The sequence below is a fragment of the Oncorhynchus nerka genome, linkage group LG7 (assembly GCF_034236695.1).
Source record: "Oncorhynchus nerka isolate Pitt River linkage group LG7, Oner_Uvic_2.0, whole genome shotgun sequence".
NCBI classification, from domain to species: domain Eukaryota; kingdom Metazoa; phylum Chordata; class Actinopteri; order Salmoniformes; family Salmonidae; genus Oncorhynchus; species Oncorhynchus nerka.
Window position 1 is genome coordinate 85,302,563 of NC_088402.1, and position 144,179 is coordinate 85,446,741.

Sequence of the window (144,179 nt, forward strand, 5' to 3'; positions counted from 1 at the left end):
ATGTAGAAATGATTTTGTTCACTTTCATTTGAAGTTCATTCATGCAAGTTTCAGTATACATTTTACAGCAGGTTATCTTTCAATCAGATGTGTTCTATTTTAGTTTACACTTTAGACAAAGTGAAAGAGAATTGGATGAGGATATCATTCAAGGCAAGATTATATGTAAAAGTAATTTAAGAAAGATAACTTTTATGCAATTTAAAATATACCATTAACCAAGTTATAGTGCTGCTGTGGTAATTATGGCTGTATAAAAATGAACTATTTTTTTTTAAAAACACGTCAAAGGTATTTTGTAGCCTAAAACAATACAGTCATAGCACTCTGTGACAGCGGATTTCCCCTGAAAGCGACGAACGCCTATTTTGCCTGTGGTTGCTACTTGCTGTAGACTTGCTGCTGGAAAAAAAACAGCCACATATAGCGATCACGAATACAAACAAGTGCAGAGTGACGGTTTTGTTTTAGGCTACATTGTGTAGGGGTTTCTTTCCAGCAGCAAGCCCACAGCATGCTAGGTAAGGAATGTATCAACCACCAATTCAGCATGGACTGGAAAATATAGTAAACCTCTTGTGCTGGGATATCACAGGAAATGTGCAAATAGTTCAGCTTTCCCCACATTTTTGCACTCTCTGTTTACTGAGCTTCTGGCGCCTAGTTTAGTTCAGTTCAGGCAATATGAAAATAATTGCGGGAAATTTGCTTTAAAACAGCAAGATTTTCTCTCAGCTTAATGGAAAATGTGTTGAATAGTATGAGATTAGCTATACCTTGCTCAGACTGCGTGTTAATCAAAAACACAGATATTGAAAGATACAATTATAAAAATCTAACTGCATAGAGCATCCTGGGAAATACGATGAGTGTGGTTTTGCCAGAAAAATTCTTATTACTTGGGATTTGAACTCACAACCTTTCGGTCTCTGCAAGGCCTCCTTTGGTGTCCAGTGAAAACACAACACAGGCTGATCTTCAGACCATCTCTTAACGAAAAAACAGGCTTCTGGTAAACCTTTGCGTCAAGCTCGTATTTTCATATGCAAATTAGTTTTGGGCCAAACTGTTGTGGTACATTTGCAGCAACTTGTGAACTTCTGGCAAACAATTCTTGGAAACTTGCCAACATTCTGTGTGCTAGAATATGTATGAATATTCAAATTAGATCAGATTTTTGGTGACTGTGTTTCAACAACAACTTCAAATGTTCAAACTTTTTTTTTTTTACTTCAAATGTTGTGTATACATACAGTACCAGTCAAACGTTTGGACACATCTACTCATTCAAGGGTTTTTCTTTACTACTACAATTTCTACATTGTATAATAATATTGAAGCTATGAAATAAAACTATGAAATAACACATATGGAATCGTGTAGTAACCAAAAAAGTGTTAAACAAATCAAAATATATGTTATATTTGAGATTCTTCAAAGTAGCCACCATTTGCCTTGATGACAGCTTTGCACATTCTTGGCATTCTCTCAACCAGCTTCATGAGATATCACCTGGAATGCATTTCAATTAACAGGTGTGCCTTGTTAAAAGTTAATTTGTGTAATTTATTTCCTTAATCCATTTGAGCCAATCAGTTGTGTTGTGACAAGGTAAGGGTGGTATACAGAAGATAGCCCTATGTGGTAAAAGAACAAGTCCATATTATGTCAAGAACAGCTCAAATAAGCAAAGAGAAATGACAGTCCATCATTACTTTAAGACAGGAAGGTCAGTCAATCTGGAAAATTTCAAGAACTTTGAAAGTTTCTTTAAGTGTAGTCGCAAAAACCATCAAGCGCTATGATGAAACTGGCTCTCATGAGGACCGCCACAGGAAAGGAAGACCCAGAGTTACCTCTGCTGCAGAGGATAAGTTCATTAGAGTTAAGTGCTCGCTACAGCTGAATCAGACAAACTAATACCACAATCAATCTGATCTGCAGCCAGGGGAAGCTCATCAATAAGCTAAGGACTGAACGAGCTGAATAGCGAAGAATTTAGCTGAACAGTTTGTTTGTGTGCTTAATTCTGTAAACACACGGGATGATTTAGAATCCATTGAAGAGCTTGAACGATTCATTGACGAGAGATACTTACGAGCTCAAAGAAACATGTCGCTGGTTTTGGATGATTCAAGCATTGTCAAGGACAACCAAACAAATCTACAAAACAAAACAAAACAAAACCAGGTTGGCCAATAGGTATCAACGATGGAACAAAACCATCCCCTAGTAAGAGGGCGCGAGTGGGGAGAGGTTTACTGATATGGATGTTGACTTGTTAAAATCCATGAATGAAAGGCTTGCCAAACTTGATATCTTAGATATATTACGAGAGGACATCAATGCATTATGTGCCAGTCTCAAATTCAGCCAACGTCAGATTGATGATCTAAGGAAAGAGAACACGGCTCTGAAAGGTACTGTAGACTCTATTCATAGCAAGGTGGAGCTGAAAGGTACTGTAGACTCTATTCATAGCAAGGTGGAGGTGAAAGGTACTGTAGACTCTATTCATAGCAAGGTGGAGCTGAAAGGTACTGTAGACTCTATTCATAGCAAGGTGGAGGTGGTGCAAAGGGAGAACAAACAACTTAAAGAAACATTGCTTGATGTACAGTGTCCATCAATGCGGAACAATCTAATATTCTCAGGGATCCCGGAGAATGACAACAGCAGAGGCTGTGAGGACACAGTCCGAGACTTTATGTCAATTCAACTAAAACTGCCCACCGATGTTGTGCGCAATGCCACTTTCTCCAGAGTCCATAGAATAGGCAAGGCCTCTGGAAATACGCCCCGGGATATTATTGCATGTTTTGATCAATTTAAGCAAAAGGAAATGACGAAGAACATGGGGAGAGAACTGAGAAACACTGATTTTGGAATGAATGATCACTTCCCCACCGAGATCAATGAAAGGTGAAAAAACTATATCCCATCATGAAGGAAAAGCGTTGCCTGAATCAACGAGTCTCCATGGTGATGGATAAACTTTAAATCAACGGGCAACTGTATCAGGACTCTAGAGTAACTCCCTGGTTATTTTAATTTAATGTTTAAAACTGAGTTTTTGTGTTGGACAGTGCAGTGTATCATTATATTATAGACAACTTCAACTATAAGAAATACATGCTATATTGATCTCCACTTGATAAGGAAAGGGTTGCATATAGCTCAGGTTAATGTATGTAGCCTTCCTAACAAAATACATGAGGATTTTAACTAGGAAAATTTTGACAATTTTTTTGTTTCAACATAAATAATATTCATATTTTTTGGCTTTGACCGAAACACATTTAGATGCATCTGTTTAAATGATGGGCAAATGAACATTCAAGGATATAGTCTACTGAGAAGGGACAGGAACAGGAATGGTGGGGGTGTTGCACTGTATGAAATTCAGAATCATATACCTTTTAAGAGGAGGGATGACCTTAATGTAGTTTTGTGTGGTCAACTTCAACTAGAGGCACTATGGGCTCAGGTTAAGTACATCTACCTCACCAGGCAGCCATGGGCAAATTGGTAGGATGTGTGTATAGACCTCCTAGCTCTAAGGTGTCCTATCTGGATGACTTATGTACTGGGTTTGACCAGGCCATAGATACCAACAGAGATGTATTTATCTTGGGGGATTTTAATATAAATTGGAAGGATCACAATAATTCGAATAGAACAAAATTGATGAGATATGCTAAGAACTGTGGTTTGAAACAAATGGTTAATGATACTACTAGATCATCAATTAAGTTGGGTCATCGTTCAGACACATGCATTGATCTGATTTTCTGTAATATACCATTGTAATGCTTAAAAGCCAGATCAATGCCAGTGGGCTGGACAGACCATAATATTGTGACCATAACCTTGAACACCAAGGTTCCAAAGAAACCCCCTAGGATTGTGGTCAAAATAAATGTTAAAACATTTAATCATGAGCTATTTCTAAACGATTTAGCTGCTGTACCCTGGGAGCTGATTTATCTAGAGGATGATTTAAATCACGCTACAGAATGTTTTATTGATTTGCTCACTGAGGTAATGGACCATCATGCCCCTATAAGAAAGAGAACAGTTGGTGCCTGTCCATCTCCATGGATTGATGATGAACTGGGTGAGGCTTTTTCTCAAAGAAATATGGCAAAAGTCTTAGCAGCCAAGTCAAAATGAGAAATTGATGAACAGAATTATAGAACATTACGTAATTATGCAGTTAAATTGAATCGAAGGAAAAAAAAGTTATTTTACAACAATGCTTTTACTTATTGTAAAAATGATCCTAAAAAGGTATGGAACACAGTTAAGGGCTTACTTGGTACATCTATCTCATCATGCCCATCTAGTGTGGAGGTTGGCTTGGTACATCCATCTCATCATGCCCATGTAGTGTGGAGGTTGACTTGGTACATCTATCTCATCATGCCCATCTAGTGTGGAGGTTGACGGGAGAATAATAACAAAACCAGTTGATATTGCCAATCATTTTGCAGATTTTTTTACACAGAAAATTTAATTACTAAACAACAATGTTGTCACGCCCTGGTCGAAGTATTTTGTGTTTATCTTTATTTATTTGGTCAGGCCAGGGTGTGGCATGGGTTTTTGTATGTGGTGTGTATATAGGTGGGATTGTAGCTAGTGGGGTGTTCTAGATAAGTCTATGGCTGTCTGAAGTGGTTCTCAATCAGAGGCAGGTGTTTATCGTTGTCTCTGATTGGGAACTATATTTAGGCAGCCATATTCTTTGAGTTTGGTGTGGGTGATTGTCCTTAGTGTCCTGATGTCCTTGGTCTGTGTTAGTTGACACAAGTATAGGCTGTTTTCGGTTTTCGTTACGTTTATTGTTTTTGTAGTGTTTTGTATTGATTCGCGTTTACGTGTGTTTTTTCCATTAAACATGGATCGCAATCTACACGCTGCGTTTTGGTCCGCCTCTCCTTCACCACACCTAGAAAACCGTTACAAATGTAGACATAAATTCTTCCAAACAAGCTATTGTCCAATGGATTGATGATCATATTATGAGCAATAAGATCTGCTCTTTTAGTCTACAAACGGTGTCAGTGGAGGAGGTGTTAAACCTATTGAAGTCATTACCTGATGGTAAATCTACAGGTTATGGTCTTATGGACAATTTTTTGCTTCGCTGTGCTGCTCCCCAGATTGCAGTTCCACTGAGATACATATTTAATTGGTCACTGGAAAAGGGGTTGTTTGCAAATGTATGGAAGCATGCGAAACTGTGTCCTATTCCGAAAGACTGCAAAGAACCCATTACTCCTGCCAATAGTCGACCAATTAGTCTACTCCCTACACTCAGTAAGATATTGGAGGGTATTGTGAGTAGACAAATGTGGGAGTATATGGAAAAGAATGATCTGATTACAGCCAATCAGCATGCTTATCGCAAAAACCATTCCACTACCACTGCATTGGTTGACATGACTGACCAGTGGCTCAATGCTATGGATAATGGCAGGTTTGTAGGTGTACTATTTTTAGATTTCAGTGCAGCATTTGATTTAGTGGATCATGAAATTATTTTGACAAAATTAATGCATAATGGTTTTAAGGAGGTAGCATTGAATTGGGTACAGTCATATCTAACTGACAGGAAACTGTCCACCTATATCAATGGTTCATTTTCTTCCCCTAATGTGTTAAACTGTGGAATACCGCAGGGCAGCTGCCTTGGGCCACTTCTCTACTTCATATACACCAACGACCTTCCCTATGCCTTGGTTGAAACTCAAGCTACTATATTTGCAGATTATACTACAATTTATGCAGCAAGACAATCGGTTCAACTGGTACAGCAAGCTTTGCAAGGAGATTTGGAGATTATCAGGAAATGGGTTTGCCAAAACAAACTTGCTTTAAACACCAAGAAAACCAAAGTTATGTTGGTCTGTTCAACTAGGAAAAGGCCAAAGCAGCATGGGATACAATTAAGTATGGGAGGAGTACAAATTGAAGAAGTGGCAGAAACCAAACTACTGGGAGTGCAGCTAGACAACTGCTTATCATGGTCGTCTCAAATAACTAATCTATGTAAAAAAAAAAAAAAAACAGCATGCATAATCAGAAGGATAGCTACAGTGCCTTGCGAAAGTATTCGGCCCCCTTGAACTTTGCGACCTTTTGCCACATTTCAGGCTTCAAACATAAAGATATAAAACTGTATTTTTTTGTGAAGAATCAACAACAAGTGGGACACAATCATGAAGTGGAACGACATTTATTGGATATTTCAAACTTTTTTAACAAATCAAAAACTGAAAAATTGGGATGAGTCCAAATTCTGATATTTTTGGTTCCAACCGCTGTGTCTTTGTTAGACGCAGAGTAGGTGAATGGATGATCTCCGCATGTGTGGTTCCCACCGTGAAGCATGGAGGAGGAGGTGTGATGGTGTGGGGGTGCTTTGCTGGTGACACAGTCAGTGATTTATTTAGAATTAAAGGCACACTTAACCAGCATGGCTACCACAGCAGGACAATGACCCAACACACCTCCAGGCTGAGAAATGGCTATTTGACCAAAAAGAGAGTGATGCAAGTGAGATGGTTTGGGATGAGTGCTGCATCAGATGACCTGGCCTCATGTGAAGCACAATCACCATCAGAGAGGGTGGCCTGAACCAAATATAAAATATAGTGAGATGGTTTGGGATGAGTTGGAACACAGAGTGAAGAAAAAGCAGCCAACAATTGCTCAGTATATGTGGGAACTCCTTCAAGATTGTTGGAAAAGCCTTCCATGTGAAGCTGGTTGAGAGAATGCCAAGAATGTGCAAAGCTGTCATCAGAGTAAAGGGTGGCTACTTTGAAGAATCTCAAATATAAAATATATTTTGATTTGATTTGTTTAACACATTTCTGGTTACTACATGATTCCATATGTGTTATTTCTTCACCTATTCTACATTGTAGAAAATAGTAAAAATAAAGAAAAACCCTTGAATGAGTAGGTGTGTCCAAACTTTTGACTGGTACTGTATACCAAATCACATAGCTTTAAATTAACTTACTTCACAGACCCAAAAAATTAAACATACTAAATTTAGTAAATATACTGAACAACATGTATTCAACGTCTTTAACAGATCAAAATAAATCCAATACAATCATCAGCATAGCTCCTCCTACCACCATCACCTCAGCTCCTCCTACCACCATCACCTCAGCTCCTCCAACCCACCACCACCATCACCTCAGGTCCTCCAACCTCCTGAGCTCCTCCAACCACCTGAGCTCCTCCTACCACCCATCACCTCAGCTCCTCCAACCACCACCACCCCATCCAACCACCTCAGGCTACCACCACCACCTCAGCTCCTCCACTACCACCTCTCCACCACCACCTGAGCTCCAACTACCACCACCACCTCAGTTCCTCCTACCACCCACCTCAGGTCCTCCAACCACCAGCTCCTCCAACCACCTCAGCTCCTACCACCCACCTCACTACCACCACCACCTCAGCTCCTCCAACCACCTCAGTTCCTCCAACTACCACCACCACCTCAGCTCCTCCAACCACCTGAGCTCCTCCAACCACCTCAGCTCCTCCAACTACCACCACCACCACCACCACCACCTCAGTTCCTCCACCACCTACCACCATCACCTCAGGTCCTCCAACCACCTCAGCTCCTCCAACCACCTCCAACCAGCTCCTCCAACTACCACCACCACCTCAGCTCCTCCAACCACCTCAGTTCCTCCAACCACCACCACCACCTCAGGTCCTCCAACCACCTCAGCTCAGTTCCTCCAACTACCACCACCACCACCACCACCACCTCAGCTCCTCCAACTACCACCACCACCTCAGCTCCTCCAACTACCACCACCTCAGCTCCTCCAACTACCACCATCACCTCAGGTCCTCCAACCAACCTCAGCTCCTCCAACCACCACCACCTCAGCTCCTCCAACCACCCCAGCTCCTCCAACCACCTGAGCTCCTCCAACTACCACCACCACCTCAGCTCCTCCAACCACCTCAGCTCAACTACCACCATCACCTCAGGTCCTCCAACCCTCAGCTCAGCTCCTCCAACTACCACCACCACCTCAGCTCCTCCAACCACCTCAGCTCCTCCAACCACTTCAGTTCCTCCAACTACCACCACCACCTGAGCTCCTCCAACCACCTCAGCTCCTCCAACTACCACCACCACCTCTGCTCCTCCAACCACCCCAGCTCCTCCAACCACCTCAGCTCCTCCAGCTACCACCACCACCACCCTCAGTTCCTCCAACTACCACCATCACCTCAGGTCCTCCAACCACCTCAGCTCCTCAACTACCACCACCACCACCTCAGCTCCTCCAACTACCACCACCACCTCAGCTCCTCCAACCACCTCAGCTCCTCCAACTACCACCACCACCTCAGCTCCTCCAACCACCTCAGCTCCTCCAACTACCACCACCACCTCAGTTCCTCCAACTACCACCTCACCTCAGGTCCTCCAACCACCAGCTCCTCCAACCACCTGAGCTCCTCCAACTACCACCACCACCCCAGCTCAGCTCCTCCAACTACCACCACCACCTCAGCTCCTCCACCACCTCACCAACCACCACCTCTGCTCCTCCAACCACCTCAGCTCCTCCAACTACCACCACCACCAGCTCCTCCAACTCAGCTCCTCCAACCACCTCAGCTCCTCAGTTCCACCACCCACCAACCACATCAGTTCCTCCAACTACCACCACCACCTCAGCTCCTCCAACCACCTCAGTCCTCCCTACCACCACCACTACCACCACCACCTCAGGCTCCTCCAACCACCTCAGCTCCTCCAACCACCACCACCACCTCTGCTCCTCCACCTCAGCTCCTCCAACTACCACCACCACCTCAGCTCCTCCAACCACCTCAGCTCCTCCAACCACCTCAGTTCCTCCAACTACCACCACCACTCAGGTCCTCCAACCACCACCACCACCTCAGTTCCTCCAACTACCACCACCACCTCTGCTCCTCCAACCACCTCAGCTCCTCAAACTACCACCACCACCTCAGTCCTCCAACCACCTCAGCTCCTCCAACTACCACCAGCTCCTCCACCACCACCTCAGAGCAGGTCCTCCAACCACCTCAGCTCCTCCCACCACCACCCCAGCTCCTCCACCACCCACCTCACTCAGCTCCTCCAACCACCTGAGCTCCTCCAACTACCACCACCACCTCAGCTCCTCCAACCACCTCAGCTCCTCCACCACCACCTCAGCTCCTCCAACCACTTCCAACCACTTCAGTTCCTCCAACTACCACCACCACCTGAGCTCCTCCAACCACCTCAGCTCCTCCAACTACCACCACCACCTCTGCTCCTCCAACCACCTCAGCTCCTCCAACTACCACCACCACCCAGCTCCTCCAACCACCCCAGCTCCTCCAACCACCTCAGCTCCTACCACCAACCACCTCAGTTCCTCCAGTCCTCCAACCACCCACCACCACCACCTCAGCTCCTCCAACCACCTCAGTTCCTCCAACCACCACCACCACCTCAGGTCCTCCAACCACCTCAGTTCCTCCAACCACCACCACCTCAGCTCCTCCACCTCAGCTCCTCCAACTACCACCACCACCTCAGTTCCTCCAACTACCATCACCCACCACCACCTGCTCCTCCAACCACTTCAGCTCCAACTACCACCACCACCTCAGCTCCTCCAACTACCACCACCACCTCTGCTCCTCCAACCACCTCAGCTCCTCCAACTACCACCACCACCTCAGCTCCTCCACCACCCACCTCAGTTCCTCCAACTACCACCACCACCTCAGGTCCAACTCCACCACCACCTCAGCTCCTCCAACCACCTCAGCTCCTCCAACTACCACCACCACCTCAGCTCCTCCAACCACCCCAGCTCCTCCAACCACCTCAGCTCCAGCTACCACCACCACCACCTCAGCTCCTACCACCATCACCCACCAACCACCTCAGTTCCTCCAACTACCACCATCACCTCAGGTCCTCCAACCACCTCAGCTCCTCCAACCACCTCAGCTCCTCCAACTACCACCACCACTCAGCTCCTCCAACCACCAGCTCCTCCAACCACCTCAGCTCCTCCAACTACCACCACCACCTCAGTTCCTCCAACCACCTCAGCTCCCTACCACCACCACCTCAGTTCAGCTCCTCCAACCACTTCAGTTCCTCCAACTACAACTACCACCACCACCTGAGCTCCTCCAACCACCTCAGTTCCTCCAACTACCACCACCACCTCAGCTCCTCCAACCACCTCAGCTCCTCCAACTACCACCACCACCTCAGGTCCTCCAACCACCTGAGCTCCTCCAACCACTGGGGCCGCAGCTCTTTATTGGTCGGAAGGGGTGATTGTGCCACAAATCCAGTTCACCATCAGCAACACACAGATGGAACTGTTGCGGACAATAAATCCATTGGAAAGCCCCAGAGGCAGCCTGGTAGTTGACATTCTACAGATGGTTATGGCAGTTATATCTTCAGCGACACTCGTTCCTTTGTATCAGTTCATTTTTATAAAACTATTATAACTAGTCTATATTTTATAATACTAACTAAACTGTTCCAGAGGTAACATTCCCCTCTTTCACACACTGTTTGATTTGGTCCCTAGAAAGGTACTACAGACATGTTTAACCCTTAACAAAGGGTGTCAAGGTGTATGGCCCCCTCGGTGGTTTCAGAGATATAGCTATGTGTTTAGGTACTACTGGAGTTGCCAGTGCAGCAGTGGTCCCAACACCATTGAGGGAACTAGACAACTTGTGCTGTAGCTGAACTGGAGTGGACCTTGACCAGAGTTGAAGCAATGAGAGGAGACCTTCCCAAAAGTCATTTTCCATTCAACGTATTCCTATCCATTTACTTTTGATTTTGAATGACCTTATCACGCTTTGTTGATTTCCCTGTTGAGTTGTGGATTTACATAATATTATTCATTGTTTTTTTCTTTGCCATTACTGTATTCCTGCTTTAGGAAACCCCTCCCACCTATTTCACACACTGTATGGTTTGGTCTCTAGAAAGGTACGACAGACATCTTCAACTCTAAACAGATGGGGACCAGAGTTTAGACACAGGTGGCCTTAACAAAAGTTATGTACTGCTCCATTCCATTACGATTTTGTTTGGTAATATTTGGAGAGTGTCGGGTACTGTTAAGATATACGGCCTATGGTTATTGTATTTTGCTCTATGGAGCTTGAGCACAACATTCCCATCTGCTGACACAATATTTGTCTTCCACTCAGTACAACACGACCCAGGAGAGGCCTACTGCAAGCACTGGATTGGAGCCTTCAGAGCGTGCCTGCTGTGGGAGGACAACAGAACATTCTGAATAGACATTATTAAAACAGAATTTAAATTTTTGTAATCCCCAATCGGGAATTTTATAAATGGTTAAAATAAAAAATTGTTTGGAGAACACCCTATAGTTACAAAAATTAATTATGAAGATGGGGATTGTACTGGACCGGTGGTTCGGCCCCCGTTACATTTTATATCATTGTGTTTAACAGCAACCTATTACAGTTAGTAACATAACATTGTTGACACAATGTGACAGCTCAAATGATGTGGTTGAAGATAGACTAGTGCAGGGCTCTCCAACCCTGTTCCTGGAGAGCTACTGTCTTGTAGGTTCACTCCAACCATGCTCCTGGAGAGCTACTGTCTTGTAGGTTCACTCCAACCCTGTTCCTGGAGAGCTACTGTATTGTAGGTTCACTCCAACCATGCTCCTGGAGAGCTACTGTCTTGTAGGTTCACTCCAACCCTGTTCCTGGAGAGCCACTGTCATGTAGGTTTCACTCCAACCCTAATCTAGTGCACCTGATTTTAATAATTACCTGCTTAATAAGTTAGTCAGGTTAGTTACAAATGGGGTTGGTTTGAAAACCTACAGGAGGGTAGCTCTCCAGGAACAGGGTTGGAGAGCCTTGGACTAATGGATCTAGTTCTTAGATCAATGCATTTGAAATTTGATAAGTCACTACAAAGGTCCAGTTCCCAGAAGTGGAGCTGTCACTTAATGCAATGAATGGGAAGATTGCATGTAGTTCTAATTAAATGATAATGGCTGAAGATTAATTTGTTCTTACAATGTAGGACATCAAATTAATCAGCTTTGGATGAGTTGGCTGCAATATGGCAGCAGTACTTCAGTCAACATCAGTCAATATCAGTTATTAGTGAAGTGTCAGGAAAGTGTTTCTAAAAAACTAAACCATAAAAACACCAAGACAAACAACAATATGGACTGTATAATTCATGTAGTATTACTTATCATTAAGTGACCATTAACAGCCAATGCAGATATACAGTGCATTTGGAAAGTATTCTGACCCCTTTACGTTTTCCACAGTTTGTTACATTAGAGCCTTATTCTAAAATTGATTTAAAAAAAAAATGTATCGTCATTCCCAAGGAGACTCGATGCTGTAATCGCTGCCAAAGGTGCTTCAACAAAGTACTGAGTAAAGGGTCTGAAAACGTATGTAAATGTTATATATATATATATATTTTTTTTTATACATTTGCAAAAATGGACTACTGTGTGTAGATTAATGAGAGGATTAAAAAAAACGAGTTTTATAATAAGGCTGTAACGTAATAAAATGTGGAAAAAGTCAAGGGGTCTGAATACTTTCCAAGTGCACTGTACTAACAATTTTCTATTTATCCGTTATTTTACTGAACACATTCTCATTTCCAGCAACGACCTGGGGAATAGTTACAGGGGAGAGGAGGGGGATGAATGAGCCAATTGTAAACTGGGGATTATTAGGTGACCGTGATGGTTTGAGGGCCAGATTGGGAATTTAGCCAGGACACCGGGGTTAACACCCTGTTAGAGGAATTCTAAATTCCTATATGTTTTGTAGCCAAAACCAAATTCACTCTCTCTATTTCATAATAAGTTGTAAATTTATCATTTTACATGAAATAGATCAGTCATCAGTTTCTCACACTCTCTCCGATTCACACAATAGCGCAGTGTCTTCGGGTCTGGAGATGTCTTCTACTCCCCTCCTAAAACAAACATTCCAATCTGTCTAAAAGATACACTTTTCTCCACTAATGGAACATCAAACAAACATTCTTATCTGTCTGAAAAGATATATGTCCTCCTTTCTCCCTTAAACCCGCAAGGTACAGACAATTAATTTGTTTTACCTACATTTTCGGTCCTAGTTTAACCAAGAATCCATACATTTCATACCATAACATAATAGTATTAAAATAAATGGTTCTAATTTAAATGTATACATAATTAATCATTTCAACCATAATTTCCTCCAACACACCCCTACTCTTACGATAAGTGCCATGGGATCTTTAATGACCTCAGAGAGTCAGGACACCCGTTTAACATCCCATCCGAAAGACGACACCCTACACAGAGCAGTGTCTCCAATCACTGATTTTAGACCAGATGAAAGAGTGCCTCCTACTGGCCCTCCAACACCACTTCCAGCAGCATCTGGTCTCCCATCCAGGGACTGACCAGGATCAACCTTGCTTAGCTTCTGAAGCAAGCCAGCAGTGGTATGCAGGGTGGTATGCATAGACAGTAAGTAGCGTTAGGTTCTAGTAAGAACTCGACAGACACTATGAAAGCTTAAACTAAGTTTATTCATCCCAAAGGATCGAACAGCTGAACAGACCAAGACATGGTTTCACCTGTGGTAGTATACATACCCCACTTTGGGTGGAGTCTCCTCCTTATTGCTAAACATAGCATGTTGTTGCTAGGCAGGAAGCCTAATCCTATAACTAATGATTAATCCTAGAACCTGTTATGGCTGGGGGCAGTATTGAGTAGCTTGGATGAATAAGGTGCCCAGAGTAAACTGTCTGCTACTCAGGCCCAGTTGCTAATATATGCATATTATTAGTAGATCTGGGCAGAAAACACTCTGAAGTTTCTAAAACTGTTTGAATGATGTCTGTGAGTATAACAGAACTCATATGCCAGGCAAAAACCTGAGAAAAGCAGGAAGCCTAATCCTATAACTATTGATTAATCCTATAACTATTGATTAATCCTATAACTAATGATTAATCCTATAACTATTGATTAATCATATAACTAATGATTAATCATATAACTATTGATTAATCCTATAACTAATGATTAATCCTATAACTATTATTAGTAGATCTGGGTAGAAAACACTCTGAAGTTTCTAAAACTGTTTGAATGATGTCTGTGAGTATAACAGAACTCATATGCCAGATGCCAAAAACCTGAGAAAAGCAGGAAGCCTAATCCTATAACTATTGATTAATCCTATAACTATTGATTAATCCTATAACTATTGATTAATCCTATAACTATTGATTAATCCTATAACTAATGATTAATCCTATAACTATTGATTAATCATACAACTAATGATTAATCATATAACTATTGATTAATCCTATAACTATTGATTAATCCTATAACTAATGATTAATCCTATAACTATTGATTAATCATACAACTAATGATTAATCATATAACTATTGATTAATCCTATAACTAATGATTAATCATATAACTAATGATTAATCATATAACTAATGATTAATCCTATAACTATTGATTAATCATATAACTAATGATTAATCATATAACTATTGATTAATCCTATAACTATTGATTAATCCTATAACTAATGATTAATCATATAACTAATGATTAATCCTATAACTATTGATTAATCATATAACTAATGATTAATCATATAACTAATGATTAATCCCAGTTAAAGCTCAGAAATCCAAACCTATCAGTAGATAAATGCTTAAAATGTTGATGTGCAGTTACATTTTGAACACTCAATTGTTAGTGTAGTGCTACTGGATACAATTCTATACATTCGGTATCATAAAAATGTTTTTATGCAACATCGAAATGCGGGGAATTCACAATACCGGAGGTCATGAATTCCCTAAAGGCATTGTAGGTGCTATGAAGAGGGAGCCTTAGTGTCACAGCACACGTGTTTGACTCTGGGTACTTTTTCTTCTGCTGCCCAGTGAGACGCCCTCGCGCTGTGTGGAGGAATTCGATTGTCGGGGTGACCTCAAACCCCAGGGGTGGCACCCCCGTTGCCCCAGTAGAAAACTCCAACACCATCATCACTGTTAGAGGAGGACATTCTCCATCTGAGGAGTATACAGTAAAACATTTCAAATACACATTTATATCACAAAATGGAATAATATGCAGTTACCGATAAACTTGAACAATTTAACTACTATCTTAGCTTGCACCTCAGCCAGCCAGTTGAACCAGTGGCAGATGGTGTCGTTCTCCAACCACCGCCGGTTGCCGCCAGGTATGGAATAGGTTACTTTAAACAGGTCCTGCAGGTCCTTGGCAGTGAGAGGCTTTATGGGGTCAACAAAGAGTACTCGGAAGAAGTCCGAGTCGTTCCCCAATGCCTCCAGCAGCCCAAGAGAGTTGAGACCATGTATGAACCTGTTATGGTATAGAGACCGTATGAATATTAAACAAATAAGTGTTAAGGACATTATAGTGATGTGTATTGATTTAGGGGGGCCGATTCAAAATACTTATGTTAGAGGAGGTTATGACAAGTACTTCACAGATTTATGACAAAGTTGACTTACTGCTCCAAGGCCACCTGCATGCTCCCTCGGACAAATTGTTGAGCCACCAATTCAATCACACCATCCCTGTCCTCCATTGTCTTGACAACAATCCTTTTCAGCCCCAGTAGGCTCAGCCAGTCTACCGATTCCTCCAATTTGTTCTTCACCTCGGATAGGTCCTCTGCTTTTTTGATCTAGATTTTTTTTTTTAAATGTATGACAGGCAATCGAGAATTTAAAAAACATCAAACATCGAAACCATACATGTAAAAAATGATGATGTATTATTTCCTGTTGCTGTTAGGGAGGATATAAAACTCACATTTTCCAATATGCTTTCAGAGTAGTGTGGCTCACCTCCTCCAGACTGAGTGGAGGAGCAAGCCTCCCACACACTGCTGCAAAGAGTCGCTCAGAGAAGAAGTGTGGCCCAACCCCTCCAAGGACCACACACACACTGATCATTTTCCCAATGGTTCCATACAGGCCCTCATGTGATGCTAAAAATATTATTTCAAATGTGTGCCAGCTTTACTATCCCTATGATATATTGCCCTGGACAAAGCACTTGAAAAAGCCTCTTCACAAAATGTTTTGGCTAAAATTCTGTATTTGTGAAATGAAAATCAGACCTTAATACGGGTAAAAAGAAACAAGAAGGCTTACCATGGACATCAAGCGGCATACGTTTAGCTCCTTCCGGACCCTCAAAGATGGCCGATCCTCTGATGTCCCTCACGAGGAGATGTAGTACTCCCTGGAGGGACCCCATTGGTCAACTGCCCCCTCCACCTTGGACTCAGCGTCCACAAAGACAACGTCCATCTTAGCCCCATGCATTAAAGTTTTTGTTTTGAAATGCATGCAGGCTACTGTTTAGGACGTTGCCCCTGTGGACATTTATCATGTTGGCAATGGGGCAGTTGTCCTGGTCCACTCAGCTCCAGAGCGTACGTAAAATGGGGAAAGGGGGGTACCTAGTCAGTTGTACAACTGAATGCCTTCAACTTAAATGTGTCTTCAGCATTTAACCCAACCCCTTAATCGACATCCATGTCTTCGGCCCCCGGGGAACAGTGGGTTAACTGCCTTGCTTAGGGGTAGAATGACAGATTTTTACCTTGTCAACTCGGGGATTCAATCTAGCAACCTTTCGGTTACTGGCCCAACGCTTGTTTATTCCATGTGTAACTCTGTGTTGTTGTTTCTGTCGCACTAGGCTATCTGCTGCCCAAATGGCACTTAGGTCTGTTCTAGAGGGGAGAAAGCTCATTCAAAATGTATGACAAATCGAATAAGGATTGATCCTAAGGAAAAACACTCTGACATTGAGGTTTTAAATACTACATTTTGTTTATAAACAAATGCTCTTAAAAAAACTTAAGTCTCTGGATCCGATGATGGAGATGAGGGAGAAGAAGAAGGTGATAACAAGGTGAGGGGTGAAAAAAAGAAAATATTGAGGATGTTAAGGGTGAGGGGTGATAAGAAGGAAAGTTTGGTGATGAAGGAGGTGAGTGGAGAGGAAAGAAGGCCGGTGAGAGGTGAGGAGAGGGGACATGTGTGACTGGAACAAATTGCAAAAATTGTTGAAGTTGGAGACTTATATGTCCCTCATTAACTTTAAACATCAGCTATCTGAGCAGCTAACCGATCGCTGCAGCTGTACATAGTCCATCTGTAAATAGCCCATCTAATCTACCTACCTCATCCCCATATTGTTTTTATTTACCTTTCTGCTCTTTTGCAAACCAGTATTTCTACTTGCACATCATCATCTGCCCATCTATCACTCCAGTGTTAATTTGCTAAATTGTAATTACTTCGCTACTATGGCCTATTTATTGCCTTACTTCCTCACGCCATTTGCACACACTATATATAGACTTTTTGTAAATGTTATACATTGTGTCAGCACGCTTGTTTATTCCACGTGTAACTCTGTATTGTTGTTTCTGTCGCACTGCTTTGCTTTATCTTGGCCAGGTCGCAGTTGTAAATGAGAACATGTTCTCAACTGACCTACCTGGTTAAATAAAGGTGGAAAAATATATATAAAAAAAAATATATATATATATGTGTGTGTGTGAAATTAGCGGTCGACTGCATCCCAAACACTCATCCCACGCTCTTGCTTTTAGTCATCATGGAATTGTTGTGTGCGCCTTATAAGCGCTAGTCAATTATGATTGCATTTCTTATTTTGGCTAGAAGACAACGCATCCACCGACATCGAATGTTAGCCATCCCACTATATCAGGTAAATCGAAAAGTACAATGTATAAACGTGATGATGTCAGGAAAAGTAATGTGCGCAGGCTAACGTATTTTTCTAAGAAGCCAGTGCATAGTAGCAGTAGCAGCAGGATTTCTGCCGATAAATGTGTGCTTTAGTATTGTTCTCTTTGGAATTTGTGGTATAAACGGGATAAACGCCTCCTTTCTGTGCATGACCTTGTCCTGCTGCGTTGTCCATTATTTCCAAGTTAATGTACAAAACGTCTGCGTTTATTCCTTACATAATACACAGATTACATCAATCTGGTGAAATGCTTTGCCTTCCATCTGTTTTGTGTATGAAAAAGTAAGTGTTTGTGATGTGTGATTTGAACAGATTTACTAAGCTATATTATATACTTACTTTCTCCTGGTCTGCAGACAGAGAGAGATGCTTCTACACCTGCATTGCTTGCTGTTTGGGGTTTTAGGCTGTGTTTCTGTACAGCACTTTGAGATATCAGCTGATGTAAGAAGGGCTTTATAAATACATTTGATTGATTGAAATGTGATTGAAGCCTAAGACGCCGTAGAGACTGAAATCAATACAAATAATGTTAAATAACAATATGCAAACTATATGTAAATGTTGGCCAATCACAAATAAATTGCATGTGAAGCCAGCTATATGAAAAACAGCTCCTTTTATGGAACGCAGACAAAATCATTAGGGGAAAGACTAGGTCTGGTGACGTCAGCGGATATGACAACCCTGGTGGAAAGTTCCTAAAAATAAGGGAAAACTAGTCAGTCTTAGGCTCCATTCCAAACACTTGTTGATCTCACGGTTTTGCTTTTAGTCATCGTGTAACTGTTGTTTTTGTGCGCGCTTAAGTGTCAGGAAAAGTTATGTGCATAGGCACGTTTCCAAAAGCTAACCAAACATGAACATCACTTTTATGATACGTGTTTGAGCCGTCATGTGCATTAGTAGCACAATTTCTAACGTATTTACATTTGTTTTTACTTACACTTGTATATTGACTTCTCCATATTAATGTTGGTTTTAAGATTTATATATTTTTTATATTATAAAAAATACAATTTTTATTTATTAATTTTTTATTATAACATTTAATATTCTAGTACAATTCTGTAATGAAACAGCAGGGAGCAGGTCTCGAACCCTCGACCTTCGAGCCCGAGGTCTGGCGCGCTATCGACTGTGCCGCAGAGTCGATTTCCGCGCTTATAAACCCAGGGTCCTTACACTACTCCCTCCTTTCAAAGAACGCGTCCTCGCGCTAGCTTGCGACTCTACGTCTTACACGCTCACCGTCTTACGCTCACGCTCACCGGCTCACCAGTCGTGGATACAAGGTCCGATCCCACTTCTGACACCAGTGTAATGAAAAAAGCAGGGAGCAGGTCTCGTACCCTTGACCTTCTAGCCCGAAGTCCAGCGTGCTATCGACTGTGCCGCAAAAGCATGCTCATGTGTCGATTTCCGCGCTTATAAACCCAGGGTCATTACAATACAAACAGGACATCACAACATGTATATTTTTTTCTGAAGAAACATAAAATAGCATTGAAAGTTCCTAAAATATATTTTTTTAAAGGCCAGGGTTAAAGTTGTGCAAACTTAATTGTAAGAATAGTTTTTGTTGTTGTTGTTATTGACAAATTCTAGAGATTTATTAGATATTCGATTTCAAGTAAAAATATATTGCATTTGGGGACAGATTTCAATTATTTGTTTTTGTGTATGTAGGCTGTCATTGTAAATAAGAATTGGTTCTTAACTGACTTGCCTAGTTAAATAAAGGTTACATTTAAAATATATATAACATTTACCAGAGAGAATGAATAAATTAACGACAAATTCAGTGGTTTTGTTTTCATTTTAATAACAACATATTACATCTTTCATTGTAAATACATGGGTCTTATTAATGAAATGAAAATACTTTACTCAATCCAATATAAATTTCACAGAGTCACACTCATAAAAAGTGTATAATAGTTTCTCCTTCTTTATCACAGAAAAGGCATATGTCCTCTAAATACATGAATTTAGACAACAAGTTATTGCAAGGGTATATTTTGTGCAATATTTTAAAGTGAATTTATTTTACTTTATTTGATATACAAAATTTGTGAGGAAGCAATCAAGCTTTCTTCTATTAATTTCAGTAATATATGCATTCATTCCAGAAGAATTTCTCTCTTGGAGAGATCTTGTTCTTGGAGTTAAAAAGTGACCTTATGAATGTGTTATTACATTTCTTATCGAGCAGGGAGAAACCTTCTAACATATATTGTGCATCTATCTTGACTGTTCGCCAAAACACAAATGAGATTTCTTTAATTTAGTAAGTCCTGAAGGTATTGCTTTGCATATAGAATTAAATTCTTTATAATGTATTGGGAAGTTATATGTATCTGAGAACTTTCTATAAGAGAGTATATTCCCTTCTTTATCAAATAAATCAAGCACATTAATAAGAATGATGAAATAGGGCAACCCTGGAGTACACTACTACGGTGAATATGAAATATTTTAGATGTGTTACGATGAATCATAATAGAACTATTAATATCTTTATAAAACATAATGATAACAGAGACAAAAGCTAGTCCCGAAACCAAAAGTGCACAACGAATGTATTCAGAATTTTGTCAAGGAATAAAATAATAGCCTTGGAATCAACTGAGTCAGTGTAATCAATCAAGTCTAAAACTAACTTAATGTTACAGCTGATTTGCCAGCAGCATACCACCCTGCATCCCACTGCCAGCGTGCTTTTGAAAGCTAGGCAGGGTTATCATTAAGAACTGCACATGCCATAATGATCTGGATGAGACTGCCGAATCGAGGCAAAGGTAAAGAATCTCTGGACCAACTATCTAATGTTATCTAAATGTAGCAAGGAATAAATGTCAAAATGTCTTTAAATGGATCATTCTGTGAACTGTCTTGTGACAGTTTTAAATGTACACAATACCTGTGTATACCTTAGCAAAGGTGTCAGCGAGAGAGCAGGAGTTTTCAGGGATTTGTAGTTTTGCATGATGTCTACTGTGACGCTAATTAGCATTTTCGAATCTGAGAGTAAATAGAGACAAAATATATTGATAAAAGTCACCTTATGACACCACTGTGGGGCTCTATGTGACCATGGTTGCGTTCTGACCCCAGGGAAGCTCAGTGTAAACCAGCTTAACAGTAGGGTTTGGGTGGAATCTTCTGGCAATATGACCAAAAACGTTTACACTGAACACAAAACATTAGGAACACCTGCCCTTTCCATGAGTCTGACCAGGTGAACGCTATGATCCCTTAATGATGTCATTTGCTAAATCCACTTCCATCAGTGTAGATGAAGGGGAGTCCTTTCATTTGGTGATTGGCATTCAGGTTGTGGCAACGAAAAGGCATCGTCCAATATAAGCTGATTGGAATTAGAGAACCATGGCTCAGTTTCAAAGCTTGATATTTATAGTAAGTTAAACGTTTCGGTTTTGTAATGCTTCGTAGCTTGGCATCATTTCATGGTACAGCAGAACTTGGCACCAGATAGTATGCTCAGAGTATACACACTGGCTGTGTCTGAAATCTGTCTTGCCTACTACTACTCACTAAAACTAGGCTACATACTGTGTCCTAATTTTACTCCATACTATTTACAGTGTAAAGTTTAGTACAAATGACTGCAGTAAGCAACATACTAGACTCACCCATATTGAGAATGCGCCATATAATACACAATTGTGTTGATTCCTGCCATTTTGTTCATTTGGGTACATCTCATCCCCTCGTCTCATTATCAACTGTTGTCAAACACGTAGGCCTGGAAAGACGATTCTCTAAATCTACTAGATGAAAAGCCGTAATTAGTATAACATCCTGGAATTGAAAGCAAGACAATGTCACATACCATAAAACATTATTTTTTCACTTACCTAAAATGCAAGTCTGGTTATTTGAACACGGCACTTTTGGTTGAATTCTTGTTTTGAAAATTGTTTAGAGTCTTTTAACAGTCAAATCTATTAGTAAGCGGCATGGCCTTTCAAAAACAAATGATCAATATGAAAATCTTTGAAAATAATTGACCTGAGTAAATTCCTAATATCACTTACATTTACTTACTGAATGTATGATGAAAACATGGAAATATTAACTATGCTTTCTCTATATTTACACTGTCAATCTGAACTCTCCTCTCCTCCAGTCTCATCTCTACTTTAACCCCAAACTCTCTTCAACCCTGCTTCGTCAATGTGTGACCCCCCCCTCCCTATTTTTCAATCGTGGTAATGTGTTCTTAATAATCCCCCAATACCCCCACTTTATACAGCAGTATTCTCTATCATACTCAATGTGTATTACCTCAAGGGTTGCACTTTTTAAAGTTTTATTGAGTTGAGGTTTCCTTTTACTAGGTATCAGACACTGAGGGAACATCAATGCTGTTTGTGGGAACAAGAACAGGTAAGGTAGCCTATAACATCAGAATGGTACAGTATACTTGTTCATGAATTTCAGCCAGATTTGAACTAAAACTTCTTATGAATATTATACAGATTCAAGCATCCAGGACATTCTTCAGAACAATCCAGTCTAATGTGTGGTTCATTGGCTTGAAAACTAGACTAGACAGTAGGGCCCAATTTCTGTCCACTACATGGTGAATGTGATCTAGACTCTGTTTTTAAATACAAGTTGGAGGCTGGCACATTTGTTTTGTGGTGTAAAGATTAAAAAGGCCATGACCTTGATAGACAGCCTGTCTTCCAATACTGGGGATGAAGATGGACACCTTAGTAGGAGCCAGGTCTGTTCTGTTCTGGGAAAGGTCAGGTGTGTCCATGATTTCAAATGGTAAATTCTTATTTACAATGACAACCTACCCCGGACAATGCTGGGCCAATTGTGCACCGCACTATGTGACTCCCAATCATGGCCGGATGTGATACAGCCTGGATTAGAACCAGGGACTGTAGTGACTCTTCTTGCACTGAGATGCATTACCTTAGATCGCTGCAACACTGCGGAGCCCTGATGCAAAGCAATGGGACAAATGTTTTGTTTACAGACGTGTATTATTGACTAAATTCCAAAACAATTTTTTATATCTTTAGAGATTCCAAACGAGAAGGATTATATTGACCTTCCTTTAAAAAGTGCATCCTTCCTTGAAAACTCACTGATTGGACAGGTAATTGTCTCCACATGGGTTTCCTGGAAGGATGCACATTGAAAGAATTTCAACTGGGCCAATAGTTGACACTGACAGTGAAGGGGCATGGTGGAGAAATGAACATTGTTTACCACTGAACAAAATGGTTAGTTCGGGTCTGCTTAATCGGGTGGTTCTCCCTGAGACACCGATGCAATAGCAACTGGGTCTGGGCAGCTTAGATCATTAAAAAAATATTTTATCTTTATTTAACTAGGCAAGTCAGTTAAGAACACATTCTTATTTTCAATGACGGCCTAGGAACAGTGGGTTAACTGCCTGTTCAGGAGCAGAACGACAGATTGGTACCTTGTCAGCTTGGGGGTTTGAAGTTGCAACCTTCCGGTTACTAGTCCAATGCTCTAACCACTAGGATACCCTGCCACCACTTTACATTGACTGTAATGTAAAGAGAAAATGAGGAAGTTGGGTGTCTCGCTTCCTCTTCTATCTCTGCTGATTGTAGACAACCGTTTGTGAATTTCAAATGCGCCTGAGATTCCCTAAAAACATGCCACCATGACACAGCTACGACTGGAAGCAGTTTAGAAGAATTCATGCAGCAGGTTAAGATAATTAACGTAGCAGGTTAGGATAATTAGGTTGACCCTTATGCCTGATGTAATGAGGAGCAACCAGATGCTGAACTTGACACATTTATGAAATCTCTTACGCCACTTACTCACCCATTAAGAAAATGACTGTAAAAGTGTTTACACCCCAGTGGATTGATGAGGAATTTAAAAATGTATGGTTGAGAGGGATGAGGCAAAAGGAATGGCAAATAAGTCTGTCTCCACAACCAATTGGCAAACCTACTACATATTGAGAAATCATGTGACGAAACAGAACAAAAAGAAGAAGAAACTATACTATTAAACAAATCGAAATTATATAAAGAATGATAGTAAAAAGCTTTGGAGGTAAACTCAGCTCCATCATTCATTAAATAAGATGGCTCATTCTCAAAACCCACTGATATTGCCAACTAATTCAATATTTTTTTCATTGGCAAGAGTAGCAAACTCGAGACCTACACGAGAACAACAAACTCGAGACCTACACGAGAACAACAAACTCGAGACCTACACATCAAAGTATTATTATTATTATTATTATTATTTTTTTAACCAGGCAAGTCAGTTAAGAACATATTCTTATTTTCAATGACAGCCTGGGAACAGTGGGTTAACTGCCTGTTCAGGGGCAGAACGACAGATTTGTACCTTGTCAGCTCGGGGGGTTTGAACTCTCAACCTTCCGGTTACTAGTCCAACGCTCTAACCACTAGGCTACCCTGCCGCCCTAACAGATCAAATTATGAAAGACAAGCATTGTGACTGATTGATTCTGACTTAGAATATGTGGACAACTACAAATACCTAGGTGTCTGGTTAGACTGTAAACTCTCCTTCCAGACTCACATCAAACATCTCCATTCCAAAGTTAAATCTAGAATTGGCTTCCTATTTCGCAACAAAGCATCCTTCACTCATGCTGCCAAACATACCCTTGTAAAACGTACTATCCTACCGATTTATTTATTTTGCTCCTTTGCACACCATTATTTTTATTTCTACTTTGCACATTCTTCCACTGCAAATCTACCATTCCAGTGTTTTACTTGCTATATTGTATTTACTTCGCCAGCATGGCCTTTTTTGCCTTTACCTCCCTTATCTCACCTCATTTGCTCACATCGTATATAGACTTATTTTTCTACTGTATTATTGACTGTATGTTTGTTTTACTCCATGTGTAACTCTGTGTTGTTGTTTGTGTCGAACTGCTTTGCTTTATTGTCATGCCCTGGCCATAGAGGTTTTTATTCTCTATTTTGGTTAGGCCAGGGTGTGACTAGGGTGGACATTCTAGTTTTTTTATTTCTATGTTTTCTATTTATTTGTGTTTGGCCGGGTGTGGTTCTCAATCAGAGGCAGCTGTCTATCGTTGTCTCTGATTGAGAATCATACTTAGGCAGCTTTTTCCCACCTGTTGTTTTGTGGGTAGTTGTTTTGGTTCTGCACCAGACAGAACTGTTTCATTTTGTTCCACGTTGTTATTTTGTTTCAGTGTTCAGGTTGAGTAAATAATCATGAACACGTACCACGTTGCGCTTTGGTCCTCTTCTTCAGACGAGCGTTACATTTATCTTGGCCAGGTCGCAATTGTAAATGAGAATTTGTTCTCAACTTGCCTACCTGGTTTTAAATAAAGGTGAAAAAAAAAAAAATTGTAATTTAGAAATCTGTAAAGTGAGTGTGGAAGAGGTGAAAAAACTGTTGTATATGAACAACTTGGATGGAAAATGACAGGATAATAGCGGACGATATTGCCACTCCTACTTTCCAACTCCTCAATCTAAGGTTACTAAAAAAGTGTGTACCATCGGGCCTGGAGGGAAGCTAAAGTTACATAGGAATAGTAAAGCACCCTTTAGTGGCTCAACTAGCCGACCAATCAGCCTGTCACCAACCTTAAGAAACTTTTGTAAAACAGTTTTTTGAGCAGATACAAAGGTATTTTACAGAAAATAAATTAAGACTTTAAGCACGCTTATAGAGAAGGGCATTCAACATGCATGGCCCTTACACAAATGACTGATTTGATGAGAGAAATTGATAAAAGACTGTGTAAGATGTTTTGTTAGACTTCAGGGAGGCTTTTGACATTATCGATCATAGTGTACTGTTGGAAAAACGTACAGTACCAGTCAAAAGTTTGGACAACAATCATTCAAGGGGTTTTCATTTTTTAAAAACTATTTTCTACATTGTAGAATAATAGTAAAGACATCAAAACTATGAAATCATGTAGTAACCAAAAAAGTGTTAAACAAATTAAAATATATTTTCAAGTAGCCACCCTTTGCCTTGCCTCACTCTTGGCATTCTCTCAACCAGCCTCATGAGGTAGTCACCTGGAATGCATTTCAATTAACAGGTGTGCCTTGTTAAAAGTTGATTTGTGGAATGTCTTTCCTTAATGAATTTAAGCCAATCAGTTGTGTGGTGACATGGTAGGGGTGGTATACAGAAAATAGCCCTATTTAGTAAAAGACCAAGTCCATATTATAGTAAGAACAGCTCAAATAAGCCAAGAGAAATGACAGTCCATCATTACTTGAAGACATGAAGGTCAGTCAATCCGGAAAATTTCAAGAACTTTAAAAGTTTCTTCAAGTGCAGTTGCAAAAACCATCAAGTGCTATGATGAAACTGGCTCTCATGAGGACCGCCACAGGAAAGGAAGACCCAGAGTTACCTCTGCTGCAGAGTATTAGTTCATTAGAGTTACCAGCCTCAGAAATTGCAGCCCAAATAAATGCTTACATTTAAGACATTTACATTTAAGTCATTTAGCAGACGCTCTTATCCAGAGCGACTTACAAGTTGGTGCATTCACCTTATGACATCCAGTGGAACAGTAGTGCATCTAAATCTTTTAAGGGGGGGGTGAGAGGGATTACTTTATCCTATCCTAGGTATTCCTTAAAGAGGTGGGGTTTCAGGTGTCTCCGGAAGGTGGTGATTGACTCCGCTGTCCTGGCGTCGTGAGGGAGTTTGTTCCACCATTGGGGGGCCAGAGCAGCGAACAGTTTTGACTGGGCTGAGCGGGAACTGTACTTCCTCAGTGGTAGGGAGGCGAGCAGGCCAGAGGTGGATGAACGCAGTGCCCTTGTTTGGGTGTAGGGCCTGATCAGAGCCTGGAGGTACTGAGGTGCCGTTCCCCTCACAGCTCCGTAGGCAAGCACCATGGTCTTGTAGCGGATGCGAGCTTCAACTGGAAGCCAGTGGAGAGAGCGGAGGAGCGGGGTGACGTGAGAGAACTTGGGAAGGTTGAACACCAGACGGGCTGCGGCGTTCTGGATGAGTTGTAGGGGTTTAATGGCACAGGCAGGGAGCCCAGCCAACAGCGAGTTGCAGTAATCCAGACGGGAGATGACGAGTGCCTGGATTAGGACCTGCGCCGCTTCCTCTGCTTCACAGAGTTCAAGTAACAGACACATCTAAACATCAACTGTTCAGAGGAGACTGCGTGGTCGAATTGCTGTAAAGAAACCACTACTAAAGGACACCGATAATAAGAAGATACTTGCTTGGGCCAAAAAACATGAGGAACGGACATTAGACTGGTGGAAATCTGTCCTTTGGTCTGATGAGTCCAAATTTGTGATGTTTGGTTCCAACCGCCGTGTCTTTGTGAGATGCAATGTAGGTGAACGGATGACCTTTGCATGTGTGGTTCCCACCATTTAGCATGGAGGAGGATGTGTGATGGTGTGGGGTGCTTTGCTAGTGACACTGTCAGTGATTTATTTAGAATTCAAGGCACACTTACCAGCATGGCTACCACAGCATTCTGCAGAAATACGCCATTTCATCTGGTTTGAGCTTAGTGGGACTATCATATGTTTTTCAACAGGACAATGACCCAAAACACACCTCCAGGCTGTGAAAGGGCTATTTTACCAAGACGGATAGTGATGGAGTGCTGCATCAGACGACCTGGCCTCCACGATCACCTGACATCACCCTAATTGAGATGGTTTGGGATGAGTTGGACCGCAGAGTGAAGGAAAAGCAGCCCAAAAGTACTCAGCATATGTGGGATCTCCTTCAAGACTGTTGGAAAAGCATTCCAAGTAAAGCTGGTTGAGAGAATGCCAAGAGTGTGCAAAGCTGTCATTGTCACACCCTGACCATAGAGAGCCCTTGTTTCTCTATGGTGTAGTAGCTCAGGGCGTGACTAAGGGGTATTCTAGTTTATAATTTCTATGTTGGTGCTTTGTATGATTCCCAATTAGAGGCAGCTGGTAATCGTTGTCTCTAATTGGGGATCATATTTAAGTAGCTATTTTTCCCACCTGTGTTTGTGGGATATTGTTTGTGTTAGTGTGTTTGGGCACTACGTTGTCACGGTCTTTGTAAGTTTTGTTATTTTGTATCTAGTTTCAATTTGGTAATTAAAGATGTGGAACTCAATTCACGCTACACCTTGGTTCGCTTATTTCCAAGATCGTGACAGTCATCAAGGCAAAGGGTGGCTACTTTGAAGAATCTAAAATATATTTAGATTTGTTTAACACATTTTTGGTTACTATATGATTCCATATGTGTTATTTCATAGTTTTGATGTGTTTACTATTGTTGTACAATGTGGAAAATAGTACAAATTAATAAAAACCCTTGAATGAGTAGGTGTCCAAACTTTTGACTGGTACTGTATATGTTATGGCATTACACCCCCTGCTATACTGTGGATTGAGAGTTACCTGTCTAACAGAACACAGAGGGGGTTATTTAATGGTAGCATCTCCAACATAATCCAGGTAGAATCAGGCATTCCCCAGGGCAGCTGTCAAGGCTGCCCTTACTTTGGTCAATCTTTACTAATGACCTTCCACGGGCATGAGTAAAGCCTGTGTGTCTATGTATGCAGATGACTCAACATTATATACATTGTGGCTAAATCCTGCATGGAGCCTTCACCGTGCGCTGCCACTTTAAGGGCGTATCAGTAGTCAGGAAGGAGGAAATGAAGATAGCTCTTCTGGCTCTCCGTTGGCGCGGCAGTTTGACAGGGTATGCAACTCTTGTTTATTTTTAGCTCCTGTCATTGTTTGACTGGAGTAGTAGCAACATTGTTAACGAAGCTTTGAAAAACAAACCAACAAACCATCAGCTGTATCAGACGGACACACTGCAAGCCTGCAGTCAACAGCTCTCATTTCCCCTCTATCTCCAGTGCTTTTCACTGCAGCAGACATTCTTTTTTTCCCAATGCGCTCTTTTTGATGTTCAGTGTCGCTGGACTATTAGTCCCCTGCCAGTTCTATTTGGTGTGACATTTTAGTTAAAGGGAGTTTGCGTGAGAGTTATTATTTATTGTTGTTTGAACTTATTGACTTTGTGTGGGACTATTTACATTTGGCCGAGAAGATTTTTGGACATTTTGAGGCCTTTGTATTGTCTATGAATTCCCACCCACACACACTCAGACATACCCACCCACACCCATTCATACCCCCTGCACTCCTCCACTGGGAGGTAATACAGGATATTGCAAAAAATCCTTGTCAGTTGTTCAACTGCTCTGGCATTATTATTGTATGAGGTATTATTGGTTGGGTTACCCCTGTGCTGTGACATGTGTTTGATATTGTGTGTCTTCTCTTTTCTCTCCACTGGATATCTGGCCAACACGCTACCCTCCAGTCTCCACTGGCTATCTGGCCAACAGGCTATGCTCTAGTCTCCACTGGCTATCTGGCCAACAGGCTACGCTCTAGTCTCCACTGGCTATCTGGCCAACCGGCTACGCTCTAGTCTCCACTGGCTATCTGGCCAACCGGCTACGCTCTAGTCTCCACTGGCTATCTGGCCAACAGGCTACGTTCTAGTCTCCTCTGGCCAACAGGCTACGTTCTAGTCTCCTCTGGCCAACAGGCTAAGCTCTAGTCTCCACTGGCTATCTGGCCAACAGGCTACGCTCTAGTCTCCACTGGCTATCTGGCCAACAGGCTACGCTCAAGTCTCCTCTGGCCAACAGGCTAGACTCTAGTCTCCTCTGGCCAACAGGCTACGTTCTAGTCTCCTCTGGCCAACAGGCTAAGTTCTAGTCTCCACTGGCTATCTGGCCAACAGGCTAAGCTCTAGTCTCCACTGGCTATCTGGCCAACAGGCTACGCTCTAGTCTCCACTGGCTATCTGGTCAACAGGCTACGCTCTAGTCTCCACTGGCTATCTGGCCAACAGGCTACGCTCTAGTCTCCACTGGCTATCTGGTCAACAGGCTACGCTCTAGTCTCCACTGGCTATCTGGCCAACAGGCTACGCTCTAGTCTCCACTGGCTATCTGGCCAACAGGCTACGCTCTAGTCTCCACTAGCTATCTGGCCAACAGGCTACCCTCTAGTCTCCTCTGGCCAACAGGCTACGCTCTAGTCTCCACTGGCTATCTGGCCAACAGGCTACGCTCTAGTCTCCTCTGGCCAACAGGCTACGCTCTAGTCTCCTCTGGCCAACAGGCTACGCTCTAGTCAGTCTCTTCTACTGATGTGTGTTTCTGGTAGTGGTACTTTATCATACTCTTTTCCTTTCAGCAGGTTAATACCTGCCTTTTGCCACAGCATCTTTTGCCACGACAATTTACATTTTTTACCCCTCTAACAATACCGCTACAACGTCAGCTACAGTGGGGCAAAAAAGTATTTAGTCAGCCACCAATTGTGCAAGTTCTCCCACTTAAAAAGATGAGAGGCCTGTAATTTTCATCATAGGTACACTCCAACTATGACAGACAGAATGAGAAAAAAAATCCAGAAAATCACATTGTAGGATTTTTAATGAATTTATTTGCAAATTATGGTGGAAAATAAGTATTTGGTCACCTACAAACCAGCAAGATTTCTGGCTCTCACAGACCTCTAACTTCTTCTTTAAGAGGCTCCTCTGTCCTCCACTCGTTACCTGTATTAATGGCACCTGTTTGAACTTGTTATCAGTATAAAAGACACCTGTCCACAACCTCAAACAGTCACATTCCAAACTCCACTATGGCCAAGACCAAAGTGCTGTCAAAGGACACCAGAAACAAAATTGTAGACCTGCACCAGGCTGGGAAGACTGAATCTGCAATAGGTAAGCAGCTTGGTTTGAAGAAATCAACTGTTGGAGCAATTATTAGGAAATGGAAGACATACAAGACCACTGATAATCTCCCTCGATCTGGGGCTCCACGCAAGATCTCACCCCGTGGGGTCAAAATGATCACAAGAACGGTGAGCAAAAATCCCAGAACCACACGGGGGGACCTAGTGAATGACCTGCAAAAAGCTGGGACCAAAGTAACAAAGCCTACCATCAGTAACAACCTACGCCACCAGGGACTCAAATCCTACAGTGCCAGACTGCTTAAGCCAGTACATGTCCAGGCTCGTCTGAAGTTTGCTAGAGAGCATTTGGATGATCCAGAAGACGATTGGGAGAATGTCATATGGTCAGATGAAACCAAAATATAACTTTTTGGTAAAAACTCAACTCGTTGTGTTTGGAGGACAAAGAATGCTGAGTTGCATCCAAAGAACACCATACCTACCGCGCAGACGGTGAGTGGGAAAGCTGCCGTTACCGTCAATATTACTTGCCAACATGCAATCATAAAGGTAAAATAAAATAAAAATCATTGGACAATAAATTAGACGAGGTACGATCACGAATATCCTACCAACGGGACATCAAAAACTGTTTATTTACTACCATAGACGGACGCTGGCACTAAGACCGCACTCAATCAGCTGTATAAGGAAATAAGCAAACAGGAAACCACTCACCCAGAGCGGTACCTCCTAATGGCCGGAGACTTTAATGCAGAGAAACTTAAATCAGTTTAACCTAATCTCTATCAACATGTTAAATGCGCAACCAGAGGGAAAAAAATACTAGATAATCTGTACTCCACAAACAGAGATGCGTACAAAGCTCTCCCTTGCTCTACATTTGGTAAATCTACCACAATTCTATCCTCCTGAAAGCAGGAAGCACCTGTGACTCGGTCTATAAAAAAGTGGTCAGATGAAGCAAATGCTAAACTACAGGACTGTTTTGCTATCACAGACCAGAACATGTTCCGGGATTCTTCCGATTGCATTGAGGAGTACACCACATCAGTCACTGGCTTTATCAATAAGTGCATTGAGGACGTCGTCACCACAGTGACTGTACGTAACCACAACCAGAAGTCATGGATTACAGGCAACATTCGCACTGAGCTAAAGGATAGAGCTGCCACTTTCAAGGAGCTGGACTCTAACCCGCAAGCTTATAAGAAATCCTGCAATGCCCTCCGACGAACCATCAAACAGGCAAAGCGTCAATACAGGACTAAGATAGAATCGTACTACACCGGCTCCGACGCTCGTCATATGTGGCAGGGCTTGCAAACTATTACAGACTACAAAGGGAAGCACAGCCGCGAGCTGCCCAGTGACACGAGCCTACCAGATGAGCTAAACTACTTCTATGCTCGCTTCAAGGCAAATAACACTGAGGCATGCATGAGAGCATCAGCTGTTCCATACGACTGTGTGATCATGCTCTCCGTAGCCGACGTGAGTAAGACCTTTAAACAGGTCAACATTCACAAGGCTGCGGGCCCAGACAGATTACCAGGACCTAAAGGTTTTGTGAGTTTCTTCTTAGCTGCCATTTTTTCCTTAACTATAGACCTATGAAGAAAGTTTAGCAAAGTTTATATTCCTCAAAGGTTATTGGTTCTTGGTTCTATTTCTTATGTTTCTCTTTAAGCAATAAGTTTAAAAGAAATGTGTTTCTTAAAAATAAAGTTATTGGATTTGTTCTTCATTTTAAGATAGCTAATCCCTTGTTTTAAACTCTGGGCAGTGAGAGAATAAGCTCATGAAAGAAATTGAACTTGTTTAATTCACTTACAAACTTCATCTGAAAGTTTCAGTATTGATTATTTTAAACCATTAAAATCATTAAATCTTAAGAGTTTGTAAGTGAAATTCCTCAACAATATATCTTTAACTTTTTTTCTTAAGAAGCTTCTTATGTGAATCTGTCCACTGTATATGTAAACTATACACTATACAATTTGTTTTACTAGTTATCAGTTTTGAGCTAATCGATTGATTAAGTCATATTTGGTATGTATTTTGACAAGAAAATCATATGAAACGTTATGTGAATAATGCATTGTGAAAAGCCAATACTAGAACGTAATATATGTCAATTGTATGATTGATTTGGTGCAGTGAACAAGTGACTTTGAATATGTTTGTTGTACTCAGTCAATTGAAAATGTTATTGTTTTGAAACATGTCCCATTTTTGATGATCTGTTGATTTATGTGCTAATAGTTGTGAAAATGTACCACATACTTGTAAAATATTGCACCAGTGATTGAAAAGGGAAAAACTGTAATTAAACATCCCGGGAGACCAGGAGCATGCTTTTGGTTAAACATCCCGGGAGACCAGGAGCATGCTTTTGGTTAAACATCCCGGGAGACCAGGAGCATGCTTTTGGTTAAACATCCCGGGAGACCAGGAGCATGCTTTTGGTTAAACATTTTGGTTAAACATCCGGAGACCAGGAGACCAGAGACCAGGAGCATGCTTTTGATTAAACATCCCGGGAGACCAGGAGCATGCTTTTGATTAAACATCCCGGAGACCAGGAGCATGCTTTTGTTAAACATCCCGGGAGACCAGGAGCATGCTTTTGATTAAACATCCCGGGAGACCAGGAGCATGCTTTTGGTTAAACATCCCGGGAGACCAGGAGCATGCTTTTGGTTAAACATCCCGGGAGACCAGGAGCATGCTTTTGATTAAACATCCCGGGAGACCAGGAGCATGCTTTTGATTAAACATCCCGGGAGACCAGGAGCATGCTTTTGATTAAACATCCCGGGAGACCAGGAGCATGCTTTTGGTTAAACATCCCGGGAGACCAGGAGCATGCTTTTGGTTAAACATCCCGGGAGACCAGGAGCATGCTTTTGGTTAAACATCCCGGGAGACCAGGAGCATGCTTTTGGTTAAACATCCCGGGAGACCAGGAGCATGCTTTTGGTTAAACATCCCGGAGGAGACCAGGAGCATGCTTTTGGTTAAACATCCCGGGAGACCAGGAGCATGCTTTTGGTTAAACATCCCGGGGAGACCAGGAGCATGCTTTTTTTGGTTAAACATCCGGGAGACCAACATCCCGGGAGACCAGGAGCATGCTTTTGGTTAAACATCCCGGGAGACCAGGAGCATGCTTTTGATTAAACATCCCGGGAGACCAGGAGCATGCTTTTGGTTAAACATCCCGGGAGACCAGGAGCATGCTTTTGATTAAACATCCCGGGAGACCAGGAGCATGCTTTTGGTTAAACATCCCGGGAGACCAGGAGCATGCTTTTGTATGTTACTCAATCCCATTGACATCCTACTACAGTATGGTAACACTTTATTTTGATAGTCTGTAGACTATCATTAACATTGCAACTAATTATCTACTAACCTTTAACACTTATTCTAAACCTTAATCTTAACCGTAACTGTAGCAAGCAGGTGCTTTATCAACAGTCATTACTACTAATAAACTCAGTAGAGCATCTACAGATGGAAAATCCAGAGTATCCTAAATAAATGTGACCCAGTGGATCGATTAAAATAACTTAACGAATCGAATATACATTTAACCCATTCCAGCAGTGCATTGTAAACTACCCTATAATTTCCTGGAGGGCAGGTAGTTTACCCCCGGTGATGGGTTTGGCAGACCGCACCACCCTTTGGAGAGCCCTGCGGTTGCGGGTGGTGCATTTGCCGTACCAGGTGGTGGTACAGCCCGACGGGATGCTCTCAATGGCGCATCTATAAAAGTTTGTGGGTCTTAGGGGCCAAGACAAATTTCTTCAGCCTCCTGAGGTTGAAGAGGCACTATTGTGCCTTCTTCACCACACTGTTTATGAGGGTGGATCATTTCAGATTATCAGTGATGTGTACCCCGAGGAACTTCTCCACTGCAATCCCGTCAAAGTGGATGGGGGCGTGCTCCCTCTGTCTCCTAAAGTCCACGATCAGACTTTCGTTTTGTTGACATTGAGGGAGAGGTTATTTTCCTGGCACAGCTGTATAATTCTCTTGGAATTCAAGAGTCAATGCAATTCACACTGCATTATAATGGTCTACTTGTCTACTAATACAGTCAAACTAAAACCTTGTGAGTTTTTGCCTATCATGTTGTACCAAAAGTAATTACAACCAACTCTGATTGTGTGGCAATAAAGAGTCTTGCTGTGAACAGTGTAACAGACCAATCTAAAGACACTACACACAGATGAAATGGGAGACCACGACCAGAACATCATTCCTTTTGATCTTTCCTGTGAGCAGTGGCCGTCTTCCTTAGTTAATAAAGTGGAATCTGGGTCAGCCAATGCGTGAGACTTCTCTCTACACAAAAACAAGACTGAAACTATAGAAGTGCAAATGAGCCGTCGTGTGGCAGCGTGCCCACAAAAGCCTGGGACTTGGTTAGAGGCAGTACAGGGGTCGTTTTCAATAAGCACCAAACAGAATAAAAATGGACTGAAACGGCAAGGGAATACGTAACTTGTCCTATAAGAAACTAATGTTTTTACTTTTCCATTGAAAAAGGGATGTCTGCTACGGTCCGCAACAATAAATACGACCAGTACTTACATAGGTTACAACAGATCTACCTAACTCTCTTCCTGGAGAACTACCATCCTGTGGGTATTCAGTCCGAACATACCTGAGTCAGCTAGTTGAGATTCATGTTCCAGGCCCTGACCAAATTGCAGATAATGCATTGCATCAACCAATAGTTGCATAGCACGTAATTAGAATGCCACGTCATCGACTGCGCAGTCCGGGCATTAGATTTCTATACTGCTCTGCTATATCATGTGGGTGGCATTCCTGCCTGACTACATTGCAGACACCTATCAGATCTCAAATCCAATCAAATGTTATTGGTCACATACACATGGTTAGCAGACGTTATTGCTTCTAGTTCTGACAGTAATATCTAACAAGTAATCTAACAATTCCACAACAACTACCTAATACACACAAATCTAAGTAAAGGGAATGAATAAGAATATGTACATATAAATATATGGATGAGCAATGATGAAATTGAACCATGTATGGAAATGTGAATTAACACTCCTCAGCTAGCAGGCTCAAGCCAGCTAAAACCCACATGGCAGCAAAAACTAACAAGCAGACATTGTTAACAAGTTAGAAATGATTTAAACACACTTTGCTGTAGGCTACTATTTACTAGTTAACAAAAAATAATGTATGTCATATAAAATATATTCACCCCACCCAGTATTATAATCAAAACTTACCAGAAAGTATGAAGTCGTTGGCTCAGACAGTGTAGTAGTGTGGGCTCAATAGTATCTCATTACTGTGCAAGATCTTGAGAATCAGCTGCACATGTGATGGAAGAATGCACCGTGCATGCAGAGGGTTGCAATTCCATTGAATTGGGGAAAGTTTCACCAAAATATGACCTCGAATTGCCTTTTGAGTATCCCACAAAAAAGGTTCACCGTTATAAGTTAACTTTTTTGATGAATTTAAGCAAAATTCCCCAAATTCCAGGGCTTAACTTCCCATGGAAAATTCCGGAAATTTACCTGAAAGTTTCCGACCCGTTGCAATCCTAGTGGCCAATGATTTCAAGTCTGTATGTAGGCAGCAGCCTCTCTGTGTTAGTGATGGCTGTTTAACAGTCTGATGGCCTTGAGATTGAAAAATAGCTTCTGTCTCGGCCTCAGCTTTGATGCACTTGTACTGACCTCCCTTTCTCGATGGTAGCAGGGTGAATAGGCAGTGGCTCGGTGGTTGTGATCTTTTTGGCCTTCAAGTGACATCGGGTGCTGTAGGTGTCCTGGAGGGCAAGTAGTTTGCCCCCGATGATGCGTTGTGCAGACCTCACGACCCTCTGGAGAGCCCTAGGGTTGTGGGTGGTGCAGTTGCCGTACCAGGCGGATACAGCCCGACAGGATGCTCTCAATTGTGCATCTGTAAAAGATTGTGAGGGTTTTAGGTGACAAGTCAAATGTCTTCAGCCTCCTGAGGTTGAAAGCTTGGATAGGTGTTTAACATATCAGCTAACCACCCAATATGATATAGGAATGTAATGACCGACAGTCAATAATGTGACGCAAAACCATTGGTTGATGCAATGCAACGTCTTCAACGTAATCAGGCAGGAACACCACCAGTATGTGGCTAGGTGATTTGTTCAACACTTGCCTCCAGCCCATCTGTAAATAGCCCATCCAACTACCTCATCCCCATATTGTTATTTTTTTTTGCTCCTTTGCACCCCGTATCTCTCTTTGCACATTCATCTTCTGCACATCTATCACTCCCGTGTTTACTTGCTATATTGTAACTATTTCACCACTACGGCCTAGTTATTGCCTTACCTCCCTAATCTTACCTCATTTGCACACACTGTATATAGACTATTTCTATTGTGTTATTGACTGTACGTTTGTTTATTCCATGTGTAACTCTGTGTTGTTGTCGCCCTGCTTTGATTTATCTTGGCCAGGTTGCAGTTGTAAATGAGAACTTGTTCCCAACTGGCCTACGTGGTTAAATAAAGGTGAAATAAAATCTTGATGTATTTATAGGTAGCTAGCTAACAGCCATGGAGGAGGGTGAAAGGATAGCAGCCCTAACTGTCAAAGTGAGAGAGTAGGCTATTCTGGATAGGGCAGGTACTTTTGTGTAGTTCCTGTCCCTAGTAGTGAGGACGGAGATAATAGTAGCATAATATTCTGTGCGGTGTAATTTGAATATAATGAAGTCTGTTTCTTGTGAGGTTTTCTGTCCTCAGATAAAGAGAGCTATGAAAGCCAGTTGTCACGCCCTGGTCTAAGTATTTTGTGTTTTCTTCATGTATTGGGTCAGGCCAGGGTGTGGCATAGAGTTTTTGTATTGTGGTGTGTTTTGTCTTGGGATTTTGGTATGTGTGTATAGTGGGATTGTAGCTTAGTGGGGTGTTCTAGGAGAGTCTATGGCTGTCTGAAGTGGTTCTCAATCAGAGGCAGGTGTTTACCGTTGTCTCTGATTGGGAACCATATTTAGGCAGCCATATTCTTTGGTTGTATTGTGGGTGATTGTCCTGTGTGTCTTGATGTCCTTGGTTGAGGTTAGTAGACACTTGTATAGGCTGTTTTCGGTTTTCGTTTCGTTTATTGTTTTGTAGTGTTTTACGTTTGTTTATTAAAGATGAATCGCAATAGACACGCTGCAGTTTGGTCCGACTCTCCTTCACCATTAGAAAGCCGTTACACCAGTCTACATATAAAGAGGTCCCAATGAAGAGCAGTGGTTCTCAGTCCTAGTCCTGGGGAATTAAAGGGTGCACAGTGGTTCTCAGTCCTAGTCCTGGGGAATTAAAGGGTGCACAGTGGTTCTCAGTCCTAGTCCTGGGGAATTAAAGGGTGCACAGTGGTTCTCAGTCCTAGTCCTGGGGAATTAAAAGGTGCACGTGTTTGTTTTTGCCTTAACACTGCACAGCTGATTCAAATGATCAACTCATCATCAAGCTTCAGGTGGTATTTATGTATTCATTTGTGATTCTATCCTTGATATGATACTGTTATTGTCACATGCTACACATGCACACATGTGTGCCCATTCATCTATCAATAAAATGATATGATTTGTTATCAGGGATATTATACTTTAGTAATCCACATGACCTGGTGATGTAAAAGTCTAATAATTACATTGTCTTCCAAATTCCTACAGATACATTCTAACTGGAGATTTCTTCAACATGATTGCCTACAGATAATGTGTAGGGTTGGGTGACCAGGGCCATCTGGGACTGCCTCCTGGAGGAACTCAGGTGTGTGAGTGCTACCTGTGTCCTGCATAACTTCATGAGGATGGACACGAGGACCAGGAGGGGATCTGCAGCTCACCGCCGTGTGCCAGAGGAGGAGTCTGCTGCTCTGCAGGATGTTTCAAGGATGGGGTCCAACAATGCAGCAAGAGAGGCAATCCGTGTGCAGGAGATCTTCACCTCCTACTTCTTTGAGGAGGGTGCTGTTCCCTGGCAACACCATAGACTACACTATGCACAAGCAAAAGGCTCTTTTAAGAGCCATTCACATTGCAATAAGAGTATTCTTCCTTTTACTTAGCTATGTCAACTACAGTTACTCAATTCCCAGAATGTCTAGATAGCTAGCTACACATCCATAGGCATACAGGTATTGTTATCCTCCACTGCCCAATAAACAAGAACATACGTTATTTCATCTATCTGCATTGCATGGCAAATATCAGCAAGGAAAAGCTTACAAAATTGTACATTCAATTTGCAGTAAATATTTTAGCCAGCTAGATTATTTACATCCACTGTTTCACAGGACGACAGCCTGGTTTGCTGGTTGTTTCAGGAGTCCCTAAAACATGAGTTACAATGTAATACTCATGTCACAACACCCATCAAGCTAGCCAGCTAGCTTGCTAAATCCTGATTTTTGTAAATTTACTTTATGATTAAAAAAATATGCATACCCATGTCTCTACATAAACTAACATATTCCTGTCAACTGTGCATTTTTTTGCATGGTTATTTATGACATTATAATCACTTTTGATTCCATCCTAGTATTTTTGTCAGCCATCTTTGCTGAAAGGCCGTCATTGAAAATAAGAATTTGTTCTTAACTGACTTGCCTAGTAAAATAAAGGTAAAATAAATAAAAACATTTTTTTTTTAAGTCTCCAGCTTTGGGTGGCATGGCATCAAATTCGTCATGGGAACCACTCGATATGATTGGCGATCGCCGCTGGTGATTTGACTAAAGTTTGGAAAAGTTGATATTTATCACTGCCTCCCACGCCACCTTCGCACCGCCCAAAGGTCCCCCGCTTGCCATTCATTTCGATGGTGCGAAGGTGGCGTGGGAGGCGGTATTCTGTGCTAGTGTATCATGCCAGTCAGTCAAACTGAGCCACGAGTTGTCGGAGCTCGTTCAGAGGTTACCTTTAAATGTTTTTATTAATTTAGGAGCTGCAAATGCAATGCTCACTTGTTATTTATTAATTACCATTCTTCCTATGGCGGGCAAGGGAGTTATGGTTGTCGGACATGCTGGAAATATGATCTCGCGTTATTGTGTCATTCTCAATAAAGTACCAAGATATGAAACGTTGATTTGAACCTTATGACCAACTAGTGGGTCAGGCGGCGCCCCACTCTCTGATTCATGTCGCTTGATTTCTGATGATAGTTGACGATTATATCGACTGATTGCAATGGTATGAGGTGCTCTGACAACGCCCTGATTTGCACCCTCGTAAACGTTTTGTCTCTTGGGTGTGAATCGTGACTGGTCTTGATGAATGTGGGCGAAAGGGGATTGAAATAGTAGCCACGCGGTTTGCCTGAGCAGTGAACACCTTGTTTTATAGATTTGACAAGATACAAGTCTAAACGTGACAGGCAAATATTCTGTCGTTATATAAATGTATATTTATTTTAAAAAGTTCAAACATAAGCAAACAATCTATGCGTTCATTAAAATGTTTGCTATTAGGCATACACGAAAGGCACATAATAATACACGTAGATATCTAATGCTAGTTTGTAGCTAGTCAGTACGTGATAGTTTCAGACTTTTGTTAATTAGTTATAAAGTGTCTAACGGCTCGCTATTGCAAGAGAGCGACAACTAGTCCGATTACGTGAACAATGTCAATATCACGTGTATGGCTTTTGTACTGTGCTGTACTGGTTCAACTCGGTAAGTGAAAGTAATAGCATCTAGACTGGATACGCCTTGCTTAGGCTGTATCTGAAAACTCCAATAACATCACATGATTTCGATATACAACTATGAGTAACCAATATTTGCACCTTAGAGTTGGCTTGTCTCGTCCAGCTACCAGATGACCGGTTGAGGTTACTACAGGTTAGCTGTCATGCAGAGCTACACCCTATGATGCATCGTAAAAAATAAGGTCCGAAGATGTCACACAGTTTCTCCAAACGCCACGCAGTGCACCCGTTACAAAGTGAAACCACTGAAAAGAGCTCGCTGTAGATATTACATGTATTCAACGTAATATTTTTTAAACCACTTTACACATTGCTGTTTTCCCATCAAGATACATGTTCTGTAGCCTATTATCTATTTTATTTGTTCTACTATATGTTTGCCATGTGTTATGTATTCTAAGTGTTTTCCCCTGCTATTTTGTATACAATGTTTGATTATCCAAATTCTGCTGTTGCTATTCTGTCTGTTGGGGGCATTGGCTCAGGGAAGGAGGAGAATGGAGGGGTCGGAGATTGACATCATTTGACAGGGTGACAATGAAGAGGTAGAGAGCAGGGTGAAAGATTCAGATTAAGAGCGAAAGGCCTGAGGCTACAGAGACCAAATGACAGACCAGGCCACCCAGGCCACCACTTACACACCTACAATTTAGGAAAGATCTACTGTAGGCCTGTATTCACAAAGTGTCTTAGAGTCGCATTGCTGGTGTAACAGTATAACTTTAGACCGTCCCCTCGCGAACCAGGGACCCTCTGCACACATCAACAACAGTCACCCACGAATCATCGTTACCCATCGCTCCACAAAAGCCGCGGCCCTTGCAGAGCAAGGGGAACTACTACTTCATGGTCTCAGAGCAAGTTACGTCACCGATTGAAACGCTATTTAGCGCGAACACCGCTAACCATTTCACATCCGTTACACTGGATTTAGGATTACTGATCAGGTACCCCTTGTCCATGTAATCAGTAGATGCAGCTGCTATTTCAGCACTGAGGACCAGTCGCCTGATTGAGATATTATTATAGGAAAAGGGCCATATGGTAAATTATTGCAGATATTATTTATCTTTATATTAAATTGCTGTGTCCATTAAATGTTATTATTGGGAACAGCGTGGAATGATATAAGGAATTATACAGTGCCTTCAAAGTATTCAGACCCCTTGACATTTTCCACATTTTGTTACATTACTGCTATATTCTAAAATTGATTAAATAAAACAATTTCCTCAGCAATCTACACACAATAGCCATCATGACAAAAATGAAAACAGGTTTAGACATTTTTGCAAATGTATTAAAAACATAAATACCTTATTTACATAAGTATTCAGACCCTTTGTTATGAGACTTGAAATTGAGCTCCGGTGCATCCTGTTTCTATTGATCATCCTTGAGATGTTTCTACAACTTCATTGGAGTCCACCTGTGGTAAATTCAATTGATTGGACATGATTTGGAAAGGCACACACCCATCTATATAAGGTTTCACAGTTGACAGGGCATGTCATAGAAAAACCAAGCCATGAGTTCGAAGGAATTGTCAGTAGAGCTCCGAGACAGGATTTTGTCGATGCACAGACTTAAGGAAGGGTACCAAAACATTTGTGCAACATTGAAGTTCCCTAAGAAGACAGTGTCCTCCATTCTTAAATGGAAGCAGTTTTGAACCACCAAAACTCTTCCTAGAGCTGGCCGCCCGGCCAAACTGAGCAATCGGGGAGAAGGGCCTTGGTCATCTGTATGCAGATGATACAGTGATATATGTGCATGCAAAGAGCAAACAACAAGCTGCACAAGAACTCACTACTGTAATGGCCCAGGTTACAAAGTGGCTCAGTGACTCATGTTTGCATCTCAATGTGAAAAAAACTGTCTGCATGTTCTTCACAAAGAGGGCAACAGATGCTACTGAGCCAGATGTCTATGTGTCAGGGGAGAAGCTCCAGGTGGTATCCGATTTTAAGTACCTTGGCATCATACTTGATTCCAACCTCTCTTTTAAAATGCAAGTGAAAAAGGTCATTCAAATAACCAAATTCAGCCTAGCTCATTTCCGATTTATACGAAATTGTTTGACTACAGAGGTAGCAAAGCTGTACTTCAAATCTATGATACTCCCCCACTTAACATACTGCTTGACTAGTTGGGCCCAAGCTTGCTGTACAACATTAAAACCTATTCAGTCTGTCTACAAACAGGCTCTCAAAGTGCTTGATATGAAGCCCAATAGCCATCATCACTGTTATATCCTCAGAAAGCATGCTCTCCTGAGTTGGAAAAATCTTGTGCAATACACCGAAGCATGTCTTGTATTCAAGATCCTAAATGGCCTGGCTTCCCTTCCACTCAGTACTTTTGCTAAACAGAAAACCCAAACATGGCAGCAGATCCACAAGGTCTGCCATGAGAGGTGACTGTATAGTTCCCTTAAGGAAAAGCACCTTTAGTCAAGCTGCTTTCTCTGTGAGAGCTGCCCATGTCTGGAATACAATGCCATCAGACACACATACAGTTGAAGTCGGGAGTTTACATACACTTAGTTGAGTCATTAAAGCTAGTTTTTCAACCAATCCACACATTTATTTTAAACTATAGTTTTGGCAAGTCGTTTAAGACATCTACTTTGTGCATGACACAAGTCATTTTTCCAATAATTGTTTACAGACAGATTATTTCACTTATTCACTGTATCACAATTCTAGTGGGTCAGAAGTTTTACATACACTAAGTTGACTGTGCCTTCAAACAGCTTGGGAAATTCCAGAAAATGATGTAATGGCTTTAGAAGCTTCTGATAGGCTAGTTGACATCATTTGAGTCAATTGAAGGTGTACCTGTGGATGTATTTCAAGGCCTACCTTCAAACTCAGTGCCTCTGCTTGACATCATGGGAAAATCAAAAGAAATCAGCCAAGACCTCAGAAAAAAATGTATACCTCCACAAGTCTGGTTCATCCTTGGGAGAAATTTCAAAGGTACCACGTTCATCTGTACAAACAATACTATGCAAGTATAAACATTATGGGATCACCCAGGCATCATACCGCTCAGGAAGGAGACGCATTCTGTCTCCTAGTGATGAACATACCCTGGTGCTAAAAGTGAAAATCAATCCCAGAACCACAGCAAAGGACCTTGTGAAGATGCTGGAGGAAACGGGTACAAAAGTATCTATATCCACAGTAAAACGAGTCCTATGTCGACATAACCTGAAAGGCCGCTCAGCAAGGAAGAAGTCACTGTTTCAAAACCGCCATAAAAAAAGCCAGACTACGGTTTGCAACTGCACATGGGGACAAAGATTGTACTTTTTGGAGAAATATCGTCTGGTCTGATACAAAAATAGAACTATTTGGCCATAATGACCATCGTTATGTTTGGAGGAAAAGGGGGAGGCTTGCAAGCCAAATAACAACATCCCAACCGTGAACACGGGGGTGGCAGCATCATGTTGTGGGGGTGCTTTGCTGCAGGAGGGACTGGTGCACTTCACAAAATAGCAGGCATCATGAGGAAAGAAAATTATGTGGATACATTGAAGCAACATCTCAAGACCTCAGTCAGGAAGTTAAAGCTTGGTTGCAAATGAGGTCTTCCAAATGGACAATAACCCCAAGCATACTTCCAAAGTTGTGACAAAATGGCTTAAGTCCAAAGTCAAGGAATTGGAGTGGCCATCACAAAGCCCTGACCTCAATCCCATGGAAAATTTGTGTGCCGAACTGAAAAAGCGTGTGCGAGCAAGGAGGCCTACAAACCTGACTCAGTTACACCAGCTTTGTCAGGAGGAATGGGCCAAAATTCACCCAATTTATTGTGGGAAGCTTGTGGAAGGCTACCTGAAATGTTTGACCCAAGTTAAACAATTTAAAGGCAATTCTACCAAATACTAATTGAGTGTATGTAAACTTCTGACCCACTGGGAATGTGATGAAAGAAATAAAAGCTGAAATAAATCATTCTCTCTCCTGTTATTCTGACATTTCGCATTCTTAAAATAAAGCGGTGATCCGAACTGACCTAATTTGTACTAGGATTAAATGTCAGGAATTGTGAAAACTGAGTTTAAATGTATTTGGCTAAGGTGTATGTAAACTTCCGACTTCAACTGTAACTGCACCACCTATCACACTTCCAAAAAACACTGTTGCTTTTATGGATTTTTGTCTTGTTGCTTTTTGTGCTATGTTTCTCTGTCTGCATGCTACGTCTTGCTTGTCCTATGTTGCTCTGCGTGTGCTACGTCTTGCTTGTGCTATGTTGCTCTGTCTGCATGCTACGTCTTGCTTGTCCTATGTTGCTCTGCGTGTGCTCACTGCTCAATGACTGTCTGTATTGTAATTGTTTTTAATAACCTGCCCAGGGACTGCTGCTGAATATTAGCTGGCTGGCTAAAAACTGCACTTTTACTGAAACATTGATTAATGTGCACTGTCCCTGTAAAAATAAACTCAAATCCTCCTTGTCATCTTCACGCTCTGTCTCAACCTGAGCAGGTCTGTCGCCCTAGTCTGCGCACATAGATGTTGACTCGCCTCCACAGTCATTGGTTAGGCAGCACAAAAAGGTTTACATGAGCAGGGCAGGCCAGGCCAGGGCTCATGATTGGGAACTCCTATCCATTGCAATGTGTAATGCAGTGTAGCCTAGTTTTATATACACCATCCCAGCAGAGCAAAAACTCGGGAAGAAAGTACATTTTCTTCGAAATATCACTTTGCCCTGTGCTTCACCGTGCAAGCTCTTTCTATAGCCTAGGTATATAGCCTATACTATAGGCTATGGAACATTTGATTGAGACCACACTAGGCACACTTGATATTGCCCAGCAGAGAATCAGGGATGAGGGGCATCATGAGGCACGCATGAGACAATAATAATCAACTAATTCTCAAACCCTGAGCAATATGACATTTCATCGATTTACAAATTACATGACCCTCCCCTATTCAATAAAAAAAAAAAACTAAATATATGGTAGTAATGGTAGATAATTGCTTTTCTTTAATTTCTCTATTTTCTAACCCAGACATGATCATAACTGCATCTGGAAACAAGTGTGGCCCTGCAGAGTACAAATCTAACACTGGTCAGTGCTGTCCAATGTGTGGAAAAGGTGAGGGCATCAAGGACTTGTTTACACTACTGTACATAATATACATTTATTTTAGTTCTATTGTAATGCAAAATTAAACTTCACACAATTATATTACATTGTTAAGGATTTAAACATAGTTTGATATCAAACTATAAACAATACACTACATTGTAAATGCATGTACAATGTAATGGCATATTTTGTTTTGTTTTGTTAGGTTTAGTTGTCCGCAAGGACTGTACATTGGAGTCCAGCACGTCCTGCATACCCTGTATAGGACAGACCTACATGAATGCAGCTAACGGCTTGGACAAGTGCTTTCCCTGCAGTCCTTGTGATCCAGGTATTATGAGGGACCCTAATATTTTGGGGGGCCATAATATTTCAGGTATTTTGGGGGCCCTAAGTGACATTTGGTTGCCATGAAATTCTATTTATTTTGCAAAAATAGCAGTTTAAAGCTAATTTCCTACAATTCTACACATTTTGCCACATTATGCCATGGCCTGTGTCATGTCATTATGATATGAAGAACATTTATTTTGGAAGAACAGAATATTAGTGGGCCTATTGTACAGTGCAATGGGAAAGTATCCAGACCACTTGACTCTTCCCCCCCTCATCAATCTACACACAATACCCCATTATGACAAAGCAAAAACAGGTTTTTAGAATTACAGCCTTGAGTCTTCGATTACAGCCTTGAGTCTTCTTGGGTATGACGCTACAAGCTTAGCACACCTGTATTTGGGGAGTTTCTCCCATTCTTCTTTGTAGATCCCCTCAAGCTCTGTCAGGTTGGATGGGGAGTGTCGCTGCACAGCTATTTTCAGCCATTCCTATGTTGTTTTGGCTGTCTGCTTAGGGTCGTTGTCCTAATGGAATGTGAACCTTTACCCCAGTCTGAGGTCATGAGAACACTGGAGCAGGTTTTCATCAAGGAACTCTCTGTACTTTGCTCCGTTCATCTTTCCCTCGATCCGGACTAGTCTCCCAGTCCCTGCCGCTGAAAAGCATCCCCACAGCATGATGCTGCGACCACCATGCTTCAACGTAGGGATTGTGCCAGGTTTCCTCCAGACGTGATGCTTGGCATTCAGACCAAAGAGTGCAATCTTAGTTTCATCAGACCAGAGAATCTTGTTTCTCATGGTCTGAGAGTCCTTTAGGTGCCTTTTGGCAATCCAAGCAGGCTGTCATGTACCGTTTACTGAGGAATGGCTTCCGTCTGGCCACTCTACCATAAAGTCCTGATTGGTGGAGTGCTGCAGAGATGGTTGTCCTTCTGGATGGTTCTCCCATCTCTACAGAGGAACTCTGGATCTCTCTCAGTGACCATTGGATTCTTGGTCACCTCTCTGACAAAGGCCCTTCTCCCCTGATTGCTCAGTTTGGCCGGGCAGCCAGCTCTAGGAAGAGTCTTGGTGGTTCCAAAGTTCTTCCATTTAAGACTGATGGAGGCCACTGTGTTCTTGGGACCTTCAATGGTGCAGAAATGTTTTGGTACCCTTCCCCAGATCTGTAACAGTACTGCAGACTGTTACACTACACAGTACTGCAGACTGTTACACTACACAGTACTGCAGACTGTTACACTACACAGTACTGCAGACTGTTACACTACACAGTACTGCAGTCTGGTACACTACACAGTACTGCAGTCTGGTACACTACACAGTACTGCAGTCTGTTACACTACACAGTACTGCAGTCTGTTACACTACACAGTACTGCAGTCTGGTACACTACACAGCACTGCAGTCTGGTACACTACACAGTACTTCAGTCTGTTACACTACACAGTACTGCAGTCTGGTACACTACACAGTACTGCAGTCGGTTACACTACACAGTACTGCAGTCGGTTACACTACACAGTACTGCAGTCGGTTACACTACACAGTACTGCAGACTGTTACACTACACAGTACTGCAGACTGTTACACTACACAGTACTGCAGTCGGTTACACTACACAGTACTGCAGACTGTTACACTACACAGTACTGCAGACTGTTACACTACACAGTACTGCAGTCTGGTACACTACACAGCACTGCAGTCTGGTACACTACACAGCACTGCAGTCTGGTACACTACACAGCACTGCAGTCTGGTACACTACACAGCACTGCAGTCTGTTACACAGTACTTCAGTCTGTTACACTACACAGTACTTCAGTCTGTTACACTACACAGTACTGCAGTCTGTTACACTACACAGTACTGCAGTATGTTACACTACACAGTACTGCAGTATGTTACACTACACAGTACTGCAGTATGTTACACTACACAGTACTTCAGTCTGTTACACTACACAGTACTGCAGACTGTTACACTACACAGTACTGCAGACTGTTACACTACACAGTACTGCAGACTGTTACACTACACAGTACTGCAGACTGTTACACTACACAGTACTGCAGACTGTTACACTACACAGTACTGCAGACTGTTACACTACACAGTACTGCAGACTGTTACACTACACAGTACTGCAGTCTGTTACACTACACAGTACTGCAGTCTGTTACACTACACAGTACTGCAGTCTGGTACACTACACAGTACTGCAGTCTGGTACACTACACAGTACTGCAGTCTGTTACACTACACAGTACTGCAGTCTGTTACACTACACAGTACTGCAGTCTGGTACACTACACAGTACTGCAGTCTGGTACACTACACAGTACTGCAGTCTGTTACACTACACAGTACTGCAGTCTGTTACACTACACAGTACTGCAGTCTGTTACACTACACAGTACTGCAGTCTGGTACACTACACAGTACTGCAGTCTGGTACACTACACAGTACTGCAGTCTGTTACACTACACAGTACTGCAGTCTGTTACACTACACAGTACTGCAGTCTGTTACACTACACAGTACTGCAGTCTGTTACACTACACAGTACTGCAGTCTGGTACACTACACAGTACTGCAGTCTGGTACACTACACAGTACTGCAGTCTGTTACACTACACAGTACTTCAGTCTGTTACACTACACAGTACTGCAGTCTGGTACACTACACAGTACTGCAGTCGGTTACACTACACAGTACTGCAGTCGGTTACACTACACAGTACTGCAGTCGGTTACACTACACAGTACTGCAGACTGTTACACTACACAGTACTGCAGACTGTTACACTACACAGTACTGCAGTCGGTTACACTACACAGTACTGCAGACTGTTACACTACACAGTACTGCAGACTGTTACACTACACAGTACTGCAGTCTGGTACACTACACAGCACTGCAGTCTGGTACACTACACAGCACTGCAGTCTGTTACACTACACAGCACTGCAGTCTGGTACACTACACAGCACTGCAGTCTGTTACACTACACAGCACTGCAGTCTGTTACACTACACAGCACTGCAGTCTGTTACACTACACAGCACTGCAGTCTGTTACACTACACAGTACTGCAGACTGTTACACTACACAGTACTGCAGACTGTTACACTACACAGTACTGCAGTCTGTTACACTACACAGTACTGCAGTCTGTTACACTACACAGTACTGCAGTCTGTTACACTACACAGTACTGCAGTCTGTTACACTACACAGTACTGCAGTCTGTTACACTACACAGTACTGCAGTCTGTTACACTACACAGTACTGCAGTCTGTTACACTACACAGTACTGCAGTCTGTTACACTACACAGTACTGCAGTCTGTTACACTACACAGTACTGCAGTCTGTTACACTACACAGTACTTCAGTCTGTTACACTACACAGTACTGCAGTCTGGTACACTACACAGTACTGCAGTCGGTTACACTACACAGTACTGCAGTCGGTTACACTACACAGTACTGCAGTCGGTTACACTACACAGTACTGCAGACTGTTACAGTACACAGTACTGCAGACTGTTACACTACACAGTACTGCAGTCGGTTACACTACACAGTACTGCAGACTGTTACACTACACAGTACTGCAGACTGTTACACTACACAGTACTGCAGTCTGGTACACTACACAGCACTGCAGTCTGGTACACTACACAGCACTGCAGTCTGGTACACTACACAGCACTGCAGTCTGGTACACTACACAGCACTGCAGTCTGTTACACTACACAGTACTTCAGTCTGTTACACTACACAGTACTTCAGTCTGTTACACTACACAGTACTGCAGTCTGTTACACTACACAGTACTGCAGTATGTTACACTACACAGTACTGCAGTATGTTACACTACACAGTACTGCAGTATGTTACACTACACAGTACTTCAGTCTGTTACACTACACAGTACTGCAGACTGTTACACTACACAGTACTGCAGACTGTTACACTACACAGTACTGCAGACTGTTACACTACACAGTACTGCAGACTGTTACACTACACAGTACTGCAGACTGTTACACTACACAGTACTGCAGACTGTTACACTACACAGTACTGCAGACTGTTACACTACACAGTACTGCAGTCTGTTACACTACACAGTACTGCAGTCTGTTACACTACACAGTACTGCAGTCTGTTACACTACACAGTACTGCAGTCTGTTACACTACACAGTACTGCAGTCTGTTACACTACACAGTACTGCAGTCTGTTACACTACACAGTACTGCAGTCTGGTACACTACACAGTACTGCAGTCTGGTACACTACACAGTACTGCAGTCTGTTACACTACACAGTACTGCAGTCTGTTACACTACACAGTACTGCAGTCTGTTACACTACACAGTACTGCAGTCTGGTACACTACACAGTACTGCAGTCTGGTACACTACACAGTACTGCAGTCTGTTACACTACACAGTACTGCAGTCTGTTACACTACACAGTACTGCAGTCTGTTACACTACACAGTACTGCAGTCTGTTACACTACACAGTACTGCAGTCTGGTTACACTACACAGTACTGCAGTCTGGTACACTACACAGTACTGCAGTCTGTTACACTACACAGTACTGCAGTCTGTTACACTACACAGTACTGCAGTCTGGTACACTACACAGTACTGCAGTCGGTTACACTACACAGTACTGCAGTCGGTTACACTACACAGTACTGCAGTCGGTTACACTACACAGTACTGCAGACTGTTACACTACACAGTACTGCAGACTGTTACACTACACAGTACTGCAGTCGGTTACACTACACAGTACTGCAGACTGTTACACTACACAGTACTGCAGACTGTTACACTACACAGTACTGCAGTCTGGTACACTACACAGTACTGCAGTCTGGTACACTACACAGTACTGCAGTCTGTTACACTACACAGTACTGCAGTCTGTTACACTACACAGCACTGCAGTCTGGTACACTACACAGCACTGCAGTCTGGTACACTACACAGCACTGCAGTCTGGTACACTACACAGCACTGCAGTCTGGTACACTACACAGCACTGCAGTCTGTTACACTACACAGTACTGCAGTCTGTTACACTACACAGTACTGCAGTCTGTTACACTACACAGTACTGCAGTATGTTACACTACACAGTACTGCAGTATGTTACACTACACAGTACTGCAGTATGTTACACTACACAGTACTTCAGTCTGTTACACTACACAGTACTGCAGACTGTTACACTACACAGTACTGCAGACTGTTACACTACACAGTACTGCAGTCTGTTACACTACACAGTACTGCAGTCTGTTACACTACACAGTACTGCAGTCTGTTACACTACACAGTACTGCAGTCTGTTACACTACACAGTACTGCAGTCTGTTACACTACACAGTACTGCAGTCTGGTACACTACACAGTACTGCAGTCGGTTACACTACACAGTACTGCAGTCGGTTACACTACACAGTACTGCAGTCGGTTACACTACACAGTACTGCAGTCGGTTACACTACACAGTACTGCAGTCTGTTATATTTTGTAATTTTCTTTGGTGGGTTGGGGGCCCCCCTAGCAGCTTAGGGCCCTTAGTGACCGCTTATGTCACTTATGCCTCGAGCCGGCCCTGTATCCAAGCCTCTTTGTGACAATTCTTTAGACTAAAAAAAATGTAATGTCACCAGTGAACTTGCATGTAATTTTCTCTTCAATGCTAAACAACCAGAATGTATCACAGAAATGTTGCAAAACATGGTATGCAAGTTCAAAACCATGACCAAACCAAATCTCAGGATATTAGACACAAGGAGGCATTAAAGAGCTGAAATATGAATAATGTGTCATGCAACCATTTTTTGTGAGGGTAATTAATGAATTAAATCCAATTTTAATGAATTTGGTATAAAAAATGGATGAGCATGACTCCTCTGCTCTCAACCTCTTTGATTGTCATCATGCAAGAGTTTTGGCTGATGCCATTAACCACATTTCCATCCACAGTTTTTATGCAAGTAAAATCATACAGAATCAAATAAATAAATCACGAAAGCCGTGATGGAAACAGGAAGTTTTGGTACAATTTTATAAATAATGACAGATAATTTGTTTGTTCGACATGAGATCTTTTTGTCTGTAAAATTCATTATAAATACCATCATATTGAAGTAAACTTGAAGTCACGTGATGACATGGTGTGTGGTCCTCCCACTCCGACTTGGGAAAGCATGCAGTTTATACAGATTAAAAAAGTTATGATGAACCTCACAGGGTGGTGAAAGTTGATGGTGATCTTGATGCTCCTTTCCAATAAATATCGAGAGTCTGATTCTGGTGACATGATGATCGACGCTTGACTGCTGTTTGGCAAATACAAATATTCTCGCTCTTATCCATAATAATCTCATTATGTAGACTAGCCTACCCGCACGGCCTTCCTGCACCACATCTGCGAGCTGTAGCTAGAGCGCAAGTTTGAAGACCAGAGAAGGCACATTTGCTATTTAAAGCAACAGTTTGTGTGACTAAACTATTGGTAGAGTTGAAAATGCGATGGAAAACCATTCAACTTTATATTTTTATTCAGTACATAAAAACAAAATAAACATGTTGTGTGCACTACATCATCAAGCACTGATTTATCTGCAACAAGTCCGTTTTTTGGTGGAAACACCACTGGGGGGGAAATGAGCATATTTGCTTTATTGCAGATTTTATGATATTCACATGAAAATCTGTCTCCAATTCAATGGAAACCTAGCTAATGAGGCTTGTCCACAATATCTGCATGTTTTCTTAGTTTATTCATTAGGATCTTCTTCAGGCTAGTTTCCCAAGACTCCTTTCAGTTCAGGCAAATCCTTGCGATAAAAAGAGTCCCCTGTAATCTTCCTTACTTTTATGTTTTCCAGGACAAGGTCTGTACATTTTGATGACGTGTACTACTACAAGTAACTCTATTTGTCATGTTCTAAATGGATATTATTGTACCAGCTCCTCAGCTGGCAACGAGTGCACCTTTGCGCTAAGACATACACTTTGCTCACCTGGACAGAGAGTTAAAGTACCGGGTATGTGTGTATATAGTATGAAGTAAAGTTAATAAAATACCATTCTTTTTCATAACTGTTATTGTCAATAGGAATTACTCACTGCATATTACATGTTATTCCTGTGCAGGAACAAAGACAACAGATACCATGTGTGAGGAGTGTCAGCATGGCTTTTACTCACAACATGGTGTGAACTGCACTGCTTGGACTGAGTATGTTTTGGCTGGTTTCATTCCTATTTGTTAGAGACATTAACAATGGCTGGTTTGATCTGGATGACTACGCAAAAATATGGGTTTTTAAGCCTTCTTCACACTGCAGGCCTTACTGTAAGTTACAAGTGACCAAATCGGATGTGTGTGTGTGTTCAGACAGCAGTCATTTGCTGACATGGCTAGCTAGTCGCCATCGTAATGACGAGTGTGTGCACACTGTGGTCTGATTGGGTGTGGTGCTCCTGCTTCCCATCACTCAGAAGTTATGTAACAACCTAAGGTGATGACAACAATGTGTCGTCATGGAAGTTTCACAGTTGCTTTGAATGTTCAAAATCATAGTGTATAAACACTTTTAAAGCCTCAAAGGACAAAGATGATCCAACTTTCAAAACAAATCCTTTTTGGTTATCCACAGCAGTTAACTAGCGAGCTAGGTAGCTGTTTAACCTCCTATCACATTTGTTTGTAAACAATTAACAAACTATTTAGCTACCACATTCATGTCAAACTGTCAACAGAGTAGCTAAGCAACAACATATGCCAAATATGTCTAAAAACCACTTGAGGGCATTATAACTCAGATATGACTATACAGACATGTCGCATGGCCTGGGAATCAGATTTGAATCTGACTCCAAACCACCAATCAAGCCATTTGTGGCTTAAAATATATAATTTCATGTGCTTTTTTGGTTGTTCAGACTGCAACAAAAAACGCATTCAGATATGCAAAAAAATTGGATTTGAGTCACTTCAAACTGCCAATGTGAACAAGGCTTTATAATCAATAACAATAATTGATTTACTTCAAGAATACATTAGATTGACTCGTCAATACTGGTTCATGTGGCTCAGTTGGTAAAGCATGATGCTTGCAATGCCAGGGTTGTGGGTTCGATTCCCAAGGGGGACCAGTTTGGGGGAAAACAATTATGAAAATGTATGCACTCACTACTAAGTCTCTCTGGATAAGAGCGTCTGTATAATGACGTAAATGTACTGTACTAGGGGACACACTGCATTCAACAATTATTATGAGGATGATCAATAATGTCATTGTTACCTAATCAGAGTTTTAAATGCCCAAATTAAGGAATAGTGGCATCATTTTTATTGGAGAAACATTTGTAATATATTGAAATGAAATGCCTTTACACTCACCGATATTATCATTTGGCCTTCACAGATTTGTCTGTAAAAAAAATATATATATGTATATACATTTGAAACAATGTTTGATGATCACTAATATGATAATGGTTCAATAATGGTTCAACTGCCTTGAACAACTTTTATTTGTTCACCTTTTAGTTGTAAAGCCATTGGACAATACAAGATTGAAGATGGAAGTCAAACAAGAGATGTTGTTTGCGGAAAATCTGCGGAATCACTAAGGAATAGAGTCATTGTCTTAGTTCCATCTTCAGTTTTCCTTTTTGTAGTCTTTATTTTTGTCTTGTTTGTAACTAAAGGTTAGTCTTTTTCATTCTTTATTACCATGTTCGGTTCCTTCTGCATGTCTGTGTTCTACATAATTAAGTTAATGAGTGTGTTTTGCTTCGCTCCTAACAATCGGATAACTTTTGATTTGTTTTCAGGTAAAGAAACTAAAGGTTAGTTTAACATGTTTTACCCTTCTCCCCACATACTGTACATTACTGGCCCTCTCACACTTTTCTAACAATGTATTACTTATACATCTAGGCTATTAACTTTGCATCACTTTGTTAACCCAATTCATTTTGCTATGTTTTCAGAAAATCAAGGTACATCTCCTAAGGTACATTTCTATATATACATTTACATTTAAGTCATTTAGCAGACGCTCTTATCCAGAGCGACTTACAAATTGGTGCGTTCACCTTAAGACATCCAGTGGATGTATATTTTTGAGTTCCTTTCAAATGTAGGCTATTCTTAATCTAAGATTTGACTTATGTACAGCATTTGAACCACGTACAGCATTGTAGCAAATGTAGGTTTCTTAGATGGAATATCATTTAATTGTAGTAGTACTGTAGTAGTTTTCCATATTATGCACATTGCAGTAACTATACTGAATAATGAATGACTGAAATAATTTGAATGTCATAATAAAGGCATGATTAGTGATTGTACTATGGTCCTGTGGGTTATCAGTCCAACCCTAATTTAACACACCTGATTCTACTAATTAGCTGCTCAACAAGACCTTCACTAACTGAATCAGATATGCTAAATTAGGGTTGGACTGAAAACATACAGGACAGATCTCCAGGAAGAGGGTTGGGCAGCCCTGGACTAAATCTTTAATTGGCATAGTGCAGCGATTCTCAACTGGTGGGTCACGACCCAAATAGGTTTTGAATGATTTTTTTGCCAAACTTAAATACCTTATTTACATAAGTATTCAGACCCGTTACTATGAGACTCGAAATTGAGCTCAGGTGGATCCTGTTTTTAATGATCATCCTTAAGATGTTTCTACAACTTGGAGTCCACCTGTGGTAAATTCAATTGATTGGACATGATTTAGAAAGGCACACACCTCTCTTTTTATAAGGTCACACAGTTGACAGTGTATATCAGAGCAAAAACCAAGACATGAGGTCAAAGCAATTAGAGCTCCGAGACAGGATTGTGTCGAGGCACAGATCTGGGGAACGGTACCAACACATTTCTGTAGCATTGAAGGTCCACAAGAACATAGTGGACTCCATCATTCTTAAATAGAAGAAGTTTGGAACCACCAAAACTCTTCCAATAGCTGGCCACCCAGCCAAACGGAGCAATCAGGGGAGAAGGGCCTTGGTCAGGGAGATGACCAAGAATCCAATGGTCACTCAATGGTAAATCTGACAGAGCTATCTAAAAATGAATCTCTCCAGAAATAAGTCTCTCACTGTTGCCGCCTGTTATAGACCCCCCAGCTGTGCCCTGGACACCATATGTGAATTGATTGCCCCTCATCTATCTTCAGAGCTCGTGCTGTTAGGTGACCTAAACTGGGATATGCTTAACACCCCGGCAGTCTTACAATATAAGCTAGATGCCCTCAATCTCACACAAATTATCAAGGAAGCCATCAGGTACAACCCTAAATCCGTAATCATGGGCACCCTCATAGATATTATCCTGACCAACTTGCCCTCCAAATACACCTCTGCTGTTTTCAATCAGGATCTCAGCGATCATGCCTCATTGCCTGCATCCGCTATGGGTCCGCGGTCAAAAGACCACCCCTCATCACTGTCAAACGCTCCCTAAAAAACTTCTGCGAGCAGGCCTTTCTAATCGACCTGGCCCAGGTATCCTGGAAGGATATTGACCTCATCCCGTCAGTCGAGGATGCCTGGTCATTCTTTAAAAGTAATTTCCTCACCATCTTAACTAAGCATGCCCCTTTCAAAAAATGTAGAACTAAGAACAGTTATAGCCCTTGGTTCACTCCAGACCTGACTGCCCTTGACCAGCACAAAAACATCCTGTGGTGGACTGCAATAGCATCGAATAGTCCCCGTGATATGCAAATGTTCAGGGATGTCAGGAACCAATACACGCAGTCAGTCAGGAAAGCAAAGGCTAGCTTTTTCAAACAGAAATTTGCATCCTGTAGCTCTAACTCCAACTCCAAAACGTTTTGGGACACTAAAGTCCATGGAGAACAAGAGCACCTCCTCCCAGCTACCCACTGCACTGAGGCTAGATAACACGGTCACAACCGATAAATCAACAATAATTGAGAATTTCAATAAGCATTTCTCTATGGCTGGCCATGCTTTCCTCATGGCTACCCCAACCACGGCCAACAGCTCCACACCCCCCGCAGCTACTTGCCCAAGCCTCCCCAGCTTCTCCTTCACCCAAATCCAGATAGCAGATGTTCTGAAAGCTGCAAAACCTGGACCCGTAAATATCAGCTGGGCTAGACAATCAGGACCCTCTCTTTCTAAAACTATCCGCCGCCATTGTTGCAACCCCTATTACCAGTCTGTTCAGCCTCTCTTTCATATCGTCCGAGATCCCTAAAGATAGAAAAGCTACCGCGGTCATCCCCTCTTCAAAGGGGGAGACACTCTAGACCCAAACTGTTACAGACCTATATCCATCCTGCCCTGCCTTTCTAAAGTCTTTGAAATCCAAGTTAATAAACAGATCACTGACCATTTACATTACATACATTTACATTTAAGTCATTTAGCAGACGCTCTTATCCAGAGCGACTTACAAATTGGTGCTTTCACCTTATGACATCCAGTGGAACAGCCACTTTACAATAGTGCATCTAGGTCTTTTAAGGGGGGGGTGAGAAGGATTACTTTATCCTCCTAGGTATTCCTTAAAGAGGTGGGGTTTCAGGTGTCTCGGAAGGTGGTGATTGACTCCGCTGTCCTGGCGTCGTGAGGGAGTTTGTTCCACCATTGGGGGCCAGAGCAGCGAACAGTTTTGACTGGGCTGAGCGGGAACTGTACTTCCTCAGTGGTAGGGAGGTGAGCAGGCCAGAGGTGGATGAACGCAGTGCCCTTGTTTGGGTGTAGGGCCTGATCAGAGCCTGGAGGTACTGAGGTGCCGTTCCCCTCACAGCTCCGTAGGCAAGCACCATGGTCTTGTAGCGGATGCGAGCTTCAACTGGAAGCCAGTGGAGAGAGCGGAGGAGCGGGGTGACGTGAGAGAACTTGGGAAGGTTGAACACCAGACGGGCTGCGGCGTTCTGGATGAGTTGTAGGGGTTTAATGGCACAGGCAGGGAGCCCAGCCAACAGCGGTTGCAGTAATCCAGACGGGAGATGACAAGTGCCTGGATTAGGACCTGCGCCGCTTCCTGTGTGAGGCAGGGTCCTACTCTGCGGATGTTGTAGAGCATGAACCTACAGGAACGGGCCACCGCCTTGATGTTATTTGAAAACGACAGGGTGTTGTCCAGGATCACGCCAAGGTTCTTAGCACTCTGGGACGAGGACACAATGGAGTTGTCAACCGTGATGGCGAGATCATGGAACGGGCAGTCCTTCCCGGGAGGAAGAGCAGCTCCGTCTTGCCGAGGTTCAGCTTGAGGTGATGATCCGTCATCCACACTGATATGTCTGCCAGACATGCAGAGATGCGATTCGCCACCTGGTCAGAAGGGGGAAAGGAGAAGATTAATTGTGTGTCGTCTGCATAGCAATGATAGGAGAGACCATGTGAGGTTATGACAGAGCCAAGTGACTTGGTGTATAGCGAGAATAGGAGAGGGCCTAGAACAGAGCCTGGGGGACACCAGTGGTGAGAGCACGTGGTGAGGAGACCTCGCCACGCCACCTGGTAGGAGCGACCTGTCAGGTAGGACGCAATCCAAGCGTGGGCCGCGCCGGAGATGCCCAACTCGGAGAGGGTGGAGAGGAGGATCTGATGGTTCACAGTATCGAAGGCAGCCGATAGGTCTAGAAGGATGAGAGCAGAGAGAGAGAGTTAGCTTTAGCAGTGCGGAGCGCCTCCGTGATACAGAGAAGAGCAGTCTCAGTTGAATGACTAGTCTTGAAACCTGACTGATTTGGATCAAGAAGGTCATTCTGAGAGAGATAGCGGGAGAGCTGGCCAAGGACGGCACGTTCAAGAGTTTTGGAGAGAAAAGAAAGAAGGGATACTGGTCTGTAGTTGTTGACATCGGAGGGATCGAGTGTAGGTTTTTTCAGAAGGGGTGCAACTCTCGCTCTCTTGAAGACGGGAGGGACGTAGCCAGCGGTCAGGGATGAGTTGATGAGTGAGGTGACAGGGAGAAGGTCTCCGGAAATGGTCTGGAGAAGAGAGGAGGGGATAGGGTCAAGCGGGCAGGTTGTTGGGCGGCCGGCCGTCACAAGATGCGAGATTTCATCTGGAGAGAGAGGGGAGAAAGAGGTCAGAGCACAGGGTAGGGCAGTGTGAGCAGAACCAGCGGTGTCGTTTGACTTAGCAAACGAGGATCGGATGTCGTCGACCTTCTTTTCAAAATGGTTGACGAAGTAATCTGCAGAGAGGGAGGAGGGGGGAGGGGAGGAGGATTCAAGAGGGAGGAGAAGGTGGCAAAGAGCTTCCTAGGGTTAGAGGCAGATGCTTGGAATTTAGAGTGGTAGAAAGTGGCTTTAGCAGCAGAGACAGAGGAGGAAAATGTAGAGAGGAGGGAGTGAAAGGATGCCAGGTCCGCAGGGAGGCGAGTTTTCCTCCATTTCCGCTCGGCTGCCCGGAGCCCTGTTCATTTTGAATCCCACCGTACCTTCTCCGCTGTGCAATCCGGCTTCCGAGCTGGTCACGGGTGCACCTCAGCCACGCTCAAGGTCCTAAACGATATCATAACCGCCATCGATAAAAGACAGTACTGTGCAGACGTCTTTATCGACCTGGCCAAGGCTTTCGATTGTCAATCACCATATTCTTATCGGCAGACTCAATAGCCTTGGTTTCTAAAATGACTGCCTCGCGTGGTTCACCAACTACTTCTCAGACAGAGTTCAGTGTGTCAAATCGTAGGGCCTGTTGTCCAGACCTCTCGCAGTCTATGGGGGTACCACAGGGTTCAATTCTCGGGCAGACTCTTTTCTCTGATTCCCTGATCCACCTCTACACAGACGACACCATTCTGGATATATCTGTCCCTTCTTTGGACACTGTGTTAACTAACCTCCAAACAAGCTTTAATACCATACAACACTCCTTCCGTGGCCTCCAACTGCTCTTAAATGCTAGTAAAAACCAAATGCATGCTTTTCAACCGTTCGCTGCCCACACCCGCCTGCCCGACTAGCACCACTACTCTGGACGGTTCTGACTTAGAATATGTGGACAACTACAAATACCTAGGTGTCTGACTAGACTGTAAACTCTCCTTCCAGACTCATATTAAACATCTCCAATCCAAAATAAAATCTAGAATCAGTTTCCTATTTCGCAACAAAGCCTCCTTCACTTACGCCGCCAAACATACCCTAGTCAAACTGACTATCCTACCGATCCTCGACTTCGGCGATGTCATCTACAAAATAGCTTCCAATACTCTACTCAGCAAACTGGATGCAGTTTATCACAGTGCCATCCATTTGTTACCAAAGCACCTTATACCACCCACCACTGCGACCTGTATGCTCTAGTCGGCTGGCCCTCGCTTCATATTCGTCGCCAGACCCACTGGCTCCAGGTCATCTATAAGTGTATGCTAGGTAAAGGTCCAACTTATCTCAGCTCATTGGTCACGATAACACCCACCTGTAGCATGCGCTCCAGCAGGTATATCTCACGGGTCATCCCCAAAGCCAACACCTCTTTGGCCGCCTTTCCTTACAGTTCTCTGCTGCCTGTGACTGGAACTAATTGCAAAAATCACTGAAGCTGGAGTCTTATCTCCCTCACTAACTTTAAACATCAGCTATCTGAGCAGCTAACCGATCGCTGCAGCTGTACATAGCCCATCTGTAAATAGCCCACCCAATCTACTTACCTCATCCCCATATTGTTTTTTTTGTGTTTTTTTTAATTATTATTTTTCCACTCTTTTCTCCCCAATTTCGTGGTATCCAATTGGTAGTAGTTACTGTCTTATCTCATCGCTGCAACTCCCGTACGGACTCGGGAGAGGCGAAGGTCGAGAGCCATGCGTCCTCCGAAACACAACCCAACCAAGCCGCACTGCTTCTTGACACACGCACATCCAACCCAGAAGCCAGACGCACCAATGTGTCGGAGGAAATACCGTAAACTACCCAGCGACCTGGTCAGCGTGCACTGCGCCCGACCCGCCACAGGAGTCGCTAGTGCGCGATGAGACAAGGATATCCTTGCCGGCCAAACCCTCCCTACCCCAGACCTAGCTGGGACAATTGTGCGCCGCCCCATTGGCCTCCCGGTCACGGCTGGCTGCGGCAGAACCTGGGCTCGAACCGAGAATAAGACCACTGCACCACCCGGGAGCATCTAATCTACCTACCTCACCCCCATATTGTTTTTATGTACTTTTCTTCTCTTTTGCTCACCAGTATTTCTACTTGTACATGATCATTTGCTCATCTATCACACCAGTGTTAATTTGCTAAATTGTAATTACCTTGCTACTATGGCCTATTTATTGCCTTACCTCCTCACTTACCTCCTCACGCCGTTTGCACACACATTTGCACACTATTGTGTTATTGACAGTACGCTTGTTTATTCCATGTGTAACTCTGTGTTGTTGTTTGTGTCACACTGCTTTGCTTTATCTTGGCCAGGTCGCAGTTGTAAATGAGAACTTGTTCTCAACTAGCCTACCTGGTTAAATAAATGTGGAAATAAATACAAATTAATTTGCTCAATTTCGAGTCTCATAGAAAAGGGTCTGAATACTTACAGTTGAAGTCGGAAGTTTACATACACTTAGGTTGGAGTCATTAACTCGTTTTTCAACCACCCCACACATTTCTTTTAACAAACTATAGTTTTGACAAGTCGGTTAGGACATCTACTTTGTGCATGATACAAGTAATTTTTCCAACAATTGTTTTACAGACAGATTATTTCACTTATAATTCCCTGTATCAAATTCCAGTGGGTCAGAAGTTTACATACACTAAGTTGACTGCCTTTAAACAACTTGGAAAATTCCAGAAAAGTATGTAATGGCTTTAGAAGCTTCTGATAGGCTAATTGACATCATTTGAGTCAATTGGAGGTTTACCTGTCGGTGTATTTCAAGGCCTGCCTTCAAACCCAGTGCATCTTTACTTGACATCATGGGAAAATGAAACAAAATCAGCCAAGACCTCAGAAAAACATTTGTAGACCTCCACAAGTCTGGTTCATCCTTGGGAGCAATTTCCAAACACCTGAAGGTACCACGTTCATCTGTACAAACAATAGTACGCAAGTATTAACACCTTGGGACCAAGCAGCCGTCATACTGCTCAGGAAGGAGACGCGTTCTGTCTCCTAGAGATGAACGTACTTTGGTGTGAAAAGTGCAAATCAATCCCAGAACAACAGCAAAGGACCTTGTGAAGATGCTGAAGGAAACGGGTACAAAAGTATCTATATCCACAGTAAAACGAGTCCTATATCGACATAACCTTAAAGGCACCTCAGAAAGGAAGAAGCCACTGCTCCAAAACCGCCATAAAAAGCCAGACTACGGTTTGCAACTGCACATGGGGACAAAGATCGTACTTTTTGGAGAAATGCCCTCTAGTCTGATGAAACAAAAATCGAACTGTTTGGCCATGATGAACATTGTTATGTTTGGAGGAAAAAGGGGGATGCTTGCAAGCCGAAGAAGACCTTTCCAACCGTGAAGCATGGAGGTGGCAGCATCATGTTGGGGGGGGGGGGGGCTTTGCTGCAGGAGGGACTGGTGCACTTCACAAAATACATGGCATCATGAGGAAAGAAAATTACGTGGATATATTGAAGCAACATCTCAAGACCTCAGTCAGGAAGTTAAAGCTTGGTCGCAAATGGGGTTTTCCAAATGGATAATGGCCCCAAGCATACTTCGAAAGTTGTGGCAAAATGGCTTAAGGACAACAAAGTCAAGGTATTGGAGTGGCCATCACGAAGCACTGACCTCAATCCTATAGAAAATTTGTGGGCAGAACTGAAAAAGCGTGTGCGAGCAAGGAGGCCGACAAACCGGACTCTGTTTACACCAGCTCTGTCAGGAGGAATGGGCCCAAATTCACCCAACTTATTTTGGAAGGCTACCCGAAACGTTTCACCCAAGTTAAACAATTTAAAGGCAATGCTACCAAATACTAATTGAGTGTATGTAAACTTCTGACTCACTGGGAATGTGATGAAAGAAATAAAAGCTGAAATAAAATCATTCTCTCTAGTATTATTCTGACATTTCACATTCTTAAAATAAAGTGGTGATCCTAACTGACCTAAGACCAGGAATTTTTACTCAGATTAAATGTCAGGAATTGTGAAAAACAGAGTTTAAATGTATTTGGCTAAGGTGTATGTAAACTTCGACTTCAACTGTGTGTGTGTGTGTGTACACACACACACACACACACAGTCTGATTTTACACAACTTAAACAAGGTAGAAAATGTGTAGAAAATCAAGGAGTTTTTAAAAATATAAATGTAATCTCTGAAATGTGTATTGAAACACAGTATTTTCAATTTAGAGCTATTAGCAGTGCTATGTTGGTTGATTTTGTGTCTCAAACCAGTGACTTTAATAAGAGTTCTTCATCAAGAATATGGCCAAAATGAAATTATTGAAAGAGGTGGGAATATTGTTCCCCCGTAATGTAATTTCTACATTTACTATCAATATAGCATCACAAATAGTTTTCCGATACGAATATTGGGTTGTGTCTAACTCAACCTGGTTCAATATGGGTCCTGAGGCAAAACCAGTTGAAAATCACTGCCATAGTGCAACTTGTACCAAATGTATTTTATATCAATGGGTTAATGAATTATATTTATATTGTAGCTTCCTGTAGAGGAAACGGGTTTTCACGAACGTGTAAGTTAAACATTGCCTTTCTTCTTCCAAATGATTATGCTAATGCTCACGTAGTATGCATAAAAAAGTAACAAATCATTCATATTTTGAAATGAACAGAGTGGCGGTCGAAGAGCTTCACAGTGAAACTATACCTCAACTGTGACAACTGGCCAAGGACGACAGAGCAAGGACTGACAAGGAATATTTTCCACATTTTGTTACATTACAGCCTCATTTCTAAAATGTATTCAGTTGTTAGAATTTTTTTGCAAATGTATAAAATAAAAACCTGGAAATTTTCACAAGTATTCAGACCCTTTACTCAGTACTTTGTTGAAGCACATTTGGCAGCTATTGCAGCCTTGAGTCTTCTTGGGTATGACACTACAAGCTGTAGTGTCATACTTAAAAATCATACAATGTGATTTTCTGGATTTTTGTTTTAGATTCCGTCTCTCACAGTTGAAGTGTACCTATGATTTTTTAAAAACATTTACATTTACATTTAAGTCATTTAGCAGACGCTCTTATCCAGAGCGACTTACAAATTGGTGCATTCACCTTATGACATCCAGTGGAGCAGCCACTTTACAATAGTGCATCTAAATCTTTTAAGGGTGGGGGTGAGAAGGATTACTTTATCCTATCCTAGGTATTCCTTAAAGAGGTGGGGTTTCAGGTGTCTCCGGAAGGTGGTGATTGACTCCGCTGTCCTGGCGTCGTGAGGGAGTTTGTTCCACCATTGGGGGGCCAGAGCAGCGAACAGTTTTGACTGGGCTGAGCGGGAACTGTACTTCCTCAGTGGTAGGGAGGCGAGCAGGCCAGAGGTGGATGAACGCAGTGCCCTTGTTTGGGTGTAGGGCCTGATCAGAGCCTGGAGGTACTGAGGTGCCGTTCCCCTCACAGCTCCGATGGCAAGCACCATGGTCTTGTAGCGGATGCGAGCTTCAACTGGAAGCCAGTGGAGAGAGCGGAGGAGCGGGGTGACGTGAGAGAACTTGGGAAGGTTGAACACCAGACGGGCTGCGGCGTTCTGGATGAGTTGTAGGGGTTTAATGGCACAGGCAGGGAGCCCAGCCAACAGCGAGTTGCAGTAATCCAGACGGGAGATGACAAGTGCCTGGATTAGGACCTGCGCCGCTTCCTGTGTGAGGCAGGGTCGTACTCTGCGGATGTTGTAGAGCATGAACCTACAGGAACGGGCCACCGCCTTGATGTTAGTTGAGAACGACAGGGTGTTGTCCAGGATCATGCCAAGGTTCTTAGCGCTCTGGGAGGAGGACACATTGGAGTTGTCAACCGTGATGGCGAGATCATGGAACGGGCAGTCCTTCCCGGGAGGAAGAGCAGCTCCGTCTTGCCGAGGTTCAGCTTGAGGTGGTGATCCGTCATCCACACTGATATGTCTGCCAGACATGCAGAGATGCGATTCGCCACCTGGTCATCAGAAGGGGGAAAGGAGAAGATTAACTGTGTGTCGTCTGCATAGCAATGATAGGAGAGACCATGTGAGGTTATGACAGAGCCAAGTGACTTGGTGTATAGCGAGAATAGGAGAGGGCCTAGAACAGAGCCCTGGGGGACACCAGTGGTGAGAGCACGTGGTGAGGAGACGGATTCTCGCCACGCCACCTGGTAGGAGCGACCTGTCAGGTAGGACGCAATCCAAGCGTGGGCCGCGCCGGAGATGCCCAACTCGGAGAGGGTGGAGAGGAGGATCTGATGGTTCACAGTATCGAAGGCAGCCGATAGGTCTAGAAGGATGAGAGCAGAGGAGAGAGAGTTAGCTTTAGCAGTGCGGAGCGCCTCCGTGATACAGAGAAGAGCAGTCTCAGTTGAATGACTAGTCTTGTAGCCTGACTGATTTGGATCAAGAAGGTCATTCTGAGAGAGATAGCGGGAGAGCTGGCCAAGGACGGCACGTTCAAGGGTTTTGGAGAGAAAAGAAAGAAGGGATACTGGTCTGTAGTTGTTGACATCGGAGGGATCGAGTGTAGGTTTTTTCAGAAGGGGTGCAACTCTCGCTCTCTTGAAGACGGAAGGGACGTAGCCAGCGGTCAGGGATGAGTTGATGAGCGAGGTGAGGTAAGGGAGAAGGTCTCCGGAAATGGTCTGGAGAAGAGAGGAGGGGATAGGGTCAAGCGGGCAGGTTGTTGGGCGGCCGGCCGTCACAAGACGCGAGATTTCATCTGGAGAGAGAGGGGAGAAAGAGGTCAGAGCACAGGGTAGGGCAGTGTGAGCAGAACCAGCGGTGTCGTTTGACTTAGCAAACGAGGATCGGATGTCGTCGACCTTCTTTTCAAAATGGTTGACGAAGTCATCTGCAGAGAGGAGGAGGGGGGGGGGGGGGATTCAGGAGGGAGGAGAAGGTGGCAAAGAGCTTCCTAGGGTTAGAGGCGGATGCTTGGAATTTAGAGTGGTAGAAAGTGGCTTTAGCAGCAGCGACAGAAGAGGAAAATGTAGAGAGGAGGGAGTGAAAGGATGCCAGGTCCGCAGGGAGGCGAGTTTTCCTCCATTTCCGCTCGGCTGCCCGGAGCCCTGTTCTGTGAGCTCGCAATGAGTCGTCGAGCCACGGAGCGGGAGGGAGGACCGAGCCGGCCTGGAGGATAGGGGACATAGAGAGTCAAAGGATGCAGAAAGGGAGGAGAGGAGGGTTGAGGAGGCAGAATCAGGAGATAGGTTGGAGAAGGTTTGAGCAGAGGGAAGAGATGATAGGATGGAAGAGGAGAGAGTAGCGGGGGGGAGAGAGAGCGAAGGTTGGGACGGCGCGATACCATCCGAGTAGGGGCAGTGTGGGAAGTGTTGGATGAGAGCGAGAGGGAAAAGGATACAAGGTAGTGGTCGGAGACTTGGAGGGGAGTTGCAATGAGGTTAGTGGAAGAACAGCATCTAGTAAAGATGAGGTCGAGCGTATTGCCTGCCTTGTGAGTAGGGGGGGAAGGTGAGAGGGAGAGGTCAAAAGAGGAGAGGAGTGGAAAGAAGGAGGCAGAGAGGAATGAGTCAAAGGTAGACGTGGGGAGGTTAAAGTCGCCCAGAACTGTGAGAGGTGAGCCGTCCTCAGGAAAGGAGCTTATCAAGGCATCAAGCTCATTGATGAACTCTCCGAGGGAACCTGTATGCCATCCTACTTAGGTAGCCTGTGTTGTGTTCAATAATATGGTATGATAGCTCAGTTAAGTATTGAATACTGTTGCTTTAATAATGTATCAGGCACGTTGTGCGTGCACTGAGGTGTGAGGATTGGATGAGTGAGTTTTCTACGAGTTGTTTATCTGAAGTAAAGACGTTCAGTTTAATTGCGCAACAAGCCGCCGTGCATTTGTAACAGCCTGCAAAAGCCAGCATGAATATAATGCAATAATTGAATAATATTTTCCATATTCTAATAATGGGCCAACATAACGCCATGGTGAAATCTGAAATAATTGAATGTGGGAACTTGCATTCCGCCAACCAGTAAAGCAAGGACAAAACATTTTATAGTTGAAAAAGTGGATTCAGCAAGTGTAAGGCGTGGATATATAAAGATGAGCCGAATAACTTCTCTCTTAGATAATTCATATTTAATATCCAGGTGCTAGCTTCACATAGAACAAGTGTTCAACTGACGAGGTATCCCCTTTCCATTCCCAATAACCTTTTCTCAGGTCAAGTATTGCGTAGAGGGATTACGCCCTCTCCTGGTTAGGAGACATTAACAGTACATTCACAATACCATCCCTGTTAAAAAAACAAAAACATTTTATAGTTACTTATAAATGTATAAGTAAAATAATTGTGAATCATGTTACCTTCATACCGTTCGTTGTTAGGGGATAAAACATGTCCGTAATCCATTGTTACTTGTAAAAAGGCCGTCCTGCTCCTCTCGTCTCCACCGAACTTCCCCTCAGAGTTCCTCCAGTTTCCCTTAAATCATGTTAGTTTGGCTGCTCAGCCCACCTAAAAAAATCCTCACCCATCATTGCCCTGCCATTTCCAACCAATCAGAGCGCTTGGAAATGTGCATCTGGACACTGCACCCGCCCACTCAGGTCACAGTGTTATCGTCGTCCGAAGGGAAAAGACGCATGTTTCTGAGGACTTGTTATTGTCGACAGTAACACGAATGTCTGAATGTTGTGCGTGCATCGAAATGTAAGTTGCAGGGTGGTTTATTGGGCTCCCGAGTGGCGCAGCGGTCTAAGGCACTGCATCTCAATGCTTGAGGCGTCACAACAGACACCCTGGTTCGAATCAGGGCTGTATCACAACCGGCCGTGATTTTGAGTCCCATAGGGCGGTGCACAATTGGCCAAGCACCGGCTGGTGTAGGCCGTCATTATAAATAAGAATTTGTTCTTAACTGACTTGCCTAGTTAAATAAAGGTTAAATAAACTGGTAATTACCACTAATGACTTAGTTACTTTGATAACTTCCAGACATATGGCTGTTTCTCTTCTTTAATGTTAGAGTTGGCAATATTACTTTGCTTAATGTTTATCGTATGTAGTATTATTCCTACTGCCATGAGTGTTATTGCATTGTTTGCCCAAGTACTTTAATTTTTGTTGTTGTTGTATTGGTAAACAGTCTTTTACATGCACACGATACTACAGCGTTTTCCAAAGTAGCCTTTATGAAGGAGTTTTGTTCGCCTTGCCGTGGGTGACCCAGACAGTCCTTGCCATGGGTGACCCAGACAGTTCTTGGAGCTTGCTCATGCATAGAGTCATTTACCACCCCTCAGCCTGGAGGATTCTCACACAAAGCTGGATAGAGAGCGCGTGCCATAAATCTTGACCGTTTGTCAATCCAAGTCATTGGTTTCTCTCTCTCTCCACAAGGTGAATGTTTAAGTTTGTTTATATTGATGCTGTGTTTATAGCCCTTTATAGACATGTTGTAAGTGTAATGCATTTATTCATGTACATATGTATATTGAATAGTTATAACCATTAACTAATACTGTTTACATGTCAACAAACGCTGGGTAGTTGAATAGCATATAGTTAATATACTAGATGGATAAAATAATATACTATGCAGTTCATAAAGATAGCGCAAGCAACACATTTGTAATACTTAGTTAAAACAAATCATGTATATCTTAAGACCAATAAGCATACTACATACTCAAATTACTTCACAAATAGTACGGTTAGTGCGACTACGCTGAAAGAACGCTAACATTAATACACTGGTGCGTTGCGCTAATGATTCTTGTTTTATTTCATTGTGTCAAGTCACAATTGCATCCCAGAATTTTCCCGTCAGCAGAGAAATGCTACCGAATTTTATCCATGATTAGATTTTTTTTCTTCTCCATATTCGAGCCGAATTGGTATAATGTGCGTGCTCTTCTATTTGTATCTTTATGGCTTAGGTTTAGTGTACATCTCCTATGATGTTTATTCCTGCTCCTCTCTCCTCGCGGTTTTATGAAAAACCCAAAATTACGCTTTGTACTACGTTATATAAGTTACGTCGAAATTCCACGTTTATTTTGCTCTAACTTCACGGAAAAAAGATTTACTCAATAAATATAGCAACTCATCTCTTACTGTGAAAAAAACACATTTTCAGGCCTGAGGGGCAGTTTTCTCTAAATGTATTACCCTGACGGAAAAAAATCACATAAGTATTCAGACAGTCATATAATGCTTTTAACCTTATCTCTATCAAATGATCCATAAAGACCCTACGTACTTCTACGTATGACTTGTTTAAGTTGCACCTTATTATTTTCCCAGTATTTACTTTATCAAAATTCTAGTAATTGATTATACACACACATACAATTTATCACTCTTTTTTTTTCATGTCTTCACAGAATCAATAATCAACATATAACGTAGGTACTCACATGAATTAATCACTCCATTCCCAACAATTCTTCATCCATACACTCCCAGCAGAACCCAAACACATTAGTTTCTCGGACGCTGCCCTATGGGAATAATTCTCAACGATTCTCTAGTCTTCCAGAAATGATAGAATAACATCTAGCACTTAATAATACCACCCCGTGATATTCTATGATGGGCATTGTTGAACGGAACACCAAGATAACGCACCATATCTCATTATCCAAATGGAACACTTATTTCTGCCCTCACACACACAGTACTGTTCCCCAAACATACTTCCCTCACACTCTCTCGTGTCACATTCACAGAAAACACAAACAAAAACACAGAGGGGAATGAGGCAGACAAGGAAAACCGGTTAGCGCTGTTTTTAGATTTCAAAACCCTGTCCATATGAACAGGGAAACCCATACCATTATCAAAATATTGCCTAATTAGTGGTCCCACAACGGCGTGTTGTATCCACGCTGGGATATCGCCTACTGTGAGTACTATGGTATAGATTATTTTATGTCTATACAAATGTGCAAAACTACCAACAGAGTACCCGTGTCTTTAATCTAAGCCTTGGCCGTCTTCATTGACCTGGCCAAGGCTTTCGTCTCGGTCAATCACCACATTCTTATCGGCAGACTCAACAGCCTTGGTTTCTCAAATAACTGCCTCGCCTGATTCACCAACTACTTCTCAGATAGAGTTCAGTGTGTCAAATCGGAGGGTCTGTTGTCCAGACCTCCGGCAGTCTCTATTGGGGTGTCACAGGGTTCAATTCTTGGTCCGACTCTTTTCTCTGTATACATCAATGATGCCGCTCTTGCTGCGGGTGATTCTTTGATACACCTCTACGCAGACGACACCATTCTGTATACTTCTGGCCCTTCTTTGGACACTGTGTTAACAAACCTCCAGACGAGCTTCAATGCCATACAACACTCCTTCCGTGGCCTCCAACTGCTTTTAAATGCAAGTACAACTAAATGCATGATCTTCAACCGATCGCTGCCTGCACCCACCCGCCCGTCTAGCATCATTACTCTGGACGGTTCTGACTTAGAATATGTGGACAACTACAAATACCTAGGTGTCTGGTTAGACTGTAAACTCTCCTTCCAGACTCACATTAAGCATCTCCAATCTAAAATTACATCTAGAATCGGCTTCCTATTCCACAACAAAGCATCCTTCACTCATGCTGACCAACATATCCTCGTAAAACGGACTATCCTACCGATCCTTGACTTTGGCGATGTCATTTACAAAATAGCCTCCAACACTCTACTCAGCAAATTGGATGCAGTCTATCACAGTGCCATTCGTTTTGTCACCAAAGCCCCATATACTACCCACTACTGCGACCTGTATGCTCTCGTTGGCTGGCCCTCGCTTCATATTCGTTGCCAAACTCACTGGCTCCAGGTCATCTATAAGTCTTTGCTAGGTAAAGCCCCGCCTTATCTCAGCTCACTGGTCACCATAGCACGCGCTCCAGCAGGTATATTTCACTGGTGATCCCCAAAGCCAACACCTCCTTTGGCCGCCGTTCCTTCCAGTTCTCTGCTGCCAATGACTGGAACGAATTGCAAAAATCACTGAAGCTGGAGTCTTATATCTCCCTCACTAACTTTAAGCATCAGCTGCCAGAGCAGCTTACTGATCATTGCACCTGTACACAGCCCATCTGTAAATAGCCCACCCAACTACCTCATCCCCATATTGTTGTTTATTTTTTGCTCCTTTGCACCCCAGTATCTCTACTTGCACATTCATCTTCTGCACTATCACTCCAGTGTTTAATTGCTAAATTGTAATTATTTCGCCACTATGACCTATATATTGCCTTACCTCTCTAATCTTACTGCATTTACACACACTGTATATAGATTTTTGTATTGTGTTATTGACTGTATGTTTGTTTATCCCATGTGTAACTCGTGTTGTTTGTGTCGCACTGCTTTGCTTTATCTTGGCCAGGTCGCAATTATTAATGAGAACTTGTTCTCAACTGGCCTACCTGGTTAAATAAATAAAAGGTGAGGGGAAAAAAATTAAATAATAATAAGTATCAGGAATAAGAAAACACTTACAATAACACCTAACAATTGTAACCCAGGGCATACCCGTTTACCTCATTGATCAAAACACATAACACATTATAATTAGCCTTCGCCAGGACCAGTGTCCTTTCAGGTGTCACCGGGCGCAGGTCCCTCGTTCCCACAAACCTCGACATCCTACTGTGATCAAGTCAGTACCACGGATTGGACTTTTGGTTGCCCGCAACAGGCTAATTAACAATCATGCCCAAGGATACCTCACTTAAGAGCACTCTTATCAACTCAACTCCAGTCCTGCTAGTTACCTCAGCTGCGGCCCTCTTAAGGAAGACCTCGCTCCGAGCGTACCCTCAACAGGGGCTATTATTTTTTCCTTTTTTAAATAGATTTTTTCCTTATAATTTCATCACTTATAGATAGATTGTCCAAGCCTACCTCTCTCAGTACTCTGTCCGAGATCTGGTATCCACCTTTGCCCGCTACATATCAGATCCTAGGCGGGTCCAGCTGCTCAATAATGAGCGTGGTTCACACTGAGATCACAATTTCTGATCCCCTGTGCACAGTTTACCCAGATCTTCAGGAGAGGTCAACAGGTGAAGTTGCAGGTTACCTCCACATCGCCAAAGATGTCATGGAAATTCAGTACTGAGAGAGACTTGGTCTTGGTCATTTCTTCAAACAATCATCTTTATTTAATATTGATTAGTTATTGCAATAATGAGACCGTCAGCCCACCAGTCTTGACTGAATGTTAGGCTGAGAGTTTAGCCTTTACAGACGATGCACAGTTTTTATACAGCTGATACCAAGATTGCTTAGTCAGTCATTTATAACCTTCCCATAAGCAATCTTGGTAATCTACACAGGATGGTGTTTTACTTAGTTTCCCATATGCCAGGAAGATGAGAATGAGGCATTGTTCTCAACTCTATCTCGAGTCACACACACCACATCTTGTCTATAGAACGCCAGCTTTTAGGTTATCACCAACATCAATCAATTGTCAGCTTCAAGCTACAGTTGAAGTCGGAAGTTTAGCTAAGCTACAGTTGAAGTCGGGAGTCATTAAAACTCATTTTTCAACCACTCCACAAATTTCTCGTTAACAAACTATATTTTTGGCAAGTCGGTTAGGACATCTACTTTGTGCATGACACAAGTCATTTTTCCAACAATTGTTTACAGACAGATTATTTCACTTATTCACTGTATCACAGTTTCAAACTCAAACAATGCCTGAGGTTAAAGTGCACACTGTCAGCTTTAATTTGAGGGTCTTTTCATCCATATCGGTTAACCGTTTAGAAATTACAGCACTTTTTGTATTGGTATTGAGACATCAACTTTTTGGACACCTACTCATTCCAGAGTTTTTCTTTATTTTTACTATTTTCTACATTGTAGAATAATGGGCAACACCACCATACACACACACACATTGTGAGCTAAATATTTTAGTGGCCCCCTTGACAGTGGAGAGACATTTGTTCAGTTTTATGGCGGAGAGAAAATGTTGCAGTTTCAAAGCAAGTTTGCTGTAATTCTACACATTTTGACATGGGACCAAGGGAAATGTTTGCATTTGTTTTTTATTAGATAAAAAAAAACTTTTACCCCCTTTTTTTCATGTTATCCAATTGTTAGTTAGTCTTGTCTCATCGCTGCAACTCCCGTACGGACTCAGGAGTAGCGAAGGTCGAGGAGCCATGCGTCCTCCGAAACAAATCCCAGCCAAGCCGCGTTTGCTTCTTGACACAATGCTCTCTTAACCCGGAAGCTAGCCGCACCAATGTATCAGAGGAAACACCGTACACCTGGCGAAACGTGTCAGCGTGCATGCGCCCGGCCCGCCACAGCGCGACGGGACAAACCCTCCCCTAACCCGGACGATGTTGGGCCAATTGTGCGCCGCCCCGTGGGTCTCCCGGTCATGGCCGGCTGCGACAGAGCCTGGACTCAAACCAGGATCTCTAGTGGCACAGCTAGCAACTGCGATGCAGTACCTTAGACCACTGCGCCACTCGGGAGGACAGGTTTGCAGTTTTTAATATGATTTCGGAGTGAGACTGACTAACAAATTCAATGAGGGCCCCTTGGCCGTTAATTTGACCATGATTAGTTTAGATAGCTGGCCGCTAAACCAACTTAGGTATCTGAAAATGTTTTGCTGACATGGGATAATTGACTGACTATCAGTAATTTACATAAGAGAAACTGCTGATGCAAAACGAAATTTCTAAATTGCATCTTGTAAGTTAGAATAGTAGAATATACAACAGTAAGTTGAGACCCTGACTGAGTTTCAAAATGTTTTATACAAATTGATCTGAGGGCCTTCAAAAGCATGCCAGTTGCCCATCCCTGACCTAGATGAATAGTGAGAAATATCCAGTTTTTGTCAATTCTGACAGTCCCACTGCCTATTGGTCATATGACGATATTAATTATTTTGTCTCAACGCTAATGTTTATTTCTACAGAGACACAAAGGCCTACAGATGTACATAAAGGCCTACAGATGTACATAAAGGCCTACAAACACCTATAGAGGTATGTTCATGTGCACCTTCACTGCATTTTATATCATACTCACTGTGGCAAGGAGATAGATGACAGAAATTGTTCTGTTATTTCTATTGACTTGGGGGTTACACTTTTTATGTTTTATTGAGTTGAGGTGTTATTTGAAGGAATCAGACACCGAGGGAACAACGCTGTTTGTGAGAACAAGAACAGGTAAAGGTTTTGTTAACATATGTACAGAATGGTAAGCATGAGTTCCTGTGAACTTCAGCCAGAATATGTATGATTTAGTACTTTATCTTTTTCATGTAAACTTGACATGTTGTTAAAATTAATAGATTCATGCCCCTAGGACATTCTTTCCAACAATCCAGTCTGAGGTTCATTGGCCTGATATGTAGTGGACAGAAATTGGGCCCTACTACATGGTAAATGTGATCTAGACAACTTAAGTTGGGTGCTGACACATTTGTTTTGTGGTTTACATATTAACCCAACTATGACCTTGATACGTGGCCTGAAACTCTAAAACACAATTCCAAGGAAAAAACATTTTTGTACAATCTTCCAATACTGGGGACGAAGATGTAAAACCTAGAAGGAGCCTGTTCTGTCCAGGGTAAGGTCAGGTGGCCTTCATTTTAATCGTTAGTCCAAGTCATTCGAGCATAACTGGAACTAAAGGACTTTTGTATGACACTGTACCTGGTCTTTGGATGATGGTGCAGGATACAATTGCATTTTTGGAGCAATTATCCTTAAACTGCGGAAACCTACAGATGATCCCATAACATCCCCATGGAACTGCCGTGGGGCGGCAGCGTAGCCTAGTGGTTAGAGCGTTGGACTAGTAACCGGAAGGTTGCGAGTTCAAACCCCCGAGCTGACAAGGTACAAATCTGTCGTTCTGCCCCTGAACAGGCAGTTAACCCACTGTTCCCAAGCCGTCATTGAAAATAAGAATGTGTTCTTAACTGACTTGCCTGGTTAAATAAAGGTACAATTAAAAAACTAGTGCTTCTGATAATGGTGTACTGTAGATTATGTTGATACAAGCTGGCCTGGACACTGATTTGGAAAAAATGGACTTGTTGTGCGACCATGGATTTGTATAATCCCCGTTCCCCACAAAGGTAATGGTGCAAAGTGAAGGCTATGTCCCGTGTGTGACCCTGATGCATCCCATAAGGACTCCAATTAATAATACACAATTCATTACTTTTCTTACAGTCCTCCATGATTGTATAGTTCATTTGCTTTTGATGCATATTTTGTACATATTGTATTATATAGTGTTTATCAGATTATTCACCTAATATAGATTTTGCATTGGTCATGGTTTGTGTTTGTTTTACCAGCCATCAGTGATCAGTCTCTTTGCAAAATGTGAACTGCAAGGGTGTGAGTGGGCCAGTTAAGTTTATTTGTATAATGTACCTCCTAATATTTCAGACCTATTATAGACCAAACGCAATGGTTTTCAGTTATACTTCAGAAGAATTTGGCCCCGTTCAAAATAAATTCAACCGGGCCAATTACGTCATATCCGGCGTCAAATGTCAACGCACCCTGCTTGCTAAACTAGCAAAACAAGAGGCACAAATAATTAACTAATAATAGTGCTTTTAAAGCATATGTGACATATAATAGTTGGCTCGTAGCAGTATTAATGTATCGTCACAATGTTGTGATGTCTTTATCAAGTGAAAATGATATACCTTTCGTCTGCACAGTATTTCCTCATTGGTAAGTTAGCTGGTTTAGCTACATTTAGGTTTGACAAAATTGTGATATAAATTTGCGTCCTGCTAAATCAAATAGTCCAACTATCACATTGAATCAACAAACTTGAGTTAACGATGCTAGCAACTGACCACACCAGTAATATAATATAGTTATGTTTAAACAAACGCAAATGCTTTCATCGGAGTCTTTTTCCCACCTTTATTTAACCAGGTAGGCCAGTTGAACAAGTTCTCATTTACAACTGCGACCTGGCCAAGATAAAGCAAAGCAGTTCGACAAAAACAGCAGAGTTACACATGGGATAAACAAACGTACAGTCAATAACACAATAGAAGAATGTATAGAATGAATCCTTCCTTGCCTAACAGTTGCACCACAGAACAATTCATATTTGGTAGCACAATCCCTTAAAGTCGGCATGTATAGTTGGCTACAACAATCTATTTTACGACATTGACCTGACAATATGAGAATAAAAACATTTAAAACAAGGTTGGGGGAGCAGCGGAAGTCATGCGCACATTCAGAAGTTTCAATCTGATGATGGACCTAAAATCCCCAATGGTTAAATTAACGTTTTATGACTGATTTAGATAAATATTCAGACTTACTTTGTGATTAGTCTAGCGTACTCATCGGATGTTGTTACAGTATTTCGGAGCCGAAATTAATTGCATAACCTTCTACATTTCAGGTGTGGGCAAGGTTTGCACAGCTTGGTTTTTATATATATATATATATATATATATATATATATATATTTTTTTTTTTAAACACTCTCCTGACTCGAAGTCGATAGAGGGGTGTTGTCTTAAGTCAGTCGTTGGCGTCCGGCCACCATCTTGTAGGTTTCCACTTATTAGGGGGAGGAAACACGAAGTTATAATTTGTTTTAATTACAAGTTCCAGTCTGTTTGTTATTTTCAACTCCAATGTCATTGTTAAGAGCAATTAAGGAGTTGACAAGAGAGAACAAACAGACTGGCCCTTAGCCTACGCATCTTTTTTTTGTCTGTTTCAGGTTTTAATTTTCTGCATGTATTTGGAAGCGATTGTGGTCCAGCCGAATACAAAAAGTTTGATGGGCAGTGCTGCCCAATGTGTGGTAAAGGTAATGTTGATTTATGTATGAGCTTTTTCAGTGTTGTTGAATTGCATGTTACCAGTAAACAAGGGTAAGGCACATTTCTACAGGTAGCCTACAATATCTCTCACACCATAGTATTTCAGGAGGACTTATGCAGTAAATGGGAGGCATTGGCTTTGTCCGAAGATCCATACTAGCGTACTACATGCTTAAACTGCATACTATGTGCTCAACGTCACATACTATTTAGCATGTACAGTTTAGTAAAAAGTATGCCACAATACAGTAGCGGCTCATGACTGCGTTCCAGTTACATTCATTTCTCTAAATAATTAGTTATAGGCCTACTCAGGCTGGTTATAGTCAGACTATCACACTCAACCTATACCGTAGCCAATAAAGTCCATCTATCCTATTTAAAGAGGACAGAAACAGATCATTTGGTTCCATTTCAACATATTTATTAGTGAAATCAACGTGCTGTTATATATATATTAATTAAATCAAATAGCCTAGTACACACATCAAAACTTTTCAAATGTTCAAATCAAAAGGTATTGCACAGAAAAAAGTGGACAGTTGGGTGCATCATGAATTCAGAACCGCTGGACAGCAACATAATAAACTAAAGCACTGAGCTTTGGGAACGAGATCAGAATGACCACTATGGCTTGATCCATAACTTAAATAATTCAAAAGGTAGCCTAGATTACATCCTAGATTACAGCCTAGATTACAAAACTGAAACTCCGTTTAAATCAAAAGGCCTGATTTAACATGACATCAATAACGCAGCCACACCCGGAGTCCCCGGTGCAGAGTCCCCGGTGCAGAGTCCCCGGTGCAGAGTCCCCGGTGCAGCCACATCCAGAAATCAAAAGTTGGTTTAGTATTTAGTTTAAAAGTGCTGACAAAGGCCAAGAGAACAAGAAACATTTTAATGAGAGAACAGAAATCCACTTTGGTTAAAACATTTTTTAAAGACCACGATAAAATACTCATGTTAATTTTAAGGAGAACAAAAACTACTTAGCCTACATTTAAACACAACGGCAGAAGCTTCGCTATTCGGCATCTTCCCAATTAAAGGGTCAGTTTTCCACATTTTAACATTTATATTTACTATCTCCAGAACCATACCAGTATGTAGTGAAAAAGAAAGAAGACCAGGTCCTAAGAAAACAACCCCCTTGGATGTCACCGGGGCCCCCCCCAAAAACGTAATAATGCAGAGAGCTGTGTTCCATGAACACTGGTTCTGTCCGAATACCAATACTTGTGTCCTAAAAAGTCACCTGTCTGAGTATGCGAAAAGGAACATTTTATAGTACGTGATATTTTTAAAAATCGAGTATACTTTAAATGCACAGATGTCAAAGCCGAAATGAGTGACATCTGATCAATTAAATATGGGGATACCCTACCGAAATCAACGAATAGTGGGAAACATAAAAATATATATATTTTTTATATCAGATACATTTTCAAAAATCGAGTATGATTTAACTGCCAGGATGTTATACTCGATGTTCGATGCACACTTTTCCATAATGCATTGGAAGAGGTGGGCTGTGAATGATAGGCCATAGTTTTCTTCAAGTAGCCAAACAACAAAACTAGGCTACTTAAAGAAAATATGTAACGTCTCAAGTTAAGTTGTATTTTCTATGATTAGGCTTGGTGGTCCGGAGAGATTGTACAATAGAGTCCAGCACATCTTGTATACCCTGTATCAGAGGGACCTTCATGAACGAGGCCAATGGTCTAACCAAGTGCTTTCCCTGCAGTTCCTGTGACCCAGGTACATTTACATTTCTTCTAAACCTTCCCATCTTTCCTTTTAGCAGTACACATACCCTTTTCACTGCTGAGCTGAGTTGTGTGGCACTGGTTTGGGTCTGCATCCACCAACTGGAAAGTACAATGTAAAAAAGATTATATCTGAGTCAGTGTCTTACGTTTCAGGTCACCACAATAGTGTGAAAAGGGTATGAGGGGCCTTCTCATAAGTAGTCCTCTGACTGAAATGAATCTGATATTTTCCAGGACAGGGCCTGTTCACTCAGACAGAGTGCAAACCAACAAGTAACACAGTCTGCCACGTTCTAGATGGATACTACTGTAGAAGCTACTCATCCAACTCTGAGTGTAGCTTTGCAGTAGAACATACACACTGTTCACCGGGACAGAGTACTAAATCACCTGGTAAGTATGAGGTAGAGGCCAAATATCGTACAGGACATTATAATTCTGATAACTGAACATAACGTGGGCTCTAGATAGATGGTGGGGTTTTTCCCTCTGGTTTCTTTTTGAAGTGAAGTCATACCTCAGGTGATTTTGACTTCTCCAGCACCACAATCGTTAACTTTTGAACATGATAACATTGTTTATTCTCACCATATAGGTACAAAGACAACAGATACCATGTGTGAGGAGTGTCAGCATGGCTTTTACTCACAATATGGTGTGAACTGCACTGCTTGGACTGAGTAGGTCATCGTTTGTGTACTAGAGTTTCTTGAATTGCTTTGGATTTATTTTTTCTTTAAAATAATTGGGATATTGAAGATATATTTCACTAAGCAGATAGCAATCTATAAATTAAGTTCTGGCAACCAGATTTTGGGTGACAATATAATTACAGGCTGGCTTAATGGTAAAAACATTTGAATTCATTCACTTTTTGACAGCACCCCTTTTGATTTAAATGAAACCTTCCATACATATTCACACATTGTAGAAGTACTCAGAAAGTGACTTTTTGGACCTGAATGCTAAAACATTCAGGAAGTAAAAGGTGACGTCCATGTCTTCATCACTGGAAAAGATGAATGGTTGAGATTTAAAAGCTTACAAACATGGTTTTCAAACTATTTAATAATTTCTTGAAAGAAGAAAAAAAAAGTTTTCTAATAAAAAATCTTATTTTAGGTCATGAGGTTTTTGTGTTGTGCCCACCATCGGTTGAGACACAACATGCTCTTGAATACAGGGTGAGTAATGTTTTGGATAATAAATGTACTGAAATAGGAATACAATTGAAATGTCAACTTTCAAATGGTACCGCAAAATGGTTGGAGGTCCACACATCAGCGAATGTTGATTTGAATGGGAATATCTGTTTTAAATTACACTGTCAATCCTCCATAGGAAATAGAAATATAGATGATGGAATAAACATGACCATTTTAAGTTGACATTTAACTTGGTGAACTGGCCATCTTTGTGGTAGTAATTAGTACTCATCACTGCATTCTCTATCAGAAAGTTGGTTGGCCCTCTTTGATGTCACGTAGGTTGATATCTTTCCCAGTGATGAAGACATGGATGTCTCATGGTATGGTGGGGTTTGCAAAATGGCCCAAAAAATTGAGCACCTTTTATCTCCTGAATGTTTTGTCATTCAAGTCCTAAAAATGACTTACTTTGTGACCACTTCTTCCATTGGCAAACAGTACGGAAAGTTTTGTTTAAATCCAAAAGGATGCTGTCAAAAAGTGATTGAATTGAAATTGATTTACCATTAACCCATATAAAACCTGACGTTACAATATGCTGTAGTTGACCTGTCTAGTTAAATAAGTGTTTGTGTTGCTTACTCTGCAGTTGTGCAGCAATGGGACGCATGAAGACTGAAGATGGAAATTCTAGACAAGATGTTATTTGTAACAAAGTGGCACCAAGGATCCATATCACTCTAATAGCTCCAATATTATTATGCCTAACAGTTGCTGCACTGTTTGGTTTCTACCTGGCAAGAGGTTAGTCCTTTGTTTATTTAACTTTATTTCTCTATTTAATGAGTCACTTCTTTAAAGGCATGCCATGTCATGGACTGGGATATGTTTCGTATTGCGTCAGACAACAACATTGACGAATATGCTGATTCGGTGAGCGAGTTCATTAGAACATGCGTTGAAGATGACGTTCCCATGGCAACGATTAAAACATTCCCAAACCAGAAACTGTGGATTGATGGCAGCATTCACGTGAAACTGAAAGCGCGAACCACAGCTTTTAATCAGGGCAAGGTGACCGGAAACATGACCGAATACAAACAGTATAGCTATTCCCTCCGCAAGGCAATCAAACAAGCTAAGCGTCAGTATAGAGACAGAGTAGAATTGCAATTCAACGGCTCAGACACAAGAGGTATGTGGCAGGGTCTACAGTCAATCACTGATTACAAAAAGAAAACCAGCCCAGTCACGGACCAGGATGCCTTGCTCCCAGGCAGACTAAATAACTTTTTTGCCCGCTTTGAGGACAATACAGTGCCACTGACACGGCCCGCAACCAAAACATGAGGACTCTCCTTCACTGCAGCCGAGGTGAGTAAAACATTTAAACGTGTTAACCCTCGCAAGGCTGCAGGCCCAGACGGCATCCCCAGCCGCGCCCTCAGAGCATGCGCAGACCAATCGATCCCTATCCCAGTCTGCTGTTCCCACATGCTTCAAGAGGGCCACCATTGTTCCTGTTCCCAAGAAAGCTAAGGTAACTGAGCTAAACGACTACCGCCCCGTAGCACTCACCTCCGTCATCATGAATTGCTTTGAGAGACTAGTCAAGGACCATATCACCTCCACCCTACCTGACACCCTAGACCCACTCCAATTTGCTTACCGCCCAAATAGGTCCACAGACGATGCAATCTCAACCACACTGCACACTGCCCTAACCCATCTGGACAAGAGGAATACCTATGTGAGAATGCTGTTCATCGACTACAGCTCAGCATTTAACACCATAGTACCCTCCAAACTCGTCATCAAGCTCGACCCTGGGTCTCGACCCCGCCCTGTGCAACTGGGTACTGGACTTCCTGACGGGCCGCCTCCAGGTGGTGAGGGTAGGTAACAACATCTCCACCCCGCTGATCCTCAACACTGGGGCCCCACAAGGGTGCGTTCTGAGCCCTCTCCTGTACTCCCTGTTCACCCACGACTGCGTGGCCACGCACGCCTCCAACTCAATCATCAAGTTTGCGGACGACACAACAGTGGTAGGCTTGATTACCAACAACGACGAAACGGCCTACAGGGAGGAGGTGAGGGCCCTCGGAGTGTGGTGTCAGGAAATTAACCTCACACTCAACGTCAACAAAACTAAGGAGATGATTGTGGACTTCAGGAAACAGCAGAGGGAACACCCCCCTATCCGCATCGATGGAACCGTAGTGGAGAGGGTAGTAAGTTTTAAGTTCCTCGGCGTACACATCACAGACAAACTGAATTGGTCCACCCACACAGACAGCATCGTGAAGAAGGCGCAGCAGCGCCCCTTCAATCTCAGGAGGCTGAAGAAATTTGGCTTGTCACCTAAAACACTCACAAACTTCTACAGATGCACAATCGAGAGCATCCTGTCGGGCTGTATCACCGCCTGGTACGGCAACTGCTCCGCCCACAACCGTAAGGCTAATGGGAATTGATGGGAATTGATGTAAAATATATCACTAGCCACTTTAAACAATGCTACCTAATATAATGTTTACATACCCTACATTATTTATCTCATATGTATACGTATATACTGTACTCTATATCATCTACTGCATCTTTATGTAATACATGTATCACTAGCCACTTTAAACTATGCCACTTTGTTTACATACTCATCTCATATGTATATACTGCACTCAATACCATCTACTGTATCTTGCCTATGCCGCTCTGTACCATCACTCATTTATATATCTTTATGTACATATTCTTTATCCTTTTACACTTGTGTGTATAAGGTAGTAGTTTTGGAATTGTTAGCTAGATTACTCGTTGGTTATTACTGCATTGTCGGAACTAGAAGCACAAGCATTTCGCTACACTCGCATTAACATCTGCTAACCATGTGTATGTGACAAATACAATTTGATTTGATTCATTGTCATGTAACTTGCTATTGTAATACATAAACATGCAACTCATGGTGAGTTGTCTTTTACCCCAACTAATCTGATTATTCTTGTTGTGTTTTCAGCTAAACGTAAGAAAGGTCAGTCAATATTTATTTACATTAATACCTTCCTCACCATGTTAACTAGTTTCTATTAATCTGACTATTTCTACTGAACTTTCAGAGTTCCATGGATTCTCTGAGGTAAGTCATTCTATTTCAACTTTTCTGTTAATTTGAAGTTTTAATATAAACCTTCTTATAACATTGTTATGCAAGCAAATTCATTGTCAAAGTTTGTTTTTCCTGAAAAATAGTTTCCAGTGAGTGAAATTCTGTTGATGGGTAAAGAATCCAATGTTATTGTAATTTAGTCCGTTTTAGTTCTGCTAAATGACTTAAATGTAAATGTAAATTTAGTTGCTATAGCGATCCTAACTTGTGTAATACCTCATAGGTTCCTGTGCAAGAAACGGGACATCTACAAGTATCTACCAGTAACTCCCTGTATGTCATCCATTTGGATTCAATATTTCAGATTATCATAGTAATAACTCAGTAAACAGATTACTTTATACTAGGGCTGGGACGATACCAGTATTATGACAATGAAACAAAATACAAAGCTGATTTAACTTCTTTAGGAAAACAGCCCTAACACCATTATGTCATGCAGTCACATGTATATATTTTCCAAGCTTTAACAGACATTATTTTACATACAGAAGGTTTTTAAAGTACCAAAGAGTTTGGCCTGCTTCGTGGTTTAATTTTTGCCTTGGACAGAATATCTAAATACTCGTATCGTGCCGGCCCTACTTTATACTATTACTAACTAAATTATTGACGTGTTTGCTTCTTGTTTTCCAGAGAGGAAACAGAGGAAAATGTGCCTGGTAATGTTGTAGCTGATGTTCCACTAAACTGAGGAAGTGCCATGAATGCATGCAGATACCCAGAAGGCACCTGCATTTTGACTAATAAGTGCACTTATCTGGAGTAGACTATTTAATACAGGGACAGAAATTGGTTAACTTTATCCACCTGTTCTTATATCTACCAAAACATTGTCACTTTTTACTTACATTTTTTATACAGTACATGTGCATTTAACAAAAATATTAAAATGTCACGGTTTGAAACACCTGAACTGTTTTGATGATTGTTTGACTAAAAATTCAATTGTATTCCCATGTTTTAAATAGCCACCCTTTGCCTTGACAGCTTTGCACACTCTTGGCATTCTCTCAACTAGCTTCATGAGGAAGTTACCTGGAATGTATTTCAATTAACAGGTGTGCCTTAAAAGATAAGGTCAGTCAATACGGAACATTTCAAGAACTTTGAAAGTTTCAAGTGCAGTCGCAAAACCCATCAAGCGCTATGATGAAACTGGCTCTCGTGAGGACTGCCACAGGAAGAGAAGACCCAGAGTTACCTCTGCTGCAGAGGATAAGTTCATTAAACAAAAAATGTTAACTAGGCAAGTCATTTAAGAACAAATTCTTATTTACAATGACGGCCTAGGAACAGTGGGTTAACTGCCTTGTTCAGGGGCAGTAGTTTGGGCTTAGTCCCACTATCGTTTGTTTTTCAACAGAACAATGACCCAACACACCTCCAGGCTGTGTAAGGGCTATATTACCTAGAAGGACCGGTAGTGTGTGTGATATAGATATAACCTAAGACTGGGAATTTAAGGATTAAATGTCAGGAATTGTGAAAAACAGAGTTTAAATGTATTTGGCTAAGGTGTATTTAAACTTCCTACTTCAACTGTGTGTGTGTGTGTATTGTCGTGGAATTATCAGAATATGTTGGTAACATTTGTAAGATGTTGCAAAAAAATAAAGAACACAAAAATAACATCCTAGATCTGAATGAATGAAATATTCTTATTAAATACTTTTTTCTTTACATAGTTGAATGTGCTGACAACAAAATCACACAAAAATGATCAATGGAAATCAAATTTATCAACCCATGGAGGTCTGGATTTGGAGTCGCACTCAAAAGAAAAAGTGGAAAACCACACTACAGGCTGATCCAACTTTGATGTAATGTCCCTAAAACAAGTCAAAATGAGGCTCAGTAGTGTGTGGCCTCCACGTGCCTGTATGACCTCCCTACAACGCCTGGGCATGCTCCTGATGAGGTGGCGGATGGTCTCCTGAGGGATCTCGCGAATATGGACTAAAGCAGAGCGAGACATGATGTCCCAGATGTGCTCAATTGGATTCAGGTCTGGGGAACAGGCGGGCCAGTCCATAGCATCAATGCCTTCCTCTTGCAGGAACTGCTGACACTCCAGCCACATGAGGTCTAGCATTGTCTTGCATTAGGAGGAACCCAGGGCCAACCGCACCAGCATATGGTCTCACAAGGGGTCTGAGGATCTCATCTCGGTACCTAATGGCAGTCAGGCTACCTCTGTCGAGCACATGGAGGGTTCTGCGGCCCCCCAAAGAAATGCCACCCCACATCATGACTGACCCACGGCCAAACCGGTCATGCTGGAGGATGTTGCAGGCAGCAGAACGTTCTCCACGGCGTCTCCAGACTGTCACGTCTGTCACATGTGCTCAGTGTGAACCTGCTTTCATCTGTGAAGAGCACAGGGCGCCAGTGGCGAATTTGCCAATCTTGGTGTTCTCTGGCAAATGCCAAACGTCCTGCACGGTGTTGGGCTGTAAGCACAACCCCCACCTGTGGACGTCGGGCCCTCATACCACCCTCATGGAGTCTGTTTCTGACCGTTTGAGCAGACACATGCACATTTGTTGCCTGCTGGAGGTCATTTTGCAGTGCTCTGGCAGTGATCCTCTTTGCACAAAGGCAGAGGTAGCGGTCCTGCTGCTGGGTTGTTGCCCTACTACAGCCTCCTCCACATCTCCTGATGTACTGGCCTGTCTCCTGGTAGCGCCTCCATGCTCTGGACACTACGCTGACAGACACAGCAAACCTTCTTGCCACAGCTCGCATTGATGTGTCATCCTGGATGAGCTGCACTACCTGAGCCACTTGTGTGGGTTGTAGACTCCGTCTCATGCTACCATTAGAGTGAAAGCACCACCAGCATTCAAAAGTGACCAAAACATCAGCCAGGAAGCATAGGAACTGAGAAGTGGTCTGTGGTCACCACCTGCAGAACCACTCCTTTATTGGGGGTGTCTTGCTAATTGCCTATCATTTCCACCTGTTGTCTGTTCCATTTGAACAACAGCATGTGAAATGTATTGTCAATCAGTGTTGCTTCCTAAGTGGAGTTTGATTTCACAGAGGTGTGATTGACTTGGAGTTACATTGTGTTGTTTAAGTGTCCCCTTTATTTTTTTGAGCAGTGTATGTCCACACAGTGGTGCCTAATTTGTTGCTCAATGTTCTCAAATTAATTTACACTGTCAATCCAGGAGATGGCGCACAAGTGTAACAGTTACAGCAACGTTCAAGAACTTCTCTGTTCTCGTTCTGTCACAGAACCCTGGAGCCGAGAGAGAACGGGCTAATCAAAACCTAATAGCCCAGTGATCAGAATAGGTGCAGGTCGATTACATTCTGATTAACGATTACAAACACAAATCTATGAAAAAAGCCCACATTTAATATTCTCTTCAAATTTAGGCTAATTAGGAAAAGGTTATTACTAAAAATGTCTCAGAGGAAAACTCAAGTGGTTTGATTAAATGTGTTCATTTTATTAATTTGTAGCAGTAATTTCATAAGGCCGATCATGGCCCTTCAAATGTAAATGGTTGCCATATTTTCCTTAGTAATTGTCCTAAATCAACGGGCGTTGGTGTAAAGTACTTAAAGTAAAAATACTATCTTACAGAGTAGCTATAACTAACTAGGCAGCTAGCTTTGTAGCCATGGATTGTGCTCCTTCCATTGTTTAGCCAAGTAGCTTTCTGGTTGATGTTTTCCTTTTGTTAACAGAGCAGATGAAAGCAACATTCACCTCCACAAATGCTGTTTAAATCGATATCCATACTGAATGAAGCTGTTAAGGGACCTTATGGGCATCCTTAACTTTTTCACTTAATTTAAGGGGGAAATTCACCTTAAAATGATTTGTGCAGGAAAGTGAAGGAAACTTTAAGGCACAAGATAAGGGGGAATTAACTTACGGTGTTTTATGCAACTGGGCCATGTACTGTACTATTTATAATTCTGCCAAATTTTACTTCACTACATTCCTAAAGAAAATAATGTACTTTTATACTCCATACATTTTCCCTGACACCCAAAAGTACTTGTTACATTTTGACAGGAAAATGGTCCAATTCACGCACTTATCAAGAGAACAACCCTGGTCATCCCTACTGCCTCTGGAGGACTCACTAAACACTCATGCTTAATTTGTAAATTATGTCTGAGTGTTGGTGTGCCCTGGCTATCCGTAAATTATTATACTTTTTTAAATTGGGCTATTCTGGTTTGCTTAATTATAGGAACTTTAAATGATTTATACTTTTACTTAAGTATATTTAAAACGTTTTTTTTTCAAAGAGGGTCAACCAACTTTTATTTTATTTTACTGGGTGACTTTCACTTTTACTTGAGTCATTTTCTATTAAAGGTAGTGTTACTTTTACCCAACACTGTCAACGGGTGTTTTGGGCCACGCCAGCCAGCCCTGGCAGTGCGTTTTCTCCGCCCTCTACGGGTCGGTAACCATAGCGAGCCCCATATCAGCGGAGACGCTCGTGTCCAGAATTACGAATATAAAACGTTGCGTGGGAATTCCATGCAAGACAGGTAGTAGGATATGTAATGTTTGACACGTCGCATAACATTATAGTTTCTATCGAGTAGTCAAGCCCAAATGTTCCATGGAAACCTTTTTCTTCAAGTGAGGCCTGTTGATACAGGTTTGTTTAGTTGTCTGGTAGTTCCCATCCTGGATTACAATGCCGTCTAGATACGGATCTCTGGTGGACCTGGCCTCGGAGTACGTGACAATTAAAGCGCACTACAGCGGGTAGTATTATAGCGGGTAGGTTATGAGGCTTCGCGCTTCACTCAAGGGTTACTTTGTATCAGTTTTTAAACCGGATCGCATTTGCAACATTCGACTCCTAAGAAAGTAACTAGTATGGAGGTTGGCAGTCTTCTAGATAACAAAGTATGAGAAACTGCGTCTTTTGTTGATTTTTTTTTTCAGTTAAGAACAAATTCTAATTTACAATGACGGCCTACCGACGACTACTTTTAAAACAACTCTGTATTGGTTAGAGTTCAAATTCCCCATTGACAACCGTTTAATTACTACAGTATGGCTAGCAGAACACTTTCTAGTTTAAAAAAACAAGCATTCGTTCAATCTTCTCGGTGTAACAGTTGGGATAGTGGGATTTAAAGAGCATTACATCTGATGCTTTGTCAAAAGTGACAACCTACAGCGTGATATTTGCACTGATTTCTGAAGCATCCATTTAGCCTAATACAGGGTTTATAATGGCTTCATAAAGCTTCATAAAGCCTTAAAAGTTATAGGTTCTTAAATATTGGACTGGCGGGATGGGACCAAGTGCCATTATATAATACATGGCAATGGGCATGGGGATATGGGACAGTGACAAGGGTGTGTGTGCACATACGTGTACATAGTTGGACAACCCTGTTTGACCTCTTCACATAATGGTCATATTGGAGTGATCCTCGCTATATGAGCCACATTACAATTCCCGCCAAGTGGGTTAACCCTATTGGCACAATGCGTAGAGTGTTTGCCTTTAATGCCAGCGACCTGGGTTTGCTCCCCCACCCCCCTGTTCACTACATTGGTGTCAGAAGTAGGATGGCGGTCGTGAGGCCGTCGGGACGCACGGCCCGGACGTGTGAGAGGACCGAGTAGTCGAAGTACAGGGACGTGCCTTCCTGTTCGGTGGTGGCAGTGTAGCGATCTTTACTACATGAGCCACGTTAATCCTATTGGTGCAATGCATTGGGTGTTTGACTTTCACGCCAGCGACCTGTGTTCACTTCCCTGCCTCGCCGTTCACTACAATATTATCAAAATGTCATGGACATACCATGTTTGATAGGCTGATAAGACATTTCTTATTCACCTCAGGCCTAATCATTACAAAACACATTCAAGTACTTAGACCGCCATGTGTATTCAACTACATTGCATAATTCAGGTTCATAAGTTCCTTCCTTGAATCAGTGTCACTGGAGAATCATCGTCACATTCCAGCATTGCAAAATTGCTGTGATATCGGTGCTTTTATTGTAGGTGGCTGATGCTATTATTTAACCGACGTGTGTGTCAAGTGTTGCTGGGACGGGCAGTCAAACAAATCTGGACCTGGCTGTTGACATAACAGTAACAGGGAGCTAAGGTGATGTGTATACTAGTTTGCTCCATGCTAAATGCGGCTTGTCTACAGGCAAAAGGTTCTTGTAGGTAGATTTAAGGCTTGGTGGTTTCGAGGTTGAGCCCTGCAGTGGTCATAATAGTGGTGAATGACGATGCCACTGAACAACTTGGCAATAATTCCTGTCAGAATAGGATGCGGTCTCATATAGCCAAACTCCAGTGTTCCGTATTCACAAAGCCTCTCAGACTAGGAGTGCTGATCTAGTGTCAGTTTACAATGCCTTTACAATAATAATGAACAAGAGCTGATTCATTGATCCGAGACCAGTACTCCTATGAGATGTAATGTGAATAGGGGTCCATATTCTCTTCTGCGTTCTGTAGATAAATCCTGGAGGCTATATTATTAACATGTTTTTGGTTGCTGAAACAAACAAATGATTGCCTTAATTGTCTTAGGGTAAAAATATGTAAATTTACAGTCTAGAGGTTGTCCAATTTGAATGAATGTGACGCAAATGTTATTGACGGGCTGCAACCTTGTGATAAGGACGCTCCTTCAATTTAAGGTCCTATAGTCACACTACAGTTGATGGGAGTCGAGCCAAGCACAGGATATACTTGGATGTTTGATAAGCCGTTTTTGAATATGCAAAATGTCAGCCTCCTTGATTTGCGGAGGCTCTGAAGATCCCATCCCAAACAAATCATTGTGCCAAAAAGAGAGGCAGAGAAGATGACAGCACCCCTGTATGGTTACGACTATTTCAGCCACACCTGTTGCTGACAGGTGTATAAAATTGAGCATGATTTTTTGAAGCATGATTTTGGAATGAGATGTTTGACGAGCAGGTATCCACATACTTTTGGTCATGTAGTGTATTTCTCTGTTGATGACTGAATGCTTTGAGTATTGTTATACACACATCCCTCTCTTTTTCCCATTGTATTTACTTTGTGTATCACATCGACCTTACAAACCCGCAAATTAACATGAATAATGAAGTGTGCATGCACAGGTAGGAAGTGCTTTTCAAGGTTTTAAGATTATAGCTCGACTGTGCCTAGTTATGCAATGGATATGATGGGGTCTGTACTAATGTGGGGGAGTTGACTTAGGTAGAATTTGAATATTCAGAATTGCATCAGCCCTCTTCCTGAGCTCTATGGATTCATTGGTAATTCCCCAATTCTAAACATATTTAAAGGGGTGGGGGAGGTAATATTGTGTGGCCTTGGTCGGCTGAGTGTCCGTTTGCTGACAGCCTAATTCTTTCAGTTGCCTAGCAACCCATTATGAGCAGCCATATTAGTTCTCCTTAAAGGGATAATTCACACTGGAGTCAAAATTAAAAGGGAAGATGGGGCCCATATAATCTATTTACATGGTGACTATCTTTAATTCCAGTTTTGTAGCCTGTAGATGTCTCCTAATGCATATAGGAACTACAACCACAGATTGTGTGGTATATGGTTTCAGCTTGACTCTAGACCACCTTTTAAGGTATTTAAAAAGTATTTGATTTCAGGTGAACTGTCCCTTTAACTCAGTGGGCTCTCGTGTGCAGAGGAGCTGTCTGAGACGTTGTCTAAGTAGTGAGACGTTGTCTAAGTAGTGAGACATGCAGTAAGTCTACCTGCACTTAGAGATTCCCATGGGCTTTGATTTGTCATAGTGAATCATTTCCTACCTCGCTCACTGCCAAGCTTTTGGGAATCTTTTCAGGCATAGGATAATGCTTTGACTTTCCTGACATTTGACTCTAACCTAAGCATTTTTCTAAGATATGATGCACACTATACATTGAGTGTACAAAACATTAAGAATACCTGCTCTTTTCAAGACATAGACTGACCAGGTGAAGGCTATGATCCCTTACTGATGTCACTTGTTAAATCCACTTCAATCAGTGTATGAATGGGATGAGACCGGTTAAAGAAGGATTTTTCAGCCTTGAGACAATTGAGACATGACTTGTGTGTGTGCTATTCAGAGGGTGAAGTGACAAGACAAAAGATTGAAGTGCCTTTGAACCAGTGGATGCTGGTGTTCCTAATGTTTGTTATGCTCAGATACATGTTCACGTAGTTACATCGAAGTGCCGATGAAGTCACGCTAAAGAGTGGTCCCAAAGTAAGTGTTTACATGGGACATGTGTATGACATTAAAGTTCCGTGTGGTTCAGTTTGTAGAGCCTGGGTTGTGGGTTCAATTCCCATGGGGGACCAGAATGAAAAAAGTGTGAATATCTATGCACTCCCTACTGTAAGTTGCTGTGGATAAGAGTGTCTGCTAAATGACTGTAAATTTACGTATGTCACTTCATACCTGTTGTATCCTGTACACGCACCAAATATACTCTCAATTCAATTTTACAATGATGGGTACTGGATACATATAGAAGTACCCACAACCCTATTCATTAAGTTCTTACAAGGCATTAGGCTCTGAATTCGCTACAGATTGTAACACCAGATAATGTGATTTAACCAAACATTGGCATGCTGCTTCGTGAAAGCTAGGTGATTTCGCCGCATGCCTCAGAGCTCCGGTATGAGCTCTTGGTATGATTCCAAAATGACTGCTGTGTTTTGTGCTACTTTGCATAAGGACGAAAAGGACCGTTTTCCAGAAAAACAAGCAGTCGTTCAGTCTTCTCGATGTAACGGTTGGGATAATGGAACAATTCGGAAGTACTGCGAGTTCCTCATCTCTGGATTGAGGTTCCTCATCTCTGGATTGAGGTTCCTCATCTCTGGATTGAGGTTCCTCATCTCTGGATTGAGGTTCCTTTTTCCAAGCCATATCTCATGCTGGCTCTGCAGTTTCTTAATGTACACAGGAAGCCTGTCAGACTCTAGTGCAGCTGTAAGAAACCAGGTCTGCTCTGCTGGCTAGTGCATATTGTAGAAGTGCCAGAGAGCTGCTTCCTACCTGCACATGCCCTTAGTAACACTAGCTGCCACACCCAACCTAAAACATACCTCTACAATGGTCGTGGCAACACCCCTGATGCTCATAAAGGAAATACTGGAACTAACAGTAACTAAACGGATGTTGGCCAACTTTAGTGTGTTGTTGTACTTGTGTTCAAACAAAGATTGGCATTTTAACAAGGCTGCCCAGTCATGTGAAATCCATAGATTAGGGCCTAATTATTTTTTTTCAATTGACTGATTTCCTTATTTGAATTGTAACTCAGTAACATCGTTGAAATTGTCGCATGTTGCGTTTTATACATATTTTTTCAGTGTGTATAAATATATATATATTTTCCCCCTCGCATCTGAAGCTGCTTGATACAGCTAGCCAGTTATTAGTAAAGTAGGATGGATGATACAGCTAGCCAGTTATTAGTAAAGTAGGATGGATGATACAGCTAGCCAGTTAATAGTAAAGTAGGATGGATGATACAGCTAGCCAGTTAATAGTAAAGTAGGATGGATGACACAGCTAGCTGCAATGGTCTGAAATGTAGACTTACCAATGAACAACAGTGTCCACTGCCAGTCCTGTCAACCTCTTGCTGAACACGTTGGTTTGAAGAACTCAATTATCTCAAGGCTTAAAAATCCTTCATTAACCTGTCTTCTCTCCTTCATCTAATAGGTGACTTCAATAAGTGGTCATAGATTTCACCTGGGTTCACCTGATCAGTCTGTCATGGAAGGAGCAGGTGTTCCTAATGTTTTGTACACTCAGGGTATCTACTGTCTCTTATGAACTTACAGTGGTTGAAAAAAGAACATTAACCTGCTAAATCAAATGGCTCATATACTGTAGCTGTGGCTGTATTCATTAAATTGTTACACAGTATATTAAACTTTTGCCATAGCCAGTTGGCAAGCATGTTAAGACGTCCCCTTTGCCAGTCAACATTTTTAAACACAACCGTTGCAGTGGGATAAACTACATGATGGAATGGACACTGCTAAGATTCTAAATAGTTGTGTTGAAAACATGGACACTGCTAAGATTCTAAATAGTTGTGTTGAAAACATGGACACTGCTAAGATTCTAAATAGTTGTGTTGAAAACATGGACACTGCTAAGATTCTAAATAGTTGTGTTGAAAACATGGACACCGCTAAGATTCTAAATAGTTGTGTTGAAAACATGGACACTGCTAAGATTCTAAATAGTTGTGTTGAAAACATGGACACTGCTAAGATTCTAAATAGTTGTGTTGAAAACATGGACACTGCTAAGATTCTAAATAGTTGTGTTGAAAACATGGACACTGCTAAGATTCTAAATAGTTGTGTTGAAAACATGGACACTGCTAAGATTCTAAATAGTTGTGTTGAAAACATGGACACTGCTAAGATTCTAAATAGTTGTGTTGAAAACATGGACACTGCTAAGATTCTAAATAGTTGTGTTGAAAACATGGACACTGCTAAGATTCTAAATAGTTGTGTTGAAAACATGGACACTGCTAAGATTCTAAATAGTTGTGTTGAAAACATGGACACTGCTAAGATTCTAAATAGTTGTGTTGAAAACATGGACACTGCTAAGATTCTAAATAGTTGTGTTGAAAACATGAACACCGCTAAGATTCTAAATAGTTGTGTTGAAAACATGAACACTGCTAAGATTCTAAAATAATTGTTTTGAAAACATCAGCACTCTTCCATGTGTACTGCTTCGCACATGTATCCACACGGATCATACACAGCAGAGACATTAGCTGAAGGCAGGGGTCCGGCCGACACTTTGCTTCCTTCCTTCACACAACGGAAATCCCAATTATTAATGTCGTTCCCCCCAGAAGTTAAACGGGAAGTGACAACTTTCGCGAGAATATAAATTCGGGGTAACCGACATCAGTCGATTACTAACCATATCACCACTGGCTGCCCTAAAATTATCCCCTGGAAATATAAATACTGAATTATGTCTGGTTTAAGTGATCCTGAACATATCTGCCTATTTGTCACATTGGTCAATGCCCATATTCTGCATTGGGTTTGTGTGTTGTCAACAGTAGCAGATTCAGACAGGAAGGGTTAGGTTGGCCTATAATGAGGTGTGATGTTGAAAATGAACACACTACAGTTTACAAGGTCCATATCAAAGGTGCCCACAAGGTCACCTATACATTTATATAGAAGTGTAATCTCAATTTTCAGAATTTTAAATGACTGTTTAGATTTGAATATGAAAAGAAACCAACATTTTCAGTTATGGATGTAGGCCTATGGATTTGGAATGGATTACAAATGCAGTTCATCCGTTGATGCTATTGTGTGTTGATGACGATATTAACCTATCCATCAAAATATAGCCTGCCACCGGCCTGGAGTTGCAGGGTGGGTAGCCATTTTGTGCCAACAAAGAGCCACTCTGAATCCGGCAGATGGCCGCAGTACCAACCATGATGTAGTCAACAGCTGAGACCTGGCATGGTTTGAGACACAAACAAGGAGCAATCATGGGTGTCCATGTCCTCATCAATAGTAACTGAGAAACAGAAGTGAAACCTGCGTTATAATGAATGGTTTTCTCACCACATGCCAATGAATGTGAGTTGGATTTGCAATTCACTCCCAATTAGGCTAGCCGTCTCATCAGTGCAGCCAACCTTTTATGTATATGCTGTGCCAATGATATTTCATGGAAATATCCTACCACTAGATAGCTTGGTGGGACCAGCCTGATCACGTTTAACTTCTAAACAGAATAGGGAACGCAGCTATCAGGTTGGTTTCATCAGGCTAACTACTACACACCGGTTGCCTATTTTGCATAATTATTTGTAGCTGTTAGCTATTTGCTTTAGTTGATTTTTGCATCTAGCCTTTTATATTTCACTTAAAATGCTCACAAATAGTGAGACACACTTGTTTAACTGCAAGGGGGAACTGAATCATTCAAGGCTGACGTTTCTTTTAGTCAATGAATAAGAATGACTTGCCCAAGTTTGCCTCCATTTTTATCTCTCTCTGACAGAGTAGCTGTCTAGCTGGTGTTTTGTAGCATGCAGATGTGAGAAGAGTAGTCTTGTGTCTCTTGCCTCTGGCCTGTATGAGCCACTGTCTGTCATTGGACTCAAACGGGTCTCTGTATAGAAAACCATACATGTAGAACAAGTCAAAATAACCCATACATAGTAGTTGCCATGGCTACCCCTATAACACCTGCTACACATAGCAGAGAACCATATGCCTTTTCTAGTGTCATTGAACCAACCGAAGGAGAGTATTTATTCAGGGATGAGTTGGGATGGGCAACACAGCGATGGGCATTTTACATTTTTGGTCTGTTCAAGTACACACAGTGTTTTTTTCAAGTACTCTGAATGACAAAAAAATATATTTTACGCAAAAAATATGCTCATTTACACTGGAGTCAACATGTAGGCCTATGGAACACTAGAGTCAACATGTAGGCCTATGGAACACTAGAGTCAACATGTAGGACTATGGAACACTAGAGTCAACATGTAGGCCTATGGAACACTAGAGTCAACATGTAGGCCTATGGAACACTAGAGTCTACATGTAGGCCTATGGAACACTAGAGTCAACATGTAGGACTATGGAACACTAGAGTCAACATGTAGGTCTATGGAACACTAGAGTCAACATGTAGGACTATGGAACACTAGAGTCAACATGTAGGCCTATGGAACACTAGAGTCAACATGTAGGCCTATGGAACACTAGAGTCAACATGTAGGACTATGTAACACTAGAGTCAACATGTAGACCTATGGAACACTAGAGTCAACATGTAGGCCTACGGAACACTGGAGTCAAAGCAAATTAACATTGTCTTCAAGACAACATTAGATTTGTTTTCAGTGGGACAAACCACAAAGCACATTCCACCAAATAGTTTTACCGTATTTTACTTGCATTATCTCTGGTTAAAGATTGAGTTTTGACGTCCATTGGAGTACTGTAGTACTGTAGTACTCATGCCCATCCCTGGAGCAGTGATGAAAGACTAGAGTGATATCTGAATGACTAATGCTTGCCTGGAGTGGCATCTCACACAACCTGGCATCCTGTAGGGCAGGCCCTAGTTTCAGGATTCAGACGGACACGCACAGTGTGCAGCAGCTTGTATGTAGCATGCTGTTGGCCACCAGGCCGTCACTTCCATTGATCATTCCGCTTCCTCCCGCTAAAGGAAGTCCAAATGTTCATCTGCACAGTTCAACCTGTAGCCGTGCACAGTTCAATCTGTTGCCTAAAGCCAACACCTCGTTTGGGCGCCTTTCCTTCCAGTTCTCTGCTGCCAGTGACTGGAACGAATTGCAAAAATCACTGAAGCTGGAGATTTACATTTCCCTCACTAACTTTAAACATCAGCTATCTGAGCAGCTAACCGATCGCTGCAGCTGTACATAGTTCATCTGTAAATAGCCCACCCAATCTACCTACCTCATCCCCATATTGTTTTTATTTACTTTTCTGCTCTTTTGCACACCAGTATCACTACTTACACACCATGATCTGCTCATCTATCACTCCAGTGTTTATCTGCTAAATTGTAATTACTTCGCTACTATGGCCTATTTATTGCCTTACCTCCTCACGTCATTTGCACACACTGTATATAGACTTTATTTTTTTTCTATTGTGTTATTGACTGTACGCTTGTTTATTCCATGTGTACCTCTGTGTTGTTGTATGTGTCGAACTGCTTCGCTTTATCTTGGCCAGGTCGCAGTTGTAAAATATAACTTGTTCTTAACTAGCCTACCTGGTTAAATAAAGGTGAAATAGCCGTGCACGGTTCAACCTGTAGCCGTGCACGGTTCAACCTGTAGCCGTGCACGGTTCAACCTGTAGCCGTGCTCGGTTCAACCTGTAGCCGTGCTCGGTTCAACCTGTAGCCGTGCTCAGTTAACAAAATCATATTGTGTAGTAATCCATCCTTCCTTGGTCTGTTTATCACATTCAAATGACAGTGACATGATGGATGGATGTCTGTAGAGGTTTCTTGTAATTCCACAAGATATTTAGTCTACACACATCTAACGCACATCTAACGCTGAACAGGTACCTCCAGCGTTGTCTTCAGGAAATACTCTCTGACTGTAGTCAATGCATGTCTGGCTTGGGCTGCATTTTCATTTATGTTCAAGCTTCTCGACTGAATCCAATTGGGTGTATTTCTATCTGCACTAACCCTGATGTATTGCAAAGTGAAAGAGTCTGTGATTTGAATAATATTAATCAATGTCAAAGAGTCTCTGTCATTTGAATAATATTCATCAGCGTGAAAGAGTCCTGGGGATTTGAATAATATTAATCTGTTATTTTACCAGGTAAGTTGACTGAGAACACATTCTCCTTTACAGCAACAACCTGGGGAATAGTTACAGGGATGAATGAGCCAATTGTAAGCTGGGGATGATAAGGTGACCAGGTTGGGAATTTAGCCAGGACACCGGGGTTAACACCCCTACTCTTACGATAAGGGCCATGGGATCTTTAATGACATCAGAGAGTCAGGACACCTGTGTAACGTCCCATCTGAAAGACCGCACCCTACACAGGGCAGTATCCCCAATCACTGCCCTGGGGCATTTCTTTAGACCAGAGGAAAGAGTGCCTCCTACTGGCCCTCCAACACCACTTCCAGCAGCCTCTGGTCTCCCATCCAGGAACAACCCTGCTTACCTTCAGAAGCAAGCCAGCAGTGGTATGCAGGGTGGTATGTTGCTGGCATGTTAGCATCTCCTGGGTGTGTAGGGACATGCTGATCACGGACCTGGCTACCACGGTAACCTACATTGAACTGTGTGAGAAGGTGAGGGTGATGTGCGGCCTGGAACGGCATCAGCCAATCACGCTCAAGTGGATCGATGATGAGGGTAATTGGGCCTCGCACCTGCGGGTGGAAGATGACTCAGTTGTAATCAGGGTAGACAAGATCCTAAGCTAGCTACAACCTGCTTATCTCCACTACCTGTGTGAAATAAATTAATAATCTGTTTGTGACCCATGTACCATCTCTTCTCAGATGGAACTAGAGGAGGCCTTCTGGATCTACAGCCGCAACAGGAACTCTGGACTCCTGCTGCACGGTCAGTATAGTGTAGGAGTACTAACTTACTAACTGTAAATAACCTAGTAGTTAACTGTAGGATGAAACATTACACTTATTTACAGGTTAAATAAGTACCTTTCCTTCAGTCTTTGCTACTGCTCGCAATATCAATCGCACGCCACACTGCCCTTTCCCACCTGGACAAAAGGAACACCTATGTGAGAATGCTGTTCATTGACTACAGCTCAGCGTTCAACACCATAGTTCCCTCAAGGATCATCACTAAGCTAAGGATCCTGGGATTTAACACCTCCCTCTGCAACTGGATCCTGGACTTCCTGACAGGCCGCCCCCAGGTGGTAAGGGTAGACACCACACTGCCAGGTCTCTGACCTCTTCCTAATAGGCTGTCACATCGTTGTCGGTGTTCAGGTCTACCACTGTAGTGTCGTCAGCAAACTTAATGATGATGTTGGAGTAGTACTTGGCCACGCAGTTGTGGGTAAATAGGGAGTACAGGAGGGGACTAAGCACGCACCCCAGAGGGGCCCCTGTGTCGGCAGAGGTCAGAGACCTGGCAGTGTGGTGTCAGGACAACAAGCGCATCCTCAACGTCAGCAAGACAAAGGAGCTGATTGTGGACTATAGGAAATGGATCGACAGGGCTGTAGTGGAGCGGTTCGAGAGTTTCAAGTTCCTTGGGGTCCACATCACCAACAAACTATCCGAGTCTGAGGTCATGAGCGCTCTGGAGCAGGTTTTCATCAAAGATCTCTGTACTTTGCTCAGTTTTTTGTTGTTGTTATTCTTAAAGGACATGGAAGTTGTTTAAAAGTTGCTTCAATATTAATAAAATATAAGTATTCTAACAATAAAGAATACTATTTTCTTAAACCTTTTAATTAATTTTTTTATTTAAAAAAAACAAAGCAACATATGATGTAGATATGTTCCTCGTGTGCATGCTCACAACAAAAGACCTGCTGAACGTTACCTGGACGTTTCTTGAATGTTTACTGGAGCAGCCAAGTAATGTTAAGCACATCTTAGTTCTGGAGCGTTTCCTCCAATAAGTGGTCAGCTGTTTACCACTCGTCCCTTTCACAGGGTTGTGTCAGCAGCAGGATGTATTCAGCTCACTGCTGACACCTTCACTAACCCCCTTCCTTTCTGTCCTTCCCTTTCTTTCACAGGGTTGTGACAGCAGCAGGATGTATTCAGCTCACTGCTGACACCTTCACTAACCCCCTTCCTTTCTGTCCTTCCCTCTCTTTCACAGGGTTGTGACAGCAGCAGGATGTATTCAGCTCACTGCTGACACCTTCACTAACCCCCTTCCTTTCTGTCCTTCCCTCTCTTTCACAGGGTTGTGACAGCAGCAGGATGCACTGCTGACACCTTCACTAACCCCCTTCCTTTCTCTCCTTCCTCTCTTTCACAGGGTTGTGACAGCAGCAGGATGTATTCAGCTCACTGCTGACACCTTCACTAACCCCCTTCCTTTCTGTCCTTCCCTCTCTTTCACAGGGTTGTGACAGCAGCAGGATGTATTCAGCTCACTGCTGACACCTTCACTAACCCCCTTCCTTTCTGTCCTTCCCTCTCTTTCACAGGGTTGTGACAGCAGCAGGATGTATTCAGCTCACTGCTGACACCTTCACTAACCCCCTTCCTTTCTGTCCTTCCCTCTCTTTCACAGGGTTGTGACAGCAGCAGGATGTATTCAGCTCACTGCTGACACCTTCACTAACCCCCTTCCTTTCTGTCCTTCCCTCTCTTTCACAGGGTTGTGACAGCAGCAGGATGTATTCAGCTCACTGCTGACACCTTCACTAACCCCCTTCCTTTCTCTCCTTCCCTCTCTTTCACAGGGTTGTGACAGCAGCAGGATGTATTCAGCTCACTGCTGACACCTTCACTAACCCCCTTCCTTTCTGTCCTTCACTCTCTTTTCTCTCTCCACATTCTTTCTGACACTAGCTATGGTTTCTCTCCCTCCGTTCCCTCTGACACTAGCTATGGTTTCTCTCCCTCTATTCCCTCTGACACTAGCTATGGTTTCTCTTTCTCCGTTCCCTCTGACACTAGCTATGGTTTCTCTCCCTCTATTCCCTCTGACACTAGCTATGGTTTCTCTTTCTCCGTTCCCTCTGACACTAGCTATGGTTTCTCTCCCTCTATTCCCTCTCTCCATTCCCTCTGACACTAGCTATGGTTTCTCTCCCTCTATTCCCTCTCTCCATTCCCTCTGACACTAGCTATGGTTTCTCTCCCTCTATTCCCTCTCTCCGTTCCATCTGATACTAGCTATGGTTTCTCTCCCTCTATTCCCTCTCTCCATTCCCTCTGACACTAGCTATGGTTTCTCTCCCTCTATTCCCTCTCTCCGTTCCCTCTGATACTAGCTATGGTTTCTCTCCCTCTATTCCCTCTCTCCATTCCCTCTGACACTAGATATGGTTTCTCTCCCTCTATTCCCTCTGACACTAGCTATGGTTTCTCTCCCTCTATTCCCTCTCTCCATTCCCTCTGACACTAGCTATGGTTTCTCTCCCTCTATTCCCTCTTTTTTCTCTCTCTCCATTACATTCCCTGGCTGTGAGGCTGATTTTGAGACACAGTACTCCCACGTTGTCTGACTGAGATATTCCTTGTTGATTGGTTCTCTGGTGTTGGGTTGTCTAATATCAGCATCACGGAGAGGTGTGCATGTTAACCTTTATGCTAATGTCGGAAATTACAATCACTTATTGGTTAAGAATGGTTAACTTTGAAGATAAACATGACAAATGTCTTAAACTGTAAGTCAGAAAGGAAAACGCCGCACACTGTTGCTCATGCGCTCAGGTGATTTTATTTACAACATCGTCTCGACCCTTAGAACTTCAGGCATCCAAATGCCTGAAATCAAATCATCCTGTGCTCTGTTGTTGGTCTTCGATGCGATGTGTGGTGTATCGTGGCCTGCCTCTCTCTCTCTCTCTCTCAATTTCAATTCAATTCAATTCAATTCAAGGGCTTTATTGGCATGGGAAACATGTGTTAACATTGCCAAAGCAAGTGAGGTAGACAACATACAAAGTGAATATATAAGGTGAAAAACAACAAAAATGAACAGTAAACATTACACATACAGAAGTTTCAAAACAGTAAAGACATTACAAATGTCATATTATATATATATATATATATACAATGTACAAATAGTTAAAGAACACAAGATAAAATAAATAAGCATAAATATGGGTTGTATTTACAATGGTGTTTGTTCTTCACTGGTTGCCCTTTTCTCGTGGCAACAGGTCACAAATCTTGCTGCTGTGATGGCACACTGTGGAATTTCACCCAGTAGATATGATATAAATAGATTATATAGATATATATAATATATATATAATATATAATATATAATAATATAATAATAGATATATATTATAGATATATATGAATAGATCTCTCTCTCTCTCTCTCGCTCTCTCTCGCTCTCTCTCGCTCTCTCCCTCTAAATATCTCTCTCACATAGTATCGGGTTGCCTATAGCACACTCTTGTACATTTGCTGTGCCAGCATGTTTTGCTGGGTGGTGCACCAGTGTGGGTTATAGGCTGTGTGTGTGATGGTAAGTGTGTGTGTGTGATGTAAGGGATGCCTGTGCTCTGTCCAGAGTATACTAGAGCATGCAATGTATTCTGTAGCTTGCTGTCCATACACCTGCTGTGTTTGTAAGGAACATGTTTTGTGTTTGTGTTCTGTATGCCACAGAGAGTTTTCTTAGGTTAGTTAGTTGATCTATAGTAGTGTTTCAGTGCTTCAGGATGAGAGTGTTGGCCCAATGCTGCTGATCATGAGCTGTGGCCATTCTTGTGGAGGAGGAGGAAGGAGTGAGGGAGGAGCAAGGAGTGAGGGAGGAATGGGAGGAGGATGAAGGAGTGAGGGAAGAATGGGAGGAGGAAGATGGAGGATGAAGATGGAGGATGAGGTAGGAATGGGAGGAGGAGGAGATAGGAGTGAGGGAGGAATGGGAGGAGATAGGAATGGAAGGAGGAGGAAATAGGAGTGAGGGAGGAATGGAAGGAAGAGGAGATAGGAGTGAGGGAGGAATGGAAGGAGGAGGAGATAGGAGTGAGGGAGGAATGGAAGGAGGAGGAGATAGGAGTGAGGGAAGAAGGAATGGGAGGAGAATGAGATAGGAGGGAGCAAGGAATGGGAGGAGCATGAAGGAGTGTGGGAGAAATGGGAGGAGGAATAAAACAGGAAATTGTCCTGGAGATAGCATTCCTATTGTCTCGGGGGAGGAGTCTATGCAGCTGCAGTATCACAGTGTTTCTGTGTGAGAGACAGAGATGCTGTGTCCACCTTGTTGTCATCATCTGAGGCCTCCCGAGCGGTCTAAGGCACTGCATCTCAGTGCTAGAGGTTTCACTACAGTCCATGGTTCGACTCCAGGCTGAACCTCATCCGGCTGTGATTGGGAGTCGCATAGGGCGACGCACAAATGGCCCAGCGTTGTCCGGGTTTGGCTATCATTGTAAATAAGAATTTGTTAGTTCAAAAATGTGTATATATATAAAAAATAAAATAAAGTCCAGGGCGTGTCCACCTGGGTGTCACAGTGTCTGAGGGCGTGTCCACCTGGGTGTCACAGTGTCTGAGGGCGTGTCCACCTGGGTGTCACAGTGTCTGAGGGCGTTTCCACCTGGGTGTCACAGTGTCTGAGGGCGTTTCCACCTGGGTGTCACAGTGTCTGAGGGCGTTTCCACCTGGGTGTCACAGTGTCTGAGGGCGTGTCCACCTGGGTGTCACAGTGTCTGAGGACGTGTTCACCTGGGTGTCACAGTGTCTGAGGGCGTGTCCACCTGGGTGTCACAGTGTCTGAGGACGTGTCCACCTGGGTCTCATAGTGTCTGAGGGCGTGTCCACCTGGGTGTCACAGTGTCTGAGGACGTGTCCACCTGGGTGTCACAGTGTCTGAGGACGTGTCCACCTTGGTGAGGACGTGTCCACCTGGGTGTCACAGTGTCTGAGGACGTGTCCACCTTGGTGAGGACGTGTCCACCTCAGACACTGTGGGTGCAGAGGCTGTGTTCTAATTGTCTTATCCTTCTTTCCTTGGAGAAGGTTAGCTGAAGTGTACAGTTCAGGCTACGCTAGCTCTTTGTCCTTGGAGAAGGTTAGCTGAAGTGTACCGTTCAGGCTACGCTAGCTCTTTGTCCTTGGAGAAGGTTAGCTGAAGTGTACCGTTCAGGCTACGCTAGCTCTTTGTCCTTGGAGAAGGTTAGCTGAAGTGTAACGTTCAGGCTACGCTAGCTCTTTGTCCTTGGAGAAGGTTAGCTGAAGTGTACCGTTCAGGCTACGCTAGCTCTTTGTCCTTGGAGAAGGTTAGCTGAAGTGTACCGTTCAGGCTACGCTAGCTCTTTGTCCTTGGAGAAGGTTAGCTGAAGTGTACCGTTCAGGCTACGCTAGCTCTTTGTCCTTGGAGAAGGTTAGCTGAAGTGTACCGTTCAGGCTACGCTAGCTCTTTGTCCTTGGAGAAGGTTAGCTGAAGTGTAACGTTCAGGCTACGCTAGCTCTTTGTCCTTGGAGAAGGTTAGCTGAAGTGTACCGTTCAGGCTACGCTAGCTCTTTGTCCTTGGAGAAGGTTAGCTGAAGTGTACCGTTCAGGCTACGCTAGCTCTTTGTCCTTGGAGAAGGTTAGCTGAAGTGTACCGTTCAGGCTACGCTAGCTCTTTGTCCTTGGAGAAGGTTAACTGAAGTGTACCGTTCAGGCTACGCTAGCTCTTTGTCCTTGGAGAAGGTTAGCTGAAGTGTACCGTTCAGGCTACGCTAGCTCTTTGTCCTTGGAGAAGGTTAGCTGAAGTGTACCGTTCAGGCTACGCTAGCTCTTTGTCCTTGGAGAAGGTTAGCTGAAGTGTACCGTTCAGGCTACGCTAGCTCTTTGTCCTTGGAGAAGGTTAGCTGAAGTGTACCGTTCAGGCTACGCTAGCTCTTTGTCCTTGGAGAAGGTTAGCTGAAGTGTACTGTTCAGGCTACGCTAGCTCTTTGTCCTTGGAGAAGGTTAGCTGAAGTGTACCGTTCAGGCTACGCTAGCTCTTTGTCCTTGGAGAAGGTTAGCTGAAGTGTACCGTTCAGGCTACGCTAGCTCTTTGTCCTTGGAGAAGGTTAGCTGAAGTGTACCGTTCAGGCTACGCTAGCTCTTTGTCCTTGGAGAAGGTTAGCTGAAGTGTACCGTTCAGGCTACGCTAGCTCTTTGTCCTTGGAGAAGGTTAGCTGAAGTGTACCGTTCAGGCTACGCTAGCTCTTTGTCCTTGGAGAAGGTTAGCTGAAGTGTACCGTTCAGGCTACGCTAGATCTTTGTCCTTGGAGAAGGTTAGCTGAAGTGTACCGTTCAGGCTACGCTAGCTCTTTGTCCTTGGAGAAGGTTAGCTGAAGTGTACCGTTCAGGCTACGCTAGCTCTTTGTCCTTGGAGAAGGTTAGCCGAAGTGTAACGTTCAGGCTACGCTAGCTCTTTGTCCTTGGAGAAGGTTAGCCGAAGTGTAAAGTTCAGGCTACGCTAGCTCTTTGTCCTTGGAGAAGGTTAGCCGAAGTGTACCGTTCAGGCTACGCTAGCTCTTTGTCCTTGGAGAAGGTTAGCCGAAGTGTACCGTTCAGGCTACGCTAGCTCTTTGTCCTTGGAGAAGGTTAGCCGAAGTGTACCGTTCAGGCTACGCTAGCTCTTTGTCCTTGGAGAAGTTTAGCCGAAGTGTACCGTTCAGGCTACGCTAGCTCTTTGTCCTTGGAGAAGTTTAGCCGAAGTGTACCGTTCAGGCTACGCTAGCTCTTTGTCCTTGGAGAAGGTTAGCCGAAGTGTACCGTTCAGGCTACGCTAGCTCTTTGTCCTTGGAGAAGGTTAGCCGAAGTGTACCGTTCAGGTTACGCTAGCTCTTTGTCCTTGGAGAAGGTTAGCCCAAGTGTACCGTTCAGGCTACGCTAGCTCTTTGTCCTTGGAGAAGGTTAGCTCAAGTGTACCGTTCAGGCTACGCTAGCTCTTTGTCTTTGGAGAAGGTTAGCTGAAGTGTACCGTTCAGGCTACGCTAGCTCTTTGTCCTTGGAGAAGTTTAGCTGAAGTGTACCGTTCAGGCTACGCTAGCTCTTTGTCCTTGGAGAAGGTTAGCTGAAGTGTACCGTTCAGGCTACGCTAGCTCTTTGTCCTTGGAGAAGGTTAGCTGAAGTGCACCGTTCAGGCTACGCTAGCTCTTTTTCCTTGGAGAAGGTTTGCTGAAGTGTACCGTTCAGGCTACGCTAGCTCTTTGTCCTTGGAGAAGGTTAGCTGAAGTGTACCGTTCAGGCTACGCTAGCTCTTTGTCCTTGGAGAAGGTTAGCTGAAGTGTAACGTTCAGGCTACGCGAGCTCTTTAAGGTCTTCTGTCTTCTTCTGAGTCTGTTTTGTGCATGAGCACTTCTGTCCCAATTTGTCTAATGGATTACAGGTGCAATGTACTTTAGGGAATACTTCCTGGCAGTTACCAGTTCTGGCAGTTAAAGGCAAAGGTCCAGGCTCTGTGGTCGGGCTGCTGGAGATGGAGGTTCTCCTCCCTTCAATGGGTCCAGAGTTAATATGTCCGGCAGGATAAGAAGTTAAGAGTGTAAGGTGGAGACAGCACCTTTTGTAGTCCAGTGAGGTGGAGTCCTTTTGTAGTCCTGTGAGGTCACATGGTATCACACCCATAGAAATAGGAATGAATAGAAAGGGCATCTCCATTCAAGTCATTGATGGCATAATGGGTGGACTGGCAGCCATTTTGAGTGTACCCATGCCAGGAAGTAAAATCTGGAAGTGTACCCTTCAATTTGTGCTGTGAATTGCTGAGTCAACACAACTGACATTTCAATTGCATGAGCCACATCAGTTAGCATCATCTGAATGAAAATTATACATTACCATGGCAAATTGGGAAAAATAAACATTCTTTCCCATTGACCCCCAGTGTAAAAGAGACAACTTCGTTGTTTATTTTTTTGTTATATACAGAAGAAGAAAAAACATGCCAAACAGCTGCTGTGTTGTTCAATGCACATGTAACCAGGTGAAAAATCCCAACCTGTGGTTGCCAATGAAGGGTGGGAAAGGTGGGGACCCGGTGTCCAAGTAGGGTACATGTAACTATGTGTGTGGAAACATTTCATCACAGGTATGACATTTAACTTGTTTAGAATAGTCCATTTGTAACCCCACTCACTACTTGGAGCTGTTTAGTATGTTTGTTTGTGTTGTTGGTCTTGGCTAGCTTAATGTTCCGGTCAGTAGCTAGCACTCACTCACGTGGCTGCTAGCATCGTGGCTGCTAGCATCGTCATGGAAAGCGGCATGAGGGAAGGCCTACAACAGTATGTTTTTCTAAGTAGTGAGAACACTCAGGAGCAGGCAATGTTGTACTTTACTTAAATGTAGTAAATTGACTAAAACAAGCAGTCAAAAATAAAATTGTGTTTGGGAAAAAAGGCCAGGTATTTGCTGTGAGCCAGTGGGGTAACCTAGGTAACAACAGGTTATTTTCCCCATAGTCGGGCAGGGCCACAACTTTCTGTCTAAAACCGACTGGGTCTGTCAGTTGATAGAACATTCCAAAATGCCAAGGGAATTATTGCATCACATTATCAGGCAGCCTTTGCGAGTGTACCCATGAGTTTACCAGTCAATTGCCAGGGTTAATTAAAGCTTCCAAGTCTGTTCTCTTCATGCTGATTTCTGTGACCACACCTAGGTGTGAAGGGCCACTTTTATGACCCTTTGTCTTGGAGAAAAAGAGCGCGCTTGGAGGAAATCAGCATTATAAACAGACAGAAAAAGGATGTTCAACATGTGACGTTAAAACGACACGTCACTACAATAGAGAATAGACATACCAGACTTGTGAAATCTCTGTTTGTTCTATAAGGTACTGTTCTATTTTCAATCTGAACATTTCACCTTGACAAACATGCCATGCAGCTGAAGTGTATGGGACTAGTTGCCCTGGTGATGATGTCAGATAAAAGACCAGCAGTGTGAAAAATATGCAGCATCTCTTGGAAGACAATGGAGGTTAACTACATAATAGAATAAGTCTTCAAACCAACAGGAATAGAACAGTGAGGAGGAGGAAGTGTCTACCATGTCCGGAGGAGACTTCATCATTCATTTTGTTTTGAGCTTTGTTCTCCTATTGACAGGTGCATCTGATTTCAGGATTGTACTGTATATCGATTCACTGTCCTTAAATATGAGTCATTTGATTTATTTGTTTCGTCTCTAAATTGTTTCATCAACATTTTCTCCGCCAGCTCCTTTACATCAGGGCATAAAAACTACTATCTGCCTCATGATTTGGTCTTGGAACTGGGCAGCCTCTTCCCGCTTGGCTCGATGGGATATCTAGTGATTTTACCAAAACAGACAGATACTGTATGTACACAGTCTTGTACCCTTAACCTTTTTTTTAAACTGACTATCATATTTGGTGATTAAATCATACTTTATTTAATATAGTGAGTAATCCAGGAATGTCACGATTTAATGGACACGAGAAAACTAGAGAAACTAGCAACTCTACAGAGTGCAATGGCTACAATGTATGGCTAAATTACATCTGGACAGGAAGGGTCCATGGAGCTCCTCCTCTTCCTCCTTACCAGTCTATAATGAGTATAATTAAGCAATAAGGCCCTGAGGTGCCTTATATCTATTTTAAACTGGTTACCAATGTAATTAGAACAGTAAAAATATATATTTTTTGTCATACCCGTGGTATACGGTCTGATATACCACAGATTTCAGACAATCAGCATTCAGGGCTCGAACCACCCGGTTTATAACTAGGTATAAGGAGTTGTTTTAAGCATGTTTAAGCCTTTTATAATGTTTTATTATAACTCATAATATGATATTTTTAAGTGTGGTTATTTTTCTACAGACTCAAACCTGCTGATAACTCAGGATCATTAAGAGATTATAGTCATATATTAGGAAGTGTTCATAGGTAGAGTACTTGAACAATTGTTTGTTATTCGTTGTGTGATATAAAGGGGGTTAGTCAGGAGTATTTGAGTGTAAGGCAGGGTGTCTGTCATATACAGCGTGTCTGTCATATACAGCGTGTCTGTCATATACAGCGTGTCTGTCATATATCTGTTGCTGTATGGAGATGTCTCAATGACTAGTAGAAAGAGGAGTGAGGTAAAGGGTAGAGCTGCCCCTTTCAAGGTGCGGGACTCTAACCCGGAAGGTTACAAGAAATCCCGCTATGCCCTGCGACGAACCATCAAACAGGCAAAGCGTCAATACAGGACTAAGATTGAATCATACTACACCGGCTCTGACGCTCATCGGATGTGGCAGGGCTTGCAAACTATTACAGACTACAAAGGGAAGCACAGCCGCGAGCTGCCCAGTGACACGAGCCTACCAGATGAGTTAAATCACTTCAATGCTCGCTTCGAGGCAAGCAACACTGAGGCATGCATGAGAGCATCAGCTGTTCCGGACGACTGTGTGATCACACTCTCCGTAGCCGACGTGAGTAAGACCTTTAAACAGGTCAACATAGACGGATTACCAAGACGTGTGTTCCGAGCATGTGCTCACCAACTGGCAGGTGTCTTCACTGACATTTTCAACATGTCCCTGATTGAGTCTGTAATACCAACATGCTTCAAGCAGACCACCATAGTCCCTGTGCCCAAGAACACAAAGGCAACCTGCCTAAATGACTACAGACCCGTAGCACTCACGTCCGTAGCCATGAAGTGCTTTGAAAGGCTGGTAATGGCTCACATCAACACCATTATCCCAGAAACCCTAGACCCACTCCAATTTGCATACTGCCCAAACAGATCCACAAATGATGCAATCTCTATTGCACTCCACACTGCCCTTTCCCACCTGGACAAAAGGAACATCTATGTGAGAATGCTGTTCATTGACTACATCTCAGCGTTCAACACCATAGTACCCTCAAAACTCATCACCATGCTAAGGATCCTGGCACTAAATACCTCCTTCTGGAACTGGATCCTGGACTTCCTGACGGGCCGCCCCCAGGTGGTGAGGGTAGATAGCAACACATCTGCCACGCTGATACTTAACACTGGAGCTCCCCAGGGGGGCATGCTCAGTCCCCTCCTGTACTCCCTGTTCACCCACGACTGCATGGCCAGGCACGACTCCAACACCATCATTAAGTTTGCTGACGACACAACAGTGGTAGGTCTGATCACCGACAACGACGAGACAGCCTATAGGGAGGAGGTCAGGTGCAAGAATAGCAACCTATCCAAGGCTAAGGAGATGATTGTGGACTACAGGAAAAGGAGCACAGAGCACGTCTCCATTCTCTCGACGGGGCTGTAGTGGAGCAGGTTGAGAGCTTCAAATGCCTTGGTGTCCACATCAACAACAAACTAGATTGGTCCAAACACACCAAGACAGTCGTGAAGAGGGCACGACAAAGCCTATTCCCCCTCAGGAAACTAAAAAGATTTGGCATGGGTCCTGAGATCCTCAAAAGGTTCTACAGCTGCAACTTCCACCCCACTCACAGACTGTTCTCTCTACTACCACATGGCAAGCGTTACCAGAGTGCCAAGTCTAGGACAAAAAGGCTTCTCAACAGTTTTTACCCCCAAGCCATAAGACTCCTGAACAGGTAACCAAATGGTTACCCGGACTATTTGCATTGGGTGCCACCCCCCAACCCCTCTTTTACGCTGCTTCTACTCTGTTTATCTTATATGCATAGTCACTTTAACTATACATTCAGTATAATGTGCTCCCGCACATTGGCTAACCCGGCGATCTGCATTGTGTCCCACCACCCGCCAACCCCTCTTTTTACGCTTCTGCTACCCTCTGTTCATCATATATGCATAGTCACTTTAACCATATCTACATGTACATACTACCTCAATACGCCTGACTAACCGGTGTCTGCATATAGCCTTGCTACTCTTTTTTCAAATGTCTTTTTACTGTTGTTTTATTTCTTTACTTACCTACACACACACACATTTTTTTTTCTTTTTTCGCACCATTGGTTAGAGCCTGTAAGTAAGCATTTCACTGTAAAGTACCTGTTGTATTCGGCGCACGTGACAATAACTGTTGTATTGTTGACAAATAAACTTTGATTTGGAAGTGAGGTCATCAGGAATGTATGTTTAATGAATTCAATAAAGTGCCTTGTCTGGGTGGGGTTTTCCACAATTGGGAATTTGTTCCGAAATACTAGAGCTCTTCATTACGGAATACCAAAACGGTTTGCCTGGACTTTTTTCTACTACAGTTTATTTTTGAAACTGCAAATTCAAACCAGACTCTGTTTATCATACATCTTGGTTCATCTCTTTAAATATGTGAGCATGGCCACTGTCTTTCAGAATTCGGATGCTTCTGGTTCTTCAAAGACTGATATGAATATGCATTAAGGTGGATGTTGTTTATTAACGAATGTGACAAACAATTTTGTTTCTAGGTTAGGAAACCAAGATAGATGTGTATCTCTTCCCCTGTCATGTTGTGGACGACCTCATACACTGACTGTAGCATATTATCATGTATTTACTGTATAAGCCTTTTACCGCTGTGCTCCTACGGCAAAATACAAACATAATGTAGGTGTACTCGCTGTGCTCCTATAGCACAATACAAACATAATGTAGGTGTACTCGCTGTGCTCCTATAGCACAATACAAACATAATGTAGGTGTACTCGCTGTGCTCCAAAAGCACAATACAAACATAATGTAGGTGTACTCGCTGTGCTCCTATAGCACAATACAAACATAATGTAGGTGTACTCGCTGTGCTCCAAAAGCACAATACAAACATAATGTAGGTGTACTCGCTGTGCTCCTACGGCACAATACAAACATAATGTAGGTGTACTCGCTGTGCTCCTACGGCACAATACAAACATAATGTAGGTGTACTCGCTGTGCTCCTACGGCACAATACAAACATAATGTAGGTGTACTCGCTGTGCTCCTACGGCACAATACAAACATAATGTAGGTGTACTCGCTGTGCTCCTACGGCACAATGCAAACATAATGTAGGTGTACTCGCTGTGCTCCTATAGCACAATACAAACATAATGTAGGTGTACTGGCTGTGCTCCTATAGCACAATACAAACATAATGTAGGTGTACTCGCTGTGCTCCTACGGCACAATACAAACATAATGTAGGTGTACTCGCTGTGCTGCTATAGCACAATACAAACATAATGTAGGTGTACTCGCTGTGCTCCTATAGCACAATACAAACATAATGTAGGTGTACTCGCTGTGCTCCTATAGCACAATACAAACATAATGTAGGTGTACTCGCTGTGCTCCTATAGCACAATACAAACATAATGTAGGTGTACTCACTGTGCTCCAAAAGCACAATACAAACATAATGTAGGTGTACTCGCTGTGCTCCTATAGCACAATACAAAACATATTGTAGGTGTACTCGCTGTGCTCCTATAGCACAATACAAACATAATGTAGGTGTACTCGCTGTGCTCCTATAGCACAATACAAACATAATGTAGGTGTACTCGCTGTGCTCCAAAAGCACAATACAAACATAGTGTAGGTGTACTCGCTGTGCTCCTATAGCACAATACAAACATAATGTAGGTGTACTCGCTGTGCTCCAAAAGCACAATACAAACATAATGTAGGTGTACTCGCTGTGCTCCTATAGCACAATACAAACATATTGTAGGTGTACTCGCTGTGCTCCTATAGCACAATACAAACATAATGTAGGTGTACTCGCTGTGCTCCAAAAGCACAATACAAACATAGTGTAGGTGTACTCGCTGTGCTCCTATAGCACAATACAAACATAGTGTAGGTGTACTCGCTGTGCTCCTATAGCACAATACAAACATAAGGTAGGTGTACTCGCTGTGCTCCTATAGCACAATACAAACATATTGTAGGTGTACTCGCTGTGCTCCAAAAGCACAATACAAACATAATATAGGTGTACTCGCTGTGCTCCTATAGCACAATACAAACATAATGTAGGTGTACTCGCTGTGCTCCAAAAGCACAATACAAACATAATGTAGGTGTACTCGCTGTGCTCCTATAGCACAATACAAACATAATGTAGGTGTACTCGCTGTGCTCCTACGGCACAATACAAACATAATGTAGGTGTACTCGCTGTGCTCCTACAGCACAATACAAACATAATGTAGGTGTACTCGCTGTGCTCTATAGCACAATACAAACATAATGTAGGTGTACTCGCTGTGCTCCTATAGCACAATACAAACATAATGTAGGTGTACTCGCTGTGCTCCAAAAGCACAATACAAACATAGTGTAGGTGTACTCGCTGTGCTCCTATAGCACAATACAAACATAGTGTAGGTGTACTCGCTGTGCTCCTATAGCACAATACAAACATAAGGTAGGTGTACTCGCTGTGCTCCTATAGTACAATACAAACATAATGTAGGTGTACTCGCTGTGCTCCTATAGCACAATACAAACATAATGTAGGTGTACTCGCTGTGCTCCTATAGCACAATACAAACATAATGTAGGTGTACTCGCTGTGCTCCAAAAGCACAATACAAACATAATGTAGGTGTACTCGCTGTGCTCCTATAGCACAATACAAACATATTGTAGGTGTACTCGCTGTGCTCCTATAGCACAATACAAACATAATGTAGGTGTACTCGCTGTGCTCCAAAAGCACAATACAAACATAGTGTAGGTGTACTCGCTGTGCTCCTATAGCACAATACAAACATAGTGTAGGTGTACTCGCTGTGCTCCTATAGCACAATACAAACATAAGGTAGGTGTACTCGCTGTGCTCCTATAGCACAATACAAACATATTGTAGGTGTACTCGCTGTGCTCCAAAAGCACAATACAAACATAATGTAGGTGTACTCGCTGTGCTCCTATAGCACAATACAAACATAATGTAGGTGTACTCGCTGTGCTCCAAAAGCACAATACAAACATAATGTAGGTGTACTCGCTGTGCTCCTATAGCACAATACAAACATAATGTAGGTGTACTCGCTGTGCTCCTACGGCACAATACAAACATAATGTAGGTGTACTCGCTGTGCTCCTACAGCACAATACAAACATAATGTAGGTGTACTCGCTGTGCTCTTATAGCACAATACAAACATAATGTAGGTGTACTCGCTGTGCTCCTATAGCACAATACAAACATAATGTAGGTGTACTCGCTGTGCTCCTATAGCACAATACAAACATAATGTAGGTGTACTCGCTGTGCTCCTATAGCACAATACAAACATAATGTAGATGTACTTGCTGTGCTCCTATAGCACAATACAAACATAATGTAGGTGTACTCGCTGTGCTCCTATAGCACAATACAAACATAATGTAGGTGTACTCGCTGTGCTCCTATAGCACAATACAAACATAATGTAGGTGTACTCGCTGTGCTCCAAAAGCACAATACAAATATAATGTAGGTGTACTCGCTGTGCTCCTATAGCACAATACAAACATATTGTAGGTGTACTCGCTGTGCTCCTATAGCACAATACAAACATAATGTAGGTGTACTCGCTGTGCTCCAAAAGCACAATACAAACATAGTGTAGGTGTACTCGCTGTGCTCCTATAGCACAATACAAACATAGTGTAGGTGTACTCGCTGTGCTCCTATAGCACAATACAAACATAATGTAGGTGTACTCGCTGTGCTCCTATAGCACAATACAAACATAATGTAGGTGTACTCGCTGTGCTCCTACGGCACAATACAAACATAATGTAGGTGTACTCGCTGTGCTCCAAAAGCACAATACAAACATAATGTAGGTGTACTCGCTGTGCACCTACGGCACAATACAAACATAATTTAGGTGTACTCGCTGTGCTCCAAAAGCACAATACAAACATAATGTAGGTGTACTCGCTGTGCTCCAAAAGCACAATACAAAACATAATGTAGGTGTACTCGCTGTGCTCCTATAGCACAATACAAACATAATGTAGGTGTACTCGCTGTGCTCCTACGGCACAATACAAACATAATGTAGGTGTACTCGCTGTGCTCCTATAGCACAATACAAACATAATGTAGGTGTACTCGCTGTGCTCCTATAGCACAATACAAACATAATGTAGGTGTACTCGCTGTGCTCCAAAAGCACAATACAAACATAATGTAGGTGTACTCGCTGTGCTCCTATAGCACAATACAAACATAATGTAGGTGTACTCGCTGTGCTCCTATAGCACAATACAAACATAATGTAGGTGTACTCGCTGTGCTCCTATGGCACAATACAAACATAATGTAGGTGTACTCGCTGTGCTCCTATAGCACAATACAAACATAATGTAGGTGTACTCGCTGTGCTCCTATAGCACAATACAAACATAATGTAGGTGTACTCGCTGTGCTCCTATAGCACAATACAAACATAATGTAGGTGTACTCGCTGTGCTCCTATAGCACAATACAAACATAATGTAGGTGTACTCGCTGTGCTCCAAAAGCACAATACAAACATAATGTAGGTGTACTCGCTGTGCTCCAAAAGCACAATACAAACATAATGTAGGTGTACTCGCTGTGCTCCTATAGCACAATACAAACATAATGTAGGTGTACTCGCTGTGCTCCTATAGCACAATACAAACATAATGTAGGTGTACTCGCTGTGCTCGTATAGCACAATACAAACATAATGTAGGTGTACTCGCTGTGCTGCTATAGCACAATACAAAACATAATGTAGGTGTACTCGCTGTGCTCCTATAGCACAATACAAACATAATGTAGGTGTCCTCGCTGTGCTCCTATAGCACAATACAAACATAATGTAGGTGTACTCGCTGTGCTCCAAAAGCACAATACAAATATAATGTAGGTGTACTCGCTGTGCTCCTATAGCACAATACAAACATATTGTAGGTGTACTCGCTGTGCTCCTATAGCACAATACAAACATAATGTAGGTGTACTCGCTGTGCTCCAAAAGCACAATACAAACATAGTGTAGGTGTACTCGCTGTGCTCCTATAGCACAATACAAACATAGTGTAGGTGTACTCGCTGTGCTCCTATAGCACAATACAAACATAAGGTAGGTGTACTCGCTGTGCTCCTATAGTACAATACAAACATAATGTAGGCGTACTCGCTGTGCTCCTATAGCACAATACAAACATAATGTAGGTGTACTCGCTGTGCTCCTACGGCACAATACAAACATAATGTAGGTGTACTCGCTGTGCTCCTACGGCACAATACAAACATAATGTAGGTGTACTCGCTGTGCTCCTACGGCACAATACAAACATAATGTAGGTGTACTCGCTGTGCTCCTACGGCACAATACAAACATAATGTAGGTGTACTCGCTGTGCTCCTACGGCACAATACAAACATAATGTAGGTGTACTCGCTGTGCACCTACGGCACAATACAAACATAATGTAGGTGTACTCGCTGTGCTCCAAAAGCACAATACAAACATAATGTAGGTGTACTCGCTGTGCTCCTACGGCACAATACAAACATAATGTAGGTGTACTCGCTGTGCTCCTACGGCACAATACAAACATAATGTAGGTGTACTCGCTGTGCTCCTACGGCACAATACAAACATAATGTAGGTGTACTCGCTGTGCTCCTACGGCACAATACAAACATAATGTAGGTGTACTCGCTGTGCACCTACGGCACAATACAAACATAATGTAGGTGTACTCGCTGTGCTCCAAAAGCACAATACAAACATAATGTAGGTGTACTCGCTGTGCTCCTATAGCACAATACAAACATAATGTAGGTGTACTCGCTGTGCTCCTACGGCACAATACAAACATAATGTAGGTGTACTCGCTGTGCTCCTATAGCACAATACAAACATAATGTAGGTGTACTCGCTGTGCTCCTATAGCACAATACAAACATAATGTAGGTGTACTCGCTGTGCTCCAAAAGCACAATACAAACATAATGTAGGTGTACTCGCTGTGCTCCTATAGCACAATACAAACATAATGTAGGTGTACTCGCTGTGCTCCTATAGCACAATACAAACATAATGTAGGTGTACTCGCTGTGCTCCTATGGCACAATACAAACATAATGTAGGTGTACTCGCTGTGCTCCTATAGCACAATACAAACATAATGTAGGTGTACTCGCTGTGCTCCTATAGCACAATACAAACATAATGTAGGTGTACTCGCTGTGCTCCTATAGCACAATACAAACATAATGTAGGTGTACTCGCTGTGCTCCTATAGCACAATACAAACATAATGTAGGTGTACTCGCTGTGCTCCAAAAGCACAATACAAACATAATGTAGGTGTACTCGCTGTGCTCCAAAAGCACAATACAAACATAATGTAGGTGTACTCGCTGTGCTCCTATAGCACAATACAAACATAATGTAGGTGTACTCGCTGTGCTCCTATAGCACAATACAAACATAATGTAGGTGTACTCGCTGTGCTGCTATAGCACAATACAAACATAATGTAGGTGTACTCGCTGTGCTCCTATAGCCCAGACAAACATAATGTAGGTGTCCTCGCTGTGCTCCTATAGCACAATACAAACATAATGTAGGTGTACTCGCTGTGCTCCAAAAGCACAATACAAACATAATGTAGGTGTACTCGCTGTGCTCCAAAAGCACAATACAAACATAATGTAGGTGTACTCGCTGTGCTCCTATAGCACAATACAAACATAATGTAGGTGTACTCGCTGTGCTCGTATAGCACAATACAAACATAATGTAGGTGTACTCGCTGTGCTGCTATAGCACAATACAAACATAATGTAGGTGTACTCGCTGTGCTCCTATAGCCCAGACAAACATAATGTAGGTGTCCTCGCTGTGCTCCTATAGCACAATACAAACATAATGTAGGTGTACTCGCTGTGCTCCAAAAGCACAATACAAATATAATGTAGGTGTACTCGCTGTGCTCCTATAGCACAATACAAACATATTGTAGGTGTACTCGCTGTGCTCCTATAGCACAATACAAACATAATGTAGGTGTACTCGCTGTGCTCCAAAAGCACAATACAAACATAGTGTAGGTGTACTCGCTGTGCTCCTATAGCACAATACAAACATAGTGTAGGTGTACTCGCTGTGCTCCTATAGCACAATACAAACATAGTGTAGGTGTACTCGCTGTGCTCCTATAGCACAATACAAACATAAGGTAGGTGTACTCGCTGTGCTCCTATAGTACAATACAAACATAATGTAGGTGTACTCGCTGTGCTCCTATAGCACAATACAAACATAATGTAGGTGTACTCGCTGTGCTCCTACAGCACAATACAAACATAATGTAGGTGTACTCGCTGTGCTCCTACGGCACAATACAAACATAATGTAGGTGTACTCGCTGTGCTCCTACGGCACAATACAAACATAATGTAGGTGTACTCGCTGTGCTCCAAAAGCACAATACAAACATAATGTAGGTGTACTCGCTGTGCCTCAAAAGCACAATACAAACATAATGTAGGTGTACTCGCTGTGCTCCAAAAGCACAATACAAACATAATGTAGGTGTGCTCGCTGTGCTCCTATAGCACAATACAAACATAATGTAGGTGTACTCGCTGTGCTCCAAAAGCACAATACAAACATAATGTAGGTGTACTCGCTGTGCTCCTATAGCACAATACAAACATAATGTAGGTGTACTCGCTGTGCTCCAAAAGCACAATACAAACATAATGTAGGTGTACTCGCTGTGCTCCTATAGCACAATACAAACATAATGTAGGTGTACTCGCTGTGCTCCTACGGCACAATACAAACATAATGTAGGTGTACTCGCTGTGCTCCTATAGCACAATACAAACATAATGTAGGTGTACTCGCTGTGCTCCTATAGCACAATACAAATATAATGTAGGTGTACTCGCTGTGCTCCTATAGCACAATACAAACATAATGTAGGTGTACTCGCTGTGCTCCAAAAGCACAATACAAACATAATGTAGGTGTACTCGCTGTGCTCCTATAGCACAATACAAACATATTGTAGGTGTACTCGCTGTGCTCCAAAAGCACAATACAAACATAATGTAGGTGTACTCGCTGTGCTCCTATAGCACAATACAAACATAATGTAGGTGTACTCGCTGTGCTCCAAAAGCACAATACAAACATAATGTAGGTGTACTCGCTGTGCTCCTATAGCACAATACAAACATAATGTAGGTGTACTCGCTGTGCTCCAAAAGCACAATACAAATATAATGTAGGTGTACTCGCTGTGCTCCTATAGCACAATACAAACATATTGTAGGTGTACTCGCTGTGCTCCTATAGCACAATACAAACATAATGTAGGTGTACTCGCTGTGCTCCAAAAGCACAATACAAACATAGTGTAGGTGTACTCGCTGTGCTCCTATAGCACAATACAAACATAGTGTAGGTGTACTCGCTGTGCTCCTATAGCACAATACAAACATAAGGTAGGTGTACTCGCTGTGCTCCTATAGTACAATACAAACATAATGTAGGCGTACTCGCTGTGCTCCTATAGCACAATACAAACATAATGTAGGTGTACTCGCTGTGCTCCTACAGCACAATACAAACATAATGTAGGTGTACTCGCTGTGCTCCTATAGCACAATACAAACATATTGTAGGTGTACTCGCTGTGCTCCTATAGCACAATACAAACATAATGTAGGTGTACTCGCTGTGCTCCTATGGCACAATACAAAAACATAATGTAGGTGTACTCGCTGTGCTCCTATAGCACAATACAAACATAATGTAGGTGTACTCGCTGTGCTCCTATAGCACAATACAAACATAATGTAGGTGTACTCGCTGTGCTCCTATAGCACAATACAAACATAATGTAGGTGTACTCGCTGTGCTCCTATAGCACAATACAAACATAATGTAGGTGTACTCGCTGTGCTCCAAAAGCACAATACAAACATAATGTAGGTGTACTCGCTGTGCTCCAAAAGCACAATACAAACATAATGTAGGTGTACTCGCTGTGCTCCTATAGCACAATACAAACATAATGTAGATGTACTCGCTGTGCTCCTATAGCACAATACAAACATAATGTAGGTGTACTCGCTGTGCTCGTATAGCACAATACAAACATAATGTAGGTGTACTCGCTGTGCTGCTATAGCACAATACAAACATAATGTAGGTGTACTCGCTGTGCTCCTATAGCACAATACAAACATAATGTAGGTGTCCTCGCTGTGCTCCTATAGCACAATACAAACATAATGTAGGTGTACTCGCTGTGCTCCAAAAGCACAATACAAATATAATGTAGGTGTACTCGCTGTGCTCCTATAGCACAATACAAACATATTGTAGGTGTACTCGCTGTGCTCCTATAGCACAATACAAACATAATGTAGGTGTACTCGCTGTGCTCCAAAAAGCACAATACAAACATAGTGTAGGTGTACTCGCTGTGCTCCTATAGCACAATACAAACATAGTGTAGGTGTACTCGCTGTGCTCCTATAGCACAATACAAACATAATGTAGGTGTACTCGCTGTGCTCCTATAGCACAATACAAACATAAGGTAGGTGTACTCGCTGTGCTCCTATAGTACAATACAAACATAATGTAGGTGTACTCGCTGTGCTCCTATAGCACAATACAAACATAATGTAGGTGTACTCGCTGTGCTCCTACAGCACAATACAAACATAATGTAGGTGTACTCGCTGTGCTCCTACGGCACAATACAAACATAATGTAGGTGTACTCGCTGTGCTCCTACGGCACAATACAAAACATAATGTAGGTGTACTCGCTGTGCTCCAAAAGCACAATACAAACATAATGTAGGTGTACTCGCTGTGCCTCAAAAGCACAATACAAACATAATGTAGGTGTACTCGCTGTGCTCCAAAAGCACAATACAAACATAATGTAGGTGTGCTCGCTGTGCTCCTATAGCACAATACAAACATAATGTAGGTGTACTCGCTGTGCTCCAAAAGCACAATACAAACATAATGTAGGTGTACTCGCTGTGCTCCTATAGCACAATACAAACATAATGTAGGTGTACTCGCTGTGCTCCAAAAGCACAATACAAACATAATGTAGGTGTACTCGCTGTGCTCCTATAGCACAATACAAACATAATGTAGGTGTACTCGCTGTGCTCCTACGGCACAATACAAACATAATGTAGGTGTACTCGCTGTGCCCTATAGCACAATACAAACATAATGTAGGTGTACTCGCTGTGCTCCTATAGCACAATACAAATATAATGTAGGTGTACTCGCTGTGCTCCTATAGCACAATACAAACATAATGTAGGTGTACTCGCTGTGCTCCAAAGCACAATACAAACATAATGTAGGTGTACTCGCTGTGCTCCTATAGCACAATACAAACATATTGTAGGTGTACTCGCTGTGCTCCAAAAGCACAATACAAACATAATGTAGGTGTACTCGCTGTGCTCCTATAGCACAATACAAACATAATGTAGGTGTACTCGCTGTGCTCCAAAAGCACAATACAAACATAATGTAGGTGTACTCGCTGTGCTCCTATAGCACAATACAAACATATTGTAGGTGTACTCGCTGTGCTCCAAAAGCACAATACAAACATAATGTAGGTGTACTCGCTGTGCTCCTATAGCACAATACAAACATAATGTAGGTGTACTCGCTGTGCTCCAAAAGCACAATACAAACATAATGTAGGTGTACTCGCTGTGCTCCTATAGCACAATACAAACATAATGTAGGTGTACTCGCTGTGCTCCAAAAGCACAATACAAACATAATGTAGGTGTACTCGCTGTGCTCCTATGGCACAATACAAACATAATGTAGGTGTACTCGCTGTGCTCCTATAGCACAATACAAACATAATGTAGGTGTACTCGCTGTGCTCCTATAGCACAATACAAACATAATGTAGGTGTACTCGCTGTGCTCCAAAAGCACAATACAAACATAATGTAGGTGTACTCGCTGTGCTCCAAAAGCACAATACAAACATAATGTAGGTGTACTCGCTGTGCTCCTATAGCACAATACAAACATAATGTAGGTGTACTCGCTGTGCTCCTATAGCACAATACAAACATATTGTAGGTGTACTCGCTGTGCTCCTATAGCACAATACAAACATAATGTAGGTGTACTCGCTGTGCTCCAAAAGCACAATACAAACATAGTGTAGGTGTACTCGCTGTGCTCCTATAGCACAATACAAACATAGTGTAGGTGTACTCGCTGTGCTCCTATAGCACAATACAAACATAAGGTAGGTGTACTCGCTGTGCTCCTATAGTACAATACAAACATAATGTAGGTGTACTCGCTGTGCTCCTATAGCACAATACAAACATAATGTAGGTGTACTCGCTGTGCTCCTACAGCACAATACAAACATAATGTAGGTGTACTCGCTGTGCTCCTACGGCACAATACAAACATAATGTAGGTGTACTCGCTGTGCTCCTACGGCACAATACAAAACATAATGTAGGTGTACTCGCTGTGCTCCAAAAGCACAATACAAACATAATGTAGGTGTACTCGCTGTGCCTCAAAAGCACAATACAAACATAATGTAGGTGTACTCGCTGTGCTCCAAAAGCACAATACAAACATAATGTAGGTGTGCTCGCTGTGCTCCTATAGCACAATACAAACATAATGTAGGTGTACTCGCTGTGCTCCAAAAGCACAATACAAACATAATGTAGGTGTACTCGCTGTGCTCCTATAGCACAATACAAACATAATGTAGGTGTACTCGCTGTGCTCCAAAAGCACAATACAAACATAATGTAGGTGTACTCGCTGTGCTCCTATAGCACAATACAAACATAATGTAGGTGTACTCGCTGTGCTCCTACGGCACAATACAAACATAATGTAGGTGTACTCGCTGTGCTCCTATAGCACAATACAAACATAATGTAGGTGTACTCGCTGTGCTCCTATAGCACAATACAAATATAATGTAGGTGTACTCGCTGTGCTCCTATAGCACAATACAAACATAATGTAGGTGTACTCGCTGTGCTCCAAAAGCACAATACAAACATAATGTAGGTGTACTCGCTGTGCTCCTATAGCACAATACAAACATATTGTAGGTGTACTCGCTGTGCTCCAAAAGCACAATACAAACATAATGTAGGTGTACTCGCTGTGCTCCTATAGCACAATACAAACATAATGTAGGTGTACTCGCTGTGCTCCAAAAGCACAATACAAACATAATGTAGGTGTACTCGCTGTGCTCCTATAGCACAATACAAACATAATGTAGGTGTACTCGCTGTGCTCCTACGGCACAATACAAACATAATGTAGGTGTACTCGCTGTGCTCCTACGGCACAATACAAACATAATGTAGGTGTACTCGCTGTGCTCCTATAGCACAATACAAACATAATGTAGGTGTACTCGCTGTGCTCCTATAGCACAATACAAACATAATGTAGGTGTACTCGCTGTGCTCCAAAAGCACAATACAAACATAATGTAGGTGTACTCGCTGTGCTCCAAAAGCACAATACAAACATAATGTAGGTGTACTCGCTGTGCTCCTATAGCACAATACAAACATAATGTAGGTGTACTCGCTGTGCTCCTATAGCACAATACAAACATATTGTAGGTGTACTCGCTGTGCTCCTATAGCACAATACAAACATAATGTAGGTGTACTCGCTGTGCTCCAAAAGCACAATACAAACATAGTGTAGGTGTACTCGCTGTGCTCCTATAGCACAATACAAACATAGTGTAGGTGTACTCGCTGTGCTCCTATAGCACAATACAAACATAGTGTAGGTGTACTCGCTGTGCTCCTATAGCACAATACAAACATAAGGTAGGTGTACTCGCTGTGCTCCTATAGTACAATACAAACATAATGTAGGTGTACTCGCTGTGCTCCTATAGCACAATACAAACATAATGTAGGTGTACTCGCTGTGCTCCAAAAGCACAATACAAACATAATGTAGGTGTACTCGCTGTGCTCCTATAGCACAATACAAACATAATGTAGGTGTACTCGCTGTGCTCCTAAAGCACAATACAAACATAATGTAGGTGTACTCGCTGTGCTCCTATAGCACAATACAAACATAATGTAGGTGTACTCGCTGTGCTCCTACGGCACAATACAAACATAATGTAGGTGTACTCGCTGTGCTCCTACAGCACAATACAAACATAATGTAGGTGTACTCGCTGTGCTCCTATAGCACAATACAAACATAATGTAGGTGTACTCGCTGTGCTCCTATAGCACAATACAAACATAATGTAGGTGTACTCGCTGTGCTCCAAAAGCACAATACAAACATAATGTAGGTGTACTCGCTGTGCTCCTATAGCACAATACAAACATAATGTAGGTGTACTCGCTGTGCTCCAAAAGCACAATACAAACATAATGTAGGTGTACTCGCTGTGCTCCTATAGCACAATACAAACATAATGTAGGTGTACTCGCTGTGCTCCTACGGCACAATACAAACATAATGTAGGTGTACTCGCTGTGCTCCTACGGCACAATACAAACATAATGTAGGTGTACTCGCTGTGCTCCTATAGCACAATACAAACATAATGTAGGTGTACTCGCTGTGCTCCTATAGCACAATACAAACATAATGTAGGTGTACTCGCTGTGCTCCAAAAGCACAATACAAACATAATGTAGGTGTACTCGCTGTGCTCCAAAAGCACAATACAAACATAATGTAGGTGTACTCGCTGTGCTCCTATAGCACAATACAAACATAATGTAGGTGTACTCGCTGTGCTCCTATAGCACAATACAAACATAATGTAGGTGTACTCGCTGTGCTCGCATAGCACAATACAAACATAATGTAGGTGTACTCGCTGTGCTGCTATAGCACAATACAAACATAATGTAGGTGTACTCGCTGTGCTCCTATAGCACAATACAAACATAATGTAGGTGTCCTCGCTGTGCTCCTATAGCACAATACAAAACATAATGTAGGTGTACTCGCTGTGCTCCAAAAGCACAATACAAATATAATGTAGGTGTACTCGCTGTGCTCCTATAGCACAATACAAACATATTGTAGGTGTACTCGCTGTGCTCCTATAGCACAATACAAACATATTGTAGGTGTACTCGCTGTGCTCCTATAGCACAATACAAACATAATGTAGGTGTACTCGCTGTGCTCCAAAAGCACAATACAAACATAGTGTAGGTGTACTCGCTGTGCTCCTATAGCACAATACAAACATAGTGTAGGTGTACTCGCTGTGCTCCTATAGCACAATACAAACATAGTGTAGGTGTACTCGCTGTGCTCCTATAGCACAATACAAACATAAGGTAGGTGTACTCGCTGTGCTCCTATAGTACAATACAAACATAATGTAGGTGTACTCGCTGTGCTCCTATAGCACAATACAAACATAATGTAGGTGTACTCGCTGTGCCTCAAAAGCACAATACAAACATAATGTAGGTGTACTCGCTGTGCTCCAAAAGCACAATACAAACATAATGTAGGTGTGCTCGCTGTGCTCCTATAGCACAATACAAACATAATGTAGGTGTACTCGCTGTGCTCCAAAAGCACAATACAAACATAATGTAGGTGTACTCGCTGTGCTCCTATAGCACAATACAAACATAATGTAGGTGTACTCGCTGTGCTCCAAAAGCACAATACAAACATAATGTAGGTGTACTCGCTGTGCTCCTATAGCACAATACAAACATAATGTAGGTGTACTCGCTGTGCTCCTACGGCACAATACAAACATAATGTAGGTGTACTCGCTGTGCTCCTATAGCACAATACAAACATAATGTAGGTGTACTCGCTGTGCTCCTATAGCACAATACAAACATAATGTAGGTGTACTCGCTGTGCTCCAAAAGCACAATACAAACATAATGTAGGTGTACTCGCTGTGCTCCAAAAGCACAATACAAACATAATGTAGGTGTACTCGCTGTGCTCCTATAGCACAATACAAACATAATGTAGGTGTACTCGCTGTGCTCCTATAGCACAATACAAACATAATGTAGGTGTACTCGCTGTGCTCGTATAGCACAATACAAACATAATGTAGGTGTACTCGCTGTGCTGCTATAGCACAATACAAACATAATGTAGGTGTACTCGCTGTGCTCCTATAGCACAATACAAACATAATGTAGCTGTCCTCGCTGTGCTCCTATAGCACAATACAAACATAATGTAGGTGTACTCGCTGTGCTCCAAAAGCACAATACAAATATAATGTAGGTGTACTCGCTGTGCTCCTATAGCACAATACAAACATATTGTAGGTGTACTCGCTGTGCTCCTATAGCACAATACAAACATAATGTAGGTGTACTCGCTGTGCTCCAAAAGCACAATACAAACATAGTGTAGGTGTACTCGCTGTGCTCCTATAGCACAATACAAACATAGTGTAGGTGTACTCGCTGTGCTCCTATAGCACAATACAAACATAGTGTAGGTGTACTCGCTGTGCTCCTATAGCACAATACAAACATAAGGTAGGTGTACTCGCTGTGCTCCTATAGTACAATACAAACATAATGTAGGTGTACTCGCTGTGCTCCTATAGCACAATACAAACATAATGTAGGTGTACTCGCTGTGCCTCAAAAGCACAATACAAACATAATGTAGGTGTACTCGCTGTGCTCCAAAAGCACAATACAAACATAATGTAGGTGTGCTCGCTGTGCTCCTATAGCACAATACAAACATAATGTAGGTGTACTCGCTGTGCTCCAAAAGCACAATACAAACATAATGTAGGTGTACTCGCTGTGCTCCTATAGCACAATACAAACATAATGTAGGTGTACTCGCTGTGCTCCAAAAGCACAATACAAACATAATGTAGGTGTACTCGCTGTGCTCCTATAGCACAATACAAACATAATGTAGGTGTACTCGCTGTGCTCCTACGGCACAATACAAACATAATGTAGGTGTACTCGCTCTGCTCCTATAGCACAATACAAACATAATGTAGGTGTACTCGCTGTGCTCCTATAGCACAATACAAACATAATGTAGGTGTACTCGCTGTGCTCCAAAGCACAATACAAACATAATGTAGGTGTACTCGCTGTGCTCCTATAGCACAATACAAACATAATGTAGGTGTACTCGCTGTGCTCCTACAGCACAATACAAACATAATGTAGGTGTACTCGCTGTGCTCCTATAGCACAATACAAATATAATGTAGGTGTACTCGCTGTGCTCCTATAGCACAATACAAACATAATGTAGGTGTACTCGCTGTGCTCCAAAAGCACAATACAAACATAATGTAGGTGTACTCGCTGTGCTCCTATAGCACAATACAAACATATTGTAGGTGTACTCGCTGTGCTCCAAAAGCACAATACAAACATAATGTAGGTGTGCTCGCTGTGCTCCTATAGCACAATACAAACATAATGTAGGTGTACTCGCTGTGCTCCAAAAGCACAATACAAACATAATGTAGGTGTACTCGCTGTGCTCCTATAGCACAATACAAACATAATGTAGGTGTACTCGCTGTGCTCCAAAAGCACAATACAAACATAATGTAGGTGTACTCGCTGTGCTCCTATAGCACAATACAAACATAATGTAGGTGTACTCGCTGTGCTCCTACGGCACAATACAAACATAATGTAGGTGTACTCGCTCTGCTCCTATAGCACAATACAAACATAATGTAGGTGTACTCGCTGTGCTCCTATAGCACAATACAAACATAATGTAGGTGTACTCGCTGTGCTCCAAAAGCACAATACAAACATAATGTAGGTGTACTCGCTGTGCTCCTATAGCACAATACAAACATAATGTAGGTGTACTCGCTGTGCTCCTACAGCACAATACAAACATAATGTAGGTGTACTCGCTGTGCTCCTATAGCACAATACAAATATAATGTAGGTGTACTCGCTGTGCTCCTATAGCACAATACAAACATAATGTAGGTGTACTCGCTGTGCTCCAAAAGCACAATACAAACATAATGTAGGTGTACTCGCTGTGCTCCTATAGCACAATACAAACATATTGTAGGTGTACTCGCTGTGCTCCAAAAGCACAATACAAACATAATGTAGGTGTACTCGCTGTGCTCTTATAGCACAATACAAACATAATGTAGGTGTACTCGCTGTGCTCCAAAAGCACAATACAAACATAATGTAGGTGTACTCGCTGTGCTCCAAAAGCACAATACAAACATAATGTAGGTGTACTCGCTGTGCTCCTATAGCACAATACAAACATAATGTAGGTGTACTCGCTGTGCTCCTATAGCACAATACAAACATAATGTAGGTGTACTCGCTGTGCTCGTATAGCACAATACAAACATAATGTAGGTGTACTCGCTGTGCTGCTATAGCACAATACAAACATAATGTAGGTGTACTCGCTGTGCTCCTATAGCACAATACAAACATAATGTAGCTGTCCTCGCTGTGCTCCTATAGCACAATACAAACATAATGTAGGTGTACTCGCTGTGCTCCAAAAGCACAATACAAATATAATGTAGGTGTACTCGCTGTGCTCCTATAGCACAATACAAACATATTGTAGGTGTACTCGCTGTGCTCCTATAGCACAATACAAACATAATGTAGGTGTACTCGCTGTGCTCCAAAAGCACAATACAAACATAGTGTAGGTGTACTCGCTGTGCTCCTATAGCACAATACAAACATAGTGTAGGTGTACTCGCTGTGCTCCTATAGCACAATACAAACATAGTGTAGGTGTACTCGCTGTGCTCCTATAGCACAATACAAACATAAGGTAGGTGTACTCGCTGTGCTCCTATAGTACAATACAAACATAATGTAGGTGTACTCGCTGTGCTCCTATAGCACAATACAAACATAATGTAGGTGTACTCGCTGTGCCTCAAAAGCACAATACAAACATAATGTAGGTGTACTCGCTGTGCTCCAAAAGCACAATACAAACATAATGTAGGTGTGCTCGCTGTGCTCCTATAGCACAATACAAACATAATGTAGGTGTACTCGCTGTGCTCCAAAAGCACAATACAAACATAATGTAGGTGTACTCGCTGTGCTCCTATAGCACAATACAAACATAATGTAGGTGTACTCGCTGTGCTCCAAAAGCACAATACAAACATAATGTAGGTGTACTCGCTGTGCTCCTATAGCACAATACAAACATAATGTAGGTGTACTCGCTGTGCTCCTACGGCACAATACAAACATAATGTAGGTGTACTCGCTCTGCTCCTATAGCACAATACAAACATAATGTAGGTGTACTCGCTGTGCTCCTATAGCACAATACAAACATAATGTAGGTGTACTCGCTGTGCTCCAAAAGCACAATACAAACATAATGTAGGTGTACTCGCTGTGCTCCTATAGCACAATACAAACATAATGTAGGTGTACTCGCTGTGCTCCTACAGCACAATACAAACATAATGTAGGTGTACTCGCTGTGCTCCTATAGCACAATACAAATATAATGTAGGTGTACTCGCTGTGCTCCTATAGCACAATACAAACATAATGTAGGTGTACTCGCTGTGCTCCAAAAGCACAATACAAACATAATGTAGGTGTACTCGCTGTGCTCCTATAGCACAATACAAACATATTGTAGGTGTACTCGCTGTGCTCCAAAAGCACAATACAAACATAATGTAGGTGTACTCGCTGTGCTCCTATAGCACAATACAAACATAATGTAGGTGTACTCGCTGTGCTCCAAAAGCACAATACAAACATAATGTAGGTGTACTCGCTGTGCTCCTATAGCACAATACAAACATAATGTAGGTGTACTCGCTGTGCTCCTACGGCACAATACAAACATAATGTAGGTGTACTCGCTGTGCTCCTATAGTACAATACAAACATAATGTAGGTGTACTCGCTGTGCTCCTATAGCACAATACAAACATAATGTAGGTGTACTCGCTGTGCTCCTACAGCACAATACAAACATAATGTAGGTGTACTCGCTGTGCTCCTACGGCACAATACAAACATAATGTAGGTGTACTCGCTGTGCTCCTACGGCACAATACAAACATAATGTAGGTGTACTCGCTGTGCTCCAAAAGCACAATACAAACATAATGTAGGTGTACTCGCTGTGCTCCAAAAGCACAATACAAACATAATGTAGGTGTACTCGCTGTGCTCCAAAAGCACAATACAAACATAATGTAGGTGTGCTCGCTGTGCTCCTATAGCACAATACAAACATAATGTAGGTGTCCTCGCTGTGCTCCAAAAGCACAATACAAACATAATGTAGGTTTACTCGCTGTGCTCCTACGGCACAATACAAACATAATGTAGGTGTACTCGCTGTGCTCCTATAGCACAATACAAACATAATGTAGGTGTACTCGCTGTGCTCCTATAGCACAATACAAACATAATGTAGGTGTACTCGCTGTGCTCCAAAAGCACAATACAAACATAATGTAGGTGTACTCGCTGTGCTCCTATAGCACAATACAAATATAATGTAGGTGTACTCGCTGTGCTCCTATAGCACAATACAAACATAATGTAGGTGTACTCGCTGTGCTCCAAAAGCACAATACAAACATAATGTAGGTGTACTCGCTGTGCTCCTACAGCACAATACAAACATAATGCAGGTGTACTCGCTGTGCTCCTACGGCACCATACAAACATAATGTAGGTGTACTCGCTGTGCTCCTATAGCACAATACAAACATAATGTAGGTGTACTCGCTGTGCTGCTATAGCACAATACAAACATAATGTAGGTGTACTCGCTGTGCTCCAAAAACACAATACAAACATAATGTAGGTGTACTCGCTGTGCTCCTATAGCACAATACAAACATAATGTAGGTGTACTCGCTGTGCTCCAAAAGCACAATACAAACTTAATGTAGGTGTACTCGCTGTGCTCCTACAGCACCATACAAACATAATGTAGGTGTACTCGCTGTGCTCCTACGGCACAATACAAACATAATGTAGGTGTACTCGCTGTGCTCCTACAGCACAATACAAACATAATGTAGGTGTACTCGCTGTGCTCCAAAAGCACAATACAAACATAATGTAGGTGTACTCGCTGTGCTCCAAAAGCACAATACAAACATAATGTAGGTGTACTCGCTGTGCTCCTATAGCACAATACAAACATAATGTAGGTGTCCTCGCTGTGCTCCTATAGCACAATACAAACATAGTGTAGGTGTACTCGCTGTGCTCCTATAGCACAATACAAACATAAGGTAGGTGTACTCGCTGTGCTCCTATAGTACAATACAAACATAATGTAGGTGTACTCGCTGTGCTCCTATAGCACAATACAAACATAATGTAGGTGTACTCGCTGTGCTCCTACAGCACAATACAAACATAATGTAGGTGTACTCGCTGTGCTCCTACGGCACAATACAAACATAATGTAGGTGTACTCGCTGTGCTCCTATAGCACAATACAAACATAATGTAGGTGTACTCGCTGTGCTCCTACGGCACAATACAAACATAATGTAGGTGTACTCGCTGTGCTCCAAAAGCACAATACAAACATAATGTAGATGTACTCGCTGTGTTAGACATGTATTTCACACTAACCATTGATCGATGTACTCACTAGACAGGATGGTACAGAATTAGAACTCACCTAATTGGCAAAGCATTGTGCTCATTGAAGGCTATTGATTGGCAGATGGCAGCTTCAGATGAATTATAAACTAGAACAATTCTAAGTATAAAAAGTTCAAGTTAGAAAGTTAGAGAGATTAGTTCGTTGCATAGGCCTGCGTTCGCTGGCTTTTGAAATAGCAGTTCTCTCTGTACTGACCTTACTGTTCTGCACAGTACAGGCTATGCTAACTTGTCTCCTCACAGACCACATCAAAACACAGAGTTCACAACAACAGACAATGCTTAATCTCCCTCGCTAGCTGGCTTACTGATCCGGCCTTGTCAGGCTCATTGTGTGAGCTGTTAGTTGAGGACTCTGCTCGGCCCTGAGAGTGTGAACAGACCCCCCTCTGTGTGGGAGGAGGAGGAGGGCGGAGGGGGTTGAAAGCCCGGATGCACTCAGGCGGAGGCTGCACCGGGCTCTTCAGCGGTCTCCGCACCTCTTCCTCCTCCTCTTCCACCGCTCAGCATCGATCCCTGTCGTGTTTTCCCAGCACCCTCCGCTGTGTACCACTGCCTCTCCTGGGCCGAGCGCGGATACCGCTAGTGCCAGCGCCGTTATCCCCATGCCTGGCGACATCAGGAGGAGATGTCGTAGACAGAGAGAATGATAGAGAGACAGGGATAGAGGTGGAAAGAGATCACTATACTGTAAAATATTGGTTCTTTATGTTCACAGCATCAGAGAGATAAGATACAGAGGAGAGGCATCAGAGAGAGAGAGAGTGAGAGAGAAACAGAGGAGTAGAGCCATCAGAGAGAGAGAGAGAGAGAGAGAGGAGAGGCATCAGAGAGAGAAACAGATGAGAGGTGATAGAGAGGAGGAGGCATCAGAGAGAGAAACAGAGGAGAGGAATCAGAGAGAGAGAGAGGAGGAGAGGCATCAGAGAAAGAAACAGAGAGGAGGAGAGGCATCAGAGAGAGAAACAGGAGAGGAATCAGAGAGAGAGAGAGAGAGGAGGAGAGGCATCAAAGAGAGAAACAGAGGAGAGGAATCAGAGAGAGAGATTGAGAGGAGAGGCATCAGAGAGAGAAACAGAGGAGAGGAATCAGAGAGAGAGAGAGAGAGAGAGAGAGGAGAGGCATCAGAGAGAGAAACAGAGGAGAGGAATCAGAGAGAGAGATAGAGAGGAGGAGAGGCATCAGAGAGAGAAACAGAGGAGAGGCATCAGAGAGAGAGAGAGAGAGAGAGAGAGAGAGAGAGAGAGAGAGAGAGATAGAGAGAGGAGAGGAATCAGAGAGAGAGAAAAATGGGGGGAATTAAATAGCCACAAAAAAAGAGAGAGGGCAACACTGACAGCTGTAGCAACCGTGCTACAGGGAGGAGGAGGGAAGGAGAGAGAGAGAGGGAGGGAGGAGGGGAGGCAGTCAGAGAGACAGAGAGAGAGAGGGAGGGAGGAGGGGAGGCAGTCAGAGAGACAGAGAGAGAGAGGAGGGGAGGCAGTCAGAGAGACAGAGAGAGGGAGGGAGGAGGGGAGGCAGTCAGAGAGACAGAGGGAGAGAGAGAGAGGGAGGAGGGGAGGCAGTCAGAGAGACAGAGAGAGAAAGAGAGAGGGAGGAGGGGAGGCAGTCAGAGAGAGAGAGAGGGAGAAAATAATTAAATAAATCGCCAGGAGAAGAAGAGAGGCATCGGGGAGAGAGAGGAGGGGATGTTGCTACGTTTCCTTCCCGACCCGACGTACACACCAGCCAGGATAATGTGCTGAAGGAGCCAGAAAGAAAAGGAGGAAGGACACCGGTGAGCAATATCCCTCCCTCATCCATCTATCCATCCCTCCCTCATCCATCTATCCATCCATCTATCCACCACAGACAATAGATTTAACGGCAGTATCCTTCTCTGGATTTTAGCCTGGATGTCATCTGTCTGTCTGTGTGTGTGTCTCTGTGTGTGTGTGTGTATGTGTGTGTGCTCTGCCTCCATAACTGCTGTGTTTATAGCTACTAGCTAGCTCATCCTCTCATGTGTTGCAGGCAGGCAGTGTCTATACACTGTGGATGCATGCTTCCCGCTAGCCTTGGTTGCTATCTGATAGTGGCTTTTTCTGGCTTGTGTCCTGCAATTACGTTACAGTCTGGGCTCTGGCCTGGTGTCTTGTTGGCAGTCCCCTTGAAGGGTCTGGACCCTGTTAGGGAGTGCGGCACTGTGTGTGTGTGTGAGAGAGGGTGTGTTTGTGTGTGTGCGGTGACGGGGTGTGTGTATGCGCCGCCAGTGTGTGTGTGTATGCCTACCTGGCTGTGGTAGTCAGTGCTGCTGGGGAGAGGCGAGAGCACTCTCATCACCACACCGTCCGCCAGCCGAGGCACAAAGGAACCACAACATCCAGATTAGGGCTCTTTGTAACCCAGCCGACGGCTCTTTAAAGGAGGACTAAATGCATCCTGTAAAAGATGACGGTACGTGAGAAATGTTACTGTTTGATGAGAAACAAGCAGCCCTATTCAGATTGGTTGTTGTTGTGTGGTGTTTTTGTGTTTTGTGAAGCAACCTGTTTGTCATGCCTGTTCTGACCGCACTCAATGTCTCAGGCTACCTATGTGATTCTGTCATCTCTGGTAGAACAGAGATGTGTTGTTATGACTGGTACTCTTGTGGGAGTGATTTGTCATTGCGTATTGTTCTGTGTAAAGGGGGAGGGGTGTGAATATATTCCCTATCTGTAATTCACCATCACCTCCCCTCGTCCTCCTCTTCCTCCCTTAACAAGATAATTAGCCCAGGCACTAATAACGATTCTCATCGGCTGGTTAAGTGCATCCAGCACCCAAATAACAGGGCTTTAGGCAAAAGGGGGGTTGGGTGTGGGTTAGTGTTGGCATAATGTTTGTTTTTTTCTCCAGGGGAATGGTGGTGTGTTTTTGCTCTGGGGGTGTGGGGTGTTTTTGCTCCAGGGGGAGTGTGGTGTGTTTTTGCTCCAGGGGAGTGTGGTGTGTTTTTGCTCCAGGGGAGTGTGGTGTGTTTTTGCTCCAGGGGAGTGTGGGGTGTTTTTGCTCCAGGGGGAGTGGAGGGGTGTTTTTGCTCCAGGGAGAGTGTGGTGTGTTTTTGCTCCAGGGGGAGTGTGGGGTGTTTTTGCTCCAGGGGGAGTGGAGGGGTGTTTTTGCTCCAGGGAGAGTGTGGTGTGTTTTGCTCCAGGGGAGTGTGGTGTGTTTTTGCTCCAGGGGAGTGTGGTGTGTTTTTGCTCCAGGGGGAGTGTGGTGTGTTTTTGCTCCAGGGGGAGTGTGGTGTGTAATTGCTCCAGGGGAGTGGAGGGGTGTTTTTGCTCCAGGGAGAGTGTGGTGTGTTTTTGCTCCAGGGGAGTGTGGTGTGTAATTGCTCCAGGGGGAGTGGAGGGGTGTTTTTGCTCCAGGGAGAGTGTGGTGTGTTTTTGCTCCAGGGGGAGTGTGGTGTGTAATTGCTCCAGGGGGAGTGGAGGGGTGTTTTGCTCCAGGGAGAGTGTGGTGTGTTTTTGCTCCAGGGGAGTGTGGTGTGTAATTGCTCCAGGGGGAGTGGAGGGGTGTTTTTGCTCCAGGGGGAGTGGAGGGGTGTTTTTGCTCCAGGAGAGTGTGGTGTGTTTTGCTCCAGGGGAGTGTGGTGTGTTTTTGCTCCAGGGGGAGTGTGGTGTGTTTTTGCTCCAGGGGGAGTGGAGGGGTGTTTTGCTCCAGGGGGAGTGGAGGGGTGTTTTTGCTCCAGGGGAGTGGAGGGGTGTTTTTGCTCCAGGGGGAGTGGAGGGGTGTTTTTGCTCCAGGGAGAGTGTGGTGTGTTTTTGCTCCAGGGGAGTGTGGTGTGTTTTGCTCCAGGGGAGTGTGGTGTGTATTTGCTCCAGGGGAGTGTGGTGTGTTTTTGCTCCAGGGGGAGTGTGGTGTGTAATTGCTCCAGGGGGAGTGGAGGGGTGTTTTTGCTCCAGGGAGAGTGTGGTGTGTTTTTGCTCCAGGGGAGTGTGGTGTGTAATTGCTCCAGGGGGAGTGGAGGGGTGTTTTGCTCCAGGGAGAGTGTGGTGTGTTTTTGCTCCAGGGGGAGTGTGGTGTGTTTTTGCTCCAGGGGAGTGTGGTGTTGTTTTGCTCCAGGGGAGTGTGGTGTGTTTTTGCTCCAGGGGGAGTGGAGGGGTGTTTTTGCTCCAGGGGGAGTGGAGGGTGTTTTTGCTCCAGGGGAGTGGAGGGGTGTTTTTGCTCCAGGGGGAGTGGAGGGGTGTTTTTGCTCCAGGGGAGTGGAGGGGTGTTTTTGCTCCAGGGGGAGTGGAGGGGTGTTTTTGCTCCAGGGGGAGTGGAGGGTGTTTTTGCTCCAGGGGAGTGGAGGGGTGTTTTTGCTCCAGGGGAGTGGAGGGGTGTTTTGCTCCAGGGGAGTGGAGGGGTGTTTTGCTCCAGGGGGAGTGTGGTGTGTAATTGCTCCAGGGGAGTGGAGGGGTGTTTTTGCTCCAGGGGAGTGTGGTGTGTTTTTGCTCCAGGGGAGTGGAGGGGTGTTTTTGCTCCAGGGAGAGTGTGGTGTGTTTTTGCTCCAGGGGAGTGTGGTGTGTTTTTGCTCCAGGGGGAGTGTGGTGTGTTTTTGCTCCAGGGGAGTGTGGTGTGTTTTTGCTCCAGGGGGAGTGTGGTGTGTAATTGCTCCAGGGGAGTGGAGGGGTGTTTTTGCTCCAGGGAGAGTGTGGTGTGTTTTTGCTCCAGGGGAGTGTGGTGTGTAATTGCTCCAGGGGGAGTGGAGGGGTGTTTTGCTCCAGGGAGAGTGTGGTGTGTTTTTGCTCCAGGGGAGTGTGGTGTGTAATTGCTCCAGGGGGAGTGGAGGGGTGTTTTTGCTCCAGGGAGAGTGTGGTGTGTTTTGCTCCAGGGGAGTGTGGTGTGTAATTGCTCCAGGGGGAGTGGAGGGGTGTTTTTGCTCCAGGGGGAGTGGAGGGGTGTTTTGCTCCAGGGAGAGTGTGGTGTGTTTTTGCTCCAGGGGAGTGTGGTGTGTTTTTGCTCCAGGGGAGTGTGGTGTGTTTTTGCTCCAGGGGGAGTGGAGGGGTGTTTTTGCTCCAGGGGGAGTGGAGGGGTGTTTTTGCTCCAGGGGAGTGGAGGGGTGTTTTTGCTCCAGGGGGAGTGGAGGGGTGTTTTGCTCCAGGGAGAGTGTGGTGTGTTTTTGCTCCAGGGGAGTGTGGTGTGTTTTTGCTCCAGGGGAGTGTGGTGTGTATTTGCTCCAGGGGAGTGTGGTGTGTTTTTGCTCCAGGGGAGTGTGGTGTGTTTTTGCTCCAGGGGAGTGTGGTGTGTAATTGCTCCAGGGGGAGTGGAGGGGTGTTTTTGCTCCAGGGAGAGTGTGGTGTGTTTTGCTCCAGGGGAGTGTGGTGTGTAATTGCTCCAGGGGGAGTGGAGGGGTGTTTTTGCTCCAGGGAGAGTGTGGTGTGTTTTTGCTCCAGGGGGAGTGTGGTGTGTTTTTGCTCCAGGGGAGTGTGGTGTTGTTTTGCTCCAGGGGAGTGTGGTGTGTTTTTGCTCCAGGGGGAGTGGAGGGGTGTTTTTGCTCCAGGGGGAGTGGAGGGGTGTTTTTGCTCCAGGGGGAGTGGAGGGGTGTTTTTGCTCCAGGGGAGTGGAGGGGTGTTTTTGCTCCAGGGGAGTGGAGGGGTGTTTTTGCTCCAGGGGAGTGGAGGGGTGTTTTGCTCCAGGGGAGTGGAGGGGTGTTTTTGCTCCAGGGGAGTGGAGGGGTGTTTTTGCTCCAGGGGGAGTGGAGGGGTGTTTTTGCTCCAGGGGAGTGGAGGGGTGTTTTTGCTCCAGGGGGAGTGTGGTGTGTAATTGCTCCAGGGGAGTGGAGGGGTGTTTTTGCTCCAGGGGAGTGTGGTGTGTTTTTGCTCCAGGGGAGTGTGGTGTGTTTTTGCTCCAGGGGAGTGTGGTGTGTTTTGCTCCAGGGGGAGTGTGGTGTGTAATTGCTCCAGGGGGAGTGGAAGGGTGTTTTTGCTCCAGGGAGAGTGTGGTGTGTTTTTGCTCCAGGGGAGTGTGGTGTGTAATTGCTCCAGGGGGAGTGGAGGGGTGTTTTTGCTCCAGGGAGAGTGTGGTGTGTTTTGCTCCAGGGGAGTGTGGTGTGTATTTGCTCCAGGGGGAGTGTGGTGTGTTTTGCTCCAGGGGAGTGTGGTGTGTTTTTGCTCCAGGGGAGTGTGGTGTGTTTTTGCTCCAGGGGGAGTGTGGTGTGTTTTTGCTCCAGGGGGAGTGTGGTGTGTTTTTGCTCCAGGGGGAGTGTGGTGTGTTTTTGCTCCAGGGGGAGTGTGGTGTGTTTTTGCTCCAGGGGGAGTGTGGTGTGTTTTTGCTCCAGGGGGAGTGTGAGGTGTTTTTGCTCCAGGGGGAGTGTGGTGTGTTTTTGCTCCAGGGGGAGTGTGGTGTGTTTTTGCTCCAGGGGGAGTGTGAGGTGTTTTTGCTCCAGGGGGAGTGTGGTGTGTTTTTGCTCCAGGGGGAGTGTGGTGTGTATGTCATTTAGCAGATGTAGCTAACAACAAGGCCTTTCTCTCCGCTGTTTATTATGTTGCTCAAAACAAAAGGAGGATTGTTGTGGATTGTCAGGAAGAAAAATTATACTTTTTACAGTGTGTGTTTGTGTTTCTCTGAGTTGAAATGGTCTCTCTCTCACTCGCTAATGGTTAGTACCTATATATCATGGTCTGTATATGTACAGTATGTATATCTGTATAGAATACATATAGGTACGTAAAATAGATGTTTTTCTGTATATAATACATATAGGTAGGTAAGATAGATGTACATCTGTATAGAATACATATAGGTAGGTAAACTAGATGTTTTTCTGTATAGAATCATATAGGTAGGTAAACTAGATTTAGAAGAGGACATAGGGTCGTATATAGGTGTTGGACAGGATACAGGGTTGGTATATATGTTTGGAACAGGATATGAGTGAAGAGGCATTTTGGTCCAACTCTTCTTTGACATGCTCATGACTGTGCTGGGGATAGAATATTGAGGTAGAGCCGGCCAATCGTGTCAGTTTTTACACACAGTATCCATGTTCTAGTGCCTCCTGAGTCCATCTACTGTATAGATCTCTGAGATATCTTAGTATTTATGTGTCAGCACACATTGTTTATTGTTCTATCTTATGAGGTTACATTAGCCTCTCCATATAGCTTACCGTAATGCACTGTGGCTTACCGTAGTGCGCTGTAGCTTACAGTATTTCCCTGTAGCTTACAGTAGTTCCCTGTAGCTTACAGTAGTGCGATCTAGCTTGCTGTAATGCACTGTAGCTTACAGTAGTTCCCTGTAGCTTACAGTAGTGCGATCTAGCTTGCTGTAATGCACTGTAGCTTACAGTAGTTCCCTGTAGCTTACAGTAGTGCGATCTAGCTTGCTGTAATGCACTGTAGCTTACAGTAGGTCCCTGTAGCTTACAGTAGTGCGATCTAGCTTGCTGTAATGCACTGTAGCTTACAGTAGTTCCCTGTAGCTTACAGTAGTGCGATCTAGCTTGCTGTAATGCACTGTAGCTTACAGTAGTGCACTGTCTTTGTAAGACTTTTTATGTATGACACAGCCCTTATACAGTACTTTATCTGCTGATGTGCTACTTTATACACACAAAGTACACACAAAGTACACATAGGCGTAATGGATCCACATTAGCTATCACGCATGTTGAGGACAAAAAGTCTGGTTGCGCATGGCAACCAACCGTGGATACTCTTCACCCACATCTAGTTACATAAGTGAGTAAATCCTCAATTGTAATATTGTGTTTTAAATTTTTACAGCCAACCGTCAGTCTCAGACCACCATTTTCTGTAATGAAAGGGTTTTGGTGCACTGCTACTGAGTGATATTTAAGGGTCTTTGCCAAGGAGATTACCGTCAATAATGTCCATAGCCATTTTCAGGACAATATGATATCAATACGGTATAATGTGCTTCTTCAAACGTCTGCTTCCAGTCTATTTTTGGCAAAGAGCTGTTTGCTAGTCTGTCTATCAGTTTTAGGCTAATATTAGTGCATTTTGTTAATGTGTTCATGTTCGGATCATATTTGTGTTTTGTATTTGTCAAAGCCTTATGAAAGTTTCAGACGGTGTATAATGACTATATTGGTCTGAGTACATTGTTTTGTTTTAGTTTCACTTCGCTATCCAATGATTTGTTCTAGGCGTATATTGAAACACTGTATAGGCTGCTAGACTGTAGGAAATATGTTTATATGCATTTTGCTATATCATTGACATTGATGTTATAGGAGTTAGGCTATGTAGCATTATTACATATGCTTCTGAACTGTTTTAGCGGACATTATTTCCAAAATGATTCCCAGTCAACAGTTTACCGCATTTAATATGGAGCGGAAGCCGTATGTAAAGGAAGTTTGACAAGGACATTGTTAGCAGACCTTTAAAAAGAGAAAATGGGAGCTGTGTGTTAGTCAGTGGAGGAATGAATGGCTCTCCCACACTGGCCCTGTGCTCTCTTCACCTCTCCCACACGGGCCCTGTGCTCTCTTCACCTCTCCCACACGGGCCCTGTGCTCTCTTCACCTCTCCCACTGGCCCTGTGCTCTCTTCACCTCTCCCACACGGGCCCTGTGCTCTCTTCACCTCTCCCACACGGGCCCTGTGCTCTCTTCACCTCTCCCACACGGGCCCTGTGCTCTCTTCACCTCTCCCACACGGGCCCTGTGCTCTCTTCACCTCTCCCACACGGGCCCTGTGCTCTCTTCACCTCTCCCACACAGGCCCTGTGCTCTCTTCACCTCTCCCACTGGCCCTGTGCTCTCTTCACCTCTCCCACACGGGCCCTGTGCTCTCTTCACCTCTCCCACACGGGCCCTGTGCTCTCTTCACCTCTCCCACACGGACCCTGTGCTCTCTTCACGTCTCCCACTGGCCCTGTGCTCTCTTCACCTCTCCCACACTGGCCCTGTGCTCTCTTCACCTCTCCCACACTGGCCCTGTGCTCTCTTCACCTCTCCCACACTGGCCCTGTGCTCTCTTCACCTCTCCCACACTGGCCCTGTGCTCTCTTCAGCTCTCCCACTTATGTCTTTAGTATACTGTGCTCTCTTCACCTCTCCCACACTGGCCCTGTGCTCTCTTCACCTCTCCCACACTGGCCCTGTGCTCTCTTCACCTCTCCCACACTGGCCCTGTGCTCTCTTCAGCTCTCCCACACTGGCATTGTGCTCTCTTCACCTCTCCCACACTGGCCCTGTGCTCTCTTCACGTCTCCCACACCGGCCCTGTGCTCTCTTCAGCTCTCCCACACTGGCCCTGTGCTCTCTTCACCTCTCCCACACTGGCCCTGTGCTCTCTTCAGCTCTCCCACACTGGCCCTGTGCTCTCTTCAGCTCTCCCACACTGGCCCTGTGCTCTCTTCACCTCTCCCACACTGGCCCTGTGCTCTCTTCAGCTCTCCCACACTGGCCCTGTGCTCTCTTCACCTCTTTCTCTCCCACACCCATATACTACTAGACTAAGAACATAAGGACAGTATACTACTACATTATACTAAAGACATAATCACAGTATACTACTACATTATACTAAAGACATAAGGACAGTATACTACTACATTATACTAAAGACATAAGGACAGTATACTACTACATTATACTAAAGACATAAGGACAGTATACTACTACATTATACTAAAGGCATAAGGACAGTATACTACTACATTATACTAAAGACATAATCACAGTATACTACTACATTATACTAAAGACATAAGGACAGTATACTACTACATTATACTAAAGACATAAGGACAGTATACTACTACATTATACTAAAGACATAAGGACAGTATACTACTACATTATACTAAAGGCATAAGGACAGTATACTACTACATTATACTAAAGACATAAGGACAGTATACTACTACATTATACTAAAGACATAAGGACAGTATACTACTACATTATACTAAAGACATAAGGACAGTATACTACTACATTATACTAAAGACATAAGGACAGTATACTACTACATTATACTAAAGACATAAGGACAGTATACTACTACATTATACTATTATACTAAAGACATAAGGACAGTAAACTACATTATACTAAAGACATAAGGACAGTATACTACTACATTATACTAAAGACATAATGACAGTATACTACTACATTATACTGCTATACTAAAGACATAAGGACATTATACTACTACATTATACTAAAGACATAAGGACAGTATACTACTACATTATACTAAAGACATAAGGACAGTATACTACTACATTATACTAAAGACATAAGGACAGTATACTACTACATTATACTACTATACTAAAGACATAAGGACAGTATACTACTACATTATACTAAAGACATAAGGACAGTATACTACTACATTATACTACTATACTAAAGACATAAGGACAGTATACTACTACATTATACTAAAGACATAAGGACAGTATACTACTACATTATACTAAAGACATAAGGACAGTATACTACTACATTATACTAAAGGCATAAGGACAGTATACTACTACATTATACTAAAGACATAATGACAGTATACTACTACATTATACTAAAGACATAAGGACAGTATACTAGTACATTATACTAAAGACATAAGGACAGTATACTACTACATTATACTAAAGACATAAGGACAGTATACTACTACATTATACTAAAGACATAAGGACAGTATACTACTACATTATACTACTATACTAAAGACATAAGGACAGTAAACTACTACATTATACTAAAGACATAAGGACAGTATACTACTACATTATACAAAAGACATAAGGACAGTATACTACTACATTATACTAAAGACATAAGGACAGTATACTACTACATTATGCTAAAGACATAAGGACAGTATACTACTACATTATACTAAAGACATAAGGACAGTATACTACTACATTATACTACTATACTAAAGACATAAGGACAGTATACTACTACATTATACTAAAGACATAAGGACAGTATACTACTACATTATACTACTATACTAAAGACATAAGGACAGTATACTACTACATTATACTAAAGACATAAGGACAGTATACTACTACATTATACTAAAGACATAAGGACAGTATACTACTACATTATACTAAAGACATAAGGACAGTATACTACTACATTATACTAAAGACATAAGGACAGTATACTACTACATTATACTACTATACTAAAGACATAAGGACAGTATACTACTACATTATACTAAAGGCATAAGGACAGTATACTACTACATTATACTAAAGGCATAAGGACAGTATACTACTACATTATACTACTATACTAAAGGCATAAGGACAGTATACTACTACATTATACTAAAGACATAAGGACAGTATACTACTACATTATACTAAAGACATAAGGACAGTATACTACTACATTATACAAAAGACATAAGGACAGTATACTACTACATTATACTAAAGACATAAGGACAGTATACTACTACATTATGCTAAAGACATAAGGACAGTATACTACTACATTATACTAAAGACATAAGGACAGTATACTACTACATTATACTACTATACTAAAGACATAAGGACAGTATACTACTACATTATACTAAAGACATAATGACAGTATACTACTACATTATACTACTATACTAAAGACATAAGGACAGTATACTACTACATTATACTAAAGACATAAGGACAGTATACTGCTACATTATACTAAAGACATAATGACAGTATACTACAACATTATACTACTATACTAAAGACATAAGGACAGTATACTACCTTATATGGATTTGGAATACTAAAGACATAAGGACAGTATACTACCTTATATGGATTTGCAATTGGAATTTGTTAACTTCCTGACTTGACTGAATTGGAAAGGAATTGCCTCCAACCCTGGTACATGCATCCGTATTAGCAAGGTGATTGTAAAGTGCTTGCAGAACCTGTACTACTGCTGATAACCAGTCTGGCCAATTACCACGCTAATAACATCATAATCATCGTCTCCATCAGTTCTCCTCAACGAGCACATTGTTTCATACGATTCCCCCTTTAAAGATGCACTATGCAGAAATCGCTTCTCCATTTCCTCTAATACTGTGCCTAATTTCAGTTTATGTGACAAAACAAGCAAGTATAGTGTAGAGAATCATTGTACCATCTAAACTGCTGTGAAATATATTTTCCATAATCCAAAATATTGTATTTTCTGCTGTTTGAAGATGGTGTACAAAATCGAAAGTAAAAGACGCGTAAAACGACACTTAAAAACAAGAAGCATAGAAATAGCACAGATCTACCGCTTCTTAGACTTTCTTTCAATAAGAATGACAGATCTATAACTCGTATTTCTACGTGAATTTTGTCAGGTCGCCCAAAAAAGTTGCTGTATTGCAGCTTTAAAAAAAAGACTGGGTAATTGACTCCATTTCTCTGTGGATATCAGCCCCCTCGCTGCCCTTCTCCTCCCTCCTCCCTTGATTATTACGGCGCAAGAACAGAGTAGAGGAGAAACCACACCCATCCTTACACGCGCACACACACACACACACACACACACACACACACACACACACACACACACACACACACACACACACACACACACACACACACACTCTATTCTCCCCAAATGGGGGGTCTAGAGGGGCAGCTGCATGAGAGGCTTGACTAGGGCCTTTCTCTCTCACAGTGGGGGAGGGGTGGGTACCGCAAAGCCTTGCTTTCATCCAATCTAATTACCACTACGTGACTAGCTAGTAGCTACCATTAATTCACAGGAACTCATTTAGCAAATGCAAGCACCTACAGCCAGAGCCCTTTACATGTTAAACCACCTACAGCCAGAGCCCTTTACATGTTAAACCACCTACAGCCAGAGCCCTTTACATGTTAAACCACCTACAGCCAAAGCCCTTTACATGTTAAACCACCTACAGCCAGAGCCCTTTACATGTTAAACCACCTACAGCCAGAGCCCTTTACATGTTAAACCACCTACAGCCAAAGCCCTTTACATGTTAAACCACCTACAGCCAGAGCCCTTTACATGTTAAACCACCTACAGCCAGAGCCCTTTACATGTTAAACCACCTACAGCCAAAGCCCTTTACATGTTAAACCACCTACAGCCAGAGCCCTTTACATGTTAAACCACCTACAGCCAGAGCCCTTTACATGTTAAACCACCTACAGCCAAAGCCCTTTACATGTTAAACCACCTACAGCCAGAGCCCTTTACATGTTAAACCACCTACAGCCAAAGCCCTTTACATGTTAAACCACCTACAGCCCAAGCCCTTTACATGTTAAACCACCTACAGCCCAAGCCCTTTACATGTTAAACCACCTACAGCCCAAGCCCTTTACATGTTAAACCACC

General features: G+C 42.8%; 3 protein-coding genes and 1 long non-coding RNA gene across 5 annotated transcripts; 2 read left to right on the forward strand and 2 right to left on the reverse strand.

Annotated features, from left to right (window-relative positions):
* Nucleotides 1-14,733: 14,733 nt before the first annotated feature.
* LOC135572594 (uncharacterized) lies at nucleotides 14,734-19,348 on the reverse strand. The gene is made up of 4 exons (XM_065020929.1): nucleotides 15,954-19,348; nucleotides 15,650-15,825; nucleotides 15,290-15,497; nucleotides 14,734-15,181 (listed from the first exon to the last, which is right to left on the reverse strand). The coding sequence occupies exons 2-4, from the start codon at nucleotides 15,724-15,726 to the stop codon at nucleotides 15,161-15,163; spliced, it is 306 nt and encodes a 101-aa protein (XP_064877001.1). The 5' UTR covers nucleotides 15,727-15,825; nucleotides 15,954-19,348; the 3' UTR covers nucleotides 14,734-15,160.
* A 390-nt stretch (nucleotides 19,349-19,738) lies between these two features.
* On the reverse strand, nucleotides 19,739-26,538 carry LOC135572595 (uncharacterized). Its single transcript, XR_010464436.1, has 2 exons — nucleotides 21,590-26,538; nucleotides 19,739-21,303 (listed from the first exon to the last, which is right to left on the reverse strand). It is a non-coding gene; the product is annotated as an uncharacterized LOC135572595 (long non-coding RNA).
* A 13,688-nt stretch (nucleotides 26,539-40,226) lies between these two features.
* On the forward strand, nucleotides 40,227-63,944 carry LOC115126350 (tumor necrosis factor receptor superfamily member 14-like). The gene is made up of 10 exons (XM_029655962.2): nucleotides 40,227-40,431; nucleotides 45,502-45,588; nucleotides 45,788-45,913; nucleotides 52,858-53,016; nucleotides 53,126-53,210; nucleotides 54,528-54,688; nucleotides 54,815-54,829; nucleotides 54,974-54,996; nucleotides 63,622-63,654; nucleotides 63,754-63,944. The coding sequence occupies exons 1-10, from the start codon at nucleotides 40,380-40,382 to the stop codon at nucleotides 63,778-63,780; spliced, it is 768 nt and encodes a 255-aa protein (XP_029511822.1). The 5' UTR covers nucleotides 40,227-40,379; the 3' UTR covers nucleotides 63,781-63,944.
* A 10,048-nt stretch (nucleotides 63,945-73,992) lies between these two features.
* Nucleotides 73,993-84,669, forward strand: LOC115126357 (tumor necrosis factor receptor superfamily member 14-like). 2 transcript variants are annotated; one of them, XM_029655965.2, is made up of 10 exons: nucleotides 73,993-74,092; nucleotides 76,833-76,922; nucleotides 78,574-78,699; nucleotides 78,945-79,103; nucleotides 79,306-79,390; nucleotides 80,508-80,662; nucleotides 82,881-82,895; nucleotides 82,981-83,000; nucleotides 83,254-83,303; nucleotides 83,667-84,669. In XM_029655965.2, exons 2-10 carry the CDS (start codon nucleotides 76,910-76,912, stop codon nucleotides 83,722-83,724), a joined length of 681 nt encoding a protein of 226 aa, XP_029511825.1. In that variant the 5' UTR covers nucleotides 73,993-74,092; nucleotides 76,833-76,909; the 3' UTR covers nucleotides 83,725-84,669. The 2 variants fall into 2 exon arrangements, with proteins under 2 accessions (XP_029511825.1, XP_029511824.1); XM_029655964.2 differs by lacking the exon at nucleotides 73,993-74,092 and adding an exon at nucleotides 75,601-75,811.
* Nucleotides 84,670-144,179: the final 59,510 nt, after the last annotated feature.

Bases quoted from the DNA above. Each gene is read 5' to 3' on its own strand.
- LOC135572594 (XM_065020929.1), bottom strand. From the start codon at position 15,726: ATGGAGGACAGGGATGGTGTGATTGAATTGGTGGCTCAACAATTTGTC. The intron at 15,498-15,649 runs GTAAGTCAACTT...ATACCATAACAG, and splicing joins ATGCAGGTGGCCTTGGAGCA to GTTCATACATGGTCTCAACT. The intron at 15,182-15,289 runs GTGCAAGCTAAG...TATACTCCTCAG, and splicing joins GGTTCAACTGGCTGGCTGAG to ATGGAGAATGTCCTCCTCTA.
- LOC115126357 (XM_029655964.2), top strand. From the start codon at position 75,775: ATGATATACCTTTCGTCTGCACAGTATTTCCTCATTG. The intron at 78,700-78,944 runs GTACATTTACAT...GATATTTTCCAG, and splicing joins CTGCAGTTCCTGTGACCCAG to GACAGGGCCTGTTCACTCAG. The intron at 83,001-83,253 runs GTAAGTCATTCT...AATACCTCATAG, and splicing joins AGTTCCATGGATTCTCTGAG to GTTCCTGTGCAAGAAACGGG.
- LOC115126350 (XM_029655962.2), top strand. From the start codon at position 40,380: ATGTCAATATCACGTGTATGGCTTTTGTACTGTGCTGTACTGGTTCAA. The intron at 45,914-52,857 runs GTATTATGAGGG...TATGTTTTCCAG, and splicing joins CTGCAGTCCTTGTGATCCAG to GACAAGGTCTGTACATTTTG. The intron at 53,211-54,527 runs GTATGTTTTGGC...TTCACCTTTTAG, and splicing joins AACTGCACTGCTTGGACTGA to TTGTAAAGCCATTGGACAAT.